The sequence below is a fragment of the Gasterosteus aculeatus genome, chromosome 11, assembly GCF_964276395.1.
Source record: "Gasterosteus aculeatus chromosome 11, fGasAcu3.hap1.1, whole genome shotgun sequence".
Lineage (NCBI taxonomy): Eukaryota > Metazoa > Chordata > Actinopteri > Perciformes > Gasterosteidae > Gasterosteus > Gasterosteus aculeatus.
The window spans coordinates 4253586-4356607 of NC_135699.1; the positions used below are offsets into that span (position 1 = coordinate 4253586).

Here is a 103022-nt window from a genome sequence, read left to right on the forward strand (position 1 = left end):
GGGACACGGAACACCTCCGCGGTTGTCGCCGTCGGCTCGGGGACACGGAACACCTCCGCGGTTGTCGCCGTCGGCTCGGGGACAGGGAACACCTCCGTAGTCGGCTCCAGCTCGGGGACAGGGAACACCTCCGTAGTCGGCTCCAGCTCGGGGACAGGGAACACCTCCGTAGTCGGCTCCAGCTCGGGGACACGGAACACGTCCGCAGCAGTCGGCGGCGGCTCCAGCTCGGGGACACGGAACACGTCCGCAGCAGTCGGCGGCGGCTCCAGCTCGGGGACACGGAACACGTCCGCAGCAGTCGGCGGCGGCTCCAGCTCGGGGACACGGAACACGTCCGCAGCAGTCGGCGGCGGCTCCAGCTCGGGGACACGGAACACGTCCGCAGTAGTCGGTGGCTCGGGGACACGGAACACCTCCGCAGTCGGCGGCTCAGCCCCCCCCATAACCCACCCCATAGCCCCCCCCTTAAGGGCCGGATCCCAGACGGCCCTCAAATTACCAACGGGAGGGCGGGAGGGAGGGAATCTGAGTCTCGGAGCGGGGACTGGGGGCGTCGGGGCCATGAGTCTCGGAGCGGGGACTGGGGGCGTCGGGGCCATGAGTCTCGGAGCGGGGACTGGGGGCGTCGGGGCCATGAGTCTCGGAGCGGGGACTGGGGGCGTCGGGGCCATGAGTCTCGGAGCGGGGACTGGGGGCGTCGGGGCCATGAGTCTCGGAGCAGGGACTGGGGGCGTCGGGGCCATGAGTCTCGGAGCGGGGACTGGGGGCGTCGGGGCCATGAGTCTCGGAGCGGGGACTGGGGGCGTCGGGGCCATGATTCTCGGAGCGGGGACTGGGGGCGTCGGGGCCATGATTCTCGGAGCGGGGACTGGCCGAGTCGGGGTCGGAGCCGAGAGTCTCGGAGCGGGGACTGGCCGAGTCGGGGTCGGAGCCGAGAGTCTCGGAGCGGGGACTGGCCGAGTCGGGGTCGGAGCCGAGAGTCTCGGAGCGGGGACTGGCCGAGTCGGGGTCGGAGGACAGAGTCGGGGAACGGGAGAGCGCTGCGGCGGCCCAGCGGGAACGGGAGAGCGCTGCGGCGGCCCAGCGGGAACGGGAGAGCGCTGCGGCGGCCCATCGGGAACGGGAGAGCGCTTCTTCCGCTTGCTCCTCCTTGGGTTAAGGAGGTCCCGGAGCTCGAGGCAGGCGAGCTGATAGCTCCTGGGACCAAAAACAAAATTCGTTTTCCGCTGCCAGAAGGGACTTCTTACATCCAAGTAGTCCGGGCCGTAGTCTGGCAGCGGGTCTGCTGAGTCCCTTGGTCGCGTCATTCTGTCAGGGTTGGGGGTGGAAGGCAGGACTCAAACGCAGACTTTTCCAATACAAAAAGACTTTAATAGTCAAAAGGTCCAAAATCCAAGGGGCAAAAACACTCAGGCATGAAACTATGGGCATCCAAGACAAAAGACAGGACAAGGACATGCGTGGCAAAAGACAATGACGCGACAAGGCAGGAAGTGAAGTTACCCGGGGACACGAGTGGCAGAAAACTACAAAATAAGACAGGAAGTGAACCACACTGTGACACCCCCCTTTCTTTGAATCCTAGAAACGCCCCATGTGAGGATGCATGTGAAAAGGTTGCACGACAACAGGGATGAGTCTCTTCCACAAGCAGGAGTTTCATCATTATTCTTTTCTTTTAAATCACAAAAGATATATTTTAAGAAAGCTGAGACCTGTCAGGCTTTTCCTACTCTGTCGTGTCTGGTAACAGCTGTGGTAATTCAGTAACACCAGAACAATCACATCGATTGAAAACACTATCAGCAGTTACACTTGTCTTTGTGTTTTATGAGGAAAAGCGAGTTGGGCTGAATCGGCCCAAAGTTAAGGATAGGAAGTTATTTTGTCCTTATGATGGTTGTCGTTTGTGCCTATAGCTTCACTTATTTTGAAATAGAAATGGAAATAGTTTGAAAAACAATTGCTATTCTGTATTGTTTGTAACAATAAATTGGTGTTTTTGAGATCACAGAAGTGCTTCGTCATTGTGCGTAAATAAGTCAACGCAAACCTGTATTTCCACAAATGAAAAAGCGGCAGGTAAGCAGCTGTCAGGTGCTCAAGAGCCCATTGGCGGAAATGCGTAGAACGACGTAACTTAACACGGGTCACGCGCTCTGCCGCTCGGGTATAAAGAGAGCGCGCGGCCACTGCCATTTCACACCGGGGAAGAAAAGCCAGCCGGAGTTCTTGCTTCAACAGTGTTTGAACGGAACTTTTTCGCCGTTAAGCTCTATTTTTGTACCGTTTTCTTAAGAAACAAAACAAAACCTCATCAGCTAAAATGGAGTCTCAGGTCCGTCAGAACTACCACCGCGACTGCGAGGCCGCCATCAACCGGATGGTGAACATTGAGCTGTCCGCCTCCTACACCTACACCTCCATGGTGAGCAGCGCGCCGAGAGGGCTTCTTCTCCTCCTAAGAAATGTAGCAAAGTATCTGCATCTGTTGGTTTTGTCTTCATGTAAAAAGAGAAATGAGTTGACTTAAATACAACTTGTATCATACATTTTTTTTTCCTAGGTAACGTTAATGCAATATTTCGATGTTGCCCCCCCCCATCGTCCCGTTTTTATTTTCTTACTGATTGGGGCCGTCTGCTAATAACCGTTTGACCTCCTGTCACCTCACAGGCCTTTTACTTCTCCCGTGACGATGTGGCCCTTAAAGGCTTCGCTCACTTCTTCAAGGAGAACAGCGACGAGGAGAAGGAGCACGCTGAGAAGCTGCTGTGCTTCCAGAACAAGCGGGGAGGACGCATCTTCCTGCAGGACGTCAAGGTCTGTACAGCCAGGAGGACGCATCTCCCGCATGTGGCAGCGTTTTCTAGGAACCGTTGACCCTTATTTGGTTTAATGTAATGACCGTTCAGTCTGCTGTAACTGACTTTTTTTTCCTCTGCAGAAACCAGAACGTGATGAGTGGGGGAGCGGACTGGAGGCCATGCAGTGTGCCCTGCAGCTGGAGAAGAAGGTCAACCAGGCCCTTTTGGACCTGCACAAACTAGCGTCTGAGCATGGAGACCCTCATGTAAGTGACTCTGCGCCACAGAGGGTACCGACAAAACCACTCAAGTACATTAATATTATTTATTTATTTTTTCTGTGCTTGAAATTGACTCTAATCTTGTTTGTCAGATGTGCGACTTCCTGGAGACTCACTACCTGAACGAGCAGGTGGAGGCCATCAAGAAGCTAGGCGACCACATCACCAACCTCACCCGCATGGACGCCAACAAAAACAAGATGGCAGAGTACCTGTTCGACAAGCACACCCTGGAGGGAAAGGCATAAACGTGCAAAGTCGCAGGGTTGAACCAGGAGGGAAACGCGCCCTTCTGCTGAGCGTTCATTTGATTAAACATTTCATTCTAATCTCTAAATGGAGTTGACTAGTTCTCGTATGTTCAGGTGGTTTCTTAATGTAATATACGGGTGGCGATGTATAAGGTGATGACTTTCCCCTCATTACCTATAAATCTCCTCGTATGGCATTTAAGGATCTGATGACAATGTGTTAATCTGAATAAACTTTTTGAGCCTGACTTGTGTCTGATCTAAATATACTCATTTCAAGTATGTGGAAGAAAGCCATTATATAGCATGTTAAAAAAAGTTATAGTATGTCTGAAAATAAATATAATAATACAAATACGTTTATGTCTTTACTTAGTGACGGATTATCTCGAGATAAATACATAATGATGATTAAAATACATGTTTAATTAATTATTAGCTATTTACTTCATAGCTTACTTAAAAAAAAGTGAGAAAATATGTGTGTTAACCCGGAGAACCTCTTAGACGTTGCTGCAGATATTCTGACTTTGCGGTACACCTCTCTACCTTTGGGCTCGTCTCCCACATGAATTGGAGGTTCAAGTTGAGTTTGTTCGTCTGTAACGGACTCACTATATCGGACATTAGCCCGCCGCGTTAGCCGCGTTAGCCGGCGGAGCAGCGGCTGAATTTGTTTTTGTCCGGAGGGTGTGATCTGATATCGAGCAGCCTTTTTACTCCCCTTTGGACCGTAACATTTCATCTGGACTGCGTCTGTTTGTATCGCGGGTGGGATCCAGCCCGTCGTGTTGAGCAGCGTCGTTCATTCAAGGCCAACTTGGCAACAAAGCCGCGCTCCGCGGAGATCGGACACGCACTCGACTCGAGCCGCCGCACCGAGCAACATGGATCCAAAGCGCGCGCGCTGCAAAGCCCAGACGAGCGGCAGCAGCAGCGACTCCCAGTCCCCCCCAAACCATCATTTCACCTGCTTTCACACATTGGGTACAGAAAAAGAGCAACATAGAACGAAGCCCTGGCAAAAAAATCAGACGGGAAAATACATTTTCACCTTCTTCTCTAGAAATGTAAACAAATTCATTCTTTTTTACAATCTACAATCTAAAACCACATCGGCCATTGTTAGGGATTTAAGCCAGAAGTGCACCCCTAGTCATGGAAGTAATAGTATGTGTAATAATGTTTAGTGTTAGAATTATAGTTTGTGTGTTATTAGATATTAGTTATTACATTAACATATTAGATGAAGTGAATGCAATTTGAATCAAACACAATTCATAGTCATTAAAATAATATAAACACTGTACACATTGACATTCTGTCACAATGTGATGTTAAAACCTAGGGACGGATGCTAATTGCCGTCCTTTATGGATTTCTCCCAATTTTATCCCCAAAGAGTTTTTTTGGGGAGTTTTTTCTCCTGTCAGGTAGTAAATGAACAACTTAATGCAAGGCAGCCGACTGAGGCAAATGTCTTGAGAATTGGACCACATGAACGCTCTTCGATCTTATGATGAAGTGTGATGAGCGGTGATCATTAATGAATTGTTGTAATTAAAGTGTACTAGTTATAAGATGAAGACTTAAACTATGTATGCTTTGTTATATTCACTCATTGAGGCATAAAGCCAACTGTATCTACATTGAGTGCATTGGAATGTGAGGGACAGATAGTACAGAGAGGTTTCAGGTTGCAGCTGCAGCTTCACACCTCGACGTGAAGGGGACAATGAAAGAGGGGACATTTTGAAGAAGAGGCCAATGACATTCAAATGCACCAAAGAAGACACACCTCAGGAGTTTTCAAAGGACCAAAGCGGAGAAGGAACTGTTAAAATTTTCCTGAAGCCGCTTTGATAAGTCACTTTAGACTTGCTCAGAGGATTCTCTATTTTGCGAAATATTTACTGTTCGTTTTGTATTTCACTTTGTAATTGTATTCCCTATAACGTTGTTTAGTTATTAAATACTTTTTGATTTTTGAATTTACGCAAGCTGACTCTTTTGTATCTTCGTTTCCGGCCGGGACGAGAACAGAGGAGTGAGGCCTCCCTCGAGAGCTTTCCGAACCCTAACACCTTGGAATTCTATCAATGACTGAACAAAAAGACGCTCAGTCTGAATCTACTGGTCATGTGTACAGTACGATGTACCTTTGTCACTTCAATCATACTGTGACCTTTTTTCTGTGGAAGCACACTTGGTGCAAACATTCCCTCTGAAAACTGGTTTCCATGTCAAAGGTCACACTGTTTGTATTTCCAGGGAAAGGCTCTGTGGTGTCTCACTGTATAAAAACATGATTAAATATTCACTTTTTCTATCTGGGAATTTATACCCGTGTCTTTTAGTAGTTTGCAGTATAATGGATCCAAAATACAAAGAAGCCTAACTTGCTGTTGAGAGTTTTCACTGGTCGAGTCCAGCAGACGAACGTCAGCAACATCGTCCCCTCGGTCAGGTCTCGACTCGGTTCCTTTATTTCTCTCACTTTCTTGTTCCTTGATTTTCTCAAACTGGTTTCAGCCAGTTGAGCTCTGAGGTGAAGTTTCCGTCGGACGCTCCTTTTCGTCACAGGACTCTTCCCTCGAGTCCGTGGAATGCTGAGTCACAACAATGACACAGCAAAAACCCCAAACCTGACACCACTGTTGTGCAAGGTCGACAGACGTGACACAGCGCAAAAAGAGGACGGGTGCTTTGTGAAACGCTGACTCGCCTTATTCCAAGACATTGTTTTATTTAAGATCGTCATCCAATCTGCCCTTTGTAGGGAGACTTAATCTCGTGACTTACTTTCACATTACAGAAATATAAGCATGCATGTGAAAAGGTTGCACGACAACAGCGATAAGTCTCTTCCACAAGCAGGAGTTTCATAATTATTCTTTTCTTTTAAATCACAAAAGATACATTTTAAGAAAGCTGAGACCTGTCAGGCTTTTCCTACTCTGTCGTGTCTGGTAACAGCTGTGGTAATTCAGTAACACCAGAACAATCACATCGATTGAAAACACTATCAGCAGTTACACTTGTCTTTGTGTTTTATGAGGAAAAGTGAGTTGGGCAGAATCGGCCCAAAGTTAAGGATGGGAAGTTATTTTGTCCTTATGATGGTTGTTGTTTGTGCCTAGCTTCACTTATTTTGAAATAGAAATTGAAATAGTTTGAACACAATTGCTATTCAGAATACGGCCTGACCAGGGTTCATATGTAGGATTATTCAGTTTGTGTGTTTTCTGTATTGTTTGTAACAATAAATTGGTGTGTTTGAGATCACAGAAGTGCTCCGTCATTGTGCGTCAACGCAAACCTGTATTTCCACAAATGAAAAAGCGGCAGGTAAGCAGCTGTCAGGTGCTCAACAGCCCATTGGCGGAAATGAAGAAAGAGTGACGTAACTTAACACGGGTCACGCGCTCTGCCGCTCGGGTATAAAGAGAGCGCGCGGCCACTGCCATTTCACACCGGGGAAGAAAAGCCAGCCGGAGTTCTTGCTTCAACAGTGTTTGAACGGAACTTCTGCCTTCGTCCCAAGAACTACTTCATCTACTCTGCATTCCGCGCTCCAGAGACCTTCACTACTTGAACACCACCGAGAAAGTCGCCGTTAAGCTCTATTTTTGTACCGTTTTCTTAAGAAAAAAACAAAACCTCACCAGCCAAAATGGAGTCTCAGGTCCGTCAGAACTACCACCGCGACTGCGAGGCCGCCATCAACCGGATGGTGAACATGGAGCTGTCCGCCTCCTACACCTACACCTCCATGGTGAGCAGCGCGCCGAGAGGGCTTCTTCTCCTCCTAAGAAATGTAGCAACGTATCTGCATCTGTTGGTTCTGTCTTTATGTTAAAAAAAAAGAAAAGATTAGTTGACTTAAATACAACTTGTATCATACATTTTTTTTTTCCTAACGTTAATGCAATATTTCGATGGTGCCCCCCCATCGTCCCGTTTTTATTTTCTTAATGATTGGGGCCGTCTGCTAATAACCGTTTGACCTCCTGTCACCTCACAGGCCTTTTACTTCTCCCGTGACGATGTGGCCCTTAAAGGCTTCGCTCACTTCTTCAAGGAGAACAGCGACGAGGAGAAGGAGCACGCTGAGAAGCTGCTGTGCTTCCAGAACAAGCGGGGAGGACGCATCTTCCTGCAGGACGTCAAGGTCTGTACAGCCAGGAGGACGCATCTCCCGCATGTGGCAGCGTTTTCTAGGAACCGTTGACCCTTATTTGGTTTAATGTAATGACCGTTCAGTCTGCTGTAACTGACTTTTTTTTCCTCTGCAGAAACCAGAACGTGATGAGTGGGGGAGCGGACTGGAGGCCATGCAGTGTGCCCTGCAGCTGGAGAAGAAGGTCAACCAGGCCCTTTTGGACCTGCACAAACTAGCGTCTGAGCATGGAGACCCTCATGTAAGTGACTCTGCGCCACAGAGGGTACCGACAAAACCACTCGAGTGCATTTTTTTCAGTGCTTGAAATTGACTCTCTATTCTTGTTTGTCAGATGTGCGACTTCCTGGAGACTCACTACCTGAACGAGCAGGTGGAGGCCATCAAGAAGCTAGGCGACCACATCACCAACCTCACCCGCATGGACGCCAACAAAAACAAGATGGCGGAGTACCTGTTCGACAAGCACACCCTGGAGGGAAAGGCATAAACGTGCAAAGTCGCAGGGTTGAACCAGGAGGGAAACGCGCCCTTCTGCTGAGCGTTCATTTGATTAAACATTTCATTCTAATCTCTAAATGGAGTTGACTAGTTCTCGTATGTTCAGGTGGTTTCTTAATGTAATCTACGGGTGGCGATGTATAAGGTGATGACTTCCCCCTCATTACCTATAAATCTCCTCGTATGGCATTTAAGGATCTGATGACTATGTGTTAATCTGAATAAACCTTTTGAGCTGGACTTGTGTGTCTGATCTGCCTCTGTTACGCAACCTTTTCAGATTCACTTTAAAGCAGTAACGTTTACCCTCGCTCACACTAGTGCTAGTTCAGTACTTGATCTCTTTTTCTACATTCCCATGAACGACTACCCTTTAATCCACAATAGCTTGACTTGGTTTTTCATTATTCCACCCTATTGGCTACTTGTCTTTTACAACAGTGGAACCTTTCAAAATAAAGTGCCCCTCTTTGGAATATGCTTGACGCTAAATAAGTGAGTTCTTCTCATTTTGTCCTAAATCTGTATCAGCTACTAATGAGTCCCAGCGGCCTCGTGGTCCTATTCAATACTGAAGGTATGTGTGATCACATTCGAAATTTAAATTTGATGTAATTCTTTTACAACCGGAAATTTAAAGATTAACAGTCATGGTATAGTTTCAGAATAAGTCAGTGTCAGAAGTTGGTCTTCCAAAGGCTGCTAAACAAGTTTATTACAAAACTATAAATCTAAGATTCGCTTGGCGACTTTTGTGTTGAAGTGCTGAGCGTTTGATTCGACAGCCCGGACTGTCACACGTGCAAAAGGCTGCAATCGTTCCAAGTCACACATTACATAACCATGGAAACCTGGCCTCTGACCACTGATTGACAACTTCAAAGCAGTTATTTTCTCCGCTACTTAAAGCCTAGTTTATGGTTGTGTTTTCAGAGAAATGCAGGGACACGCAAAGAGCCCCCACATACATGCAAGAGTCCTCGAGTTAGTTCTTGCCAATTTTCTCTTGTAGTTTCGTTGTTCTACTTTTGAGTGCCTACGTTTTTCACATACCAGCCATTGTATAGTATTTCATAAAAATAAGTCATAATACATAAAGTATGATAAGAAAGGCACAAGTCAGACGAAGGTTTGTTAAAAGTTGAGTATAGTTTAAAATGTTATAAAAGCCATGTATGCCATATAATCAATGTATATCTTTAAAATGTCATAGTTTAGCATCTTATAGAGAGGTCCTGAAAATCTCTTCAAATAAGAAAATGTCATAAAAAAAATACATTTTATAGTACACCGTTAAGGGAGGCCATAAAAAATACAGTAATTCTTTTCATGTCATAACATATATATCACTGAAAAACGCAATAAAGAATGGGATATGAGGTCTCATAATATTTAAACATGAAGCCATAGTTTCAAAATCCTGTGTTATAATAGTAAGCCATAGTACAGTAGATAAAAGCACAATTAGGTCCAAGTATTGTAAGTCAAAAGTAAAAAAAAAGAAAAAAAAGAAAAGAAAATCATAGTATAGTCTGTCCAAATTATATAGGCAGACTCAAAGTGCTTCACATCATAACATTTCATACAATAAAGTGAAAATAAAATGCAGGAATTAAAAGACAATTAAAAACAGCAAATAAAATTATAAATTAAAATCTTATTTAAATTTTTTAATTAAAGGCAGAGGTTAAAAGTGCAATGTAGGTCAAATTTAGCGGAAGGCGAAGCTGAACATAAAGGTTTTCAGTCTTGTTTTAAACGTGGTCAGAGTTGGGGCAAGTCTTAAATCTTCAGGAAGTTTATTCCAGCTGTTTGTTGCGTAGTAACTAAATGATGCTTTCCCATGATTTGTATTTTCTCTGGGAATCACTAACAGATTGGTGTCAGAAGATCTTAGTGATCTTGAAGGCTTATGTAGTGGAAGCATATCAGTGATATACTTTGGCCCTAAACCATGTAGTGATTTATATGTGAGCAGTAGGATTTTGAAATTAATTCTCTGACATACTGGGAGCCAATGTAAGGATTTAAGAATTGTGTAATGTGCTCACATTTTTTGGTCTTTGTTAGAACTCTAGCAGCAGCGTTCTGAACAAGCTGGAGCTGCCTGACAGTTTTTTTTGGAAGACTTGCAAGGAGACCATTACAATAGTCTAGCCTACTAGTTATAAAGGCATGTACAACTGTTTCTAAGTCTTGAGCTGACATGAGCCCTCGAAGTCGTGCTACATTTTTGAGGTGGTAGTAGGCAGATTTTGTTACTGATTTGATGTGACTCTCCAAGTGTAAATCTGAATCCGTAATAACCCCCAGATTTCTGGCTTTATTTGATGTTTTCAGGGACAGAGAGTGAAGGTGTTGGGTTACTTTAAACCTTTCTTTTTTAGCACCAAATACAATGATCTCAGTTTTGTCTACTAACAGCCACATGTGTGGGCCACAGGTCTTCTCTGAAATCCCTGGAGTTGTGTGAAGCTGACCGTGATTTTCTTTCCTGTGAACAAGTCGGACCCAGTGCAAAATCTAAGGAAACGGCAGAGATGCTGGGTGTCTGACTCTCTCAGGTATGCGCTTACATACTTGACTACTTGTTTTTCCTGGGCATTCTGGGTGATGGGGTAAGTGATTGATCTGGTGATCTTTCGTGATGTTGGGTGTAGCTCTTCATAGACTGCTGCAATCCCTTTCAGCTCTGATCTAACAGGTACAAGCATGTTGCTCCACTGTTCAATCACAAAAGCAGGCTCTTGAACCAGTTTTTGGTGAGCAAGCTCCTTCAAGATTTGCTCCATGCTCTGTGCTGTTGGAACCCTCCGGCAGTTGTGCATATCCAGGAACAATTCTTCAAGGTCCACACCTTCAAAATCAGAACGACAAGATTCGAAGATTGCCTGCTCAGACTCTGACACGTACTTGAAAAAGCATTCCACAAGATCGCTCTCCACAAAGCCGAAAACAGCTTTCTCCAGAAGAACAGGTTTGAGTTTCACAGGGAGGTACTTCTCTCTTTGCCAGCCAAATGCGATTATTCGTCCAACACTTTCCCATTCTTGTGTACCAAAATCATGGCGTAGGAATGGCACTTTGAAGCCATTTCCAACGGTGCTCATAAAAGTCATTCCAAAATTCTGACAGTACATCCCTCAAAACACCACCATCATCGAAAGCCTTTTCAAGCTTTCCATCAGGAAGAATAACTTGAAAGCAAACGGTATCTTCCATGATACTTTCCTCAGAAAACACTAGTTCTCAGAGAATCTGTCCACGATGAAGAACAATAACTTTCTTCACTCTTTCTCCCTGACTGGCTTGGTCCTGACTGGCTTGGTCCATGGGAGGAAGCAACGCTGATGCAAATGATATGTCCTGAGAGAGAGCCACGGTGTCATCAAGAGAAGAGCACTCCATCCCAGACATGGTTTCTGTGTGGAAAGCTACTATGCCACTATCCTCTAAAGCATCCACATGATGTAATGTGTTATGCTCTGGCAAGGTAGGTGCATCGGTATGGTTGACTGTGGTGTAAAGAGGGGACATACTTTCATCACTTGCATTTGCAAATTCTGTGCTGCTTCCAACATAAATTACATCAGAAACATTTATCTCCACATTGTCTGTTCCAGGAGTATTTGGAGAAGGACGGTAGAGATCAGATCTGTCATTTGTCTCTTCCCCTTTTTGCTCAGTGACAACACCGTTCTCTTCCTCAAGATGGATGTTATTGACAATGTCTTTCTTCTTCATTGTTAAATAGAAACGCAGGAGAGGAAACTTTGTTCCCCGACAGTGATACTATCATCCAATGAATGCTGCTGAAAGTCAGTTAAATCTATGTCAAAATCTGAACAGCTCCCCTCTGCATTTACTCCATCTGGAAAAAACAACAGGGTAGCCTTTTCAATCAAGTTCTGATTTTTACTGTTCTTTGCGACACTCTCTTTTCTGGTTCCTCCTCCCTTTTTGGCGCGCATCTGTAAAAATCCCCCTTTGCGGAAATTCATCCATCCTGTCTCAAATTTTCTCTGAGTTTTTTTGAGCATTCTTTGGAGTGGTTTGATGCTTTCTCTGAAATACATGATCATCTTTGTTTTGTGAGAGATTTCCTCTCAGTCGCTCAAAGATCTTTGACTTGCGACTGCAGAATCCAAACACAGCCAGACGATCACCATAGGATGGCAGGTGCTCTCTCAGCTGGTCATCTGTCATGAGGTGTATGACACTAATCTACAACGAAGGAATACTTTATTAATTCTATGCTCTGTGAAATAAATTGTAACAATGAATAACCTGCATTTGCGATACCAGATATTTATAAGGCTCTTCTTAACTTTAGTTTTTTTTAATGTTTAATCTAAATTTAAGCATTTCCTAGATCAGCTACCTTCTTGTGTTCCATTCGCTGTATGTCTTCCTCAGGTACATGCCGTGACCTTAAGTAGTCACTTAGGTCCTCCATCTTGTGAAGGTTCAAACACCTCTGTTGAATAAAAGTTTACCTAAAATGTGATCTTAAATCAAACGTCTAAATACCACACTGTCACTTTTCCCTCTCCACAACACCTTTGTTCTTTGACTTTAATAGAAATGTTCAGTTACCAGCATAATCACGTCATCCCCCTTTGAGAAATACAGAAAACACATTGCTTATTACTAACAGTTTTAATTTCCGTGTATGAATCAACATCACTGACGTTTCCCGGGCCATAGAAAAAAAAAAGGACCGGAAAAAGCGTAAAATGACGAGTGTCCTGGTCATGCTAACATTAGCTTTCGCGTGCCGGGTCAACGCATTGCGTTGTAATGACATTCATGGGATATTTCAACACGTACCAAATATTGTTTAAAGCGCTACGTTGATGTTATTCTCCTTTGAGAAACACACAGAACACATCGCTGATTACTGACAGTTCTCATTTCCGTTTACAAACATTTAACGTTACGTCACCTCAGGGGAACATGGTTCATCAACGGCGAAAATATATTGTAGCCAAAACTACATTAACTTCTATCTTGTAACGTGCTTAACGTTAACAGTGAACTGATTAAGATAACGTATGGTCATGTATAACATCTTACATTTTTAAAAAGTCACCCATAATAGTTACCTTATTGAGAGTTGGATAGCGTATACATTGCAAAACCAGCGACGTTGTGACCGCGTCACGGAAGCTGCGCATGAGACTTTTTATCTCATAATTTCGACTTTTTAAATAATCATTTTGACTTCCTTAAATCCTAATTTCGACTTTCTTAAGTCATAATTTCGACTTTTTAAGTCATAATTTCGACTTTTTAAGTCATTATTTCGACTTTTTAAGTCATAATTTCGACTTTTTAAGTCATAATTTCGACTTTCTAACCCTATTTTTTTGGTGGCGGAAATGGGCTTCCATATTTTCAGCTTCTTCTCTAGAAACGTAAACAAATTCATTCTTTTTTACAATCTAAAACCTATAACCACATCTGCCTTTGTTAGGGATTTAAACCAGAAGTGCAACCTTGTCATGGAAGTTATAGTATGTGTAATAATGTTTAGTGTTAGAATTATAGTTTGTGTGTTATTAGATATTAGTTATTACATTAACATATTAGATGAAGTGAATGCAATTTGAATCAAACACAATTCATAGTCATTAAAATAATATAAACACTGTACACATTAACATTCTGTCACAATGTGATGTTAAAACCTGGGGACAGATGCTAATTGCCGTCCTTTATGGATTTCTCCCAATTTTATCCCCAAAGAGTTTTTTGGGGGAGTTTTTTCTCCTGTCAGGTAGTAAATGAACAACTTAATGCAAGGCAGCCGACTGAGGCAAATGTCTTGAGAATTGAACCACATGAACGCTCTTCGATCTTATGATGAAGTGTGATGAACGGTGATCATTAATAACTTGTTGTTGAATCTACTGGTCATATGTACAGTACGATGTACCTTTGTCACTTCAATCAAACCTTTTTTCTGTGGAAGCACACTTGGTGCAAACATTCCCTCTGAAAACTGGTTTCCATGTCAAAGGTCACACTGTTTGTATTTCCAGGGAAAGGCTCTGTGGTGTCTCACTGTATAAAAACATGATTAAATATTCACTTTTTCTATCTGGGAATTTATACCCGTGTCTTTTAGTAGTTTGCAGTATAATGGATCCAAAATACAAAAAGCCTAATTTGCTGTTGAGAGTTTTCACTGGTCGAGTCCAGCAGACGAACGTCAGCAACATCGTCCCCTCGGTCAGGTCTCGACTCGGTTCCTTTTTTTCTCTCACTTTCTTGTTCCTCGATTTTCTCAAACTGGTTTCAGCCAGTTGAGCTCTGCGCTCTTAAAAAGTCGAAATTATGAGATAAAAAGTCTCATGCGCAGCTTCCGTGACGCGGTCACAACGTCGCTGGTTTTGCAATGTACGCTATCCATCTCTCAATAAGGTAACTATTATGGGTGACTTTTTAAAAATGTAAGATGTTATACATGACCATACGTTATCTTAATCAGTTCACTGTTAACGCTAAGCACGTCAGACGCTCCTTTTGGTCACAGGACTCTTCCCTCGAGTCTGTGGAATGCTGAGTCACAACAATGACACAGCAAAAACCCCAAACCTGACACCACTGTTGTGCAAGGTCGACAGACGTGACACAGCGCAAAAAGAGGACGGGTGCTTTGTGAAACGCTGACACGCTTTATTCCAAGACATTGTTTTATTTAAGCTCATCATCCAATCTGCCCTCTGTCGTGTCTGGTAACAGCTGTGGTAATTCAGTAACACCAGAACAATCACATCGATTGAAAACACTATCAGCAGTTACACTTGTCTTTGTGTTTTATGAGGAAAAGCGAGTTGGGCAGAATCGGCCCAAAGTTAAGGATAGGAAGTTATTTTGTCCTTATGATGGTTGTCGTTTGTGCCTAGATTCACTTACTTTGAAATAGAAATGGAAATAGTTTGAAAAACAATTGCTATTCTGTATTGTTTGTAACAATAAATTGGTGTTTTTGAGATCACAGAAGTGCTTCGTCATTGTGCGTAAATAAGTCAACGCAAACCTGTATTTCCACAAATGAAAAAGCGGCAGGTAAGCAGCTGTCAGGTGCTCAACAGCCCATTGGTGGAAATGAAGAAAGAGTGACGTAACTTAACACGGGTCACGCGCTCTGCCGCTCGGGTATAAAGAGAGCGCGCGGCCACTGCCATTTCACACCAGGGAAGAAAAGCCAGCCGGAGTTCTTGCTTCAACAGTGTTTGAACGGAACTTCTGCCTTCGTCCCAAGAACTACATCATCTACTCTGCATTCCGCGCTCCAGAGACCTTCACTACTTGAACACCACCGAGAAAGTCGCCGTTAAGCTCTATTTTTGTACCGTTTTCTTAAGAAAAAAACAAAACCTCACCAGCCAAAATGGAGTCTCAGGTCCGTCAGAACTACCACCGCGACTGCGAGGCCGCCATCAACCGGATGGTGAACATGGAGCTGTCCGCCTCCTACACCTACACCTCCATGGTGAGCAGCGCGCCGAGAGGGCTTCTTCTCCTCCTAAGAAATGTAGCAACGTATCTGCATCTGTTGGTTCTGTCTTTATGTTAAAAAGAGAAATTAGTTGACTTAAATACAACTTGTATCATACATTTTTTTTTTTTTCCTAGGTAACGTTAATGCAATATTTCGATGGTGCCCCCCCATCGTCCCGTTTTTATTTTCTTAATGATTGGGGCCGTCTGCTAATAACCGTTTGACCTCCTGTCACCTCACAGGCCTTTTACTTCTCCCGTGACGATGTGGCCCTTAAAGGCTTCGCTCACTTCTTCAAGGAGAACAGCGATGAGGAGAAGGAGCACGCTGAGAAGCTGCTGTCCTTCCAGAACAAGCGGGGAGGACGCATCTTCCTGCAGGACGTCAAGGTCTGTACAGCCAGGAGGACGCATCTCCCGCATGTGGCAGCGTTTTCTAGGAACCGTTGACCCTTATTTGGTTTAATGTAATGACCGTTCAGTCTGCTGTAACTGACTTTTTTTTTCCTCTGCAGAAACCAGAACGTGATGAGTGGGGGAGCGGACTGGAGGCCATGCAGTGTGCCCTGCAGCTGGAGAAGAACGTCAACCAGGCCCTTTTGGACCTGCACAAACTAGCGTCTGAGCATGGAGACCCTCATGTAAGTGACTCTGCGCCACAGAGGGTACCGACAAAACCACTCGAGTGCATTTTTTTCAGTGCTTGAAATTGACTCTCTATTCTTTGTCAGATGTGCGACTTCCTGGAGACTCACTACCTGAACGAGCAGGTGGAGGCCATCAAGAAGCTAGGCGACCACATCACCAACCTCACCCGCATGGACGCCAACAAAAACAAGATGGCGGAGTACCTGTTCGACAAGCACACCCTGGAGGGAAAGGCATAAACGTGCGAAGTCGCAGGGTTGAACCAGGAGGGAAACGCGCCCTTCTGCTGAGCGTTCATTTGATTAAACATTTCATTCTAATCTCTAAATGGAGTTGACTAGTTCTCGTTTGTTCAGGTGGTTTCTTAATGTAATATACGGGTGGCGATGTATAAGGTGATGACTTCCCCCTCATTACCTATAAATCTCCTCGTATGGCATTTAAGGATCTGATGACTATGTGTTAATCTGAATAAACCTTTTGAGCTGGACTTGTGTGTCTGATCTGCCTCTGTTACACAACCTTTTCAGATTCACTTTAAAGCAGTAACGTTTACCCTCGCTCACACTAGTGCTAGTTCAGTACTTAATCTCTTTTTCTACATTCCCATGAACGACTACCCTTTAATCCACAATAGCTTGACTTGGTTTTTCATTATTCCACCCTATTGGCTACTTTGTCAATATAAATTGTTAAACACATTTGCCAGTCTTCTGTACTGCCAGGGACTGGAACCCTTTTCTTTTACAACAGTGGAACCTTTCAAAATAAAGTGCCCCTCTTTGGAATATGCTTGACGCTAAATAAGTGAGTTCTTCTCATTTTGTCCTAAATCTGTATCAGCTACTAATGAGTCCCAGCGGCCTCGTGGTCCTATTCAATACTGAAGGTATGTGTGATCACATTCGAAATTTAAATTTGATGTAATTCTTTTACAACCGGAAATTTAAAGATTAACAGTCATGGTATAGTTTCAGGTCTTCCAAAGGCTGCTAAACAAGTTTATTACAAAACTATAAATCTAAGATTCGCTTGGCGACTTTTGTGTTGAAGTGCTGAGCGTTTGATTCGACAGCCCGGACTGTCACACGTGCAAAAGGCTGCAATCGTTCCAAGTCACACATTACATAACCATGGAAACCTGGCCTCTGACCACTGATTGACAACTTCAAAGCAGTTCTTTTCTCCGCTACTTAAAGCCTAGTTTATGGTTGTGTTTTCAGAGAAATGCAGGGACACGCAAAGAGCCCCCACATACATGCAAGAGTCCTCGAGTTAGTTCTTGCCAATTTTTTCTGGTGGTTTCGTTGTTCTACTTTTGAGTGCCTACGTTTTTCACATACCAGCCATTTTTTAGTATTTCATAAAAATAAGTCATAATACATAAAGTATGATAAGAAAGGCACAAGTCAGACAAAGGTTGGTTAAAAGTTGAGTATAGTTTAAAATGTTATGAAAGCCATGTATGCCATATAATCAATGTATATCTTTAAAATGTCATAGTTTAGCATCTTATAGAGAGGTCCTGAAAATCTCTTCAAATAAGAAAATGTCATGAAAAAATACATTTTATAGTACACCGTTAAGGGAGGCCATAAAAAATACAGTAATTCTTTTCATGTCATGACATATATATCACTGAAAAACGCAATAAAGAATGGGATATGAGGTCTCATAATATTTAAACATGAAGCCATAGTTTCAAAATCCTGTGTTATAATAGTAAGCCATAGTACAGTAGATAAAAGCACAATTAGGTCCAAGTATTGTAAGTCAAAAGTAAAAAAAAACCCAGGTTATAGTTTGTCAAATAAAAAAAAAGAAAAGAAAATCATAGTATAGTATGTCCAAAAAGCCATTCAAAAGTTATAGCATGTTGATAAAGGTCATAGTATAGTATATTGGAAAATGTTTATAGTATAGTTGGTTGGAGAAAGACATTAAAAAAGTCATAGAATTCAATAAAAAACATAGCACAGTATGTAAAAAAAGACATTATATTGTGGGCTGAGAATATATATATAGTTGTATATTATGTCATAAGAAAAGGTCAGAAACAAATTATGTTGTAATATGTTTCTAAATTCCCCTGAAAAATCATAGTTGATCAAAACATTGGGGTATATAATATATTGACGTATAGTACGTCCAGAAATGTTGTATTGCATGTTGAAAAAGTTTTAAAAAGAGACCCGTACGGTGTAGAGGCTGCTTCGACCCTCAATGTGTGCAGCAAGAAGTTGGAGATGTTCTACCAGTCGGTTACCACTCTGTACTTCTCAGAAGTCTCATTGAACAAACTGGTTAAGAAGGCCGGCTCCATCATTGAAACATCACCTTTTGCACACAGGGCTGTGTGCAAAAGGTGATGAAGAGGAGGAAACTGAAGAGATGACCTCTCCATCAACAACTGCAATGACAATTTACAAAAAAAACAACTTAGGCTAAATCGTTCACACTGTTACACAGTTACATGGCGGTTTGGTTGTTTGGTTGATCTTTACACCACTGTTTGATGTGGTGTAAATATCACTGTTCGTTATACTAATTCAATACTATTCCATTCTCATTCTATGTACTGTGCATTTTTCTATTTTATATAATTCTTCTCTCTTAATTCTTTGCTTGTACATATTGCTTTAGGAAAAAAATGGCCTTGCAAGATTAGTAATTATCAATCAATCAATGTATCTATGACAAAGGTCATAGAATTATTTAGTGTGTCGAAAATAAGTATTGGTATAAAACTATAAAATATTAGAACAATTCACCTAATGAGTATGTCAGTAGTTAGTTAGTAGTAGTTTAGTATGTTTAGAATATTATGTCATAAGAAAAAATATGAATAAATATACTCATTTCAAGTATGTGGAAGAAAGCCATTATATAGCATGTTTAAAAAAAGTTATAGTATGTCTGAAAATGAATATAATAATACAAATACGTTTATGTCTTTGCGTAGTGACGGATTATCTCGAGATAAATACATAATGATGATTAAAATACATGTTAATTAATGTCCCTTTATAGCTTACTTAAAAAAAGTGAGAAAATATAATCAAGGCTTAAAATAAGGCGGAACACCATTATACACATATAATATTTATACACAGACGCTGAGGATCCTTAAATATCTGTTTCACTTCCGGGACAACGCAGCCCAGATGTGACGTCACCAGGCGGAAATTAAACATGGCCGACAACAACTCGCAAACGGCTGAAGTTAGCGCAACGCGTGTGTTAACCCGGAGAACCTCTTAGACGTTGCTGCAGATATTCTGACTTTGCGGTACACCTCTCTACCTTTGGGCTCGTCTCCCACATGAATTGGAGGTTCAAGTTGAGTTTGTTCGTCTGTAACGGACTCACTATATCGGACATTAGCCCGCCGCGTTAGCCGCGTTAGCCGGCGGAGCAGCGGCTGAATTTGTTTTTGTCCGGAGGGTGTGATCTGATATCGAGCAGCCTTTTTACTCCCCTTTGGACCGTAACATTTCATCTGGACTGCGTCTGTTTGTATCGCGGGTGGGATCCAGCCCGTCGTGTTGAGCAGCGTCGTTCATTCAAGGCCAACTTGGCAACAAAGCCGCGCTCCGCGGAGATCGGACACGCACTCGACTCGAGCCGCCGCACCGAGCAACATGGATCCAAAGCGCGCGCGCTGCAAAGCCCAGACGAGCGGCAGCAGCAGCGACTCCAGCTGCGGCAGCCCCGCGTCCCCCTCCAGCAGCCCCGCGCTGGGGCCCGGGAGCCTCGCTGCGGGGCCCGGCGGCAACGCGTTCGCCAACGACGGCAGCTTCATGGAGATGTTCAAGAAGAAGATGGAGGCTGAGGCGAAGAGGAAAAAGGACACGCAGCAAAGTGGTGGAGAGGCGAGAGCCACCGAGCAAGGACAGACACCAGTGGAAAAGAAGCCCCCTCCCGTGACGAGCTTTGTAAGGGGTTTGGCAGTTGTAAGATGAGATAGCAGTATTCCAACAAGCATCCAAAGCGGTGCTCTGACGTATTACATCCTGAAATAATGGCCAATATTTCAGTAGTGTTTGCATTTCACTCACGTGCCTGCGATTAGTTTTTTTTTTTTTTTTTAACACTTTCAATATTGTGGCTATTTGTAGACCAGCGACCACTAGGGATGCTCCTTCTTACTGGGAGGTGGTTTCTCCGGTGGTGCCGCAGGAAACTAAGCGTAGACCTCCTGCTCTGGTGTAGTCTCCTTCTTTGACAGTCCACCTGCAGGGGCTCCTGTAACGGTTTCAGTCTTCTATCCCCTAACCCAGGTGGGAAAGCGCAGAGGCGGCGTGTTCCTAAAGACCGGCATGGTTGCAAAGAAGCAGAAAGACGAAACAGAAGTGAGTGCCGATGTTTGTGTGGTGACGATTTAAGAGTTTTGGTTTGTTTGATGGTTTGTTTGTATGTTTTTTGACTTTAATCACCTTGCGTTTCCTCTCCCGCAGAGCAAGCCAGGCAAGAGCGATGCCTGGTCAACGTATATGGCCGAGGTAAAAAAGTACAAAGCCCACGAGTGTGGGGACGACGATAAGACCAGGCCTCTGGTCAAGTAGGGTTCCAACAAAGCGTATGCGAGGTGGACGACCTTCTGGGAGAAGCTCCGGGGCGGCCGGCCAATCCTGGACCTTCTCGCGCTGCCAGTTGTAGTCACGATTTGCATAAAGTCTTTCTCCAACTGCGTAGATTAACGGGCCATTTTGGCCTTTTTTTTTCTTTTTATATTGTTTTTCTTATTTGTTGGGACTCTTGTGATCTGATGTCAAAAAGGTGTTTTTTGGAAATTTGGCATTCATTAAATGTTTTCAATTTGTCATGTCTGGGTTAAGTTAGGGTTCATTAGCAGTTGGGTTTGATTTAAATAACCAAACCATTTGTCAATTAAATCTACACTGCCCATCAATGTCTGGTGTTGTGCCTCAGTTTTGTGTTTGCGCCTGTTAGACGCCACTTGTGTTTTGTTGCATCAGTCTCACTTGGTATCAATGTGAGACTGGAAAATACAACTTCAAATGTCTTTTTTCAATGGAAAGATTTTAATTAAAAGTAGGCTTGAGTTCTATAGACAAGAATTAATGTACAATGAAAAAGTGTACAGCCCAAAAAAAACAAAGCTCATTCTATTTGCAGTTTACATTTCTTACAGGTATCAGTGATAATTACGTGATTAAAAACAGCACCAAATGGACAAACTGACCATGCATCAGAGGGAGACACAAGGCACACTTTCAATCCCACCTACCACTCATTCAAACACACACACACCTAAAAAGCCCACTCGTTCCTCCTCCCTGTCCACAGTGATATAGGTCTATCTTGTAAACATTGCCAACCTTATTGTGTTTCATTGAAAATTTCTATCAATAGTATTTCAAAGTTATCAAATCAATTTAAAAAAGTTATATTTAAACTGGTGTTTGCGAAAAGTTGAGCCGTTCTCTTCAGATCAAATATCTTAAGTGTAACAGAGTCCTCATTTCAGATCTGTCTGTCGCCAAAAGTTAATCAGTCCCAACACGTCACATGGTCATTTTATTAGACAGCGTCCCCTGAAGTCCAGCGCTATCATAGAGTCTTCCTCTTGGCGTCTCCTCCTTGGCTTTGACTGACATCTGGACAGGAAAGAGTTTTTGAAATGTCAGTGAAAAGCATCGACGGACTGGAAACTTTTTATGGATATGTAAATTAAAAATGACGTATAAAAGGCATGCCTCCACCAACAAGCAGGTAACCGAATAGGACAACCTAGAGACGGACAACACCAGACGCTTGGAAAGAGGGGAGGGTTAATGGAGCAGGCTTTTGAGGGTGGAGGGAGGGTTCAGATTTTACCTGAGAAAGCGAGCTGCAAGTGAGGAGGCAGAGCAACCTGAGACCCTGCCTGGAGACTCTTATACAGATCTGAGGAGACAGGACAGAGGAACAAGGAAGGGTTGGGGACACAAGGGAGAGAGAGAGCGACATGGTATGAGGTGAAGGGCGGGTGATCACAGCCAATGGGAGGAGGGGATTGAAGAGTTAGGTGGGTGAGGTGGAGTAACAACACAAAATTGGCATTGTTTTGGTAGAGAAAGTAGGGATAGAAAGCAAACAGAATGGAATAATAAAAACAGGAGAACAATCACAAAGCTCGCATTTGACACACAACATGATAAAGCATGGTGCTATGACATCACACACACAAACACACTGTGTGCAGGGACACCAGAACGGACGACACAGCCGGCCCTAATGTTTAAACACGAGTATTAAACATACTAAGTTGCATGTAGAGCCTGCCACAGTTTTCTTAAATGTACGTGTGGTGCGTTATACTCAATTTGGGCCGTTATTCTGCGTGCGCCACTCACTCTGGGTCAAGGTGGAGAACGACGCGCTGCTACTGGCTGCCGAGCCGCCGGCTGTCGTGCTGGAGCCTGCCGCGCCCAGCGGAGGCAGGTTTAACAGCTGGGGGAACTGGAAGGGCAGGGACACGGGCACCAGGCCCCCAAGCATCCCGAACCCCAGGGGGAGCGAGGAGGCCGAGCCCAGCAGGCCGCCGCCTGCCACCGAGGAGGAGGAGGCCTGAACAGAAGGTTGCAGATGAGATGTGCAAACACTAAAAAAAAACAGGCCAACCACCTTCACACGCAGCCTCCACCGCTTCATTCCCGACTGCATCCGCATCCAAACGAAATAAATGAAACCACTGTGACTGATTTATAGCTTGAGTGGGGAGTGATGTCACAGCACACGCGTTCAAAAACTCATTTGGACAAAACAGTACCGGTTTCAATCATCCCAACACGCTAGTGGTACAAACCTGTGGCAACTGAGAAGAGCCAGAGGACGCTGGGACAGACGTGACCGGCTTGGCCCCCTGAGGTGTCCCGCCCCCCATCCTCTGACGCTGGCCCTGGTTGGCAGAGACTATTGTGGGGGAGGCACTGGGTCCTGAATGCTTGCTTGCGGACATGGTGTTAATAAGGCTGGCGTTGGTGCTGCTGATGTTGGCCGTCTTCTGGCTGCCTGCAGGAGTGTAGCTGACTTGACCCTGCTTGGTCACTCCTCCCTGGGCACCCGTGAACGCCGCGCGGAACCCGGCCGAGCTTTTGGGAGAGTACTGATGTATTGGGGGGTTTGCCTGAGACCGTGGCGTTATGGAGACGGAGGGCGAGGCCGAGACGGTGGTGGTCGCGGCCGAGTTGAGGGTGCGCGGCGTGAGTTTGACAATCGGCGGAATGCTGCTGTGGGCCGACTTGGTGAGGGTGGCGTGCATGGGGGTGATGAAGTTGGACTGCGGCCGGGTCTGAACCCCTGAGAGAGTCTGCGTGAGAGTTGGGGAGGATTTGCTCAGCGGGCCGTGGGGCAGGCGAGGCGTCTGGAAGGTTTTGGGGAGCATGTGCGAGGACGACATGAGGGTGTGCGGTCGAGGCTGAGGCGACGTGATGCTATGAGCGCTGGCGGCTTTATTATTGCTGCCTTTGAAGATTCCTGAAGTGGGGGCCCCCGCCTTTGATCCCGGCGCCACGAGCGGGGACGCTGTGGGCGGCGGACGCGGTTTGGGCGATCCTGCAGAGGCCGGCATGTTGGCTTTGGCCACGCTCAACGTCCTCTGAGTGTTCAACAGTGAGAGTCTGTGCGCCTGCGCCGTGCCCTTGGCGACCCCCATTGCGTCCGTCCGCACCGGGGGCAGCGGCGCCGAGGTGACAGAGAGGGGCCGGGACAGAGAGGTGGAGATGGACGAAGAGGTAGAGATGTAGTGAGGTGCGTTGGAGCCGGTGGTGCTGATAGAGTTCTTCTGTTGCTGCTGCTGCTGCTGCTGCTGGATGAGCGGCGAGACGAGGAGCGAGGAGGGCTTGGCGGCGGCCTTGGGTCTGTCGGGGGAGGGGGGGTTGTCGCCGTGGGCCAGGCCCTTGGCCGCGTTGCCGAGGATGGCCAGGGCCTGGGAGATGGAGTCCAGGGAGGGGGGCGCCAGATCGTCGTCCAGGGAATCGATACATATGGGCTCAGACGGCAACTGAGGTGGTCGCTTGGCAACCTGGGCCGCGGAGGAGGGAGTGGTGCCCGCTGAGGGTGTGGCCCGCTGGACCCACACGGCCTCCTGGAAGTACACGTGACACCATTAACACACGCTGCATTTACCATCACCGTAATTCATCATGTAAAGGGACATACATGACATACCAAATGTATATTTATTGACATTTAGTCAGCCAATTTGTTAGTTCCCTTTCTCACAAGCACATAGGAAGCTATTAATAATCAGAATAATCCTCCACCCCCCCCCCTTATTGTACCCAGACAGAATTTTGGAATTGTAAAAGGAACATTATATTCAATGTCCGTTGTCCATCCATATTGTTACATGAATGGACAGAAGGTCGGACTAGTGTCCATGAATAAGCATAACAAATCATTTCTTAATTAAAAAAACTGAACCCTCGATTGTGGATATAAAAGTCTTACCTTTGGCTTGGCCTTGGGAGTAGTGACCATCCTTTTCTTTGCTCTGGAACCAAAACAAAAAACACACATAAAGGAGTGAGAACAATCCAGACAGAGTTTGATCTGTAGATATACGTGAACAAGAGTCACGTGACTCACGTGTAGCCAGTGAGGTGACCGTGAGCCATGATGCTCTCTTTGAACAGCATCCTGCAAACAGAAACACACACACATCAGAAAAGTACTACACAGCAAGTTGAAGACATACAATGCTGCAGGTATTTCAGTGAATACCAACCAACACAACGTACCTGGCCTGCATCCACCCTTTAGGCCACAGAAGTTTGACTTCGGTCTCCATGAAGGCTTTGAGGTAGTCCTCCAGAGACGGCGAGCTCTTGCCCTCCAGCTTGTAGCAGCCCAACTTCACCCGCACTAGATTGCATAGTAGTAGCCTGGAGGGATAGAAATAAAAGGAGGTTGGAGAAAGACACAAAAAGGCAACGTGACCCTTAAATCACATTCCTCTCTGTGGAAGTCAAATTTGAAAGGATGGTTGTGGCCTGCGGCTATGATGATGATCGTTGTTTAAATGATCAGAAATAACAAAAAGTACCAGTCAACAACCAGCAGGGACTGGTTTACATTTAAGAGTAACGTAACTTAGATTATTATATAACTTTAAGATGAAATAAGATAATCCCTTATTAGTCCAGCAGAGGGGAAAGTGACATTGCTGAGTCAACAGCAAGGAGTAAAGTGCAAACAAGCGACATAATAAAAAAAAACAGGATCCGTGGTTGTGGAACCTGTTGCAATGTAACGTGCAAGTGCCTTTTCTATTCTCAGTACCATCGTCCATTAACTACCATTTCAATGGATAAATGATCTTTTTTTCACATTTCAGGGGGAAAAGTTACACACACACACACACACACACACCTGAGTTTTTCGTCCCACACAAACTTCTTCCGAGGGCCCATCACCCTCTTCCCCGGCTTCTCCTCGTCATCATCCTCCGACCCGTTCTTCTCTCCCTCCCCCGACTGCTGCCTGCAAGCACGGACATGAAAATTAATTAAATCACAACACATTTTATAGGAGGACGGAAATACAGTTTCTTTTTAAATGCAAACATATGCCGCGGCCGACCCGACAAGCGTCCTCACTTTGCCACCTTGGCGATGCAGTCCATGTTGTACCGGGCGATCTGCTCCGGCATCATGCTGCACACCGCCAGCTTTAGCTTCAGCAGAGGCATTCGGAGGCGGTCGTCCTGGGCAACAGGGAGAAGCACAGTCAGAAATAACAAACACACAACCTCACAACACTCGCACGCTTAATACATCCGGACCGGTTCTATATGGCATTTAAAAAAAACGTGCAGCTCGTAATCATCAATTCTAGGCCTTCAGCACAATCTGCTAATCAATTACATAGAAACAAACTGCAAGTGGAGAATTATTCAATGGCCAAACGTGTCCCTTCACCACGAACACCTGCGACCTCTAGCCGTTCAATTCTTTACAATTTTAAAGCAAATCCAATTTCCTTTCAAAAAGAGACATGTTGTGATCAGACTGCAGTCACCTGTATGTTGAGGCTGAGCTTCTTGAGGCGTTTGAGCAGGGCTTCCTTATTGCACGGCACAAAGGCCTCCAGGTGGGAGTAGACGACGGCGCGGACCTCCACCGGCTGCTCCTGAACCTGCAACTCAATACTGCGGCGCGGCGAGGACACGCAGAGGCGTGTGTCAGAGATTTAGAACCGTGTTGTTGTTTTTAAATATATGCATCTCATTACGTAGATAAATAGAAGATACTCACTCCAGGAGGATGTTGTTCATGTCCAGTGTGAAGAACTTCTTCCTGCCCTCCGCGTCGAACAGACGGGACGCCTGTGTGAAGGGACAAGCAATGTGTTCAGATTTCTGCCGCAGGCTTGACAAAAAACACAGCTACGGAAAAGGGGTGAGAATGATGAGATGTTTAAGCTTGTTATGCCAAATACTGACAGGATGTATTAGTGCACCTTTTTAGAATAAAAAAAACAGAACATCTTTAGGTCGCTCAAATCATGGCGCTCTTGTTGTAAACAGAACCACTAATCGTAAAAGAACAGCAGATGAATCAATAAAGCCAAAGATTTCTTAGCTGCTGCGCGAATCAAACACACGTGATCCCGCCTACCGCTCTCAGGTCCTCGATGCGCTTGCTGAGCGGACCCGGGAGTCCGCTGGGGAGAGGGGGAGGGGCAATCACATTGCCCTGAGACACTCGCCCGCCCCCGGCTTTATGTCCCATGCCGAAGGCGCCGTTCTCTCCCTGCAGGGGGCTGGAGGGCTGAGGGGAGTCCAGCATGGCGAAGTCCAGGTCGCCCATCATGTCCTGCAATATGTCGTTGTTGGCCGTGCCCAGCAGCGACATCACGGCCGGGTCGGCGGTCAGGTCGGTGATGTTGCACTCGCCGCCGCCGGCCGCCTTGGACTGAGCGTTGAGGAGTGCGGCCGTGGCGTTGGGCGCCTTGGCGGCGGCGGGACGCGGCAGACCGCCGGCAGCTGTGTTCCTCTTGCGCATCTCCTCCTTCTCCCTGGTGAAGCGGCGCAGCATGTTGGCCAGGTGGATGGAGTCCTTCATCAGCTTCTTCCTCTTTTTCTTCTCCGGCCGATGGACATTAAGGGACGAACCTCTGCCGAGCACATGGAGGAGAAAAAGCAGTTCCATTTACTTGCAGGGGAAAATTGTGTTAATTTTAGGAATTTGGGGCAAATTAATAACAAGTGAATGGTAAATGTTACATGCAAGTATCTAAGTGTGTTTTTTATGTTGAGATACAGAGGATACACCGGGAACAAACAACAAAAAACCTTCTACACTCTCTGGAGCAGGTCCGATATACTATCATATAATATATATATTATAATATATGTAAATGCGACAACACTGTTAAAACTCCGCCTTGAAGAGGGAGAAAGTGTATGAACAACATATGATGTAGGGACAGTTTATTTCTTCCATTCTAGCCACCTAAGTTCCAATGAATGCGTCCTCACAGCATTGTTGTTGTGTGCTTTAAACTTATCGCAGGGAAAACCAACTCACCCGGCTTTCGGTACTTTGAGCTTCCTGGGTTTCTTTTCCTCCAGAATCCCACCATCTTGCTTTTTCCGCCGCTTCTTTATCACGCGCTCCTCGCCGTCTTTCGTCTTCTGCTGAAACAGGTGCAAACGGTCGTTCTTAGACGGAGGAATAAAACGAGAACACGACACATCGTTTGATGTCGTTCACAGCCTGTGCTTCAGTGAGTGCTGGGGGGTGAGAACAAACCTTGAAGCGATTGTCCTCGGCGCCGGCATTTTCGCCCTCGGAGTCGGACGCGGCTCTGAACTGTAAGGTTCCCGTGTTGATGTAGAAGCCTCCGTGTTTTGTGGTGAGCGAGGCAGGAACCAGCTCGTCATACTGAGGCCAGAAGAGAAGTAGGATTACCGTTAGTTTCCCGGGTGGAAATATATATAATATATAAAATATACATCAAAGGACGTTAGCCTGTTATTTGGGGAAAATGCTGATTCACACTTTTAAATACTTTCAGACTTTTTTTCAGACCAAAATGGGTGTTGAATAAATTGAGAAAATATTTGAGTGACAATGAAAAAGTAACAGCCCTGGATCTCAGTAAACCCACAGCCCAAAACAGAGGGCTTAACTAAGCTAAAACCACCTGCCCCCTTATGTGGAATGCAGAACTGACTTATGTTTTGGCAAAAAGGGAACTCACAGCCTCTGAATTGTCTATGAAAGGGTCCGTCTCATCGTAGCCATAACCAATGTCTATGAGATCCTGCATTCGGTCCTTTTTCTTCTTCTTCGGGACGCCCCCCTGCAAACAGATGAAAAAACAAAAAAGCAGTTTAATTAGGGACGTCAACATTAACGCATTAATCTATGCGATTAATGTGGCCTAGACTAATGCAACAAAATATTTTAACGTAGTTAACGGTCGTTTGTTTACTTCCGGTCCCGGAAGTTGACAGCGGAAAACAAAACGGCTGCTAGCTGCAGTCAGTTACATCAATATGGAGAGAGCTTTTTGCATTGGAAGTAAAACAAACAGAGGCGCGACATACAGCGGAGAACTGTGCAGAGGGATTACTCCACGTGTCAATCTGAAGGGGGGTAAGTGGAAAACGGACCACTTAAATCCCTGCTATGCTAAGCCAGCTGCTAGGCTACTTCCATCTCAACATCTAACCTGCATGGCACACAGTCTGCAGAACGTCCTGGCTAAATGTGGGGACATTGTTGGCAAATCAAACACAGCCGTCAAATGATGGAGAGTTGAGAGCAAAGTGCACGAGGACATCAGGAAGAGCTGCTAGTTCAAGATGCTCAAATGTATGTAGTTTTGTGCTTAAAATTAAATTAAAAATTAAACAACAGTGTCTAAAATACACGCTTTCTAAAGTGATTACTTTAATATTTGGTCTTTAAAACGAACGTCCATTATAAACAACATTGTAACAACAACATTAATTAATCGCCATTGATCGAGATTAATGAATTTCCAAATGTGAGATTAATTCGTTCATTTTTTTAATCTATTGACAGCCCTAATTTGAACCCCATCCATCGGACATTTGTAACTGTGCACATTGCCTACTCTGTCGCAGCTGTAACAGATGTGAGCATCTTGACAGTACGAGACTTACATATTTGTTCTCAAATTTCTTGGCCATTGCTTCCACCTCCCGTCTCTCCCGGTCATCGTCAGCAAAGGGGTCGTTGGGGTCCAGGGGGGGAGGGAGTCCTTTGGGGACTGTTGAACCTGCATGTTTTACCTGAGGGGAAAAATAAGAAATTGGTAAAGTTAGGACGCGAGAAGAAGTGTCTTTTTTTATGTTTGTATCTCGTAAAAATGGCTCTGAACCGCAGTCAGAATGTTTTAAAAAGGGGCTGATTTCTCTGCATAAAGATCGGGTTACTAGTCACAAAGTGAACTACAACTATGGAAAAAGTTTTTTTTAAGCCCACTGTGGCTCCTGAAGGAGCTATTAAACATCTGGGGGTGTCCGATTTACTAAATGAGGGTTACTCCCTATCCATGTGTCAAGATTAAGAGATTTTCCGACCACACAAAGCTGTAACCACAACTTGGAAACTTTTGACTGTTCTTAAAAAGATCCACTACATCTGGCTCGACGCTTTGCAATAAATAAGCACCTCACCAAGCAAACCCGGACGGCTCCCATCAGCCAAGTATCACTGAATAAATATGGCGTGTCTTAAATCAAATGTGTATCATACTTCCTCTACTTGACTCCAGCACGGAGGGGCAGACACAGGTGGAGGGTTTCACCCACGAGAGGAAATTAAAAGTCTTCATATACTAAAACTTCCTTAAAAAATATTTTTTATATAAATATTTTTTTTTATTTCCGACCTAAATATCCTGACAAGTCTTTGGCCCAAGACCATGATAAATTAATAAATATTAAGCATAAAGTGCTCGTTAATTGACTTCGTAACAGCCTCGTCGACGCCACTTACCCGCGCGACTAAACAACACGTCAAAAGTTTGACACCGCGGCTGCTGCCTCCCCTTCCTCCCCCTCCTCTCCCTCTCCCTCCCCCCCATCATCATGGTGCCCGGCGGCGTGCTCCCGCTAACCTGAGTGGGAGTTGTGTTGACCAGCTCGCCGTAGTTGAACTCGGAGGACCCGCAGTCGCTCGGCTCGGACAGCGGGAGGTGGAGGCGGACGGTGGGTTTCACCTCCGCGGTCTCGGCGTCGCCCCCCTTCGCGTTGACGTTACCGAACGGACCTCCGCCACCTCCCGACGCGACCGCCGCGGCGTCGCCTCCATCTCCGTCTTTCCCGAAAGTGATCTCGACGGCCTCGTCTTCGCGCCGGCGTTTCTTGCCGGACTCCGGGTTCGGCGGCGAGGTACTGAAGGAGGAGATGGTGACGAACGGCACCTTCCTCGGCTCTGCCATCTGACGCTGACGGCCCGACGACCGGGAGGGGGGGTGGGGGGCACGCCGCACTCCTCTGAGGCCGCCGCGGGCTGGAAAGCTAGAACCTGGAGATGGTGGACAAGTAACGTTGGAGCTAGCTAGTTGCTCTGCTTGATAGCTTCCTCCGAACGTGTGTGGCGAGCAACACAATGACTTTTATCTCCTCCCAGCGCGTGTTAATCCATAAAGCGTTGTCCCCGGCAGAGCCCCCGTCCCCTACGAGGGACTTAAACAGTGCGAAATAACAGTTTTGCGCGCTTCCATGAAATTGGTGGTTAGCTACCGCAAGGAGGGTTCCGTAGTAGCCATCTTGATCATTATTATCATTATTCAGTGGCTGGGCGTGCGCGTGAAAGGAAAGCGGAAGTCGGGGAGGAGAAGGAACAGCCTTTGTCCAATGGCAGTGCTGAAACACGCCCACCTGACCGACACGCGCGAATGTGGAGGGGGCGATTGTTCTGTACAGGCGGGATGTCCGCGCCCCTGAACGCCTCACTACTGTTTACTACGGCGGGGAATTCGACGTGTGGTGGTTTTTCCATAGATATATATATATAAAGGCTTGATGTCTTATCTGCGTTGCCGGCGAACGGAGTCGAACGGCTGCACATGGCGGCCATCTTGGTACAGTGAGCTCGCGCACTCATAACATTGTGTTGTGTTTAAGTAACCATAACTTTCAACCGATTTGGTTTGTTATAAACGTTGAAGTTATGCGACTGCATACATGCATACTATGAATAATTCTGTTTTGTTCTAAAAAAATAGAATAATGTTCTAAAATAGGTAAAAAAATTCCCTTTACAAATATAAATCAAGAAATGCTCCATGTTGAAATCCCCACCCTGTACAGAGATGTATTTATTACACTGCATACTTATGAATAATTATAACCATGGGTTTTCATAGAACATTATTCATAAGTATGCAATGTCATTACTACATTCCTGACATTTATAACAAAACAAACCGTTTAAAATCGGTTGAAAATTGAGCAAGTTATTATTATTTAAATGACATGTACCACTACCAACACAATGTTATGGGTGAGCGAGCTGACCGTACCAAGATGGCCGCCATGTGCGGACGGTCCATACTCCGTCGGAAGACATATGCTTTTTTTTCTCTCTGCCCTACATGTTCCTTAAAATCCGGAAATTAAACCATCAAGAGTTGTGCTTCAGAAGTTCACTCTCATAAAATCAGACAGTTTTGCAATCCAGATGCTGAGTAAACATTTTTTAAAGAGCAAATTAACGCTGCGATGCCAAATTCGGATTTGGAACCAGAACCAGAATTTTGCATTTAAAATGCAGTTCAAATGTTTTACATTTTACTTTCAAAAGCAGATGTTTAAGTATCTTCATATCCTGTACGAGCTATATGGGGTAAAATCTAAAATTACTGAATTCACAATTTGTGCTGGCATAATTGTATGTGCATGTCAAGATAAAGCATCAAAAACATGTAGATCAATAATCGGTTAGAAAATGTAATTCTGAAAGTTTCCTTTTAAAATAAATCTTAACTATTAATTCAAATGCCTTGTAGTGTGGGGTCTTAACCCAGAGACAAAATGGCAGTTTTGTGTTGTGAATGTAGTCAGACTTTGTCCCCTTATTCATTAGTCATTTAGCAGACGCTTTTATCCAAAGTGACTTACAATAAGTGCATTCAAACAGGATACAAACTCAGAACAAGAAACAAGTGCAATTTTCTCAAATAGGCCAATTTGCTATAGATAAATTGTACTTATGGCACTTTTGCCAGTGCTTTAATTAGTTAGTCTTTTAGTCGAGGTAGAGTCGGAAGATGTGAAGGCTCTCTGCGGTCCCGGTGTCTCGTTCCACCATTTAGGAGCAAGGCCAGCAAAGAGTCGTGATCTAGTCGAGTGTTTTGCTCTCAGTGAAGGAGGAAGTTTTGCAGCCTGAGAGTGCGGGTCGGCATTCAATGATCAGTGATGAAAGTGATATTTTGCTAATTAAAAAGCTTGTTTAATTATGGCAAATCTGTATGTTCGCTTTGGACACTCAGGATTCAGAGATCAAATTTGTACCGGCGTCTCAAAAATAACCTATAACTGAAATACATAAAGATAATCGTAACCAACCCAAACTTTGCTATCAATAGCGGAAAAGACAATACTTCCAGTTGCTCTTTATCCTGCAATTTGTCAAAGCTGGTGTCATAAAGGCCTTTAGGTCACACCGTTGAAAGCAGTCATGTCATCTCACAATGTTCCACTTCTCATTAGACTTTGTATTTTGACAGTTGTGCTCAATTCTTTACTGTAACCAAATGCTTGGTAAGGAACATTTTGGGTGTATCAGTAGGACAGATTCAGTGTTGTACTATGCTGAAACAGTTTTGTATTTACAAGAACCAGTCTTCATGGTTACAAGTTCATTGAGACTGAAAATTTCAGCTAAACCACCTTGAGGACCTACCAGTTAAATAAAAACAGAAACAGTCAAAGTGTGAAACACTGTTTATTGTTGCCATCGTTGCTGATTTAAGACCAATCGGCAGCAGCGCCACCCCAGTCTGATGCCTGGGCAGTGGGGGCAGTGGACCAGTCCTCTGTGGCAGGCTGGGTGCTCCAGTCTTCTGCAGGAAAAAAGATTTAGCATCAAGTAGGAAAATTAACAATTTAAAGATTTACGTTAAACTTAATGAAAAACACCTCACCTGTCTTGACAGCTGGAGCAGCAGCAGCGGCGGCAGCAGCAGCTAAAAAGATTGAATAAAAAGATCAAAATAAGTTCAACCATTTAGTGGCAGGTCGGATTAAGTGGTCTATCAGAAGGACTCTTACTCGCGGCAGGGAACTGTTGGATGGGCACAGATGGCACAGCAACACCCTCAGACCAGTCGGCCACCTCAGGCTGGGTGAACTCTGCAGCGGGGGCGCTCCATTCACCCTGGAACTCCTCCTTTCCAACAGCCTTCTCAGCTGCGGCCTGCTCCTCCTTCTCAATCTACATCAAATATTTATACGTTAAGAGTGTGCAAAACCACCTATGTAACCACAGCAACCTCAAGCCACTACAGTTTGTACGGTGCACTGGGGTGGTCTTACCTCCTCGGGGTCCCTGTAGAAGTACAGATCTGGCATGACCTCCCATGGGTGTTCCCTGGAGATGGTTCCCCTCATCCTGAGAACCTCCCTGGCCAGCATCCACCACATCAGACCGACAGAGTGGTGACCCTGCAAACAGTCGCAAATAAGTATACCGTATAAGAAAAGCTATATTTATTAAACTGTTTACAAGATGCAAACATGTAAACGTTCTTTTTGTAGCAAGACCTCCACTCTGACCCCCCCTGAGTTGTTTAGAGAGGCAGAGTGAGGCCAAGCGTTATCATTTAGCACACATCCTACACCCAGCACTGCACAGACGAGACAGCGCCGGGCTCTAACGGTGTGCAAGATGAAAGCTAATAAGAGTTGCATTTCAGATGACCTCACCTTGTTGTTACAGGGGATAGCAATGTCCACATATCTCAGTGGGGAGTCCGTGTTGCACAGGGCAATGGTGGGGATGTTGACGTAGGAGGCCTCAGTCAGTGGCTGATGGTCAGCACGAGGGTCAGTCACAATCAGGAGACGGGGCTCTCTGAAAGCTGCCTGGATCTGATTGGTGAATGTACCGGGGGTGAACCGACCGTGGAAGGTGGTGGCACCGGTGGAGGAGGCGAACTTCAGCACAGCTCTCTAAACGGGGTCAGAAACAAGTTACTCAGGATGTCTCAAATTGAAATTCTGACTGATCTTCTTATTACACACATAAATGTGGCTCAGGTCACTATCAAACTCCAGTCATGGGACAATTGTCCTAATGGTGTTAGCGAAAACCCGGCCGGCTCACTCTCGCACTCTTCCGACACCGGAACACCGACATCAGTGCCCGGCTTTAACAGAGTGCTTATTCTCGCGTGTGGCGATGTAAACGGGCAATCACCACATCACGTACAGGACAACAAATGATCATAAGCGATCTTTACCTGCCCAGTGTTCCTTGACGAGATGACGCAAACGTCAGCCGGGTTTTCAATGGCAACAATGGCCCTGGCAGCAAGCAGCAGCTTCTCCCAGGTCCTCTTCAGGTTGATGATGTACACACCTGGTGATTGACAGACAGACCTCAAAAGCATAAAGAGCAGGTCTCACTTCATTACTCAAGTACTACCACGGGGCAGATGACCATATTGAAAGACTTGGTCTGCTTCACTTCAACTTACCGTCGCTTTTTCTCTTGTACACATACTGATTCATCTGGAAGTCCAAGTTGGTGCCTCCCAGATGAGTTCCTGCGGCCAGGAACTTCAGCACATCCTCCTCCTTCATTTGAAGGACATCTAGACCCCCGGACATCGTGACCGCTTTCCCTGCGTTACGAGTTATGGGAGAGCTGCATAGAAGATGAGAAGCATAGGTCAGATAATAGCAGCGAGTTTGTGCATAAATACCGAACGTCGATGTACAAATTATGGGAGTACGTGACGTTAACTGCCATCTAGACACTACGACGCTAACACTCGCATCCTGGTTCGGGAGGAGCGTAAAACACTGTTAAAGAAGTGTGTTTCACCTTATTGAAATCCTAAAATCCGTAATTTCATTGTAGTTGAGTGTCTTTAAATAATTTCGGTAATCTGCCAATATGATCTGGTACAGATGCAAAGAGCCGAGCACGAGCGGAACACTACGAGATGAGCGCGTGTCAACGGCTAACAGGTTAGCTATGCAGGTTAGCATATATTCTTTTTCATAATTTTAGATGAAATATACATGATAGGTGGGGTTTGTACTGCCTCACAGCGTGCTTTATGCGTAAACTATGGCTACTGTATATCTTAGGGGTCACTTAATGGTGTATTCTCGAAATAAAAACGGAATAAAAACTCACCACGAAACAACGCCGTATGGAAATCTGACCACACGGTGAAAAAGAGGACGCTGGGAGGAAATGACGTGGTATTAATACCAGATCTGAAAAGCCTGTGATTGGTTGGTTATTGCAACGGGCGGAAATGGATTCCCCACATCCGCCGCCAGGGGGCGGCAGCGGCGTCGTCCTTGGGGACGTGCTGTGGCGATGGGAGCGGAGGTAACCACAGGGCGGATGAATGTCCCATATTAAGACAGCGCAGATGGAAAGACCATATTAAGACAACGCCGAGACGCTGACCTGTGTTGCAACTGTGTTTGCTCAAGATAATGGCTTCCAGGGACAAGTACACAATGCCGCAACGAGCTGATCAATCATTTCAATAAAGTGGGTCTTGTGCAGGGTTGTTGTGCTCTACTCTGAAAGGACGCTACCGATTACAACCGCGCGGGGACAGGACGCGAGCAGGTGGGACAGGTCGGTTCATTGGGAAATATGTGTTGGTCCAAACAAGTGTATTGGAGGATGTCAAGGACATTGGAGGCAATCGATGCCACAAATAAGGATAACAAAGGGAGGGACGCCTCACACGGTGAATAACATGTTTTTCGAGTTTTCTGGGAACATGAAGAGTCATTAGTCATTTTATATTCAACCAGCAAACTATGGTCCACTATTCAGTCAGGATCAAGTCAACGGACTGCTGAACAGCTTTTTTCTGCAGTCAAATTACATTTAAAAGACAAAGATTATAGATGTCAAGCCTTCACATAAGAGATGTGTAGGTTGCTAATGTGTTCGTTGGTGCACTTTATTTTTAATTTGTTTAATCTTTTTAACTTTAACTTTTATTTTTAAACTAATCCATAGCATTATAATTCATTCCTCTTGCACGGTGGTCTTGTCGTCCATTGTCCATTACTGTCTGCTGTTATGCACCAACGGCCAAGTCAAAGTCCTTGTATGTCTGACATTATGACAATAAATGTTTCCTAATTCCTGAATATACAGATCAGAATTAAAATCAGATAAAAAGTCATAGTTTTGACAGCACTCTAAAAATATATAGCCTACCGTATTTCTTTTTTAAATTTTGTTGGATGTTCATTTTTATTCACTGTGTCAAATTCCTTGTACATACGTAACAATACAATTCTGATAACTCATTATTTCAGCCGATAGCTCAAGCTGCACAGCTCACTGTCTTACTTTAAACTTGACAATCCTTCACTGTTTGCCCGTATGTCCCATTCCACATGTCACCTCCCCCTGAGCAGCTTATCTCCACCTCACAGCCCTGTGAGAACTCTTTGGCCTTTCAGCTCTGGCAGTCTGCTACAACCTGCTGACCAATACATCTTCCTGATCGATTACTTGTGAAGCTATTGTTTTGTTTCCCCCAATTGATGAGTAAAGTAACAAAGTCCATGAGCATCATAAGACTGTGCTAAGTGCCATTTGGATCATAGATGGACATACACGCTATATTATTCAATCTGGTGAATTCTGCACCTAACCAAGTTAAAAGGCAACAAGCTAATTAAGATTTGAGAAAAAGAGGGTATATAAAACATTTTATTGAAGATCTTTAAAACGGTAAATAACTTTGCATAAAAGTACACGTCGGAGAAATAAAACATTTGAAGGCGGACGAATGTAATGAGTTAATAAACAAGCACATTATTTGAAGAATAAAAACAACAGCGTGATGTTGCAGAGGCGTTCAAGAGTCTCTCCGGGTTTTAAACCCTGCATGCAACAGAACTGCAAAGGTCAAAGTTCATTGCAGAAGTCTGATCTGTATCTGGGACCCCGTCCCGAGGGACGGTGCGTCTCTGCCGTCTCTCAGAGCTCACGCCCGTTCAGCGGTGTTCCTAAAACCAGCAATGATCACAATCTTGATGTGCGATACTGGGCATCACATCACACCTGAACATCAGCCATTCCAACGTCTCCTCATCCGTAAACCGCGCGCAGACCGTCTTCATTCACCGGTCCACCTCTCTAAGCTCTCACGAGGAGCTTCCTGGAATCATTGACGTCCTCGCTCGTCCCTTGTGCCCTTCTCTCTTTCAGCTTCTTTGCTGTTCCCCTTCAGGACTTGAGACCAAAGCCGGCCATCATCTGCTCGTACACCGTCCACGCCATGGCGGCAATCAGGGTCCTCCTCAGCGCCCGAGGAACCGCCCCTCTGAAGAACCCCTGGAGTCTGTGTTCCTAAGAGGGAGAGAGAGGGGAGAGAAAGGGGGGGATTGAACAGTCGGTTCAAGAGGAGGCGGGTTCTGATCGGCAGGGAGACAATTACCACGTAGATGTTTCTGATGGCCTCGGCTGTCCTCAGCTGTGGACTGACTTGGACGCGGGTTTTGACCACGTCAGCAGGCTGGGTGATCAGGGAGGCCAGAATCCCCGACAGGATCCCAACAGTAAAGTTAGCCAGGGGGGCGGAGCCAGACGTGCGGATTTCTTGTAGGAAGATAAGACAATTTTTATTTGATTTAAATGAAAGCAACAAGAGTTAAATCTATTTTCAGCCTTCAATTGGATTTCGGTAATGACAATGACATGCTGCTAGGTTTGCTGAAGGTCCTCGGCGCGTTCGCTGACCTTTCGGCAGCGAGGCCTTGGCCTGGCTGTAGAACATGACGTAGATGCCGGAGAAGGGGACGTCTCTGAGGAGAGTGGCCATCAGGCCGGAGAACAGGGCGCCGGGACCTTCAGTCCGACACACGCTGCGCAGAGCGCCGCTCACGCTGCCGTAACTGTACCGGCCGCACTGAAAAACACACATATTGTAACAAAAAAAAAAAAAACACAATGCGGCTTGTCTTCCGATCTTGTGTCTGGGTTTGACTCCACCGATTTTAATTGAGCATGAAAATTAATTAGAAACTAGTTTGCTCGAGGCAAATTAGCCACGAGTAACATATTCGTGGTGAATACAGTTGGATAACAGATGGATGTTTGAAGTTGTAATGAATGGTCAAAGCTTCTGGCAGCTGCGACGAACACAGACCGGACGCGGAAAGGTCACACACGCACACCGGCGCTTACCTCAAAGCGCGTCTTGATGACCGTGACCGGCAGCATTAAGACACCCGCCGCCGTGCGGGCCCCGCCCCCCAGCAGCACGGCCTGCAGGGCCCCCGGGCTGCCGTCCTGGAGGAAGTGCTGCTTCAGGGAGTAGTAGGTGCTGAAGTAGACGCCCACTCCCGGGATGGTCCGAGCGAAGGACTGCAGGCGTGACGGATGGGTGAAGCGTTACACGCTGGAGACTTCCAACGGGACGCAGTAAAGAGGCGACGAGGATGCGCTTACCGGCGAAACGCCTTTCCACAGCCCCAGCAGCCGCTCCGTCCGCACCACGCTCCGCAGCACCGTCACCATCCCCACTCTGCGCGAGCTGAAAGACGAACGCTCAGATTGAGAGTCAACCGGTCCAGGCAATATGGCGGGATGTCATACGGTCACATGACTCACCCGGGCTGCGGGCCGCTCTGCGAAGTCTGCAGACGGGTCTTGATCAGGTCGAGGGGCTGGAAGAGCAGCGTGGAGCAGGTGCCGCTGACGCAGCCACACAGGAAGGCTTTGATGGCCGGGTGGGCCTGAGGGATGGACATGCGATTCAAACCGGAGCTCCTTACGAATGTCTCAATGAGATAACGGAGCTGGATTTGTGTCGCACGGCTCTTGATAAGTTGAAACACTAAACGCTTTATCACTAACTGTAGTGAAGATGCAACACAAGTGGCTGCTGTAGCAGTTTAATTAGCGGTTTTAATGTGTGAAAAGTAAACGTTCTCCAGAAACGATCATTTGAGGGTATTAATTTCATCTTTTATCAATGACATTTTTGGAGAGCCTCCAAAAAGAAGCACATTTCACAGCATATACAAAGTCAGTGAAAAATAAACTGTTCACTGCAGCCGTTATTAATTATATATTAATTAATTAAGCTGTGATTTAACAACACAGTTGCCTCCCTAAATGTAATAATCCAGGACTTTGTCTGTCCGGTCACACAGAGGAGGGTGAAACTGTTCATAAGTCAGCATGGGGTCATTAGTCAGACAGGATGCCCTGACCTCCAACCCAAACAGGCCCAGAAAGTGACCTGCAGCACTTATCAGGTAAACAAAAGTCTGCATCACTTCTTTCAGGCTGGAAAACCCACCAGTGACAGTTCCATAGTTCTGCGGGACGTTCAGTATCTTTTTTCCACACTCAGCATCTCTCGTCTCCCCTTTTCAATCCGTCGCTCTGCTGCCGTCCACTCTGAAATGTTTCCAAACCTAAAAGAAGAAGAAATGAGGAGCAGACGTTATAACGCGGTCTTGGTATGCAGCAGCAGAGGATTAATAGCAAGTCTGAATGAATTAAAACCAAAACTAAATTAATCATTTAGATAATTCACTAAATAAATAACGGGGCATCACGCTGACGGAACAGGGACTGATAACCAAAACTATAAATCAAGTCTCATAATTGTCTCCTCCTTAGGGGTAAAGAATCTTTGAAGGTTTAAGGTACTGGCCACGTATGTCGATACACCACCATATAAATGCAGTAAACACACCAGGAAAACGGGTGGCGGGGGTTTGGGGGGGTTGGGGTCAAGGCAAAACTCTTGGTTCGTCGAGCAAAATTAAGACTAAATTAAAGAAAATCATCTGTTGCTCAGCGGAGGAGGAAGATTGCCTCGTTCCTTTTTTGTCAGGTTGTGGTCATGTGACGGCGTCTTGTCCAATGGGAGCGCTGGGTGCTTTTCGTACGTCCTCTTTTGGGGTCTGGATCCCAGCGGGGGTCGTTGTCATCGGCCCTGGGTCAAACCTGCCGGTCTCGCTCTTTGTTCTTGTGTTTCACTTACAGGCTGAAGATGATCCCACACACACACACTGATCACCTGACCGACGCTGCGCTTCCTATTCTCCACTGCAGGCAACACACTGCTACTCATTAACCAACGGAAGATCGTTGCGCTACATATTAGGAGGGATGTGATGCACGTGAACACATGATGAACCAATGCGTGTGAGCGGGCATGCGCGTGTGTGTGTGTGTGTGTTTTTGCTTAATCCATCTGGGGAAAGCTGGAACACGGCGCTCGCCATGAAAACCAAGGGGTCAGAGAGCATCCCTCACTGCAGACCGTCCTCCATGAAACCATCACCGGACAGGCCCAGAAGAGTATTTGTGACCCCCACCCATGTCCTCCACCCTGAATACCAGAGTCCCCAGTGGAGGCTCACCCGCTTTAAGACCTCCTTAGTCCCGTTTGCCATTAAAGCCCTAAAAGGCGAGCTGTCCGGAGCCTGATCACTGCAACGCAGACTTTTATCGTTATTTAGGTTTGATCTTACCTACACACTACGTGTGTGTTCTACGAATTGTGAAATGTATCGGTGTGCTGGCGACAGTGTGTGGATGTACTTCATGTGTGCTCTATGTTATTGTCTGTATTTCTTAATTGCTGACACACAGTCTCCAAACAAATTTCTTCCGGGACAATAAAAATCTTTCTAATCAAATCGGCCTAAAAGTGGGTCTAAAAGGCCGGTGACATCAGCTTTTCTGATCAGTCTGGATGGAATGGATGTTTGCAGGGTTGAATCAAACACACCTGCACATAAAAGGTTATAATAGAATTGGACGGGAAACACATTCTGCTGCAACCAAAAAGGTGCTAGTGGTCAGCGAGAAAAAGTCCAATAGCAACAAAAACAACACCAATAACCGTCTGATCATTACATTAACATTGAACGATCAATTATCAAAACAAAGAGAATTAAAAAACAGCCTGAAAATATTTTTTTCTGTAGCTTACCCGCCTTCACATTGAGTTCAGTATTGGACGACTGGTTTCCCAAAGGATTGACGGGTCAATTAAATTACATTTAAAAAGTGGTTCGTTCTTCCTCGTGAAGGACACGCGGGTCCCTCCGCGTCGAGGCGGCCGAACAAGAGACACCGTCTAAGATAAAAGTCAGCGGAAAAACCCTCCGGCCGACCGCAACGACCGGAGCAAGTGCGCGTCTGAACTCAGCGGCGCGCAGTGAGACTCCGACCGGCCGGTTCCGGCTTGATGACGCGGCGTGTCGTAGCTGTGAGAAAGTCCCGCCCAACCCGGAGGAGCTGGATTCTTATTGGTTTAATTCTAAAGCGGCCCCCTTAATACCCAGTAGCCGAGATAAATACATTTTTTAATACAAAAAATGTGAGAGGATTGTACACATTTAACAAAAAATGATTATAAACTCTGACAAGCAGCAGTTTGTTAGATCCAAAGACTGTTTCCCAAGTCCATACAAGTAAGGACAATTTTGAAGCCTTTCCTTCAGTTAAAGTAACCAGAAAATGCCTCTTAACAAGGAAAAAATGGCATTTTACTAAAATAACAGCGCAGAAGCCTTTATTAAATAAGTACATTTAGCTCTACTGCCAAATGAGTCCTAAGGCGTGAAACAATTGCGCCACTTTCAAATTAATGTTCACTTTGCTATTAATGTTGACATTGAACTACTAGTTCTAACTAACTAGTCCTACAATAATTCAATATCAAGCAGAAGACTGGAGAAAAGTAGCTTTTAGTCACTGCTACAGTAAATCTAGTCACCAGTATACTTTTAAAGAAGTCTTATTTGTGGAAACCGGTTTGGACTTGTTGCATGCGGATTGTGTATCTTTGTCTATAGGGGGGGGGGGGGGGGGGGGGGGGGGGGAACTCCACTGCCTTCTGCTGGTGAAAATACATCACTTCAACACATCTTCGGTGTGAGGCGGCAAAGTTTGCACTTTGAAACTGACTCGACAACTTTTACAACCAGCATCCGTATGAGCCGACGATAAAGACAGACGTGTAGCGGTTTAGAAAGCCTCTTTAATGATACCAACATTTCACAACATAATTTTCCATTCCAGAGATGCAGACAGAAACATTAAGAATCAAGGAGATTTTTTTTTTCCTCGGGGATTTATTGTATCACCTGTGAGCTGTTATTCTAACACATTCCTCTCACTTCCCAGCAGTGTGAGCCGAAAGCAGCCCCGTGCACAGTGAGGGTTCTCCAGCATCCAATATGGCTGCTCACCTTTACTTCTGCCCCATAACTCGTCTTCATCGACAACCACAGCTTCTTCCCCCTCAGCAAGCTGTGCACTGAGAATACAGTGTGTAATGCAATACCCCTTCACCCCATTTTAACGTGAACACGGACAAAAACACGGATAGTGATAAGGAATGTTTAAAAAAAAAAAAAACGCATGTCCAGGAAAAAAAGAGAAACAAGACCCTGTCCAGTAGAATTCAGCTGCATTTAAGGCCTGTGTGTGTGTGTGTGTGTGTGTGTGTGTGGGGGGGGGGGGGGGGGGGGGGGGGGGGGGTCTGTGAGCTTACTGAATTAGCACGTGCACAGCCTCTTCAAAACGTCTTCTCAGTCAGTCGTGTCAAACACACAAATGCAGTGGTTTATAATGTTTAGGCTTTAAGTGTTTTTTCGTTCATTTCAGTGCAAAATTAAGAAACTTCCGCACAGTCACAATCAATGCCTTCAGTATGCGTTAATGAGTCTCCAATTGTGTCACTTGAAATCCACCTACAATTTCATTTTTCGCAAGAAATGTGTGTGCATAACCGTAAGCCCATAAAAGCGTAGTCACGGGTATCAACTGCAGCTAAATTGATAGGATAATTTCCGCGTATAAACCTTCATTATAAATTGAAGCGAGAGCATAATAAACATGAAGCACTTCCATTCTTAAGAAAGATCTTAAAAAAAAAAAAAAAAGTTCAGCATAAAATACAATTCTATAGATTGAGATATTACTTTGGTCCGCTTCCAGTAATCGGTCTTCATCCACGTCTACTACTTTGTTTTCTCTTTCTTCAATTAGAAAAATAGATCCCAACTCAGGACTATTGTAATTGTTATCCATCCTTACAAAAATATTAGATTTATCCCAGAGAACAAAAAAATGAAGCAAACAAAAAACAGGTGGCCCCCCTCCGCAAAAGAAAACAGAGTTTAGTTTAGTTTGTCAGCCTGGCGTTTGTCCGAGTTTACTGGCTTCTGTATGTGTTTTTAAAATGCATAGATTGTCAATAGTAAAGCGGTCAGACTGTCACCGGGCCGAGTCTCCCTGTGTGTTCCTCCCCCTTCAGTAGGTACATATCGTGTGTGCATTTGAAATCGGCCTTTATGTGATGCGGTTCTAACGGGTTGAGAGGCACTGCGGCGCTTCATTCCGGCTTGCGCTCGGGCTCGGGGGTCTCGCTCTTGGCCTCGCTGTCCTCGTCGCTTTCAATGCCCTGGCGGGTGACGGTGCGGCGCACGGTGAAGGGGAAGTCGCCGCGCCTGAAATGATAAGGAATAAAGGACGAGGGAAGCAATTAACAAATCTTTAAAAGAAAAATTACAATACCCTTAGACACATGAGAAGACTTTCCACCATCTTGTGTCAAGATTCCCATCTTTCTGAATTAATGATTCATTCACCAACAGATCTGTGCAAAATGGATAAGAAAACCACAGTCCCTGTTCCCACCTGAGCTTGTTTTTGAGGGTGGTGACTTCACGGTTCATGACGTCAGCAGACTCTGTGGCGTCCTCCAGCTCCCTCTGCAGCTTCCTCCGGTTGGCGTTGGCTCTCTGAGCCTCTTCCTCAGCCTCCTCCAGCTGCCGCTTCAGCTGCTTCATACGAGAGTTCAACTTGTCCACCTGCAGATTGGACACAGAACGTTGGTCAAGCAGAAGAGTTCCGATATCCCTTCTCCCGGATGTGGGCTGCGACCACCTCTGACCTGGTCTTTGTGCTGCTCCGTGTTGCGTCTCTCGTCGTCCACCTGCAGGATGACTTCCTTCAGCTTCTTCTCAGTGCGTCTCACCAGCTTGGTGGCACCCTGCCTCTCCCTGAGTCGAGAGCACAGCATCGGTCAGACCAATGTTCCATAATGTGGGCTGGTGTGACCCAGTGGTGGAGGAAAAATATTGTCCTCTATAATCTCTTGTGTGAATATGAAAAGCATCCTGCAATAAACAATTACTATATTTGTAGCTGTAAAACTGGTAGTACCGGAGTAAATAAGTAAATGTTATTGAATGTACGCTTCATCCGCACACTTATCACAGAGTAAAAAAGGGACATTGGTATTCCCAGATGAGTGACAACTTTGTTTAGCTCAACATATTTCCAGTAACTGGGTGGAGCTAAGAAGCTAGCAAGCTACCTAGCAGGGGGCAGTCTAGTTAGCTGGATGCTACATAGCTAGCTATAGCTTGCTCATAATCTATAACCGAACAGTAGCTGAACGCTAGCTGGTTAGCCAGTCTGCTACAGATACATCAGGCTGCTTCCAAGAGTCCTTCCTTCTCACTCTCTACCACCCAAGAGAAGGAATGAGCTAGCATCCAGCCAGCCAGCTATTCGTCTCTGGAGCTGCAACCACACCCACACTAAGGTGTCATGGCAACAAGTTAAATGACCACAGCCAACAATTAATTAATGTCGGTTATACCATTTCTAGTATAGAAAAAAAATGGAATAAAACATTTCAAGGGACCAACGCTCTGTCATCTAGGAAAGAACATTTTACTTATTAAACTGTCAAGGCAAAAAAGAAAAAAGCCTTGGCTGAGGCTCCCACCTGGTCTCCATGTCCAGCTGTTCCTCCAGCGCAGCGATCTTCGACTCCAGGGCTAGCATGTTGGCCTTGTACTTGGACTTTACGGTTCCCTCCAGCTCCTGCAGCTTCAGTTTCAGCTCCTTGTTCTGACGCTCCAGCTGGCATCGAGCCCCCTCCACACGCTGACAAGTGCTGCGCTCTGAGGTCAGCTCCACGTTCATCTGGTCAGTCTAACAAAAATAATAACATAATAAGTTGGACGGGGACGGTTTGATCAAATTAGCAACTTAATCAACGTTTCTTCTGGAATGAGGCTTCAACAAGTAGCCGGATTGTGCGTCCACAAACCTGCAGCAGGGCTTTCTTCAGCCTATCGTTGGTCAGCTCGGTGTTGCACTGCTCCTCCTCCAGCTCCTCCTCCAGCTGAGCGATGCGAGCCTCCAGTCGTCTCCTCTCCTCTACAACTTGAGCACTGAGAGAGATCCGAGAAGGGTGTGAACAACGGTCAACAACAGGCGATGCACACGACAGAGCGCCGGGCGTTTTTTCACTCCGGCGCGGCTTACTTCTTGGTGGCCTGGTTGTTAATCTCATCCTGCAGCTCGTCCCTCTCCTGCTGGGCCTGTCGCTTTACTCGCTCTGCAGCCGCCAACTCCTGCACGAAGAAAAGAGCGACGAGATTCAGTACGCAACAGAGGTAGAGGGGTAGAATAGAGGCGGAGGGGAGCGCGAGCAGACCTCCTGCATCTGGATCATCTCAGCCTCCATGCCCTTCAGCTTCTTCTCGGTCTCCTTGCTCTGAGCGAGAATCTCCTCTCTGGACATGCGAGTGTCCTCCAGCTCCCGGATGAGATCCTTCATCTGGGCCTGCAGAGTCAAGGTCGAGTCCGTCAAACAGAGTCGGAGGGGCCGGTTGATGTTGACTGTGGCTTTTTTGCGGCCGTACTGAAGACATTACGTCCACAGTGGACTCACCTGGATCTTCTTCAGCTGTTTCAGGGCCTCGTCGCGGTTCTTGTTGGCCATGTCGATGCCCGCCTCCAGCTCCTTCAGGTCCAGCTCCAGCTTCTTGCGCCCGGCCACGGCTGCGGAGCGCTGCTTCCTCTCGTCCTCTAGTTCCATTTCCATCTCCCGCACCTAAAAAGGATGCCGGTTAGAGCTCAGCCACTTCAAGACACAGCGCCTGCCTGCTTACACCCTCTAAGCTGTGAACACATTTATATTATTCTAACGCAACACTGACTTCGAATTAGTTAACTGCAGCCATATAAATGTGTCAATGTAGTAAATCTACTGAGGTAGCGGTGTAAGAGGGGAATATGCATGGGGCACATTCAGGCCATGCTCAATTTTGAATGACTGTAAAGGTTGTAAAACAGGCTCAGGCAAACATTTCTAAATGCCACCAAAAAGAAATGCTAATTAGCCACATTTACATATACTGATTACAAGCAAATAATCTTTGCTACAACATAGTTTGGTTAGAAGTTGGCACACTACTCTACACACGTCTGTGCTATGCCAGTAAACAGAGCAGAAGTAGTAGAGTGATCAGAAAACTAAACTGGCCGATCAAACAAAAAAAAGTAAGCAATCATAAAAACTAGCTTGCACAATTGAGAGAATGGCTGAATGTTGCCATTTCAGTAAAACTCATCCAATTGAAAAATTTGCCTTAAAATACTTGAAAACGTCACAAGTAGAGATTTGAGTTCCTTCTGTAACTGAACTTCTCCAGGACTCTTTATGCAGATTGTTCACCATATTCAAGCCCAGTTCCCGCAGGACGCACACAGTCACCATATGAACACAACACTCCGTCCGTACCTGTTTGACCAGCGCCCTCTTCTTCTCCTCGCCCATCTCGTCCCGTCCCGACAGGTCTCGCTCATACTGGGCCTTCATGGCCTGCATGTTGACCTCCAGTCGCAGCTTGGCGTCCTCTGTGCCCTGCAGCTCGTCCTCCAGCTCTTCCAGCTGAGTCTTCATCTCCTCCAGCTGCTGCTCCATCGCACGCTTCGCCTTCTCCAGCTCGTGGACCTGCAGAAATAAATAAATTAATGAATTAATAAAAGGCTTTTGACGAGGACATTACGCGAACAAAGGACACCTCTGATAAATAGAAAAAACATTTTCCACACTCACGCTTTTGCCGACATCATCCTTAGAGGACACCAGGTCCTCCATCTCGGCGCGCAGCAGTTTGTTGTTGCGGTCCACTTCGTCCTTGATGTCCATCAGAGAGTCCAGCTCGCGGGTCAAAGCCAGTGCCCGGGTCTCTTTTTCGCGGGCCTCTGCTTCAGCCTTGTCACGCTCGTCTGCGTAGCGGGCAGAAATGTTCTTCTCCTCTGCCAGCATCTGGGAAAAGCCGGGATGACACGTGTCAAATCTTTGGATTTTAAGTCCAAGCACAGATAAGAAAAGGGTTTCACACAGATGCAAACACACACCTGGTCAAACTTCTTCTGCTTCTTCTCCAGGTTGGATACAATCTGCCGGAGATGGTCCTGGTCGACCAGCAGGTCGTCCAGCTCCTGCTGGAGACGCGTCTTGGTTTTGTCCAACTTCTCAAAGGCGGAACATTTCTCCTCCATGCGCTGGTTCAGTCCCTCCAGGTCCCTCTGAAGTCTCTTCTTACCCTCCTCTGCGGTCTCCAGGCAACCCGCGTCCTGCTCCACCTTCTTCTTCATTTCTAGAAGCTGCATGGAAAAAGGCGGTGTGTCAGTTGAACATTAGATGATCCGAGGCTTCATAAAATGAGCCTGATGATGCAGCAATAGTTCAAACTAAGTTTCTAAGCTCAAGTTTGAGCAGCTTGCCCATGTGTTTTTCTTCTGACCTGAGCCTGAACGGTTTGCAGCTGCTTCTCCACAGTCTTCTTTGCCTCCTCTTCCTCCTCGAGCTGTTCTCTCAGGGCGTTCTGCTCGTCCTCGAGCTGGCGCAGACGTGTGCTGTGGGACAGCTTCTGGCGAGTCTCTTCCTGGAGCAGTTCCTGTTGGAAACACGAGCATGTCAATTAGAGTTAGCAGACCGTTTGATTGCTGGGGCATTACAAAGGGTTTTAAAATCCTAGAAACGGGGAAAGTTGAAGTGATCTATCAATTCTATCCACTCAGAAAAGTCATTTTCTTAATAGTGTTTCATTTGGAAGTTTGAGCTTCGCTGTACAGAATCATGAATATGAAGTTTGACATTTTCAAATCAATCTGCTCAAAGGGAACGCTTTATGGTACTTTAGCAGAGGAGGGGACGTTTGAACATACAGGAGGGTGTAAACGGGTCTGTGCGTACCTGAACATCTTGCAGCTGGGACTCCACAGCAGAGCAGTCTTTTGTTGCCTTGATAGACTTCCCCTCCAAGTCACTCAGCACGGTGGTGACGTGCTCCAGTTCAGCCTGAGGACAAAAGAGCAACGACTGAACCACTGAACCGACACAACACGTCACCTAATTAATGATCAATGTGTTTGGACACAGTGAGCCGGTTTCATAAAGACTCGGGCCTAGCATCACAGATAAGTAATAGTTCACTGACTGCAGATGGGATTCAGAGCACGCGTAAACGGAGCAATGAATAACCACCCTCGGTGACGAAGGGTATAAGAGACGTACCTGCACTTTGGCCAGTTTCTCGGCCTGCTCCAGCCTCTGGCGCTCGCTCTCCGAGTGTTTTAGCTGCAGCTCCTGGACTTGGGCTTCGGCCTTCTTCCGGCGATGCTCAGAGTCTCCCTTCCCCTGCATCAGCGTCTGCATCTCAATGGCGAGCTCGTTCCTCTCAGACTCCAGAGCCTGCTTGGCCTTCTCCATGGACACTTTGTTCTGTAGGGGGCATCAATGTTTCAGCAGTCAAAATAAGAAATGCGCATGAAGGTGAATTTAAAGTGGTTCCGATAAAAAGGCCTCCGATAGAGACTTACCCGCTTCGCCTGCTCCAGCTGCTCGTTGAGCTCGTCGAAGGCCTGGGCGTGTTTCTGCCTAACCTCGACCAGCTGCTGCTCGTGAACTTTGGCCTCATCGTCCAGAGTCCTTTTGAGATGTGCCACCTCGGTCTCACGCTTGGTCCTGGGGAGGGGAGATCAAAGTTTGTTTCCCGTGTCAAGATGGATAACAGACTTCCTTTAACAGCATCAGGCCCGGCATCTCTACCTGAGCTCCTGCTGAGCGGCGGTGGAGTCCAGAGTGTCCTCCAGCTCGGTCTTGAGGGCCTCCAGCTCTTCTCCCAGGTCCCTGCGGTGTTTCTCTGCCTTGGTACGCGCCTGCCTCTCCAGCTCCAGGTCCTCCTGCAGCTCAGAGAGCTGAGCCTCCATCTCTCGGATCTTTTTCTGCGCCAGGTTCTTCTGCGCCGCCTCCTCCTCGATCCTAACGGGCGCAATGGATCAGCAAAAAGGAGGGGTGAATGGGCGTAAAATGACACACACATAAAAGCAAGGAGCAGCAAAGTGCAATACAGACCTGGCGAGAGCAGCCTGGAGCTCTTCCTCCTTCTTGGCGAGTTGCGCGCGGAGCTCGGCAATCTGGGCCTGCAGCTCGGCGATCTGGTCGTGGATCTCGTTGAAGTCCCCATCCAGCTTGCGTCGGTTCTTTTCCAGCTCCTGTCGCTGCTTCTCCTCCCTGCGCAGGCGATCTGACAGAAAAGGACAAATATAAGTTTATAGAGAAGAAAACCAAAAAGAGTGCAAACCCCTGTTTAGGATCAGTAGGATGTTCAATAGCTGTAATGTGATTGACTGTCCCGAGCAAGTTGGAATCTTACCCTCCAGGTCTGTGATCATGGCCTCGTGTTTGGTCTTGAGCTTCTGCAGGCTCTTGGATTTCTCCTCCTCCTCCGTCAGGTTGGTGGTGAACTCGGAGATTCTCTCCTCCATCAATTTCTTCTCCTGTATTCACAAAACAGGAAAAAAGCAGGTCAACAACAAGTGTAACTGAGTAAGATGATCCTTTCATTTCTTACATTTGCCCTGAGCAGAAAGGGCTAATTGAGCACAGTATTTGTTAGTCTTTCCATCTCTTTTCTCACCTTCATTAGTTTGTTGTTCTGGTCGTCGAGAACCATGACATCATCTTCAATCTTCTTCATCTTGGCCTCCAAGGTGACCTTCTCCAGCTGGAGCTTCTGTCTGGCCGCTTCCTCCTCGTCCAGCTGCTGCTCCAAGTCCTGCAAGCAAATAGACGTCAGGAGGAGGGTTGAAGGACCAACTAAAAACACGTATCACACCTGTAAATCAGTGGGCATGATGGAGGCAGGTAGAACTTACCCCGATATTCTGCTGCATCTTCTTTTTCTCAGACTGGAGTTGCGAGGCGCGCTCCTCCTCCTCCTCCACGCGGGCCTCCAGGTCGTGGAGGATCTCCTCCAACTCCTGCTTCCTGGCGGCCAGACGGGCTCTCATCTCCTCTGCCTCGGCACAGAGCTCCGTCTCGGCCTGAAGCTGTTCCTGAAGGGCCATCTTCTCGGCGCTCAGCTGAGGACAGATGAGTAAAGTGAATAACGCAACAGCACTTATGATATTGAAACAAAGCCTCCCTCATCCTCGGTCTTCTACATTTCCTACCAATTTCCTGATGAGGAAAAGACAACGACGGTGATGGACATTGTGGTCTCCATAAGTTTTACCTGATGCTGTTTTTCCTCCATCTCCTGGAGCTGCTGCTCAGCATACAAATGCTTCTCCTTCACCTTGAGCAGCTCGTCATCCTTGGCCTGCATCTCCTCCTCCTGCCTGCTGACTTGCAGCAGAGGCTTCACCTTGAGTACAAAATGATTAAAGTTAGAAAGGACAAAATACAATGTAAAAATGAAGGGGAGGGGTTAAAGTAAGCGGCTGGGGTTTACCTTGGTGAAGAGCCTCCACCACTGCCAGTTCCTAAGCTTGAGATAGGCAGCGCAGTTCCTCTGGATCACCTTCATCGCGGTCAACTGCTGCTGTCTCTTGGCAAAAGCCCTACAAAGCAACATTAGTTGTTCAGAGATGCAGATTAAAATAAACACATTTGTGTTTCTCTGAGCCAAAGCTACTGAACAGGATCCTGCAGTCGAGTCGGTCCTCTTACTTGCGGGCCACGTAGCCTCTGCACCAGGCCTGGAAACTGATGATGATGTCTGTGATCTTCATGTCTCTCTCCTCCTCCAGGTGAGCGAGGACGCCCGCCCTGAAGAAGACTTTGCTCTGGCCAATCCGGAACAAGTTTGGATCCAGCTCCAGGCTCTTTATCTGAGGGAACAGGAGACGCGCTGATCACGTTTAGCTGCAGAGGGACTCGCTAGCGTGGAGCTTAGCGAGAACTTTGTGGAGCTCTTACCATGAGCACGCAGGCCTGCTTTCCATCCATGAAGCCCTTGGGGATGGCATTGGGAGTGAGGATTTCATACCTTCGAGATGAAGCAGAGAATACGTGTTGTTGTTTTTCGACACACCTACCAGAGAGAAAAATGCATGCTGGGAAAATCATTCTGCCTCACCTCTGTCTGAACTCTTGGAAGACGATGCGGTTGGGGAAGCCTTGCCTGCAGATACGGATCCCCTCCAGCACCCCGTTGCACCTGAGCTGGTCCAGGACCAGGTGGGGGTCCAGTTTACCAGCCTGAGGAAGGGGAACATTTAGGTGTGGTGAAGCGCTCCATTTGACACAGCGGACAATTCAAAAAGCAACCAAGTTGTAGCTGTCACTGTCCAGCACACAGGATCAAGAGCAATCAGCCCCTTCGAACTCGAAAAAAATGAGAAAGCTCAAAGATCCCGACAGGGACTTTTAGTAGGACCACCCCAAAGAGATGCCAGAACTTTTCAGCTACCTTCTTCTCGTGGTTCGGGATGATGCAACGAACAAAGTTGGGGTTGGTATTCCTCAGAGTCGCCATGAGTTTGGACAGCTGCTCTTTGTACAGCTGGCCCACCGTGCGGAACATACCCTTGCGGGTCTTGAAGGCACCGGGCATGTCGGACATCGACACCTTATCCAGACCTACGATGCGGTCCACTGAAAAGAAGAAACAATAAGGAGAGACATTATGTAAGAAGTCAGTGGATTTTAAATTAAAGTATCTGAATATTTGACCAGGCAAACTCAAACCAAATGCAAGAATGACTTATGACCATTGTGTCTCCTTTTGGGTAAACATACACCAAGAGAGTGCAAAGGCGGTTCATAACACCAGGACCAGTGAAACACCACACAACACAGTGAATGCTGAGGGAGACGGGAATCAGGCGAAGGACATGAAAGGAGTCACCAAAAAGCTTGTGAAGCGTGGAGAGATTACACACCATGATGAAAGCTAAACTCAATGCAGTGAAGGGAAGCAGCTGAACAATTGTTGACGCCAACGGTTTGTAGGTCGTCCGAGTGAAAACATGTGATGGTTTGACTAAATCGAGTCGGGAAAGTGGCAAACTGAGGCGGTTGCAGTGTGAATGTATTTCTGTTTAAAAAAAAAAAAACACACCAAACCCATGCAGTATATACCCATTGCTGCAGTACCCATGACCAACACCAGGAGGCCCCAAACAACACTATTACACAGGGGGGGAAAAGGAGTTCAATGACAGCAACAAGTGGTAAGAAGACCAGACGTAGTGGTTTTATTGCAAGACCCAGAAACAGTATTAATCTACTGAAGGTTAAAACCTAAAAACACAAGTTTGAACATTTAGGAGAAATGGATGAATGCCGGTGAGGGAAAAAAGGCACATCTAAAAACAAAGCAGGAACAGGAGGGAGGGACTAAATGAAAAAAGAAAACCTCGTCACCTGAGTCTGAATGTAGAAAAGGAAAACGGTGATAAAAATAGGCTCTCTGAGAATTCTGTATCTCTGAGGCCCGGTCAAAAGAGAAGGACAGACAAAAACAGCGCCGTACACAGGAAGAAATTGATGGAAAGAAGGTCGATTTGAAAAGGTAAAGACAAAAAGGTCCACACACACCAGACAATAAAAGAGCAAAAAAAAAAAAAGAATTGTGAAATACAAAAACGTAGACCCGAAATACATCAATATTCAGCTGAGAGTCACAGGATTATCTGCCTCAACTCACCGTCCTTCCAGAGCTCAGACACAAACTTGTCGGTGGACTGGTTCAGCAGTGAAGCCACGTTGTCGTTCAAGGGGTCCATGTTTTTCATCAGCCACTCGTCTGCCTTGTAGTCAACCTGAGGAGTGACAATAGGGAGGAAGACTGTTTGAGAACTGGACACTGAACATGTGAAAATTTCAGAGAAGACTGAAGAAATGACATCTACCTTGCCGGCGTAATGGATTATGCAGAAGTCTGCCTCATCCTTCAGTTTCTTGGGCTTAAAGAACTTGGGGTGGGTGCCCTGCTCCTGGAGCACCTTCTCCACAAAGCTCTTGTCCGTGGCTTTGGGAAACCAGCACTCCTCATCCAGCAGGGCGAGGATACCGGGGGGACTGGCCTGCGTACAGAGGAGAGAGTGCAGATCTTGAGGCATGAGACACACAAGCCGCGGAAGAGCAAAGAAGCACGCAGGACTTTATTCCGGGTGAGAAGGGGAACAAAAGCTGTACAGGCGAGTGGGTTCCAAAACTCACAGGTTTCTCAATGAGCTCGATGCAGGGCTGCAGGTCCAAGCCGAAGTCGATGAAGCTCCACTCGATGCCCTCTCTCTGGTACTCCTCTTGCTCCAGGATGAACATGGTGTGGTTGAAGAGCTGCTGCAGCTTCTCGTTGGTGTAGTTGATGCACAGCTGCTCAAATGAGTTGAGCTGTGGGGGGCGGGAGACAGGAGAGAAGAGCACCGTCAATCAACAGCACAAAATTACAAACACTAAAAACACTGTTGGGGTCGATCGTGCCGTCGACTGTACTTCCAAGTTGGGATTACCTCGAAGATCTCAAACCCAGCGATGTCGAGGATGCCGATGAAGGAGGCGCCCTGCCTCTTGGTCTTGTCCAGCGCTTTGTTGATCCTCATGACGAGCCAGCGGAACATCCTCTCGTACGTGGCCTTGGCCAGGGCCTCCACAGCAAACTCTGCTTGCTCCTGGGTTTGAGCCTTCTGGACGAAGTCTCGGCCCACCTTGATGCGGGGCGACAGGATGGCCCTGGTGAAGTCCGTGACGTTCATTCCCATGAGGTGGCTCACCTTCTGTGCAGCTGACGCGGAGAAGAAAAAAAGCAAAACGGTTGAGTTGAAAGATGGCAGGAAAAGAAACAAGGATAATGGACAACTTGTGGAGGTTTCCCCTCGTCTGGGACGTACCGGTGTCGTCGGGCATGGAGGCCTGGTCCGTGTGGCGCTCCTTCTTGAAGCTCATGTTCCCGAGCTGCAGCACAGAGGCCACCACCTTCAACAAGCCTGCATGAAAAATAAACCGGTGAATGAGTGGGGTTTTATGGTGACCTGAAAAGGAATAAGAAAAAAAAAAGGGGGGGGGGGGGGGGGGGGGCGGAGGTGGTTTTGAAAGTGATTTGCTGTGTGCTTCACCTATCTGCTCCTCCTCTGGAATACTCATGATCTTAAAGGCCTCCAGCGTCTCTGTAAACAGGTCCTTGTCCTGCTGCCCGGGAATGGTGACGTTCCCGTTGGAGAGGAAGCGGTAGTTGTTGTAATTTTCGAGGAGGAGTTCATCTGAGAGAAGGGACGTTCGTAGTCAGTTAAGTGGTGAAAGAGCCTCAGTCTGCCGCCTTCGAACAGAGCCGTGCAATACGTTGCTTACTGCGCAATTTATCTCCGGCCCCGGTGAGCAAGTAGTAGAAGATGTGGAAGGTCCGCTCGTCTTTGGCCTGGCGAATGGCACGGGATTTCTCCAGCAGGTCTGTTGGTCAATCGGTCAAGGAAAAAAGGCTCTTTCACCCCTCCCCTCCCTCAGATACTGACAGCGCTGTATTTGCAAATGGTTTTTTGATGCAAAATTTTAAACTTAGTACGTGTACAGATTGAGTGAAGAAAAACTTATTGTACACCACTCTACACACTTGTGGTCCAATGACAAAAGAGGAAGCCTACAGAGACTGCCAGTAGCTCATAATGATGCCGTGAGAATAGAGATGGTGTAGTGCCAGTGAAATGTTTGTGGAAGTTACTTTCCAAGCGGTTAAGAAATTTTATATATAAACGTATATGTGGGTTAACATCAACTCATCTTGGATTAGACAAATAGTTTAGCATTTCACGCCACCAGTCCCAGCTGTGGAGACATTGGTGCAGTCTGTTCATAAGGCATTTGTAGGTCTATGTACTTTACTTTTGACCTCGTGTGTATTTTTTATCTTTATTTATTTTACGGTTTTGCATTATCGGGACCTTTATTCTGAAATAAGTTTGATTAAAAACGAAAACCACAAGCACTAACTTCTTCAAATCTAAAAGAAGCATTGAGGATACAAGTTTCAATATTGGCACCGACGATGTAACCGTTGACGTCAAAGTTGATCCTGATGAATTTTCCCTGTAGGGGGAAAAGAATTGAAGAGACATGTTGGAAGAGTCCAGCGTAAAAACAGTTAAGGAGGTCTGACTTAAAAGAAGGAAACCAAGACTTACGAATCGGGACGAGTTGTCGTTCTTGACCGTCTTGCCGTTGCCGAAGGCCTCCAGGATGGGGTTAGCCTGCAGCAGCTGCTTCTCCAGCTCCCCCTGACGGACACAAGGCTACACTTTAAGAACGCTCTCCTTTGGTCCACCGGCAAATCACGAGGGTCCGAGTGATGGATTCAGATCTCACCGATGTCTCATTCGGTTAACAGAATGTTACCTCACCATAACAGACAGTAGTTTGCTTCTTTTGAACACAAACAAGCCAACATACTTACTTCTGACGAGGAGGGAGAACAGTATGAAAACATAACACGAAGTGATCGAATGAGGGACGCCATACACACACAGGCAACACATACACAGCACCCAAGCGTCTCCCTCCCCCAACACACATAACTTCATGTTAGTGACCAAATATGCAAACACCTGAAGACCCAGTAACCCGTCACCCAATGCAAGAATCGTCCAGTGAACCCAAAGCACAAACACAAACAAACAACAAAGCATCCTCCAATTTAACCTTCTTATACGCTGCATCAGAGCACTGATCAAACAGCGGTTTTGTCAGCAGTTGTCTATCCATTTTATTTAGTTCCCGATTCTGGCCTTCCTACTCAGAACCTCTTGATTAAAAAAAAAAGCAAGTCCGCCTTTAGACTAACAGAAGCGATAGAGGATGAAAAATTAAACCAGACAAAAACAAGTCTCAGAACAGAAATTGCTGTGTTTTTGTTTTTCTCCAGCAAAGACCCTCCCTCTTATCCTTCCTTGTCTGGCTGAATTTTTCACAGGAACATTGAAAAGGCCACCACCGATCTGCAAACAAACCTCCTCCCTCACTTCCGAATGGCTGACGGGACACGTCGCCTCTGCCCTCGATTACAAAGTGACTCCCACAACAGTGCGCTCCAGCGAGGGAGGGGAGGAAGAACGAGGGGAGGGAGGACGGATGAGGGGTGGAAGGGGAAGGCGATGACAGAAGCAGGTGGGGAGGAAGAGCGAATGGAAGGGAAAGAGTTAACTCACATGTGACAGGATCGAGCTGGTCTGTTGATGGGAAGAGAGAAATACGACAACCTCAAAAAAAGGGGGTTTGATGGATTTTGTGTTTTCATCACTATGCTGCTTATCATGAAGCAGGCGGGCGAGATAAGCGCGGTGCAGCTTTTCCACCTCGATTGCTAGTGATATTTCTGGTGAGAAAGTGCAGAGGCCACACACGTCGAGTCAGACCTCTGGTCTGTATAAAACGTGTCAGAATCCGGACTACTGTTCCTGCAGGGCTACAGAGAGGGGAAGCCCCGCCCCCTTCCTGTGGGCCGCAGTCCCCCGGTGGTCAACAGCAAAAAAAGATTAAAACCGTTGATCCGTGCAATTGTGCCATAAAATACATTACAGGTCATTTAGCAGACGCTTTTTATCCAAAATGACTTCCATTACACTTTAAACCCGTGGCTTTTTCACATTTTGCCCAGGGAGCCATTAAGGGTTAGGTGTCTTGCTCAGGGACACTTCGACTTGAAACATGGGGCAGTCGGGACTCGAACCACCAACCTTGCAGTTCCCAGCACACCCGCTCTACCATCTGTGCCACGACGATACACACGGGATGTTTGTCAACGGAAAGACAGTTTTGCACAAATCGAATTTGTATATCCAATTTGCATTTTTTTTCTTCAAACTCTTGTTTCTCGATTAGTGAAAAAAGGGTTTCAATAAAAAATACATCACACCCAAAAGTCAAGTTAGTGTCGTCGTCCTCAGATTGTTGGTGTGTTTTGTACTGGGATGAATTCACACCAACAGGGGATCTCGCTTATTCACGTCACAGCTTAAGATTAATCGCTGGACAAAAGGGAAAAAAAAACAAACTCAGGCAAGACGCCATATATGCGTGTCAAATATAACAGCCGTGTTGGTAAGGTACTTTGTGCTAGACGAGAGAAGTAGTTTCACACAAAACTAAATACGACAAACACAATTTAATTTTACTTTCAAACGAAAAATATTAAATTTCTGCCATTGACCCCTGAACATATTTTTGCCCTTGAAAGGGGCGGGACTTTGTGTGTCATCTTGTCCATCCATTTCCCTTCTGAAGGACATAAAATTGTGTCTATGGCAGAAAATAAGGTGCTTGGATAGGCACAATGGGACGTTGGATCAACAATCGTATGCAGGATCAAGTGCGTCAGTCAGGGATGGAAGTTGGACGGCTATGTGTGGGGGAAAAAAAATTATGGAAATTATTGTTCCTGGAATGGGTCACACCTGCAAATAAATCAAATATAAAGCCAGAGGAGGGAGTGGAGTGAGAGATGCAAGTAAGAACTGTGGATCAAAGGCAGGACCGACCTGGTCTTTCTTGGTCTTGTGAGAGGAGGCCACGTGAGCCAGATACTGGATGACCTTCTTGGTGTTCTCAGTCTTACCGGCACCAGACTCTCCTCTACGAGACGGGAGAGAACGTTTTCTTTTTAGATAAGGATAGTCCAAAAAGCAACAAAGGAGAAGTATTGTTACTCTAACGTGTCGTCTGTTACTCACGTGCAAAGAATGGACTGGTCTTCGCGATCTGTGGAAGAGATGCAAATGTAAATTATGCTAAAACCCTGCAGAACAACTACGCCGCTCGCTGTAAGAGGGAACGCTTTATCGCCGTGGCGCACACGGGTCTGTAACATGCACAACAGGAAGTACATTGATCAGACAGGAAATAAATATCCGGCTTTCTGGAGGTGCGGCTGTGTTTCAAACTAAGTTGCTAATTATCCTTCTCCAACTTTGGTGAAGCCAAACGTAGAGGGAAAAAAAAAATGTGCATGATGATTTTTTTACTTCAACTAAAACGAGGCTGTATTACAAAGACAATATTGTAAAAGGAACATATTTCAATACAAAAGCCCTGCAAGAATCAAAAACAAGGTCCTCGCAATTAAAGCTGGGAGATGTGGAGAAAATCAACTATCTTTTTACTAAACGTTTAAAAGATGAAACGATGCCTAGTTTCACAATAGATTTACTATCTGTATGTTGCCCAATCCTATTGGTATTGTTGAGCTTCTGTTGATTGACGTAGAGCACCACATGTTTAGGTAATGGGGAATTGGTACAAGACTCAAAAAACAAACATATGCTCAACACAGGGAATCCCCGTGATGACACCTTAGTTATGGTATTCAAAACAACTAAGTGAATCGAGGTCATAGAAGCTGGTTGAAAAAACCACAATCTCAACCTGCGTTTGTGGGCACGGTTTTGTAGCCTTCAACAGTAAGCACTTTATTAAGTAAATACCTGCAAGTATAATGAGCAAAATTGACTGAAATAAGGAACACATTTCAGATGGGTTTCCACACTTTAATATGTTTTTGCCACGCGATCCTAGAGGAGCTCCGTAAAGTTCAGCTGCATCAAAAACAAACATAACGAGCCAGAAGTATTTTTAGGTCGTCTGCTTATTCTCTGTGGCATAAGAGCTGCAATGGGAGTCACACAGGCCTCATGTTTTTAAACACAACATTTCTTAGCTTGAATTGAGAGCGTTGGGTGTTTTCTGAGGCCGGTGGGGTGACTAAATCATGCTCAACACCATGTCAATATTCTGCAGCTATTGCTCCCCGTGGTCTACAATAGCCCACTCGCTACTGCCACGGACCTCCCATCCTTTTTTTACACCATCATTATTTATTTAATCGCAAGGACTAAATAAACCGTCTGTAATGCAGCATATATCATACAAACTCATCTCTTGGGATCCCTGCAGCATACGGCTGTGCACGGAGAACAGTAGCTCATGGACAATGCAATGTGATTACCAGCGCTTTGCTTCTTTTGCAGCTAGAGCTCAGACTTACCCTGCATCATGCTTCTGTAGGACGTGTCGGTGATGGCGTAGATGTGAGGCGGCATTTCGTGCCTCTTCTTGCCCTTGTACATGTCTACGATCTCCTCGGAGTAGATGGGCAGGTTCTTGTACGGGTTGATGACGACGCAGAAGAGACCGGAGTACGTCTGCGGGACGGATAGAGGGGGCCGTTAAAGGCACACTTAAACATGGAATGTGATGAAGTGGAGGTTGGCTGGATAATATTGTGGGTCTCATCCATGAGAATGGACCTGATAAAGAGTCCAGATCATAAGCTGGGATACTGGATCTTTCAAATACTGTATCACAGTAGGCACTGCTTCAATAGGCATCCCCCCGTTACCCTCCTATATCATTACAAAATCTCAACCGCACCCTGCTGCATGTTTTAAAGCATGATTGGCAGAGGCGCTGGTTTAGAAAAAAGGTCTACGGGTCAGAGTAATCTCTTTTGGACGTCAACACTCCTACATTCCTCTCTATGATCTCCACAATAACTTTTCTTTTGTGTATCTAGACTTGTTCTCCCGCAACTAGAACTTTTGTTTGTGTGCTGCATTCCTGCTGCTGCACCCCCCCCCCCCACATCTCTGTACCAGGCATGTCTTCCTCTCGCTCCCCCTTGAGGAACTGTTGATCTGAAAAGACTACAGAGCCCAAGGCGCTCTAACCAAACCAGGGCCTGGACCTCTGGAGAGCTGTGTCGATGTGACCGGGTCACACACACCAAGGAGAAAATCACTCCCAGCCCACCACATGGGGATATATAACAAATTGTGGCAGGGAAGTCATTGCAGTTGCAACACCATTTAGTCTTCTATGTGCAGCCTTCCTTGACTCTCATATCGCTCAAACTCTGGAGTGCATTGTTCACTGCAGCTTCCTGTTTACGAGACGACTCCAAACACGAGGCGGGGTTGCATACCATGAGTCACTCTGCAGCAGAATGGGTTCTTTCCAAATGGGGCTTAGCGAGAACACTGTGACTTGGAGGCTAAAAAGCAAAAGGCTTTTAACAAACAGGCTCGAGTCACCTTGATCACCGTTTAGGGGACAAACATAATGGGGAATGGTGGCAACACTGTATTAACCAAAACCTTAATCAAATCTGGATTTGCATCGTTCTTGATAAACTTGTGTGGGAAAGAGTCTTTGACAGGCAGCACACTCACGTAGATGAGACCAGAGTAGTATCTCTCCTTCAGGTTGTGCAGCACGGAGGCCTCGTTCAGGCAGGTGAGCTCGGCCATGTCCTCCACCTTGCTGAACTTGGGCGGGTTCATCTTCTGGATGTCATCCTTGTTCACGGAGATCTTCTTACCGGAGTCGGCCAGCTCGATCACGCACTCGTCGCCGCGCTCCTCCTTCACGCAGCCGGCCTCGAAGCCCAGGCGCTCCGAGGGCACCCATACCAGCTTCTTGGTGGCCCAGTCGGCCTGCGCCAGCGGGTTGTTGACCATGTTGCGGTCCACGTACAGGAACTTGTCTGCGGCGGACATGGTGGCTGTTGAGAGGGGGGGAGAGTTTGTGGTTAATACTGGGAAATGCACACGCAGTAATGCAGACAACTAATTAATTATGTTAAACGTTGGAACTCTGGGGAATAAAAAGAGTTGACCGATGAAAGCCTGCTCAAAGTTGGGCCGGGTCGACATAAAACAAGAGCCTGTCGAACGTGGCTCCGTGTTACTTGGCAAAATGCCGTGAACGCACACACATCCAGCTGCTGGACCTTCCCAGGGGACGGAGGGGAAACATTTGCCCTGTAGAGGTGCCTCCAGATTGACAGAGCGCTCCGGCTCCTTGTCCGTCTGCTGCTGGGAAGCCTGTTTGCTTGGGGCGGGGGGGCGGCTTGGACTGCAGGGGGGGGGGGGGGGGGATCTTGGGAGAGATTGCAGAAAGCTGTGTATGACATATGTTCCTTGTCAAATAGTTTCATGGGATTAAACTCAGCAATGAAAACAAGTCTTTGTTTAATGGAAGCGTTGGTGTTTGGTCTGCTTCAGAGGGGCACAAAGATAAAAGGTCCAGAAAGGAGTGACAAGTTTGTTTGAGATCAAAGATGATACGACCGATGAACTTGAAACCATTTCCTGGTTCTTCCTCTGTTGCAGTACAGAGGCCGCATGCAGACAACCAAGAAATGAAAGAGTTTTGTTACGACCACACCTTAACTTGGAAGCCTGCCATCAATTTTTATGTCATAAATCTTTTTTTCCGTTTCTGAGTAAATATGATAAACCACTTAACATTTGGCCGGGTTTCCATAACCGGTGCACTTTAAACACAGTCCGTTTGTCAAAGGTTGTGCGGAATGATTGAGGCGGCGGCGTTTAGTTGTTGATCTCGAGGAAGGTTCCCATTAAGTTTGCAATGAACCACAGCATACGGCATCGAATGCAGCAGGCAGACAAAGGTGACTCTTCACAAGCGCCTCCTTTAACACGCCTCTTAAAAGCTGGTGGACGGAGCGCTGCAGCTTAAGCCCCAGAGAAAGTGACCAGACAGGTATTTCCAGGGTAGAGGGGAGAATAACAATAACTCAAGGTTAATAGTTAATTAAAACGCGACGTGCTTTCATCGACGTGCCAAACTTCCCCGCCTTCAATTATTGCTCCACTGCTGCAGAGCAGGACACCTTTTTCCCGGCAACACCCAGTGTTCACTGAGCGTAGAAAAGGACATCAGAAGTCGGAGTTACATTTATTATAGTTTGACATTTTAAAAATATTGTCTCGATCCACGAAAGTCAAGATTCAAGAATGCGCGATGCTTTATGCAAGATTTGTAATCATAAAAACAATGTGGGAGAAGACGTTGCTTTTACAAGCCTTGCCTTTGATAGCCTGATTAAGGACGTTAATCATGTTGTTTTTAGACAGTTTAAGTTTATTACCATGGATGAACCTAATGTTACTTAGGTACTTAAAAGTATGTATATGTATACAAGTATATAAATCCCTCCTCTGCACACAAAAAAGACCCGTAGTTGCTTTGTTTCCTGCGTCCGTTCCAGCACATTAACCCTGATCTGTGAGAAAGAAAGCCGAGGGAGCGGCGTTCTTCTCATGACCCCCCCACCCCGTCCTCCATCATCGCTCTCAGTCGGCAGACGCCCGTCTCCGCTCAAAGCCGCCTCCCAACTCGCCTCCCGTTTACCGACCCCATCCTGTAATGGGACGTGGGGCCAATTAGTCCTTCACCTCTCAGCTGGCTCTGCACTGCCTTCCCTTGCCCCTCCCAAGTCCTAACACACTCCCCCACCCCGCTCTGTTTATCCATTCTTTTCAGGGTCGCATTCCTCCCATGGTCACCCTTTATCAGGGGGAGACGGCGAGCAACGGCATTCCATACATTTCTCTGTGCCTCCCCCCTTACGTTTCCCTGGCTTTCCTTCCCGTTTCCTCCCCGTACTCCCACACACACGGGACATTTTTGGCAGCAGTGAGCAGCGATCCAACTGGCCGACGTGTCATTCGGAGTATGTTCCCATGCTCCTTTAACGTCGCCATGCAAGGTACTCGCTCCAGTCCATTTGGATCGATTGGCCCCCACGATGGTTGTATTACACGCCGTGTTTTTGAAGACAACTGACTAAGAGTTGCGGGGCTGCTTTTAGGTCGATGCGTTCGATTATCACGGCAGTGCAGGCCGGCAGGGCCATGCATTGACATCACGATATGGGACTTACATCGTTTGTGCTACCTGCTTCAACCGTGCTTTGAAGTATCCGTACATTCAAACAGTAGGCCTAACTTAAAACACAAGTTCTAAGTTCAACTTGGGGATTTTGAATGGACTATTTCTTATGAAGTAACATACAGCTCATTTTAGGGAATACCATTTTTTCCCCCTGGTTTTAAATGCTGCATTACAGTTAAGTGACATCATTCCAGAGAGTCATTAACATACAAAGAGGCCATTGTTTATTACAAGAAAGCACCACAATATCTGTATCATTCGTCCAGCCCCACTGGGCTGAAATGATGAAATAGTTTTAAAAAAAATAAAGTTTTGTTTTTTTAAATAATGAAATAGGGAAGAATGTCAACAAAAAAAAACGTTCTCAGGATGTCGTCTAAGTGATGTATTTCCCGGTCCAACCAATGGGCCAAAGCCTAAAAGACCTTTCAGTTTACCGTGAACTAAACCAACAAAAAGTAAATTATATTTAAGATAAGGGTTTGGTATTTTTAGCTTTAAAACTATATTTATAATCAGGTGATCAGTTCAGCTCTAATATGGACCTTATTGTAGCGGTCTGTTGATATGTGCCCCGGTGTGACTCACATATTTGCCACAGATAACTCAGTGACACACATTCAGCCCCCTCCGGAGAGCAGCTCTAAAATTACTTCAGAAAGGCTATTCTAGTTCGACAAGTGCTGCTTTATAATTGAAAGCTGGGAAACGGGGGGTCCCATTGGACAAGCTTCGGCGTAGGCCTTGTGGAGGCTGACCGTTGTAGTAACACGCGGATGTTTGCTTGACTTTGAGACAAAACAGTCTTCACAGAAAAGAAGCTCCTGCTTGGCTCACGTTCCTGGTGCCGCGCTGCCAAGATCCTCCGTAATCCTGTAAGAATCAAACCTTCTCAGATTCCTTGGCGCTCACGACCACGCTCAGCTGTGAAAAGAGTCCATCCGTTCTGTTGCACCCGTTTACGACGAGATTAGCCGGCATAGATATTCATAAGGAGGATTAGTCCTAAATTGAAGCCACGGCAGCTGGAGGAAGACGCAGTCATCCAGTAAAGACCGCTGAACTTTACGAAACCCGACTGAGATACCATCAAAGGATTATGTCCAGAAGACACAGCCTTCTTGAAATAAGCAGCGCATGGACACGTTTTCTGGCCTCATCACGGGAACCAGAGTGTGGTTTCAGGCAGGAAGTGATGCAGCGAGCCAGAACTTTTGAGGAGGAGCAGCAGGAACTGGGAGAGCAGAGCTACAGAGTCTCCTTTTCAGTCCTGATGGCCCCTTTTAGAGATCAGGTCAACCTCGGCCTTCATAAAAACTGAGGCAGGCAACCCTTCAGTCAGACTCCCTCACATTCCTTTCCACCTTGTCGACCCTCCCGGAGTAACTGTAAAAAGCAAGAGACTAGTCTACGTCTACCAAAGCACGACCGTATGCAGCAGAACCTCCACCCGCTCCGGCTGGAGGGAACCCATAAAGCAGCTGGGCCGCGTCGACTGGCCCATTGACAGCAAGAACATTAATAGCACGACCGAAAAGTCAATAACGCTGCACTCCACTGCCAACTGCAACATCCCAGCTGGCCTGACGTGAGGCGAGGCCGCTCACCCCGACAGTCACCCATGTCGGCTTGGCTTCATCCGTTTAGAAAACCCTTTCAAAGCAAACGCTCCAATAGGGTTCCAGCGTCGGCGCCGCTTTTATCCCCGTCGCAGAAACAATCAATCGACTGATGGAGAGTTGTGCTAAAGTCGGTGCCAGGCGGGCTGGAAAGGTTCAACGTCAGTCAGAATTCTCTCTCGCCCCCTCCCTCCTTCGCTGGTAGTGGGAAGGGTGGGGCAAGGATGCAAGAGGGGAGGAGAGAAGGGCAATGAGAAACTGGAAAACTATTTTGCCATTCGCAGAACTTTGAGGCAGAGGGGAGGGAGAGAGAAGGTGGCAGAGGGGAGGGAGAGAGAAGGTGGCAGAGGGGAGGGAGAGAGAAGGTGGCAGAGGGGAGGGAGAGAGAAGGTGGCAGAGGGGAGGGAGACGAGGTGGCAGAGGGGAGAGAGAAGGTGGCCTTTCTCCTCACTGTAGTTGTGCGCTCGCTGTGCGCCTCAGAGGCAAAATGAAGCTCTTGCTAAAAAAAAAAAAACAAGACTCCGCTGGATCACAGATCTAACATCATTCTCGCATTCCTGCCCCGACCGGGATCCGGTTTCACTTTGAACCCTAAGCTGGTCGATGCCATCTACCGTTCACAAGCAGAGGCCCCACTAAAGGTCTGACGGGAACGCCCGGGCAAGGCAGCTCACATTACAACAATTGGGTCCATGTCACAGTCATGTTTTGTACAATTGAACTGTAAGGTAGCTTCAGATGAACCCACTGACCTCTTTATCCTTCGGAATGTGAGTTTTCTGCATTTCAACCTAATTTGATCGATGGGAGTCAGGAGGCGGTTACCTTAAACGACGCGGAGGACAGATAACGATTGGATGGTATGATAAGCATCCCATCCCCGGGGTCATTGAACAAATTCCACATACATCAATTAACAGGTATCCTGTTACAACATTGAATGCAGCGGTTGACAGATAACCGTGTGCCCCGTCAGTGGAGCGCTCAGCAGTATTTACCATTAGACAAATACACGGGTGGTTACGTAAGCCTTTTGAAGCAGACTGGGAAAGAATGCAGAGGGGAGTGAAGATACACATTTTAATAAGTCCGCAAAGCTTTTTTCCTAAGGAATGCTCAGCTTCCTTCATTTTACTGGCAACAAACCCAGCGAAGAAAATCTGCCATTCCCGCCTTACGTCTGCAAATGGCAAATTTCTGTCCTTCCTCCACCTTTGTGACCGGGCTCTTCTCAGCTATCACTTATCTACTTTCAGTCTCTCCCTTTGAGACTCAGACTTATCTGGTAAAACAATGCAATCGGCGACCTCAGAGGTCCACATGCTGGATCGACAACGTGGGCGTCTGGTGTGCGACGCAATTTGGCTGACACGGAAAAAAACGTCCAATGGGAGAAAGGCGCGTTACGCAGCACGTTACAAAGTTCACCCTGCACTTTTCTATGGAATCCTATGCCAGGTGTGAATGACCCCCCCCACCGTACAAAGTCTAACTTCTGATATGCATCACCGAAACCTCCACCGAATCTCTTAATATAACATCGGCTTACTTACGGTTTCAAACGCATTGCACGTTACCAGCATTACTAAAAGTTCATTCAAACTACCAAAACCTCACCAACAACCATTTCCTTCGAGGGAATTCGTGGAGGGTTGAGAGGGGGGAGGGGGGGGGGTCACTTCAACCGGGAATGAATGCAGAGTTTAGAAATCATTGATCGAGGATTACGTCATCATTAATATAACAAAACAGAAAGCTGAATTTCATACTAAGCCACAAGTACTGATTGGGGCGAGGTCGAGGTCTGTCTGGATCAAGTCCTCTCTGTACAGAGTTTGGTCGCCGCGGAACCATTTCCTGGTATTGTTCGCCTCCATTGGAACCTTACAGGTGCTTGCGGTGAGGGCGAGGGAGGGGGGGAGAGGAAGGGGCGTCGGCAGAAAAAAACAAGCGGAATAAAAGCGGTGAGGGGAGCAGAGGGCACGAAGAAATGAATTACTGCAGATGTGTCCATGACTGAGACGACATAATTATGCTGCTCATGACGACTAGAGGGAAGAAAAGAAAAAAAAGACTAGACGTTCAAGAAAAGAAATCTGCTAGTAAGAACTCAATTAAGACAATGTTGGTTATACAAAACTCAAGCAGGATGCGCATTGCGTTCGCCTGCAGACTGAATCCCCCACCATCACTACGTACGGTTAATAGAGAATCTTAACAGTCCACTTTCAGCGGAATTTCTTTCCCCGTATGAATGAATCTCAGCTGACTGCGCAGGAAACCAGACAAGACCCCTCGCTGCTCGACCACATCGAGCGCTGGGGCCACGCAGCAACTGGCTGCAGCGAAGAACGTCGCCACCGTGCAACAAAAGAATACCAACAATTTCCCAAAGCCTTGCTGACTCATTCAGATAAAATAAAAAATATAAAGAAAGAAACTTTCTAAATAACTAGTTAGCTGGCAGTATAATTTGCTTATAATTGACAAATCACTGCAGCTTAAGCTCTGGTCTTTTTTCCAGGCAGTGCGATCGTCCGTTTCTCTCTTAGCGAAGGAGGCCGGCGAGTGCGTTCAGATGAGCGCACATACAAAAACACATAGATTAGAAACACCTTCCCTGTGTACCAACAACATTAAGAGTTCATACCCGAAGAAGACGTACCGTGTCACACAGGCCTCCCCTTGCTGCACTCGTACTCGCAACAAAAAAGGGGCCTGGAAGTAATCTGGCTCAACAAACGCTACCCTACTTAGAAAGAACTTGCACATCGTGGGTGCGTTTCATTTCGTCTAGCCTACAGTACGCAACCCTACGGGGAGGGGCACATTGCTGACACAAGAGCAATGGAATGTAACGATCTCCGTGGGGGTCCTCCATAACCGCGCAAGACTGGCATCAAGTGAGAAGAACTGGCCCCCGGGGAAGCACTGCAAGTGCCTCATGCATGACTCAAAATACAACAGGATGCGACGTACCACACGTCACCCAAAGGGCCCGTTTAAGGCTACATGGTCACGGATTTTTGGGGCCTGTTTTATGAAGGCGTATCATCCGGAGAGATGGCTTTGATTAAAACAAGCATCGTTTGACAAAAAAAAAAAAAAAACACACACGTTTGTATTTTTTAGCTGCCGTTAACATTCCAGCATGAAACCTCATCTGAACAAATCATTTGTGTCTGAGTACCCAGTGAGGTAATCTCACGCTGCGGTTTCATAGCTTCTTGGCAGAAGGCATCAGCTGATCGTAAGCGTATGGCTCCGATCTCTACACTGAGGCGCCGCTGCCGCTCTCCCGGACGCCTCAACCCTCGCTTTCTAAACGAGAAGCAGGTTTGGAGTGAGTGGACGCCAGGTTTCAGAGCCCACACGCTGGCCGACTCTACACCGGCCATCAGCAGGGCGGCGCAGGCATACCAGGGACTGTTTGCCTCCCCAGAGTGCAAACACAATGATGTGCCGGCTAACAGAGCAAACACAAATTGACCTGACAAAGCAGGCTCGTGTAGGTGTGCAGAGACGGGCCCAGTTAAGCATGAGGAAAATGTGACACTTGATGGATGGGACGGGCCGTAGGCAATTAATGAAGACTGGTTTTCATGTACATGGAAACAGGTCATTGGGTGTTGCGTGATATGGGAAAATAATGTTATACAGTGAAGATGATTTTATAATTTCCTTAACGTGTTTCTACTTTATTTACCCAATACTGTCATTTTCATGTGGAAATTGCTCCCCAATTACTCCTGGAAGACTGATTCCCACCTCTTGCTGCTTCTCCTCAAGTCTCTTCCCTTCCTTTAGTATGTTCCACAGTTTGCGACGCCCTCTCAGAAAGAATTGTGATCTGTGACTTTGCGGCCACATAAATAAAACGTTCTTAGCTCGATACATCCCACAATGTCTGTCACGCTGCCTATGCAATGTCCAGAGCAGGGCCGCACTGTAATTACCATACAAACCTGGTCATTTACAGCTGGCGTTCTTCTTGTGGATTTCAGAATTCCGTCTGGCTAACTGATAGAACCACTAGCGCCCATTAACCAGTGTAAGAAAAATGCTTAACTCATCACCAAAAGTGTGTTTCGAGCTGCTCGAAACCCAAACTTTTTACTTCATAACAACAGCCACATCCCCAACACACACGCACGCGTGTATTACAATCAGAAGCCATACAATTAGAGATATGCCGACATACTTTCAAGATATGCTCCAAATCATGAATTTGAAGAACCTCCCGCAGGGGGATGTGGTAGAACTAGAGTCAGATGGCATTCATCCTTTGCTGGGGGGCCATTGAAGCCCCCGGTGTGCCGCACAGACCTGCATATGACATCGGCTTTGTGAGGTCGAAGCAGCACAGCGGCGTCTCTTTTTATCCCCCCCCCCCCCCAGAGAAAAGCGGTGACGTCATGTGGCCAAGCAGACTTAACACCGGCGGCCACACACAGCGTCCAAGTTAAGATGAATCCACATAAGACACGTGAACCATCCGGTGCACACTTGGCCTAGAACTCACTTTTCCTCCACGGCCTTTATTTTTATAGCGCGAGTCATTGAAGCGAATCACTTCCTGCCCGCAGCGTTACCGTTATGCCCACAGAGCCCGCACTGTATCTGACGCCATACGGCACAGCGTTCATTTGAAGTTCAAAAACAATAAAGTGTACGGTTAAAAAGTTAAAGAAAGCTCGGTTCGAGTCCGGTCTTTCCGGAGGTCCGCTCCGCCCGTCGCGGCGGCGGTGAACTCGCGCTTCCTGGTTCCGTGCACTTGCCGGAGTAACGGGCAGACCGAGACGTTACGTCGAGACAGCATGGCGGACGAACGTGTTCAAGTTTAAACAAATTACCTGCTCTTTTTTTGGGTGCAGGACGCCTTTTTGGGGGGGCTGGTTGTAGCAAACAACTACCGGGTGGCTCAGTCAGCGTCGCCTTGAGTCAAACTTCGTTTCCCGTCGACAGCAGAGAGTTTCAGGCTAAACTACAGCGCTCGCGTCCTCCCTCTCTTCCTCCACTCCAATCACTCTATCTTTGCTTTTTCTCTCTCTTTTTTTCCCCCCTTTCTCCCCCCCTTTCCTTCGGCCCTCCCTCTTCTGCTAGCTGCTTACTGGTTCGCGTAACATCAGTCAGTACGTAGCCGGCCGGGGTGCGGCCCGGGACCGGAGGGGGCGGGCCCCCGCCATCGCAAACAGCCGCTCTGGCCAATGGCCGCCGCGCTTTGATAATCCGCACACTTTGGACCAATCAACTGGAGGGGTGACGGCCGCTGCGCAGGCGAGGTGCGCAGATGAACGCTGAACTTGAAAGCCGTGAGGAGAAAGAGAGGAGAGGGGGGAACGGACAAAGCTGTGTTCAATGAGAGAGCTATGTGCATACTAAGGATTTTTATGACCATATAAGTAGCAGTCAACTCTCAGGATGCACTGCATCCTGCACAGCCTCCCTCGTGTGTCAACATGGTCTCGTCGTCTGCTTTGAAAACAACTATGAGTCCAGCAGTTTTATGCTGTAAGGCTGCCAAATTCACTACCTTATACTGCTACTAATATCATGCATGTAATTGTGTTACATCTACTCAATAATTAAACATTTTTAAAAACTTGCCTCTAGATGATATGGAAAATATTATATTATATATAGTATTAGGGATAATACAGCACTTTCTTCTTCTAATTATTTCTTTCTCTGTTCCAAAATGTGGTTAGAGGTCAGGAGCAGACATGGGAGCTTATGGAGATTTAGTGCCTGGCCCTTGGACACTTTGGCAGGATGGATGTTGGACTTGAACCTCTCAATTAATCATGTTACTTTTAATAAATCATTTCCAACAGGGGAATTCAAACATTTTGAATGTTTGAATTCTCACTAGTGCTCACAAGAGCTCTTAGATGCAAGTTTAAAAAAACTAAAACCATATTTGGATAAAGTGTAAAGTAAACTATATAGTCATCTTAAGCAACACTTTTAAATAACTGAACTCTTTTAAATCCACCAGTGCACCTCTCGCACTGACAATCACATCAGGAGACCTAACGAGACGTGAAGTGTAGAACAGACAGGTGCCTAACAGGTGTCCCTCGCTCAGAACAGGTGAGCCTAGATTTCACGACCAGGCGTGTTGATGCTATGTGGGAACCGCCGCGGGCGATCGTGTTATTGATGTGAAGGAGGGAAGGCACTTGTTCAGTCCTCACATCAACCTTGACGGTTGTTGGCAAAAAAAAAGGCCTGACTCGTTACAGGATTCCAGATTAAATCAAAGGGCTGACGGCACAAAGCCAACGCACAACGCATGTCACAACCAGGGACCAGAGTGTTAGAAAGGAACAGTAAAGTGTAAAAAAATACTTCTTTCAATCAGTGGTCCAAACTTAGATAATTCACGCTAGGGATTTCCAAGCAGGGAACCAACTACACTAGGTGGTACTTGTGCTGTCTCCATATACGTAGATAGATTGTCCTGTGTTTGAAAATTTTAATTCTCATTCCAAAATAGATAAATATTCACATTTACGGCTTGTGAGTTGTCTTTTTAACTCCAGCCCCACCTGTTGTGATTGAGAATTCATTGGAATTAAATGAATTAGCAAGTGAGAAGAAAAGTCTGAACAGTTCATGTAAAAGCAACAAATAAATGCTTCAAATTGTGAAATATACATAAGTATGGACAAATGATCGAGATAGCAAACGAATAAACTGTGAGATTAAATGTCACAAACAAAACAATATCTGGGCAGTTTTACAGGTGAACATTTTGAATGTGTCCCAGGTATTTCAGGTAGCAGGGAGTGTTCGTGTATGGAAACGTGTCCAGGCTCGTTCCATGAAATTGCCGCGATACGTCTCAGGAATCAGGAAACATTTATTACCATAATATTACCAAGGAATTTGACTTGGCGGGTGGTGCATGACGGCGGGTGGTGCATGACAGCAGACGGTACGACAATGGACAACAAAACAACATAGTGCAAGAGGAATCAAGTAAAATATAATAAAATATATTGCTGCAGGTTAGTAATATAAGGCTATGGGTCTCTTTAAATATTCAAATATGTTATTTCCATCCCCGAACAGTTCAAACAGTTCGAACATTGTGATGTCACCAGATATGATATCTGAACCTGCTCCGTACACAATGAGCGGGAGACCTTGAATGTTTGTCTACCTTCATTTATAACCAAATTAGCTATATTCCATTGTAGCGTAACCAGAGCTGCAGCAGAAAATGGGCACACAAACACAAACAGTCCACAGTAATATTCCCAAGCCAGTCCGTCGAGCAGCACCACTTTTCTACTCAGTGACATCACACATTCAAATTGTGGCCCGCTTTGACCTCGAGAATGACATTTATGAGTTTTGAAAAACGGGTGTAGATGCTCTACATCCAGAATGTAGGTAAACATCTAACACGCCTGTGGGAGCTGCCTGGAAAAAGAAGAAGCACTAGATAAGAACCAAAAAGGTCATTCCACTCTCGACCTCTTCGTGTCCAGTCTCCCCTTCCACACATCTGGGAGGCGGCGCAGGAACGAGAAACAGATGCTGCCAGCTCGCGCTCCGCGGACCCTCGATGACTTGCGACGAGACCCGACGCAAATGTCGCCCCGTCAAACCGGACCGCGCGCTCGCACAGTCGGCGCAGAGGCCGACTCTTGACCCGCAGAGGTCAGATCGTACCAGGGGCTCCGGTATGGCCGCCACGGGCTGGCAAACATGGGAGAATTCTGTGATTTACGTGTCACTGTGAAAGGAATGCGGCCGTGTGTGGTTTCCCTCCTCGCTTGGCAGCCGGGCCTCACACGCACGTGGAGCAGAGCCGCCGAATGTTTGGCACGCCTGCCTTTGGAAAAGCTCAATAAATCTCACACATTCCCGGCTCTCCTCTCTCCGGGATGGATGGGGAAATATCAGAAACTTTCAGCGGGGGAGGTCAAAGGTGAGGCCCCCCCCCCCGTCCCTTGAGCGGGACCAGATGCCAAGAGAGGGGAAGAGAGAGGGACTTCAAATGAACGAATTAAAACAAAAAAAGGGTTAATGTTTGACAGAAACCATGTGCGGTGAAAAGTACACAAAGGACACAAAATAGACAACGAGGCCAGGAGACAAAAAGCAAACACGAGTGGGCACAGAGAGAAATGTCGGCATGTTTTACCAAATATGGACACTTCTGACCTCACTATCTCCCCTCCCTCTCCTTTTCACTGAGACCTAGTCACCCCCCTTTCCTCCGTTAGTGGGCATAGCAGCAGGGTGTGTCTGTAATTCAGGGTGTGTGAAGCCATTATATCACTCAGTCAGAAAGAAGAAAGCAGCCATTCAGCTGCGGCATGTTAAAAGGGTGGTCGGTAAACTGGCTGACCACTGTGTAATGTGTGTGTGTGTCCCTGTGCATAGCACGCACACACACACACACACACACACACGTGTAATACAAGTAGTTGAGATCTGTGTCAAATCTTGAGTCAATAGGTTGTTTAACGGCTCCGCTGACCCAGATCCTCTGGCTGTAAACTGTTACACCGGACAGAGCCGTGTGTTTATTGTTTAAATCATGTACAAAGTGTGTGTGTGTGTGTGTGTGTGTGTCACCTAAAAGGCCACGGCCACAGAGAAAAAACAAGAGCACATCCAGCCTTTTGAGACAATGCAACAATAACGTCTTCCGTCTTGATCCCCCACCCGTGTTTTCCAGCACCTCCATCCTGCTCATTTCCCCACTTATCGGCAGACAGGAACACGCTACAAAAAGAAAAACAAGCACTCAGAACTAACGGCTAACTTACAAGCCGGGCCGTTTTGACAGCATCGTCACTGCTCTCTATATGCTTTTGCAAGCTGTCTGTCTTTGGTTGGTGTTTTGCACTGAGCAGAATAGACAGCAAACAAAAGGTGGAGTGTAAAACGTGTTTATAATATAAATACAGCTCTGAATTCACTATAAACACAGAATGCTGGAGGGCCAGATCTGGGTGGTGCAGTCTCTTCCTCTACCTCTCACACACACACACACACACACACACACACACACTCACGCAGTTAAAACATTTAGATCGGTGAGGTCATTTCAAACGGACACACAGAAATTGTTTCAGGCGGGACAGTCAATAGAAGGAACCTGCAACTCCGCTTCCCGGCCCGTTTGTTTGAGCGTGTCTTTTTTTGCCTTATATGGTCACAAGAGTGGGAGAGGGAGAGAAAGAGGGAGAGACGGGAGGTGTGGCCTGTGTTTTCTTGTGCAGGAGGTGTAGGGTTACGTGCAGTTTTCCAACCTTTGGAGCTGGTTATTTGTTTGTAAGGTCTTACAGGCAGCGGCCCTGCTTCATGCAGATCGCATTCACGTGATAGAACAGACAGGAGGAACAAAACAAGGGCTTAGAAACACTCCCGAGACCTCCCCCCCTCTCCCCCCCCTGACCCGAGGATGAGTCAACGCAAAAAGAGAAAAGGTGCCATTACGTCACTCCAGACGTCCAAAACAAACCACGCAGGAATGCTTTTCATCCGGGACACAACGCGTTCTGTGATTTAAGAACACATAGCGAGGGCTGAGCTAATGAGGTTACAATACGTCCGCTTCACTCCGTCAGCAGGACGTGTCGGGGGGGGGGTGCAGGTGCTTTCCAGTCGCGGGCGACCTCATTGCTCTCGGGTGTTTCCAGCAGGCAATAACGCGGAAATAAAAAGGCCTGTAATCCTTCTCGCCTCCACGCGCGCAAGGCCTCCTGGGTATCCGTGCGTAGCAGTACTTCCTGGTTGGGAAATCACTTTTGATGTCTACTCTTCCACTGTTGACAAAGTTCTAGTGAAAACCCACAAACCCTGGACAAAGCCGCAGAGGACTCAAATCACACTGAAAATAAAGGGTTCACTGTTATTTCTCCATTTATTTTGTGGGAAAAAGTTATACATAACTTACATCCCATTAGTATCATTTGGAAGAAATGTCTTGACCACCAGGTTAAGTCAAAAACTCAAAAAAAACAAAACAGAACATCTTCTGAAACTTTATTAATTCACTTGGTCACAATTCCGGTACATATAGTTCATTGGAGTAATAAACTAAATCAAACTCGTATTTCCCCAATTCCCACATGACACGCGTCAGACTCACACGCGCGCAGCTTCCTCTCCCACATCAGGCAGGATGGTGTAAAACGACCCGTGTGTGGCTTTTGCGATGTGAAGATAAACGCCGCCACCGTGTGGATAAAAGCGGGAACTGCAGGGTAACACTGTCGCTAGCCTCATTCAGTAATGTCAGCTTTTAAGAAGAATCCTCTCCACCCGCTAAAGTTAAAAAGAAGTTCATCATACAGTATATGTGCAGTGGCGTAGTTTCCACTCTGCAGACGTGTGTGTACGCATAGAGAGCCCGGCTGCTCTCGTGGAGCGGTCACATTATTGAAGGGAAATGGAAAACGCTAGAACACAAAAATGAAAGCACACACCCATCTCTGGACACAATAAAAAAAAAAAAAAGACTGAAGAAACGATGCAGACGCGGTTCGTCTAGGGATGGGTGTGAGCGCTCTGAGCGTTTGCCACCGTGGGCGGCGGTAAGGTTTTTTTGATGATGGCGGCCGGGATCACACACACACACAACTGCGACGTGATGGCGATGAGCGGCAGGGTTGCCAACGAGCTTGGTTGCTATCCGATGACCTTGCCGACAAATGAGTCCAGCTCGTCGTCGTCTTTGATCCCCACAAAGTGGTCGACCACGTCGCCTCCACGAATGGCGATCACGGTGGGGACGGCAGACACCTGGGAGCGGTCAGAGTCATGCGTTAGAACACCAATAATGTCACGACTGGTCGACATGGAATCGGAACATGACCAGAAACCCGATGGTTGAAATTATATTATGGATATCTCTAATAATTTTTAATTTCCGCTACCTGAAGTTGAAATCGTGACGCGCAACAACTAGGCTATAGATATCTGGGATTTTTCTTATTCCATCACAAGTGTTATTTTGGATATGTGAGATTGAAATGCGCATGAAGGTGATGTCACTTTTCTTACGTGGAATTTAATGACATGTACCTGGAACACAGAACTCCGCTTTTAAATTAAACTGTACGGTCATTGCAATGACACCACTAATTCAACACAAAAAAGAAAAAGGATGCACTACAAAAATCAAATGTCATGAATCTACAAAGCTGCATCAAGTCTCACCCCGTACTCGATGGCCAGGTCTGTGTGGTCATCGATGTCGACCTTCGCCATGGCAACGCGGCCTTTCTGTTTCGCAACGGCCTTCTCCAACCTCGGCCCAAGGATCTTACAGGGACCACACCACCTAAAAAATGTTTTTAAAAAAACGTAAAAGACCAAGTATGTACCAGAGTGGCCCAGCGGCGACACCGTGCATCGTGGGAAATCGCCTTCCTCTCAAACGCAGGCGTAAAGCCTAGTTTATGCTTCTGCGTTTTCAGAGTGATGCAGACGCGAGCCCCCCTTGCGTGTCCCTTGCGTGCCTTTTCACACCTCCTTGCGTGTGTCGAGCCATTTTTCTAGGCTTGCGTCGAAAGCGACTACGTCCGCTAACTACGTCCTTTACGGAGTCTCACATTTCCGCTTTCATAGCCCGATACCGCCATTATTAAAACGAAGAATGTTTACGAAAGAACGGATCGGATTGAAGAACTTTTGTCGGAAGAAATGCATAAATATGACCGGCAAACCGGCGATCTCCCTCCGTGAATCCAACCCGCTTATACAACCCGCCAATGACGGCTTGTATAAGCGGGTTGGATTCACGGAGGGAGATCGCCGCAAACGCCGGTTTGCCGGTCGAGAGAAACAAAGTTGTGGAGGACAATACGGGACAAATGTGTCCACAATGAAAAGCAGCAGTGTCGATGCACGGGGCAATAAAGTCTATGATAAATAAATAAATAAATAAACAAATAGACGTGACTCTAGGTCGTCTTCAACAAAACACATCACTCCGCCTGTTGTTCTGGCGGTGAATTGCTCTCCAACACACGCAAGACTTTTAGAACCATGAATTGAAACGAGTGCGTCGACGCAATGACGCAGAAGCATGCGCCAGCCACGCCCATCCTATGAGGTTGTCAAATTCACTTCTTTGAGAAATTAAAGAGCATTGTAACGCAGATATAAAACGGTTTAAGTGATGAGCTTTATGCTGGGACCTGTCTTACTACTTCTCAGAAGGGGAAATTACATTTTCAGGAACTGAATAATTAACTTCAGTTAAGAGCTTTTTATGTGAACTGAATAAGCTGGAAGAGGAAGAGCAGAACCGGTTTGTTAACTCACATTGTAACTGTCGGCCATTAATACATCCGACACGCTCCGCCCCTTAGAGTGGAACACACCCGGGTCAGTTACGTATGAGTGCGTTATTTTTAACACGCCTGGTACGTATGTAACACGGGTAGTCATTTAAAGAGGCAGGGCAGCTGTAAAACATGCTCCTTCCGAGGTCAGTGCCTTTTTAATAGGTTTTCAAGAACTCAATAAAAAGAAAAATTCCAGAAAATTCCAATCCCAGATTAAAATTTAATCACTCGTCCAGCATGTGCACCTTCGCTTAGCAGCTACTCACTGCGCATGGAAGTCGACGAGCACCGGCAGCTCGCTGTTGATCACCCGTTCGGTGAAGTCCTCGTGGTCCTGGACGTTGAAGGAGACCTTCCGGCGGGGGGAGCGAGGGAGGGAGCGGGGCGAGAGGAAGGACGCTCTGGTTGCGGTGCACTGCAGCGAAGAGGTGGAGAAAGAGGAGGTTGCGGCGGCGGTGGACGCTGGGAGGCTGCGGACGTCTTTCGCAGAGAGCGTCCAAATTCTGCGCAGTAGCAGCCTGTGAGCCATCTGAGAGACACGCGAGAACCACACGGCAAAAGGAGAATGACGGAATTTCAGGATTTCACATTGAACTTCACTTTGTCTCCTTTGACACACAAAGCTTAAAAGGTATATTTAAGCTAAAAAGATTGAAATGTTCATATAAATCATAGAAAACACAACTTTCTTTTATTGAAAATGTATACGCTACTTGTCCGGTCTTGAAGGTTTTTATGGGGACTTGTTTGCCCATGTGAGCCTGTGTGAAGCCACAAACACGAGATAATAGTAACATCATCCACACTGCAAACATGTAATAATTGAGCATACATTAAGCAAAACAGGTAGAAATGTACTGGTTCCATGAGAGAGTAGAGAGTAGTTGTGTGGGATGTCACTGCTTCCTGTCAGTGTGAATATAACGAGGTTTTGGGGAATTAGACTGGTGGAGAGAAGAAAAAAGAACATTGATTGATCTGCTAATTCTTTCCTTAAACAGATAATTTCTGAACGGTTTGGTCTTTCGAAAGTAAAAACTTTAATAAAGTATTGAAACCGGTTGTTTTGAACGGCCCAACAGAGATACACTCAGTGTGTCGTCATTAAAAGACAAAGCATTCTGAGGGTTAGTTTATAGCCTGATCACTCACTGAAGAGCTTCCTTGGGCTGTGGAGCTCTAGTTGTGGGACATGTCCCGTTTTAAGACACGTCTTTGACTCGAGGGAAACCTTATGCTTTAAGCGCGAGCCCATTAGATGTGATCGTTTAATTATCTTAACAGCTCGTCTCTGCCTTCAGCTCCGCGGCGTGGCGACACACTACAATGTAGAAACAGTTAAGCAGTAAAAAAAAAACCAAAACCAAACCGCTCACGTGTTCTTTCTGGGGAGTAACGGGGTAAAGAGACGAGCCTCGCGGGGTTCGCGGGGTCGTAGATGCGCAGCTAGCGGCGGCTCGGTGGCTCCAACCTACGTTACGTAGTTGTGACTTTGCCCTCCTGGTCCTTCCTCCCTCCCTCCCTCTCTCTCTCTCCCCCTCCCTCACCCTCCTTCGCCTCCCCGCGTTGCGTGAGAGAAACACACGCGCACACCGGACTGTTCCGCCACTCGACGCCACGATGCCCCGCGCGGCGCTAACAGTTGATTAAGGTGCGTTTACCTTGCTGCTCAGCTAGCGGTGATCTTGGCCTTGGCTGAACACTGAAGTACTTCCGGTTTGGAGCGGCGCGCGGGTAGAATAAAAAGGGGAGGGGGGAGCAGGCAGCCTTTTATCGCTTCTTCAGACCGCAGTACCGCGACCAGCGCCCCCACGCGGCCACACGAGGAAGCACACGGCGGTGCAACAGGGGGAAATACTCATTTTGTGTGAAAAAAATAACCACGCACATTTACTTAAAAACTATGTAAGCACAGTGATGAAGTATGTTATACTTTCCACATTGTGTTCTATTTTGATTTCGATCATTTCCACATATACATAAACGTACATGTCTTCATGCACCTAAGTTTAACCATTTATGTTTATACCTGAAACTTGCATTTAAAAATTCACATTTCAGAAACAAGAAACAAGATTTGAAAAAGGAATCAGGGAGCTGTAAAATCGATGATGGGTGGAAGACAAGAGAGAACCAGCCGTTTTCCGTTGTTTTATCCTGCGCTAACAAGTAGCTTTATATAAGATAATCTTAATTGTGTAATTAATGCACATGGGGCTTTATAGGAAGTTACATGCTGCAACTCTTTCTTTACAAAAGCTTTGCTGTAACTTAAGCTAATATATTCACCTCCAATCTATAGATTAATTAATAGCACACACATGAGGGAAAGTTAATTCCTCGCAAACGCAAATAAAAGGATTTGCAAATATGTCAATATTGCTCCAAACGACCAGCGGCTATCTGTCTCCAGAGGCAGTGAGCTGCAGTGGGGTTTCAGTCCGCTCATCGAGGGGGGAGAGATGCTGTCGGCCGTCAGAGCGGGGAGGCCACAGACTCCCCAAATTGTTCACTTACACATTTTTAATATGAATTAATCAAGGTGGTTACAATAACGTGAACAACTGCGTCTGCAGTCTGGTATATTTTTGTTCTATGAAGATGTTCAGATTTTGTAAAGTTGTATCCTCCTCATGATCATGTTTTTATTTTTATTATCCTCAATACCGATATTTTAAAGTTAGAAACTTAAAATTATCCTTATTAAATAAAAATAATCCAAACAATTTGCATTAGACTGTGTGCCGGGTTGCCAGCCCGGGTTACTAGCGTAGCCGAGGCTACATGGAAAGATCAAGACACATTTTAAAGAAAATGATAATGAGTTCTATTTAAAACTACTTATTGCGTCAATTGTAATTGGGAGGGTTTCGACAACTTGTTTGCAAAGACATAACCTAACTGAGTAGAGACGTCTAATCAATTAGCTAAATGCATTGAATAAATGTTTGAAATATGTCGCTAAACGTAGCGGCTACACCCAGCTGATAAGAATGGATACGCAAGTAGCTAAACGCATTGGACACAGGCCAGACCTTGAAGATCTATCTGGGCTAACAAATTATTCAGTTCTAACGTTGATACACATTTCAAATAGCTATGCTAATAAATAGCCAACCCAATTCAGTTTTTTGGCTAGTTAGCCTAAATTTAGACAAATTTAATTGTGAAAAGGCTGACGATATTGTTAGTTTGGAGCCGCCGTGCTTCTTTTACGTTGTTCTACTTGTGTCACCATCTCATCTGTCCATCGGAGGGCGCTGTGCCTGCAACAGCCGGGCGGTGGTGGGGGGATGTTTACTAGACTGTGGTCGTTGGGGCCGAACACAGCGATGCTCTGTGTCCCTGCTGAGGTGGCATCTGTGTGTCGGGACCAGAACACACCGGCCTCAGTGCTGCTTACCGCTCGCCCTCACGTACCCCTCCTGCTTGTGTTTACCCTTCAAACGTTGCCCAAACTGTTTGTGAGTGAGAGTCTTTTTTCAAGGCCTGCCCGCTCCCCCTACCCCCCCCCCCCCCCCCCCTCCCCGGCCCACTTTCCGCCAAATAAACATTGCACCGGAAATTGCAGGGATATCTGGGATTTTTGAGGGGGTCCGGGTGGAAAGGAGAAGACGGCGAGAACAAGGGCGCTCTCTGTGACACCTCGGAGGTGAGGGGAGGGCAGAGACGAGAGCTGGGGGGGTTGAGGGGACCAAAGGGGAGGGTGTGACCTGGCCTTGGGTAGTTGGTGGGGGGGGGGGGGGGGGGCAGCATCAGCGTATCCACTGACAAACAGGTACAGGTGACCCAGTTTCCTTTGACCCCATCAGGGACCGGCGTGCGTGCTAAGGCAAGCAGAGAGCCCCGACCCCGGGGTAAAGGTCACACTGCACGTCCTAACAGATGTCGTAAGCGCTGCACCCGATCGCTGTTTATTTCACAAGAGCCATTTTTTTTTCATATTTAGAACTGCCCCCGGAAAACCCCCAGACGTATTCAATTGATAATGTCATCCCGGCGGTGGAAAAGCGCACCGCTTAAAGCCTGTTTCGTGAGCCGGTTGGAAAATGACAGTTGAGCAGCTTGTATTTATCTCAATTCATGTCAAACTGTATCCGCAGTGATTTTCGGAGTCTCCTCACGTGTCCTTTTCCCTGTCATCCTTTTTTAAAACGTTGTGACGCCTCTCTGTCGAGCGTACCACTGGACTGTAATTGACATGTCCTGAGGTTTGCGTCCCTTATGCACACCCTTATGAACTGTTTTAACGTCATTAGGTCAAATGCAATATATATGCTGTATTTATATACATAAATACTGGAGAAAAACAAGAACTGCAAAAATAGAAATTCACATGAATGCCTGTCTTTGTAGGTTTGATGTTGTCACTTGACAGTACGCAGCCACGTCCTGATTAGAGTGTGAGTTTGAGAGCAAAGACTGACAGCAATGGGTTTGGACACTTGTACACCTGACAGCTACGTGTGTTTATACGCTTCCTGCCCCCCCGTCCTGCTCTCCTCTTAAACCGAGCCGTGTTTCAGTGTTTTGGAAGTCAACAGTGAAGTTCCTGTTCTTGGTTTAAATATGACTTTGTGACTGAAATCCCCCCCCCCCCCTCTCATCCTTTCTTACTGCCACTCTCCCTTGTTTTTATTTCCTGGTTGTCCTGACTGGGGCCTCTCTTTTGCCTTATATCTCTCTATGCCACAAACATGTGGAAAATAACCACTGAACTTCACTTTGTCTCCTCTTTAAAAACCTGTTTTATGGTCTTTTTCTTGATAACCATGAGACATTTATAGAACTTTACATCCATTACTGTCTCAGGGGACATCACGTCATCGTTTTTGTGTAAAATGGCTTATGTCCAACAATGTTTTTTTGGTACCTCTGTTTGACCCACAAAATCAGGTTAACCCTGAGTTCAATTCTTCTCATGTCAAGAGGTATCACGAGAATGGGACTTACTTGGGGTCACAGTGACCTTGACCTTTCACATCAGAAATGTATTACCTTCGGCCTTGACCTGTATTACTTCAATAGCGGAAAAAGAACAAACGGTACTCCAGCATGTTCGGTAGCGAGACTGATGGGAATGTCAGCAGGCAAAAGCTACTCGTTCCGCCCTAAAAAAGGTTTGAAAGGCAAATCATTGGAAAATACTCGTGTGATGTTTTCCAAGATGTCTGAAGCGTGTTTCTGTCCTCAGCACAGTGTCACCGTATTCTATTGCAAAGGAAGCCTGATGTGAAATAGGTGTAAACAGATGTCTAATAGTTACTGCAGAGAGAGAAATGAATGTATGTGTGGACATTGTTTTTTCACCCCAACCATTGACATACAGGACACACATGGAGTTTAAATGTGGGGCGAGAAAACAATAAAAGACTAAACCACCCTCTTTAAATTACAGCAACCTTCCCCTCTTGTGTGCCCCCCCCCTCCCCTCCCATAAGGTGACAACAAAGACACCTGTCCCATTCCATTGAAGGAGTCCCGGGTGAGATTTCCAGCGGGGGAGGAAGCTTCGGCCTGTTACGCTGCCATGACACAGCAACGTTGTTTGTTTGTGTCCGAGGTACATATTCACAAACACGTGCATGTTTTGCACTCCGCCAAAGATGAAGAGGTGGAGGAGTGTCGCAGGCGTGTCAAGGAGCTCCGCCGAAACAAAAACTCCACACCTGTCCTGACGGACACACAAAGCCACTTCTCTGTGCGCTTATGAAAAGACTCAGATGTGAAAAGTGAGCCGCTTTTGTTCCGCTGACCCCCCCCCTACTTCCTCTTCCCTTCCTCTCGCTGCCTAATGTTTCCCTGGTTTCCCCCCCCCCCAGTCATGTACTTCCAAAGACTTGTTTTGTATCGGCCCCACCTCTTCTCATAACTCGTTCACAGGAGGTTTCAGGCGCTCAAAGCATGTCCCTTTTCCCGGCGCTCGGGGCTTAAAGGTCACGGCGCGGGGGGAGAGGGGGGGGGGAAACCCCCCGAGTGTCCAGTATCCCCGAGAGCTAATGAAAGCCTCCACTCTGGTGTGTGTGGAAAAAACTCTGCATGTTTGTTTATTATGTCTACGGGGGAAGCCACCGAGACCCGAGTGGAAAAGGACACGCTGTTTGATGAGTCAATGGAACTTAAAGATGAATAAAAAACACACTTCTCTCTCCGTGTGTGTGTGTGTTGTGAGACACACAAACGCACACGGCCTTCAGAGAAGGTCGGGATGTTTTTTTCTTCTTCTTTCTTTTAATTCCTTGCTCGTTCTGGCTCTGTGTGCTGTGGGCTTGTTTACGCGCACCTGTTACATCACCTCCGCAGGCTGACAGACAGAAGCGCTTTGAGTGGACGGTTTGGTGAATATTTCATTTTGCTCCCTGTGTGGGTCTCTGTGTGAGTGTGAGGGCATTCTGTACACAAAATGTTTGCGCAGTAAGGCGAAGCTACATGAGTTGATCATCTTTATCAGGGTGGTCGGGGAGTTCATGGTCCCCAGACGATACGTGCTTCTGAAGATATATACTTTGATGACCCTTTATCGACAGCACTTCACAGCTGTGGCTGTGATGATAATTATTTTGATATGAACTTGAATTGAAGTGAATGACCTTCCGCTTCAGCCGGGCATGCCAACGCGTTACACTGAGATGGTGAACACTGTAAACATCAGGATGTTTGTTGTTATTGTGAACGTGCAGCCATGCTGATGTCAGCAATTAAAAATATAGACATTTCACTTTTTAATTTAATATAATATAATTGAATGTGATGTAATCAAAATACTGGAAACTGCAACTGGAAAAGTTTGCTGAAAATTGACTTGTTATTGTGCAACGGACCCAGGCGGTTAGAAGCTTCTGAAAATATCTCCGGCGAACAGCGGTGAGCGTTTTTTCAAGCGACTGTCTGGGATTTTCAAGCGTTGCTGGGTATTTATTTTACAAAAAAGATGAGATGCTTCAATCGCATGCCTTAGCGCCACAGAAAGGAGCCATGTGCATGTGGGCTTTTCATGGATGCATCAATTGCCTTTGGAGTGTGCTGAAATGTAAATGTGAGTATTCGCTTGCCAGAGGTGTACGTGCATTACTTTGCAGCTCAGGCCGACTGGAACATCTTCATGTGAGCGTTTGGTGCAGGGGGCGACTTACAGAGGATGAAGGGGGACAACATTTTCCCTGTTGGCACAAATAACAGCAGGCGTCCCTCAGCTTAATGATACATTTTAGAGAAACTGCAATGAGAAAACAGCAATTTAACCACCCATAATCCCTCTCGCTGAACCTCTACAGGCTGACAACTGCGTGAGCCCCCGTACCTTAATGTAAGGTTTTAAGTGGGTAGATGTGGAATACGTGTTCAACCCTCTCACACAAAGCATCAGCGTGTGCGTCAGCCACCATCTCAGGTAGTGCAGATGGCTCATTTCCTGTGTACGTGTCTGCGGGGATGATGGGTAGATTATCCAGGCGGTGCTCACCTCCGCTCTGCACACTTCAATGAGAAAACTTAATTCATGTCTGTTTACATGGGTGGCTGTTTGTTCTTGAGTGTGTGTGTGTTTGTGTGCAGAGCGAGGTGGCCTGGGAACTTTGAGGAGGTAAAAGGGATGTGGGGACTAAAAACAGGATATGGAGGGAGGATGAGAGAACGACCAATTGCCTTGGAGATTATCAAAACCAATTTCAACATCAACATGAAGTCAAACATTCAGTCATAACGTGATCCAAGGTACACGCGGCTCGCCTTGGGCACTTTATCTGTCCAGCTCTGGTCTAAAAGTATTTTTATAAAACGGAGGGAAGGAAATTCCTTGCTGTTTTCCATGGCGGGCTCAGAGCATTAATGTAGCGCAGACTAGCAGCTGAGTATATTTATTTTGCTTTTCACAAAGCAGCAGCCGGGACAGAGGTATGCGTGTGAAACGGACTTTAAAGCACCGAAAATATTATTTTCCCTCAAACATAAATAAATAAACTCGCAGAAGCCAAGTCCTCTTTAGAATGTAGTAATTCTGATTTTTTATGAATGACCACATTCATGCTTGGCCACGCCTCCCTCGCTTACGTTACCTCTCGGCTCTCCCTCGCTGGAGCTCCAAGCCCCGCCCCCCTTCTCCCCTCCCCGCCGGGACACCTTGTCTGCGCGTCTGCTTCCCAATTGGCTGAAGGAAGGTCCGCGGTGGGCGGGGCCGCCATAAAGAGCACGAGGCTGATATAAAACACGAGCCTCCAACTTTGATGATGAAAACACACAAGTGATGTGAGAGATTCAAGGACTGTCCTGCGTGTCGGATTTAATCTCTGTGGACAACAGCTATTGTTTCTGAGCCGGTGAAGGATTTATTTTTCTGTGATCTAAATTGTTTTTTTTTTTGTTTGTTTTTTGTCTATTTGCTTTTCTTCTATGGGAATCCGCTGACAGCATGGGGATACTGATATTGCTCGCCGTCTTTCAACTGGCGACGTTCGGCTTGGTAAGAAGTTTGTTGTCTGTTGCCTTTTTTTCTTCTTCATGTAAACACTGAGGAATAAAGACGCACGTGCCAGCGGTCTGATCCCGCGCGTGAGACACAAGCGATAATTGACCTGCGATGCACTTTTATTTCCCCTTCCACGTCTACATGTCTGACTGTAATCCTTTTGCAGAATGAGTGGTGATATGTGGTGGCTTTCAAACGGTGGGTTCGGGGAACACCAGAGGTCCTGGAGGGATGTCTCGGGGGGACAGTCCAGCACCTAACAATGTCAATCGAGAAAAAGTGTAAAAATAGTTCCAGCTGAATTTACTGCTCTTAATGAATAAAAAGTGAGTGCTTTATTGTATTATCGGATTTTTTTTGCTACTGATGTGTTAATGTGATGTTGGGTAGTTTTATTCTTGAGTTTTGCTTTAGGGGCTAAAGGAGAATCACACATTTTGTAATTAATCCCGCTAATCTGTAAAGTTGCCAGCTGTCAGATTAAATCAGAGGAGTAAAGAGTACAGGTCAGCTTCTCTGTCTGTTTCCACCTCCGTATCCACAGTTTAGACCCTCCCTTCAACCTAAATAAACTCATGAAATGTTGTTTATTTTTCAATGGGTTTATTTAGCCCCCCCTCACCCATCCAAAAAAATCACCAATTCACTCTTTTATAAATGGTTGTTTGTTGATACGAATGCAGATGAAAATGCATTGAAGGCTGATGTGAACTTGCTGCACACTTAAAGTGTTGCAGGACCTTTAGTGGGGGATGTTTTGAGCACCAGCTTGATGCCATCAATGTAACGCTTAAAAATGCCGCCGCAACGCGTAATGTCATATCCTCTTCACGCACATAGCTGCAGCACACCGGGAGACATCCAGACTCTGTGTGTGTGTGTGTGTGTGTGTGTGTGTGTGTGTGTGTGTGTGTGTGTGTGTGTGTGTGTGTGTGTGTGTGTGTGTGTGTGTGTGTGTGAGAATGCCAAGCGGAAGGGTCACAGATATCCACTCGCGACACTGCTGGGTATTCAGCAGATGTTTATCCCTCGCCCACTATGAGGACTTTCTGTGATGTGACATGCGTAACATGAGTCAAACTATTGTCCCTCTCGGTCCCAGTGCTTCCTCACACGGAAAAACCTTGATGGTGACTAAAGAGCTCGCCGTGTGTACCCCTCCTGCAGGTGACTGCCGGCTGCCCGGTGGTGTGCGAGTGTCCTGCAGGGCCTGCATCCTGCCCCCCGGGGGTCAGCTCGGTACTGGACGGCTGCGGCTGCTGCAAGGTGTGCGCCGCTCAGCTCAACCAGGATTGTCACGAGGGACGGCCCTGCGACCACCACCGAGGCCTGGAGTGCAACTACGGCAACGACGTGGGCCACACCCATGGCATCTGCAGGGGTGGGTTCGCACAGAGAAAGAAAAACACTTCTTTTCTTTTTTTTCTTCTGAAAAGTATTTTATTTTGAAAAATCCTTGCCCAATTACATGAGCATCTCCATTTTGACCCAGGCGTCGCAAAGCGACACCCCTCTGTTGTTGTTTTTTCTAACATGATACTGGTCTGAGGCAAGACAAGTTCGGCACCCCTGGGTTAGCACATAGGGTGGTGTGGGGGGGCTTTGGGGTTTAGCTTGGGGGTTGGGCACAGGGTGGGGATGCTGGCTTCCAGGCTTCTCTTTGATGGGGGCTTTGGGGTTCGGAGACTCGTGCCACGTTTCAAAGGACCCGGGCATCCTTCCTGCGACTGAAACCCGGCCAACACCGGTCGTTCAGTGTGTACACAAACTGCGGTACTTCTTAATGTGTGTTTTATTCGGGGGGGGGGCTTCTATATAAAGGGGAGGTATCTGGGGGGCGTCGCACTTATGAGGGCAACGGGGTTGGACGTTGTAAACAAGTCAAAATTCCTTTCAGATCTAAGAATAGAGCTTGCTTCATGAATCTGGAGCTGGTGTGTCCCTCCCTCCCTCTCTGTTCTGTTCCACTTCCTGTTTGATCTCATTTAGCCGCTTACATGACGCTTGATATCTGGCGGTCATGCTTTTTGACCAAGCTTCCCGTCTTCTTGCTTTCCCCTCAGCAAAGGCGGAGGGCCGCTCGTGCGAATACAACGGGCGGATTCATCAAAACGGCGAGAATTTCAACGCCGGCTGCAAGCACCAGTGCACCTGCATCGATGGAGCGGTGGGCTGCGTGCCGCTCTGCCCCAGCCACGTGCCCCTGGCGTCGCCCTCCTGTCCCGCGCCACATCTAGTCAAGGTGCCGGGGCAGTGCTGCCTCACGATCGACTGCTACAGGGGCGCCACCGCCGTGACCCCGGTGCACCGCCGGCCCCAGCCACCGGCCTACCTGCCTTACCCCTTCACTCCCTACCGGGCCTTCCCCTTCCCCAAGCCGTACCCCAAACACTACGGGAAGCTGTACCCCTACAAACCCAAAAGGGAGAAGGACGTCCTGGGCAACGAGCTGGTGGAGGCTGGCCGCAAGCGGGACAAGCCGCGCGGAAACAAGCACCTGGCGGGTAAGAGCCGCCGCGTCGCCTCAGAGCGCCGTCTGTTTTCTGCGCGCAGTAAAGCATCTTGTTTACGTTTTTGGCAGTTTTAGTCCCGTTGACGCACAAACGGCCTCACTGTGAGCCTTTTCCTCTGTGTGTGTGTGTGTGTGTGTGTGTGTGTGTGTGTGTGTGTGTGTGTGTGTGTGTGTGTGTGTGTGTGTGTGTGTGTGTGTGTGTGTGTGTGTGTGTGTGTGTGTGTGTGTGTGTGTGTGTGTGTGTGTGTGTGTGTGTGTGTGTGTGTGTGTGTGTGTGTCAGCATTTATGTGAGGCTGGTTTTCCACTGGCTCCTTGCACACCAGAGGTGCTCTCACACAGCACATACCTCTGTCACCCAGCTTTCCCCTCTCTGTATCGCCCTCTCTATGCGTCAGTGTTGCCTGGTCAGTGAATGAGGCCAGTGTGCTTCGCATCTCCGGACTTCTCCTTTCCCCCCTCTCTCGCTCTCTCCCCCACCCCACACATTGGCTTCACTTTCGCCGCTCCCGCTCCTCTTTCCCCAAATCGCCATGGTTTCGCACCATCGTGTCCTCACACGTTTTTCCTCTCTCGTAGTCTGGAGAAAGGTGGGAGATCAGTGCGTGGTTCAGACTACTTCCTGGTCCCAGTGTTCTCGGAGCTGTGGGATGGGCGTGTCCTCTCGTGTAACCAATGACAACGCCCGTTGTAAGCTGATCAAAGAGACGCGTCTGTGCAACGTTCGGCCCTGCAGCTCCATGTCCATCCCCGTCAAGGTGAGGAACGTTAAGATTCCGGCGAAGGGAGGGGTGGTGTGAATCATGCTGAACTGATCCAGGAAAGGATCACTCTTTAGGGGTCAGATTGGTATTAATACCCATGGATGTTTACAGACCCCGAACCCTGGATCACCCCTCTGTTGCGCTGTCTGGTCCATTGGTTCTATTCACGGTTCTGTTGCTGTGTGGGGAAACTTTCTCCGCAGGGTCACAACGGAGCCCGATTTAAGGCCCCCGATGCCTCTGCGCGGTTCACGTTCGGCCCACTGCTCAGACGATTAGTTACACATTTTGGGAAATACTCGTCTTCTCTTTCTGGCGCTCAGTTGGATATAAAGATTGATACCACGCTCAAATAAAAATAGTTAGGATGAAGAGTAGTTAAGTGTTATGGGGGTTAGCTTAGCTTAGCACAGTGGATGCAAACGGCAGGAAACCACTTGCCCGGTTAACAAATCTGAGTACTATCACCTTTTTAAAAGGTAAAACTTGTCTGTTTTAAACCTAAAGTGTAAAAATGACGTTTTCTTGGCCAGGTGGCCGTGACTTCTGAGTTTCCCGGCGACTGCTTTGAGTCGTCCAGACGAGAGATTCCTTTAGCCGCAAAGATATCTGGACCTCTGCGACACAGCGGCTGTCGGCTGCTCTCGCCGGCTCTTTGCTATGTGATTTTTTTTTTTGAAGAGCCCTCGATTCGCCCACTCTGGCCATTTGAAAACGACAAAACCACTCTGGTTCCCGGGGTTGCCAGCAGTGAGGCCGATGGGTTGTTACGCACCTGTTCCTCCCAATGTTTGCAGAGCTGTTGTGGGTGTTAATGTGCGTCAGCAGTCGATCCTTAACTATTGCCGGAATGTTCCTCTCTACGGCGCTTTGTTCTGTTCTTCCCCCGCCTCTGTCGTTAGCTTTGTTTTTCACATACGGGCTCGAGTTGATGAGTCATTTCATTTTGCTATGACTTAAAAACCTAAAACCCGACCTCTGTTCTCCCTCCGCAGAAAGGACGGAAGTGCTCCCGCACCCACAAGGCCCCCGAACCTCACCGCCTGTCCTACGCAGGTTGCAGGAGCACCCGCCTCTACAGGCCCAACTACTGTGGCGTGTGCAGGGACGGCCGCTGCTGCTCGCCGCGGCGCACGCGCACCGCCGGCGTGGCCTTCGCCTGCCCCGACGGCGAGCGCTTCAGCCGGTCGGTGATGTTCATCCAGTCCTGCAAGTGCAGCGACGAGTGCAACCACCTCAACGAGGCCGCCATGCCCCCTCAGCAGTGGCTCTACGGAGACACGCACAAGTTCATCGACTAGCGGCGGCGCCGCAACCTCCCACCCTGACCGACATTCCCTCACCAAAAGACAATCAACCCCCCCCCCCGTAGTGGCCCCCAGTATAGAATAGCTGTCCATAGTGTATCTATAAGTAGACGCAAGCGAGGTGAACAAGTCAAATCCTCTTTTCTTTGACGTTATTTCGGGGAGGAGGAATTGTGGCTTTAGTGTAGATAAAGAGTCGTTTCTGGCCAGACTGACTAGAGACTTCATGCCAAACGTGGACACGAACCAGTCCTAAACCAAACCAGCCGCCATGTTGCTGCCGTGCACCAGAAATGTCCCCTGAACTGAGACTTTTTGTCGGGGACTGCACTCCCAACAACGCAGTATTGCCAAACCAAAGGAAGGCTCCGGGAGAAGACCTGACGGGGGGAAACTGGGCCGGACAAAAGTGCAGGAGCGTCTCTGATGTGTCTCCCGGAGCGCAGCGTGTGTCTTTTTATGGTATTTATTTACTGGTATTTATTGTTAAGACGGACGAGCCAAGCTGCTATGTTGGGAGCGTGGATGGTGTCCAGGAGAGGGACAAAACAGCTGAGCGCTGTCAGCACAGATCCGTGGCTCAAGGGTCACAGCGGAGGTCACAGCGGTCAGAAAGCTGTTTGTTAGGATCCACGATGAAGGCCGCCGTAGGGAAGAAGGTGTGTACTCTGAGAAGACCGCGTCCAACCTGATGGATCGAGTCCCTGTCCGCATTAGTGGGGAATATGGTGATGGAGGTCGTTTACCCAGCTGGACTCGCCACGCCGCCGCCAGAAAGCGAGACATTTAGCAGAACAAGCCGGGGAATTCTGCCAAATTACAATCCTGATTGTGGACGGCGACATGCGAGGGAACATCGGCCGCGCTTTGGTTTCGCTGTAAAAGACATTATGAAAATGGCGTGCCAGGAGGTAATTGTGTAATTTGTGTCAGGGCCTTTAATCAAGCAGCTCAGTAACTTAACGATGACTAAAGTGCTCTTCGTGTTTATAGTGGCTATTTTGAGGAACGCGTCAACTGTCAGAAGAGCTTTACGTGGCCACGGCTATCCAACGTCAAGAGACCCGTTCCAATGGACATTTCAGAGGAAGGGAAATCATGTATTATTCGTTTTTCTGTCCTTTTAGACTGAAGAACCCATGCAGCTCACTCAACTAGGACTGAGGTTCAAGTTGGCACACCTTACCACAGCCTGGATTCAAGACCTTTGACCTCATGGAAAGGCAACAAAGTGATTAGTTTCTTTACTGAATACATATTAAATGAGTAATTCCAAATCTTTTGATGGTTTTTATCATTGCAACAGTTGTTTTTGTTTGCCATAATTGGCTTTATCAGTTTGCTGTGTAACTGGAAAATGTTTGCATTGTCTACCTTTTTTAAAACCAAGTTTGTAAAGTGTTTTAGCATTGCTATTGTCCTTTGTAGATGCTGTGGTTTTGGTATCGTGTGCCTAGTTTTGTTACAGGACACTATGGAGCAGCTATGTACAGATCATTACTCTTTGTAGTTCCACCTGTCGTGTAAGGGCCAAACCTTTAAGTTAAACTGTAGTCCATGTATAGTTTAGCACTGAACAAGTGTGGTTCAGATCCTTTGAGCGTTAAAAGTGCCCATTTTAAAGCATGATTGTATGTAGCATGTAACACCATCTGCGATAAAGTCATGCTTTCTAAAGTCTCATTAAACAAATTGAAAGAATTAGTGGTTGATTCCTTCCTCAAATGTTACTGCAACTGGTTGTCATGCATTTGATTTTACCCCGGACAGTGAACATTTAACCAATGGGATACTTTGACTCACACTGGGGATTGTATTCTCAACGAAGACTGTTTTGAGCTGCATGCTACTTTAAACTGCTAGGTTACAATACCATGGGAGTGCTTCCAATCGGCGCCAACCGTACAGATCAGTGGAATATTAACTCATTAAAACAATGATGGGATGACAATAGGATCAAAATTTGCAAACTCACCACTAGGATTCTTAGTGACTTCATTTATTGGAGGAATTCAATTGGAAATTCAAAGTAAGAGCTGCCATGTGAGCAAAAAAAATTCTTGTATTTAACTACATGACTTTAAAAACAGACCGTTTCAGTAGGGGAAAAAGACAGATCACCATACTATACAAACTAGTTTAAACAATTTAAAATGGATAGAAATCACTTTCACAGGTTCCTCAGAACTACTTTTCTACATGTTTCCCTGCAGCTCTGCTGGAGATTAAAGTTAATGAATATGGGGTAGAGACCACAGCAGTAAAAATGGCATTTTATAAAAAGTTTTAATTCCATTCAGCAAAAACAAAAACTGTAAAAGACAAATTAAAAATTGACCATAACCTCCCCCCCACTACCCCAAAACTGACAATAAAAATAAAGGTTTGGTGAACATTAGGAACGAGCAGAGCTTTCAAATCAATGGTGAAACATTACTTCCAAACACATAATCCATGAAGTGCCTTCGGCTCGGCTGGAGGACTCATCTGGACTGCTCGACTAAACGGGGACAGAGGAGGAGAGACACTGGTTGAGAATGTAAAAGAGCAACGCGAACAGCGACAGCTGAACATACCAACTTTTCAGCAACCGGTTAAGAGCGAGTGGGCCCTTTACATTTGAATGAGAGCCCGGTGGCTACATGGCAACACCAACTGCTGGCTCTAGTTGCAAAGATGACGTAAAAACGTTTGTTGCACAAACTTTTTAGCTGGGAAGATATTAAAACTATTAACTACTATGCTCTGAGCCCATTTATACACACATACAATCGTTTGAACATGTCCCACAGCCATTCGGAAAAGAAAGAGCTTACTGTAAGAGGAGATGTCGATCTCGTCCGGCAGCTCGGCCACGTTGACCTCGAAGCGGTCCTGCACGTCGTTCAGAGTCTTGGCGTCGGTCTCGTCCGACACAAAGGTTATAGCCAACCCCTTTGTGCCAAACCTACCGGCACGGGCAACCTGGCAGGTGCAAAGAAGACCAAACACATTAAAAAAACAAAACAACCTAAAGCCTTAAACAATGACCAACTAATAAAACCGACCTCGTAGTGACACTATCCAAACTTTATTAAAACTAGGACGCCACACAGGACGAACATTAAAAGTAGTTCTCACCCTGTGCAAATAGGTGTCAGAATCTTCCGGCATGTCGTAGTTGAAGACAATGTTGACCCGCTCGATGTCCATCCCTCGACCGAAGAGGTTGGTGGCCACCAGGATCCGCCTTTGGAAGTCCTTGAACTGCTGATAGCGAGACAGCCTGTGGAGTAACAATGGGCGTTATCCACACAGCTCCCCAAGAATGGAGTGTTTAGTTAACTGCGCCATAAACATACTCTGCATTCAGATATTAACGATGGTGGGAAAGTATGTGGAAGTCTCGTCTCACCTCTCCTCCTGGGCCATTCCCCTGTGGATGGCGATGGCAGGGAAATTCTGTTCCACCAGAAGCTGGGCCAGAGCAACGCAGCGCTGGACTGACTTGACAAAGATCACCACCTAGAGGCAGAGCAGAGGCATTTCAATGTGGCTGCTGAGGACTCATGTCAATGCGATGGATTGTTTATTGATTGGCGTATAAAGTGCTGAAATGTGAGGTTGTGGTTTAAGAGGTGCTTGCAGGGGATTTTAAAATTCTCAAAACATTCCAGTTCAGTAATCCCAAATTAGTCATGTGACGTACATGACGAATAAATAAAAGTAATTTCTTACATAATATTTCCACTCATGTCTAGCCCTAATTCTAATGAAAAGGCAAAAAGCTAGTGGCTCCGCTGCTTTACCTGGTTGAACTCCAACACGTCGAGCAGGTCAAAGAGCTTGCGGTTCTTCTCGCTGTCCTTCAGCTTGCAGTAGTATTGTTGCAGGCCGTGGAGTGTCAGTTTGGTCTCGTCGTCCACAAATACCTCCATGGGCTGCACAGCGCAAGAATATAGATCGATACTTCGACAAGCTGCTTAAGAGTTCATAGTTTCATCACCAAGTGGAAAAAACGCACACAATTCAAATGTGCTGCAGCTTTAACGCACACACGGGTTTCCTTTTGCGTTCGGAGAAACCTCCAGTACTTACATCCTGCATGAATTTGCGGCAGACTGGTCGTATCTCCTTGCTCAGAGTGGCACTGAACATCATGACCTGCTTCTCGTGTGGTGTGATCTTAAAGATGTCCTGTACATCACGCCTCATGTCTGATTCACAAAGAGAGACGGATACAAAGTGTAATCGGATGTAACCAGATCCCCTGAGGTGGAATCAACGGGGTGAGTAGAAAATAAGTAATGTTGGTGTCTTTTTTCCCCCCGCACTCACCTAGCTGCTCCAGCATTTTATCACACTCATCCAGGACAAAGTGCTTGACGTTCTTCAGGGAGAGGGTCTTGTTGCGGATGAGAGCGAGCATGCGGCCCGGGGTTCCAACCACGATGTGAGGGCAATTCTTCTTCAGGACGTCCTCGTCCTTCTTGATGGCCATGCCGCCGAAGAACACGGCCGCCTTGACCGAGGACATGTACTTGGAGAAACGCTCGTACTCCTTACTGATCTGGAAGGCCAGCTCTCGTGTGTGGCACATGACTAATACAGACACCTGGGAGGGTGGAGGTCGACGTAAGATTCAGATACTTTGTAACATGCAGTAGTCAATGCAACAGGACATAGTCATGGCTTCCTTCACTTAAGCATACACTGAGAGAACTAGTGTATTGAATATGCGCACTGACCTGTCCATCGACAGGTTCGATCTGCTGCAGTGTCGCCAGCACAAACACGGCAGTCTTGCCCATACCAGACTTGGCCTGGCACAGGATGTCCATGCCCAGAATAGCTTGAGGGATGCATTCATGCTGGACTAAATGGAGAAAAAATGTTTGTTTTAATATAAGTACATATCACAGCAACCGCGACCAGAGGGTGCAGGTATAAGGCAGCCCTGCTAGTCTTGTCTCGTCATTATTGGCATTTAAGAGATCAAATCTAGCTAATCCAACTTTGTATGAGCTATGGCATTTAAAAAACAGGTTTTGATAAAATGTCCCTCACCTTCAGACGGATGCTCAAAACCACAGTCGATGATGGCGCGGAGCAGCTCTGGCTTGAGCAGAAAGTCTCTGAAGCCAGAGCTGTGGATGGAGACGTAGGAGCCCTTCACCTCCTTCTTGCCTGCGGGTGCTGCACTCTCCGGGGCTCCTTGGGGCTCCTCATCCTCTTCATAGTCGAGCAGCTCGTTATCAACATCATTCTCTGCCATGGTGTCTATCTAAAAACAGGAGAAACCAAACGGTTTGTCATTAGTTGGCTCCTTAATCTCCTACCATGACTTACTCGTCTCTTACTGGGGGGGGGCGCTTTTAAATGAGCCCAACTGTTGTTGCCACCCTTTGTGCCGGGTTCCACTGCACGTTTGAGCTCAATTAACGTTAGATCTTAGTGAAATAGTGCGCCTGTATGCATCATCCCATTAGCCGTTTGGTTGGTTTGTGTGAACACAGGTACTAGTGCTGCTGTAAACCGTCCCCCAAACACCAACGTTGTTGTGTTCACCCCGCAAACCCATTGTAAGACTTGAGGCCGTAGAACGAGCTATGCTAGCTAGTTTAGCAAAGGAGAGGCTCCGCATAGTGTCCACAATTAATGTATTGATATGCAAACAAAGAGTGATCGTGTGCACAAATACCGCGTACAAACCCGATCAACCGGTACCTCGGAGTTTACGTTAGCCAACGCCATCGGATTGACCAAACCGGTTAGCATCGGGAACGTTTAGCTACAACACTGGAAAGCTATTGTGTTGCATAAGCATTGCTAACGTGGCAAGCTAACGCGCTAAACGGCGTAAACTATTTTGATAATGGATGAGTTTCACCATATATTTCTCTTGGAAATCGAGCAATTGCAACAACGGCTTAAATAATAAAAATAAAAAATGATATTTAAATATGTGCCCTACGCACTCCGAATAACAACAAATACACGAGAACTTGCTGGGATGGCTAAGCTAACTAACGTTAGACTACAAAACGCTAGCTGGTTAGCTAGCTCGGTTACGGTGAGAACTATAATGTAAATTAGGAAAGACGCTATTTCATATCAGGCCCGTTTCTTTCTCGAAATAAAGTAATGAGTGACTTTCTGGTTGCCTGGGAGTTTTTAGAACCCTGCAGACGCGGAAAAAAGACAATATTTGACATTCTTACCTTGTTGGCGTTAGCTTCGCGTCAACCTGAAGATCAAAACCGCATGGAGAGGCCTTAGTTCGTTTATACGAGACACCGGACGTCCCGCCCATGCTAAAAGGCGTTGACATCATTGGTGGATTCGTGCGACCATCGACATAAGCAGCCGGTGATTGGACAAAAAGTGTGTTGCAGCTTACGGCAGTATAAAAAAGCGGGATACGGCGTTATGTATGGAAGACCACGGTAGTGAAATACAACAAAACAAAATAAAGGCCATAATACTATGCACACACACACACACACACACACACACACACACACACACACACACACACACACACACACACACACACACACACACACACACACACACACACATATATTATATATATATTCATATATAATCTCCATTCTCTGACCTTTATTTTAATTTTATTTTGATCTATTTCATGGAATATATTTATTCAAGTTTCTTTTCTCATTGTGAATACCAAGAGAAGTTTGATTTTTAAGTTTTTCTGGTGTACAGAACATAGCCCGCTAGAAATGGTTATACCAGCGCCAGGTAAGGCTTCAGAGAATTTTTGGGGAGCACTTTTCACAATACAGCGTCCAAACAGGAGCATCAAAAATAAACATTTTTATTGTTAGTTAGTGGTCACAGCTAGATAACAACTTTATTTTATTTAGTAGGAGTAATACATATATGTTTATACTGTGGATAACTATAATTTCAATTATTATTAATTAGTGGTTTTGTTCATGTTAAAAGAAATTTGAGTAACTTTTTCATTAACGATGTAAGCTTTGTTATCAAACAATAGAAATATTTGGGCCATTTTATATATGGAGAGATCCCTGCAAAAATACTATGTGACCTTTCCCCTTATTTATTAATAATCATTATTCAAACACTATAACACCCACTGATGATCTCCTAATCTGCCTTTGGAAAAACACATTCCTACAGTAGCCAAAGCACAAAAAATTACCCCCCCTAAAACATTGTATTGAGGTTAAGAGGTGTATTTAGTATGTTTCAGTGTATTTACTACAAATCAAGGTCTCTGTAGCTGCAAAATTTACACAACCTATTGCTTTGTACATTTCTGAATGCGTTATTGAATTTTCCTGCAAAACTTTGGTTGACATTGATTTAGTTTAATGATCAATGGGCAGAACGTATACAATTAAGTAACGTGTACTAATATGCTTATTAAACACTCACATTAAAATGACCAATAGGAAAGCTGCCTTCTAAAAGAACAGCTGGTAAACATTTTGCCAAAAGTGTTGCAAAAGCAAATCGCGGCAATGAGTGTTAGGATACTTATATCTGTGATTCCAGAGCAGAAGAGAAACTCCACTGTGTCGGACAGAAGTATGGGAAACTATCTGAATCTGGGCGAGAATGACCTTCTGAGGGAGCACCACAGGGGGCGCAAGAACGGCTCAGCAAGTCCCTGACCTGTGTAGGCAAAGAAAGGAACAGCCAGTCCTCCACGAGAAGACCACCTCTGTGCAGCCCTGTGCAGCAGCCCAATTCAGCAGGCAGTGCCTCCAGACTGTTACTGCGCAAGTCCAACTTGGACAACCGACTTAAAGCTGAGATCCCCCTGGGTAGTGAGCTGAGAGAGTTGCGAGCCACATTAAGGATGTGCAGCTCCAAACAGCTGCTGAAAAGCTGCGGGGGGAGGCTGTCGAGCCGGTTCCCACTGAGGTCCAGCTCTGTGAGCAGCTGTAGTGCCTTTACCTCTGCGGGGAGCTCTTCCAGAAGGTTACCAGCCACCAGGAGCCTGCGAAGGCCCCGGAGGGTAAAGAGCGCTGGGGGGAGGCTGTGAAGCTGGTTGTTGGATAGATCCAGGAGCTCCAGGCCTCGCAGCACACCAACGCTAGCTGGCAGCGCCAGAATCCGGTTGTAGGCGAGCCTAAGGCAAGAAAGACGGCGCAGATGAGCCAGGCTAAGCAGTTCCTCCAGAGTGCGCAAGTTGTTGTGCTGCAGGTCGAGCGTCCGCAGGTTGGCGAGAGCCAGCAGGGCCGAGGGCAAACGCTCCAGCCGGCAGTCCTGCAGCAGCAGCTCAGTCAGGCCGACCATGCGCTTCAGGCCTGTCAGCACGAGCAGCCTGGCGCCCTCGTTGTAGATCTCCAGCCTCGCCAAACTGCCGGCCACTTCGCACAGCTCCCCTGGGATCCGCTGAAGCATGCCTCGGATCACCAGCACACGGAGGTGACGCAGTTGGCGGAGGCTGCCCAACGCCCAGCCGCGGCCCAACCCACCGTCACTACTTAGGCGGCCGGAGAGGTGCAGCTGGTGCAGGCTGCGGAGGGAGAGCACCCAGTTGGGGATCTCTGATGCCTGAGTAAAGGTGAGGTGGAGAACCTCCAGATGTTCCTGGAGGACTCTGAGTGCACCGGGATCCACCGCTGCTGTGCAGTGATAGAGGTGGAGCTCCCTGTTGGGTGAAGAAACCACCAAAGACGTGTATATGTACGTTCACAGCGTAATGCGCCTTTAACAAAATATATATCGTTTGATTTGCATTGTTTCAAATGTGTGAAGCGGAACTGCACCACTGCACAACCCACCTTAGCGAGGTCATCTTTGACACTTGCTCAGTGAACCTGGCATCTGCGATGAGCTCCAGCTGGAGAACCTGAAGCTGGCTGAGGGTGAAGAGGGCCGGAGGGAGGCGAGGTAGGGCCACCAGCTGCAGTCTGGAGAAGCCCTCTGCGTCCACCCTCGTCATGGCGCGCAGCTTCTCCTCCCCCCATCGCCTCTCCAGGCTTTCTCCCAGCAGCCTGCTCTCACTGACAGGGGACAAAAAGACGGACAGCCGCTGGGCCAGCAAAGGATCATACTGGTCCAACATGTGTAAAAGAAAAGCCAGGTCTTTTCTCAGATCAGGAACATCTCTCAGAGAGCACAACTCCTTCAGGGAGTGGAAGGAATACTGGCGCAGAGAGCTGAGAAGGGCAGAGGTGGAAAAATATATCACACAGTCGCCCAACACAGCTTTTCACTGTAATCCTATTAACAGGCCTCAGGTATGCTTTAAGGGCCTTTCAAGCTCTAACCCCAGTTTCTCCTAACAGTTGCTAATAACTGATCATAAAGAATTTCAACTAACAGCATTTAATCTACACCAGGGGTATCAAACTCATTTCGCATCGTGGGCCACATACGGCCTCTACACATTCCAGAATGCGTGGAGCAACATTTGTATTTATTTTAGGGTGCTGTTTTTTCAGTCTCATGTCGGTGCATTATTAACTGTCCTCTAAGCTCTAAACTGTTTTGGTCTCCTCCCACTCCATTGGGGTAAAATCTGACTCTCAATCAGCTAAAGCATCAGAAACAATGGCTTGAAAGAGTCAGTTAAGTGCCCTTCCTCGCAAGCCACATCCTTTGACATTAAATGTCGTTAATTAATCCTTTGTTAATATATAAATATATATTTATATTAGTGTGGCTCTAAACTTTAATCAACATCTATTTTAAAGGTATTCGCACAGACTTTACACCAATGCGCTGACCTGTGTAAAATCCAGCTGAGGGTGTAAAAGTTGAGCATGGCGTACAGCCCCAGTAGGGACAGGTATGCCATGAGCAGCTTGCGTAGGAGGGAGGAGAGCACATGGATACACTGGAAGGTATCGTAGCCCACCAAGGCTGTCTCCTCAGGGTGACAGGTGTGGGTGAAGGAGAGGGAGCTGAGAAGAGGGATGCTGTAACTCAAGATCAGCGTCACCATCAGCAATTTCAATACTGTCTGAGCGAGGTAGACCTGAATAGATGACAGGGAGGTGTAAGGAACAAACTGTTCTGTGCATGAAGAGCAGGTACTGTAGCTGACACATAAACAGGACTACGGCTCCACCCAAAGCCAGCGCAGGATTTGGTCGTGTTTATTACTTTAAAGAAGACTTGCTCCATTTGTCAATATAAACGGCACACTCTGGTGATTATACAAGAAGAAAACATACTTAATTATATTTAAATGGCATTCTGCTAATAGATGCGACACACTTTACCTTTTAAATTTAAAAACCAGCAGGTTGCAATAAATATAAAGCTCTATATAGTCTCATAATAATGTGGACAATTAAAAAACTAAAAGGAAATGTTTCAACAGTCAAGCTAACACAAAAGAAAAAAATAGATTATGTTATAAATAAGCTACGTGGACCAGAGGAGCTCTCACCTTATAGATGACATCCGAGCTTTCGCTGTGTGACCGGAATTTCCTCACCCTCTCGAACAGCGCCCTGGCCTGTTCCCCGTCACTTTTGTCTAAACTCATGACCTGCCTGGGACTGTCATCCATGACATGGCTGGAGGGAGGAAAGGGCAACTTGGACCCACGGGACGTGGACGTGGACGACAAGGCGGAGTTACAGGAGAGCGTGGAGGGGCACGGGGAGGGAGGGCAGCCAAAGGACGCACCGCCTGACCTCTCCAAAAGCGGGCTGTCGGTGCCCGAGTCTCTGCTCGTTCGTCTCGCGAGGGTCACCGGGTGTGAAGATGAAGCTGAAGAGAGAGGAGGCTGTGGCGCCCGTCTCTCCTCCTCCACCACCTCCTTCTCTTGGATGCTATCCTGCCGGGCAGCATGAGACAGGGCCTGAGATGTCCACGGTGATTCGCAGCACTTTGCCAATATGGCCAGGAAGTGCTCTATGCGGGCAGAGGTGTGGGGGAAGTGGAGCCAGAAGGAGCCGCTGGCCACCAGCACCAGAGACTGCAGCATGGCCATGTACGGGAAGAAGCGGGAGCACAGAGGCAAAGCCTCATGGTAGCACACCTAAGACGGATAGAAGAGAAGACACTTAAATGCCATAAAATGACACCAGCCGTGAGCCGTGAACCACAGGCAGAAGAGCTGCAGGTAATAAAGAGCTGAGAGCAGCTGCAATATCAGGTAATACTCTCTGGCCTTTTCATTATGAACAACTTACTTGATCCGTTGTTGATGAAGAAATATTGATTATGGCTGTGTTGAGGATTACGTTCCTCAAGGAATCGTTTTAATCTGTTGCCCTGCTTCTGCTGCATCATTTGTAAAGACCCATTACAGAAGCATTACACTACCTGGCTAATGTAGACATACTGCTGGTGGGCCAGATGTGTGCGTCTACCCCGGCCTACAGGGGGGAGTTTTGGGCTGACGTTGCGTGGAACATGAGTCGGGGGCTTTGAAGATGGAGTCAATGCTGGTCCACTGGTGGAAGGGCCGTGATTGCTGGTGTTCGCACTAGTGACTGGATCCATGGGAATGCACACCACTCGATCCCTGGACAGCTGCTCTGTACAAGCCAGCACGGACACCATCAGCATCAGGACCACCAGGTAGTCCATGAAGACCTCCCACCAGGGCTTCAACAGCTTACACCGACCCTGATGCTGGTTCAGAGGCGCCAGCTCGGAAAGGGAAAACATGGCAGCCTCTGGGTCGCACAGGGATGACTGTAGAAAAAATGTGAATTAGTGCAGAAAGATCTGGGCTACGCAGTTAAACTGATGAAGTGATGTACAAGGATGAGTCCGGCTTGTCCGCGGGTTGAACAAGGAACATCCCGATCAAGTCACAGAATGAGAGGATCCGGCCCACAAATCGTTTCATTTCACATGAGAGATTTCTGGGTTTCTGAAAAAAGGTCAAATGAATCAGGCATTTGCAATATTTGATTGCGGTGGGATTGTGGTTCTGTTGCTCTCTGTTTGCTTATGCTGACGACCAAATCTAATTTAAACCACACCGACACACAACATGAAATGTTTTTGACTGATAAACGTTTGACAAGTAATGGTCAGGGAGACATAACTATCATACAGAACGGCCAATGCAAAGAGCTTCAGGGAAAAGAGCCATATCAAAATTGTCTATTAATTAATTACTGTCCTTTAGTTTTCATATTACCGATCACATTTGGACCTATAAATATTGTTTGACCAGCAGTCGCTAATAAAGACTAAACCCCAAACACAGTTTCCATTGTATGCTAACTTCTCTCAAGTCTACTTCTCGTTACAAAAACGAATCCCAATCAAACAGTTCTTGGATTAACTTTCACATACCTCGGTAAACAACTTGTTCCTTTGCACCTCTCTCCTCCGATCAGCCCTCAGCCGCTTTGCAGAAACTTCATTCCGGCGCTGTCCGGTTCTGCCGTGAAACTTACAACAAACTCCTCCTGTGCTGGCCCGACACGCAGCTTTTCAAGGGTTGCCGTGGCAGCGGAGGATGTGGGGCTGAAAAATCTAATTCAACACTAGAAGCCCTTTCAGGACAAAACAGGGGGGGCGAGGGGGGCTTTTGTTTAACTCCTTCAGAACGGACTGAGGGAAACATCAGAGGAATATTGGCCACAAATTACTACCACAAGAGAGGCAATTATTAGAAAAACGCAATATACTATGTACCAATAGTAAAAATACAGTTCAGGTTGAGAAGAAGTTAGTTGGGTGGTTTAATCTCCAACCTTTTGTCATGTTTGATAAAGGCATTACATTATATTAACCACAGCTCCAGCCTGTTTTCATGGACCCTAAATGTTTTACAACATTATGTCCAGCATTATCCAGCAGGTGCTGCTGAAGTTACTGTACTGTGCGTTCCACACAAGCATCATCTGACTCCACACAGCTCACAGAGG

At 46.7% G+C, this 103022-nt stretch overlaps 12 protein-coding genes and 1 non-coding gene across 26 annotated transcripts; 5 read left to right on the top strand and 8 right to left on the bottom strand.

Moving 5' to 3' along the window:
* The first annotated feature begins 2114 nt into the window (after positions 1-2114).
* LOC120827222 (ferritin, middle subunit) lies at positions 2115-3590 on the top strand. Its single transcript, XM_040189927.2, has 4 exons — positions 2115-2431; positions 2680-2826; positions 2951-3076; positions 3184-3590. The coding sequence occupies exons 1-4, from the start codon at positions 2330-2332 to the stop codon at positions 3337-3339; spliced, it is 531 nt and encodes a 176-aa protein (XP_040045861.2). The 5' UTR covers positions 2115-2329; the 3' UTR covers positions 3340-3590.
* A 2489-nt stretch (positions 3591-6079) lies between these two features.
* LOC120827220 (ferritin, middle subunit) lies at positions 6080-8263 on the top strand. Its single transcript, XM_040189925.2, has 4 exons — positions 6080-7117; positions 7367-7513; positions 7638-7763; positions 7857-8263. Exons 1-4 carry the CDS (start codon positions 7016-7018, stop codon positions 8010-8012), a joined length of 531 nt encoding a protein of 176 aa, XP_040045859.2. The 5' UTR covers positions 6080-7015; the 3' UTR covers positions 8013-8263.
* Positions 8264-15070: 6807 nt separating this feature from the next.
* LOC120827221 (ferritin, middle subunit) lies at positions 15071-16670 on the top strand. Its single transcript, XM_040189926.2, has 4 exons — positions 15071-15524; positions 15776-15922; positions 16048-16173; positions 16264-16670. The coding sequence occupies exons 1-4, from the start codon at positions 15423-15425 to the stop codon at positions 16417-16419; spliced, it is 531 nt and encodes a 176-aa protein (XP_040045860.2). The 5' UTR covers positions 15071-15422; the 3' UTR covers positions 16420-16670.
* A 1054-nt stretch (positions 16671-17724) lies between these two features.
* trir (telomerase RNA component interacting RNase) lies at positions 17725-21092 on the top strand. Of its 2 annotated transcripts, none has more exons than XM_078084506.1 (3): positions 17725-20133; positions 20461-20532; positions 20638-21092. In XM_078084506.1, exons 1-3 carry the CDS (start codon positions 19822-19824, stop codon positions 20743-20745), a joined length of 492 nt encoding a protein of 163 aa, XP_077940632.1. In that variant the 5' UTR covers positions 17725-19821; the 3' UTR covers positions 20746-21092. The 2 variants fall into 2 exon arrangements, with proteins under 2 accessions (XP_077940632.1, XP_040045862.2); XM_040189928.2 differs by having other exon boundaries at positions 17725-20115.
* Positions 21093-21206: 114 nt separating this feature from the next.
* Positions 21207-33094, bottom strand: ubn2b (ubinuclein 2b). 4 transcript variants are annotated; one of them, XM_040189911.2, is made up of 17 exons: positions 30284-33094; positions 29325-29453; positions 28394-28495; positions 27943-28074; positions 27718-27824; positions 26806-27304; positions 26443-26513; positions 26207-26336; positions 25786-25892; positions 25559-25669; positions 24928-25071; positions 24776-24826; positions 24638-24680; positions 22992-24272; positions 22540-22753; positions 22022-22090; positions 21207-21801 (listed from the first exon to the last, which is right to left on the bottom strand). In XM_040189911.2, the coding sequence occupies exons 1-17, from the start codon at positions 30605-30607 to the stop codon at positions 21755-21757; spliced, it is 3561 nt and encodes a 1186-aa protein (XP_040045845.2). In that variant the 5' UTR covers positions 30608-33094; the 3' UTR covers positions 21207-21754. The 4 variants fall into 4 exon arrangements, with proteins under 4 accessions (XP_040045845.2, XP_040045843.2, XP_077940626.1 ...); XM_040189909.2 differs by having other exon boundaries at positions 27718-27827; XM_078084500.1 differs by lacking the exon at positions 22022-22090.
* A 4-nt stretch (positions 33095-33098) lies between these two features.
* On the bottom strand, positions 33099-35738 carry rpsa (ribosomal protein SA). Of its 2 annotated transcripts, none has more exons than XM_040189922.2 (8): positions 35539-35738; positions 34871-35040; positions 34634-34752; positions 34098-34343; positions 33708-33836; positions 33444-33606; positions 33317-33358; positions 33099-33232 (listed from the first exon to the last, which is right to left on the bottom strand). In XM_040189922.2, the coding sequence occupies exons 2-8, from the start codon at positions 35001-35003 to the stop codon at positions 33141-33143; spliced, it is 924 nt and encodes a 307-aa protein (XP_040045856.1). In that variant the 5' UTR covers positions 35004-35040; positions 35539-35738; the 3' UTR covers positions 33099-33140. The 2 variants fall into 2 exon arrangements, with proteins under 2 accessions (XP_040045856.1, XP_040045855.1); XM_040189921.2 differs by having other exon boundaries at positions 33099-33235.
* LOC120828537 (small nucleolar RNA SNORA62/SNORA6 family) lies at positions 34418-34557 on the bottom strand. The gene has a single exon (XR_005713554.1). It is a non-coding gene; the product is annotated as a small nucleolar RNA SNORA62/SNORA6 family (small nucleolar RNA).
* A 1341-nt stretch (positions 35739-37079) lies between the features above and the next one.
* Positions 37080-41622, bottom strand: LOC120827219 (mitochondrial glycine transporter A). 2 transcript variants are annotated; one of them, XM_040189923.2, is made up of 8 exons: positions 41345-41622; positions 39695-39812; positions 39001-39125; positions 38839-38923; positions 38575-38754; positions 38128-38296; positions 37826-37986; positions 37080-37737 (listed from the first exon to the last, which is right to left on the bottom strand). In XM_040189923.2, exons 2-8 carry the CDS (start codon positions 39707-39709, stop codon positions 37615-37617), a joined length of 858 nt encoding a protein of 285 aa, XP_040045857.1. In that variant the 5' UTR covers positions 39710-39812; positions 41345-41622; the 3' UTR covers positions 37080-37614. The 2 variants fall into 2 exon arrangements, with proteins under 2 accessions (XP_040045857.1, XP_077940631.1); XM_078084505.1 differs by lacking the exons at positions 39695-39812; positions 41345-41622 and having other exon boundaries at positions 39001-39155.
* Positions 41623-42377: 755 nt separating this feature from the next.
* On the bottom strand, positions 42378-70026 carry LOC120827213 (myosin-9). Of its 6 annotated transcripts, none has more exons than XM_040189907.2 (41): positions 69678-70000; positions 60676-61007; positions 59493-59649; positions 58183-58210; positions 57991-58084; positions 56662-56682; positions 55642-55734; positions 55483-55546; positions 54815-54913; positions 54583-54726; positions 54358-54453; positions 53980-54251; positions 53687-53860; positions 53377-53550; positions 53172-53286; positions 51933-52117; positions 51600-51721; positions 51440-51509; positions 51191-51351; positions 50973-51081; positions 50754-50885; positions 50395-50601; positions 50157-50294; positions 49893-50016; positions 49592-49763; positions 49286-49498; positions 49057-49201; positions 48752-48958; positions 48431-48535; positions 47979-48131; positions 47590-47838; positions 47285-47497; positions 46967-47179; positions 46115-46276; positions 45878-46006; positions 45706-45794; positions 45488-45611; positions 45161-45369; positions 44318-44426; positions 44062-44234; positions 42378-43871 (listed from the first exon to the last, which is right to left on the bottom strand). In XM_040189907.2, exons 2-41 carry the CDS (start codon positions 61000-61002, stop codon positions 43757-43759), a joined length of 5886 nt encoding a protein of 1961 aa, XP_040045841.1. In that variant the 5' UTR covers positions 61003-61007; positions 69678-70000; the 3' UTR covers positions 42378-43756. The 6 variants fall into 6 exon arrangements, with proteins under 6 accessions (XP_040045841.1, XP_077940622.1, XP_077940623.1 ...); XM_078084496.1 differs by lacking the exon at positions 69678-70000 and adding an exon at positions 69026-69179; XM_078084497.1 differs by lacking the exon at positions 69678-70000 and adding an exon at positions 61266-61378.
* A 4795-nt stretch (positions 70027-74821) lies between these two features.
* On the bottom strand, positions 74822-78954 carry txn2 (thioredoxin 2). Of its 3 annotated transcripts, none has more exons than XM_040191560.2 (4): positions 78806-78954; positions 77411-77673; positions 76012-76135; positions 74822-75594 (listed from the first exon to the last, which is right to left on the bottom strand). In XM_040191560.2, the coding sequence occupies exons 2-4, from the start codon at positions 77671-77673 to the stop codon at positions 75481-75483; spliced, it is 501 nt and encodes a 166-aa protein (XP_040047494.1). In that variant the 5' UTR covers positions 78806-78954; the 3' UTR covers positions 74822-75480. The 3 variants fall into 3 exon arrangements, with proteins under 3 accessions (XP_040047494.1, XP_077940633.1, XP_077940634.1); XM_078084507.1 differs by having other exon boundaries at positions 78521-78946; XM_078084508.1 differs by having other exon boundaries at positions 78620-78815.
* A 6395-nt stretch (positions 78955-85349) lies between these two features.
* Positions 85350-91890, top strand: LOC120827802 (CCN family member 1). Its single transcript, XM_040190911.2, has 5 exons — positions 85350-85602; positions 86776-86989; positions 87672-88112; positions 88698-88876; positions 89878-91890. The coding sequence occupies exons 1-5, from the start codon at positions 85552-85554 to the stop codon at positions 90181-90183; spliced, it is 1191 nt and encodes a 396-aa protein (XP_040046845.2). The 5' UTR covers positions 85350-85551; the 3' UTR covers positions 90184-91890.
* Positions 91891-92172: 282 nt separating this feature from the next.
* On the bottom strand, positions 92173-96591 carry LOC120827801 (ATP-dependent RNA helicase DDX39A). The gene is made up of 10 exons (XM_040190910.2): positions 96390-96591; positions 95236-95452; positions 94917-95044; positions 94507-94783; positions 94267-94385; positions 93978-94109; positions 93584-93693; positions 93310-93454; positions 93006-93153; positions 92173-92689 (listed from the first exon to the last, which is right to left on the bottom strand). The coding sequence occupies exons 2-10, from the start codon at positions 95441-95443 to the stop codon at positions 92673-92675; spliced, it is 1284 nt and encodes a 427-aa protein (XP_040046844.1). The 5' UTR covers positions 95444-95452; positions 96390-96591; the 3' UTR covers positions 92173-92672.
* Positions 96592-97516: 925 nt separating this feature from the next.
* On the bottom strand, positions 97517-102574 carry LOC120828325 (volume-regulated anion channel subunit LRRC8D). Its single transcript, XM_040191851.2, has 6 exons — positions 102445-102574; positions 101458-101832; positions 100574-101170; positions 99906-100156; positions 98958-99335; positions 97517-98824 (listed from the first exon to the last, which is right to left on the bottom strand). Exons 2-6 carry the CDS (start codon positions 101803-101805, stop codon positions 97702-97704), a joined length of 2697 nt encoding a protein of 898 aa, XP_040047785.1. The 5' UTR covers positions 101806-101832; positions 102445-102574; the 3' UTR covers positions 97517-97701.
* Positions 102575-103022: the final 448 nt, after the last annotated feature.

Bases quoted from the DNA above. Each gene is read 5' to 3' on its own strand.
- ubn2b (XM_040189909.2), bottom strand. From the start codon at position 30,607: ATGGCAGAGCCGAGGAAGGTGCCGTTCGTCACCATCTCCTCCTTCAGT. The intron at 29,454-30,283 runs GTTAGCGGGAGC...TTTTCCCCTCAG, and splicing joins TCAACACAACTCCCACTCAG to GTAAAACATGCAGGTTCAAC. The intron at 21,802-22,021 runs GTAAAATCTGAA...TTTCCTGTCCAG, and splicing joins CTTGCAGCTCGCTTTCTCAG to ATGTCAGTCAAAGCCAAGGA.
- trir (XM_078084506.1), top strand. From the start codon at position 19,822: ATGGATCCAAAGCGCGCGCGCTGCAAAGCCCAGACGAGCGGCAGCAGC. The intron at 20,134-20,460 runs GTAAGATGAGAT...CCCCTAACCCAG, and splicing joins TTGTAAGGGGTTTGGCAGTT to GTGGGAAAGCGCAGAGGCGG. The intron at 20,533-20,637 runs GTGAGTGCCGAT...CCTCTCCCGCAG, and splicing joins AGCAGAAAGACGAAACAGAA to AGCAAGCCAGGCAAGAGCGA.
- LOC120827222 (XM_040189927.2), top strand. From the start codon at position 2,330: ATGGAGTCTCAGGTCCGTCAGAACTACCACCGCGACTGCGAGGCCGCC. The intron at 2,432-2,679 runs GTGAGCAGCGCG...GTCACCTCACAG, and splicing joins CCTACACCTACACCTCCATG to GCCTTTTACTTCTCCCGTGA. The intron at 2,827-2,950 runs GTCTGTACAGCC...TTTCCTCTGCAG, and splicing joins TCTTCCTGCAGGACGTCAAG to AAACCAGAACGTGATGAGTG.
- rpsa (XM_040189921.2), bottom strand. From the start codon at position 35,003: ATGTCCGGGGGTCTAGATGTCCTTCAAATGAAGGAGGAGGATGTGCTG. The intron at 33,607-33,707 runs GTAAGACCACCC...TATTTGATGTAG, and splicing joins TCTACAGGGACCCCGAGGAG to ATTGAGAAGGAGGAGCAGGC. The intron at 33,236-33,316 runs GTGAGGTGTTTT...TTTTTCCTGCAG, and splicing joins TGCTCCAGCTGTCAAGACAG to AAGACTGGAGCACCCAGCCT.
- txn2 (XM_040191560.2), bottom strand. From the start codon at position 77,673: ATGGCTCACAGGCTGCTACTGCGCAGAATTTGGACGCTCTCTGCGAAA. The intron at 76,136-77,410 runs GTGAGTAGCTGC...AACATTTTTTAG, and splicing joins CTCGTCGACTTCCATGCGCA to GTGGTGTGGTCCCTGTAAGA. The intron at 75,595-76,011 runs GTGAGACTTGAT...GACCGCTCCCAG, and splicing joins ACCTGGCCATCGAGTACGGG to GTGTCTGCCGTCCCCACCGT.
- LOC120827221 (XM_040189926.2), top strand. From the start codon at position 15,423: ATGGAGTCTCAGGTCCGTCAGAACTACCACCGCGACTGCGAGGCCGCC. The intron at 15,923-16,047 runs GTCTGTACAGCC...TTTCCTCTGCAG, and splicing joins TCTTCCTGCAGGACGTCAAG to AAACCAGAACGTGATGAGTG. The intron at 16,174-16,263 runs GTAAGTGACTCT...ATTCTTTGTCAG, and splicing joins CTGAGCATGGAGACCCTCAT to ATGTGCGACTTCCTGGAGAC.
- LOC120828325 (XM_040191851.2), bottom strand. From the start codon at position 101,805: ATGTTTTCCCTTTCCGAGCTGGCGCCTCTGAACCAGCATCAGGGTCGG. The intron at 100,157-100,573 runs GTGAGAGCTCCT...TCATCTATTCAG, and splicing joins GCTCGGATGTCATCTATAAG to GTCTACCTCGCTCAGACAGT. The intron at 99,336-99,905 runs GTCAGCGCATTG...TGCCCTTCTCAG, and splicing joins CTCAGCTGGATTTTACACAG to CTCTCTGCGCCAGTATTCCT.
- LOC120827801 (XM_040190910.2), bottom strand. From the start codon at position 95,443: ATGGCAGAGAATGATGTTGATAACGAGCTGCTCGACTATGAAGAGGAT. The intron at 94,110-94,266 runs GTAAGTACTGGA...TGCGCTGTGCAG, and splicing joins GCCGCAAATTCATGCAGGAT to CCCATGGAGGTATTTGTGGA. The intron at 93,154-93,309 runs GTGAGAACTACT...TGCACCTGCCAG, and splicing joins CTGACACCTATTTGCACAGG to GTTGCCCGTGCCGGTAGGTT.
- LOC120827220 (XM_040189925.2), top strand. From the start codon at position 7,016: ATGGAGTCTCAGGTCCGTCAGAACTACCACCGCGACTGCGAGGCCGCC. The intron at 7,514-7,637 runs GTCTGTACAGCC...TTTCCTCTGCAG, and splicing joins TCTTCCTGCAGGACGTCAAG to AAACCAGAACGTGATGAGTG. The intron at 7,764-7,856 runs GTAAGTGACTCT...CTTGTTTGTCAG, and splicing joins CTGAGCATGGAGACCCTCAT to ATGTGCGACTTCCTGGAGAC.
- LOC120827213 (XM_040189907.2), bottom strand. From the start codon at position 61,002: ATGTCCGCCGCAGACAAGTTCCTGTACGTGGACCGCAACATGGTCAAC. The intron at 52,118-53,171 runs GTGAGTTGAGGC...TCTTCTTTTCAG, and splicing joins GTCTGAGCTCTGGAAGGACG to TGGACCGCATCGTAGGTCTG. The intron at 45,795-45,877 runs GTCTGCTCGCGC...TTCTTCGTGCAG, and splicing joins AGATGATCCAGATGCAGGAG to GAGTTGGCGGCTGCAGAGCG.
- LOC120827802 (XM_040190911.2), top strand. From the start codon at position 85,552: ATGGGGATACTGATATTGCTCGCCGTCTTTCAACTGGCGACGTTCGGC. The intron at 85,603-86,775 runs GTAAGAAGTTTG...CCCCTCCTGCAG, and splicing joins AACTGGCGACGTTCGGCTTG to GTGACTGCCGGCTGCCCGGT. The intron at 88,113-88,697 runs GTAAGAGCCGCC...CCTCTCTCGTAG, and splicing joins CGGAAACAAGCACCTGGCGG to TCTGGAGAAAGGTGGGAGAT.
- LOC120827219 (XM_040189923.2), bottom strand. The intron at 38,297-38,574 runs GTAAGCGCCGGT...TGTGTTTTTCAG, and splicing joins TCATCAAGACGCGCTTTGAG to TGCGGCCGGTACAGTTACGG. The intron at 37,738-37,825 runs GTAATTGTCTCC...TCTCCCTCTTAG, and splicing joins CCATCAGAAACATCTACGTG to GAACACAGACTCCAGGGGTT.